The sequence below is a fragment of the Genypterus blacodes genome, unplaced genomic scaffold (assembly GCF_046128005.1).
Source record: "Genypterus blacodes isolate CSIRO-AG114 ecotype Tasmania unplaced genomic scaffold, CSIRO-AGI_Gbla_v1 ptg000055l_1, whole genome shotgun sequence".
Classification (NCBI taxonomy): domain Eukaryota; kingdom Metazoa; phylum Chordata; class Actinopteri; order Ophidiiformes; family Ophidiidae; genus Genypterus; species Genypterus blacodes.
In genome coordinates, this window is record NW_027466867.1 from 4,303,784 (window position 1) to 4,430,788 (window position 127,005).

At 46.0% G+C, this 127,005-nt stretch overlaps 10 protein-coding genes across 15 annotated transcripts; 4 read left to right on the forward strand and 6 right to left on the reverse strand.

Annotated features, from left to right (window-relative positions):
- Positions 1-1,507: 1,507 nt before the first annotated feature.
- casp7 (caspase 7, apoptosis-related cysteine peptidase) lies at positions 1,508-8,972 on the reverse strand. The gene is made up of 7 exons (XM_076151594.1): positions 8,798-8,972; positions 8,329-8,444; positions 5,806-5,957; positions 5,582-5,710; positions 4,635-4,810; positions 4,145-4,283; positions 1,508-4,059 (listed from the first exon to the last, which is right to left on the reverse strand). The coding sequence occupies exons 2-7, from the start codon at positions 8,442-8,444 to the stop codon at positions 3,833-3,835; spliced, it is 939 nt and encodes a 312-aa protein (XP_076007709.1). The 5' UTR covers positions 8,798-8,972; the 3' UTR covers positions 1,508-3,832.
- Positions 8,973-10,001: 1,029 nt separating this feature from the next.
- On the forward strand, positions 10,002-23,855 carry nrap (nebulin-related anchoring protein). 2 transcript variants are annotated; one of them, XM_076151875.1, is made up of 43 exons: positions 10,002-10,067; positions 10,566-10,660; positions 10,764-10,851; positions 12,282-12,382; positions 12,591-12,702; positions 12,791-12,898; positions 12,985-13,086; positions 13,215-13,322; positions 13,403-13,510; positions 13,630-13,737; positions 14,093-14,209; positions 14,821-14,925; positions 15,023-15,130; positions 15,281-15,394; positions 15,487-15,585; positions 15,675-15,779; positions 15,886-15,993; positions 16,090-16,191; positions 16,330-16,527; positions 16,618-16,722; positions 16,821-16,919; positions 17,021-17,125; positions 17,229-17,336; positions 17,445-17,602; positions 17,718-17,871; positions 18,010-18,114; positions 18,874-18,972; positions 19,071-19,175; positions 19,255-19,362; positions 19,475-19,588; positions 19,678-19,875; positions 19,982-20,086; positions 20,182-20,280; positions 20,384-20,488; positions 20,580-20,687; positions 20,777-21,088; positions 21,177-21,281; positions 21,409-21,507; positions 21,644-21,748; positions 21,847-21,954; positions 22,037-22,348; positions 22,441-22,596; positions 22,850-23,855. In XM_076151875.1, the coding sequence occupies exons 1-43, from the start codon at positions 10,002-10,004 to the stop codon at positions 23,156-23,158; spliced, it is 5,433 nt and encodes a 1,810-aa protein (XP_076007990.1). In that variant the 3' UTR covers positions 23,159-23,855. The 2 variants fall into 2 exon arrangements, with proteins under 2 accessions (XP_076007990.1, XP_076007991.1); XM_076151876.1 differs by having other exon boundaries at positions 22,919-23,855.
- On the reverse strand, positions 23,653-26,798 carry LOC143001986 (factor VII-activating protease-like). The gene is made up of 11 exons (XM_076151889.1): positions 26,546-26,798; positions 26,353-26,463; positions 26,151-26,270; positions 25,735-25,851; positions 25,470-25,641; positions 25,227-25,318; positions 24,904-25,147; positions 24,692-24,834; positions 24,422-24,559; positions 24,192-24,334; positions 23,653-24,107 (listed from the first exon to the last, which is right to left on the reverse strand). Exons 1-11 carry the CDS (start codon positions 26,781-26,783, stop codon positions 23,952-23,954), a joined length of 1,674 nt encoding a protein of 557 aa, XP_076008004.1. The 5' UTR covers positions 26,784-26,798; the 3' UTR covers positions 23,653-23,951.
- A 1,032-nt stretch (positions 26,799-27,830) lies between these two features.
- On the reverse strand, positions 27,831-31,321 carry LOC143001987 (factor VII-activating protease-like). Its single transcript, XM_076151890.1, has 13 exons — positions 31,200-31,321; positions 30,937-30,961; positions 30,750-30,842; positions 30,520-30,630; positions 30,291-30,407; positions 30,084-30,200; positions 29,817-29,988; positions 29,641-29,732; positions 29,311-29,551; positions 29,082-29,224; positions 28,838-28,975; positions 28,276-28,421; positions 27,831-28,081 (listed from the first exon to the last, which is right to left on the reverse strand). Exons 1-13 carry the CDS (start codon positions 31,260-31,262, stop codon positions 27,923-27,925), a joined length of 1,617 nt encoding a protein of 538 aa, XP_076008005.1. The 5' UTR covers positions 31,263-31,321; the 3' UTR covers positions 27,831-27,922.
- A 367-nt stretch (positions 31,322-31,688) lies between these two features.
- dnmbp (dynamin binding protein) lies at positions 31,689-61,269 on the reverse strand. 2 transcript variants are annotated; one of them, XM_076151873.1, is made up of 17 exons: positions 60,954-61,269; positions 54,084-54,238; positions 53,670-53,792; positions 50,097-52,343; positions 37,741-37,958; positions 37,556-37,655; positions 37,169-37,316; positions 36,094-36,111; positions 35,189-35,388; positions 34,969-35,099; positions 34,770-34,874; positions 34,480-34,629; positions 34,030-34,365; positions 33,739-33,924; positions 33,450-33,648; positions 32,696-33,363; positions 31,689-32,604 (listed from the first exon to the last, which is right to left on the reverse strand). In XM_076151873.1, exons 2-17 carry the CDS (start codon positions 54,226-54,228, stop codon positions 32,419-32,421), a joined length of 5,160 nt encoding a protein of 1,719 aa, XP_076007988.1. In that variant the 5' UTR covers positions 54,229-54,238; positions 60,954-61,269; the 3' UTR covers positions 31,689-32,418. The 2 variants fall into 2 exon arrangements, with proteins under 2 accessions (XP_076007988.1, XP_076007989.1); XM_076151874.1 differs by lacking the exons at positions 50,097-52,343; positions 53,670-53,792; positions 54,084-54,238; positions 60,954-61,269 and adding an exon at positions 44,716-46,679.
- A 3,820-nt stretch (positions 61,270-65,089) lies between these two features.
- Positions 65,090-74,557, reverse strand: cpn1 (carboxypeptidase N, polypeptide 1). 2 transcript variants are annotated; one of them, XM_076151895.1, is made up of 10 exons: positions 74,449-74,557; positions 74,045-74,279; positions 72,317-72,513; positions 71,432-71,587; positions 68,249-68,425; positions 68,034-68,145; positions 66,206-66,345; positions 66,000-66,099; positions 65,570-65,688; positions 65,090-65,478 (listed from the first exon to the last, which is right to left on the reverse strand). In XM_076151895.1, the coding sequence occupies exons 2-10, from the start codon at positions 74,259-74,261 to the stop codon at positions 65,368-65,370; spliced, it is 1,329 nt and encodes a 442-aa protein (XP_076008010.1). In that variant the 5' UTR covers positions 74,262-74,279; positions 74,449-74,557; the 3' UTR covers positions 65,090-65,367. The 2 variants fall into 2 exon arrangements, with proteins under 2 accessions (XP_076008010.1, XP_076008011.1); XM_076151896.1 differs by lacking the exon at positions 74,449-74,557 and adding an exon at positions 74,381-74,399.
- Positions 74,558-77,435: 2,878 nt separating this feature from the next.
- LOC143001980 (integrin beta-3-like) lies at positions 77,436-88,338 on the forward strand. Its single transcript, XM_076151880.1, has 15 exons — positions 77,436-77,577; positions 77,925-78,010; positions 78,474-78,678; positions 78,779-79,031; positions 79,579-79,741; positions 79,869-80,030; positions 80,287-80,382; positions 81,166-81,255; positions 81,784-81,918; positions 82,669-83,113; positions 84,661-84,883; positions 84,962-85,062; positions 85,161-85,280; positions 86,675-86,841; positions 87,452-88,338. Exons 1-15 carry the CDS (start codon positions 77,502-77,504, stop codon positions 87,518-87,520), a joined length of 2,391 nt encoding a protein of 796 aa, XP_076007995.1. The 5' UTR covers positions 77,436-77,501; the 3' UTR covers positions 87,521-88,338.
- Positions 88,339-88,903: 565 nt separating this feature from the next.
- On the forward strand, positions 88,904-97,780 carry LOC143001984 (serine/threonine-protein kinase tousled-like 2). Its single transcript, XM_076151886.1, has 21 exons — positions 88,904-89,041; positions 90,348-90,442; positions 91,588-91,659; positions 92,049-92,121; positions 92,222-92,259; positions 92,497-92,589; positions 93,444-93,551; positions 93,729-93,821; positions 93,997-94,107; positions 94,373-94,509; positions 94,600-94,752; positions 94,834-94,900; positions 94,981-95,078; positions 95,301-95,382; positions 95,540-95,631; positions 95,706-95,795; positions 95,889-96,058; positions 96,155-96,293; positions 96,403-96,514; positions 96,602-96,709; positions 96,868-97,780. The coding sequence occupies exons 2-21, from the start codon at positions 90,350-90,352 to the stop codon at positions 97,042-97,044; spliced, it is 2,106 nt and encodes a 701-aa protein (XP_076008001.1). The 5' UTR covers positions 88,904-89,041; positions 90,348-90,349; the 3' UTR covers positions 97,045-97,780.
- A 379-nt stretch (positions 97,781-98,159) lies between these two features.
- becn1 (beclin 1, autophagy related) lies at positions 98,160-101,435 on the reverse strand. Its single transcript, XM_076151894.1, has 12 exons — positions 101,284-101,435; positions 100,975-101,107; positions 100,828-100,892; positions 100,631-100,689; positions 100,436-100,526; positions 100,215-100,351; positions 99,917-100,111; positions 99,654-99,800; positions 99,404-99,553; positions 98,976-99,036; positions 98,744-98,886; positions 98,160-98,559 (listed from the first exon to the last, which is right to left on the reverse strand). Exons 2-12 carry the CDS (start codon positions 101,099-101,101, stop codon positions 98,391-98,393), a joined length of 1,344 nt encoding a protein of 447 aa, XP_076008009.1. The 5' UTR covers positions 101,102-101,107; positions 101,284-101,435; the 3' UTR covers positions 98,160-98,390.
- A 243-nt stretch (positions 101,436-101,678) lies between these two features.
- LOC143001978 (uncharacterized) lies at positions 101,679-118,484 on the forward strand. 3 transcript variants are annotated; one of them, XM_076151877.1, is made up of 21 exons: positions 101,679-101,755; positions 102,531-102,618; positions 102,722-102,775; positions 102,861-102,941; positions 103,040-103,128; positions 103,214-103,250; positions 103,350-103,468; positions 103,594-106,026; positions 106,200-106,273; positions 107,155-107,290; positions 107,494-107,551; positions 109,464-109,555; positions 110,313-110,530; positions 110,613-110,700; positions 112,068-112,145; positions 112,332-112,372; positions 112,869-112,952; positions 114,067-114,124; positions 115,574-115,647; positions 116,299-116,359; positions 118,223-118,484. In XM_076151877.1, the coding sequence occupies exons 1-21, from the start codon at positions 101,710-101,712 to the stop codon at positions 118,321-118,323; spliced, it is 4,110 nt and encodes a 1,369-aa protein (XP_076007992.1). In that variant the 5' UTR covers positions 101,679-101,709; the 3' UTR covers positions 118,324-118,484. The 3 variants fall into 3 exon arrangements, with proteins under 3 accessions (XP_076007992.1, XP_076007994.1, XP_076007993.1); XM_076151879.1 differs by having other exon boundaries at positions 109,464-109,501; XM_076151878.1 differs by having other exon boundaries at positions 103,353-103,468.
- The last annotated feature ends 8,521 nt before the right edge of the window (positions 118,485-127,005 follow it).

Genomic DNA, 127,005 nt, shown 5'->3' on the forward strand with positions numbered 1-127,005 from the left:
ATAACACAGAAAGCGTGATGAACTTTAGTAGGGATGAGTCGTTCATACACACCTTTAGCTTCACACTGGAAAACCCCCAGGACAGACGCCAGCATGAGGTCATTCGTATTTGTTGGGAAGTTTACTTCCTCATACTCCTCAGTTAAACAAATACAGACAATAACTTCAATATTAACTTCCTTGATCCTCAAAGTTTATCTCCAAAAAATATACCATAGATCGACTCTGTGTTTGTGTTTTCTACTACATTAGGATTTCTGACACACTGAAGTCGACAGACCCGGATCTGATCCACACGGACGATTTCAAGAACGAGCAGCTCCTCAGTCTCACTACCAATCTGCTGCTCTTCATCAGATCCCAGGTCCCTGCCACCAAGAAGCTGTTCCAGAGCTGTGAGTTCACAAGCAGTTCTAACTATAGCAACTATTATTACTTCAAACTGTGGGAACATGACCACAGGCTTTGGAAATGCAACCTGACCGATCCTTTGCTTCCTGCACAGATGCTGCAGATGTTGTCCTAGATGCCGACACTGCCCACCCCAAGCTGATCGTCTCCCCCGAAGGCGACTCCGTCACCTACACCGACACCTGGCAGGAGGTTCCCGAGTCGCCCGCCCGCTTTGACACCACCCTGAACGTGCTGGGCCGCCCGGGCTTCAGCCAGGGCCGCTGGTACTGGGAGGTGGAGGTGAGCGGGAAGACCTACTGGGAGGTCGGTCTCACCTACCCGGGCATCCCGCGCAAAGGCCGCGAGGAAGACTGCTGGCTGGGCCGGAGCGAGGAGTCTTGGTGCGTGGAATACTTTGAAGGAGACTGCACGGCCTGGCACGGCGGCGTACCGCACCAGCTGCTGGCGGCGTCGGGGAAGGAGTTCAACCGCATCGGTGTTTTCTGCAGCTTCCCCGGGGGCTTGGTGTGCTTCCTGGGAGCCGACACCATGGCTCCCCTCCACTGCTTCTGCGCCGGGACCTTCGCCCAAGCCCTGCATCCGGCGTTATGCCCGGGTCACCACAACCAAGGGACCAACTGGAGGCCGCTCAAGATCTGCGACGCCTCCCGATCGGCTCCTTCTCTTTGAGGGGAGGGGAGGAAGACCTCAGGGGGAAGAGGAAGGGGAAGAGACGCTCAGGAATGGGTTGTGCTGGGGGTCATGCGCATCAACTCAGCATCAATTCAGCGCGCTTTACTCGTCCGGTCTCCTGTTCTTGAAGTCGGTCTTCTCTCTTTTATTTTTTTTTACGTGGCCTGCTCAGATTGTTGTTTGGTTAGTCATGCATGCTTCTCTCCACACTGGGCTCACAAAGTGTTGATTATTAAAGCCGTACATCAAACCCGTGTTAGATGCGATTTGAACCCAGGTTAGAGAATTGAGAACTATTTGTTTGTGCTTCTTTGTCTCTACGCTTAAGCTATTTGACCTCGCTTTGGGTTCAACACCGCCAATGATCCGTCTATGGGTGAAGAATGTGAAGAAAAAACAACAACATACAACTCATTACACAATTAATTCCTTATGTTTAATACAATAAAATGTTTACATAAGCATTCCTCTGTTTGGAAGGTTTTAACAAAAGTGTTGCCCTTAATTCAAATTGGGCCAGATTATATACTTTTTTATTCAATTCTTTTCAATTCATTTCATTCATTCAGAATTGTCAAATATATTCCTGAGGAGAACAGCATCTAACACTGGAAAGCAGAAACAAATTTTACCTCTAGAAATGCATTTTTTTTTTTTTCCTGCCGTAAATTTCATTCCAAAACAATGCGGAGCAAAACGCTCCAATCAGCACAGAGTTGGGACACCGCATCACTGAGCAGAGATCCATGTGTCGAGAGGATTTGGGAGCTGTGTGTGTGTGTCTGTTTGTGTGTGTGTATTGGACAAGTGCTCTGGGTGAATGATGGGAACTATGAATCCTATTTTTGCCACCTAGAAATGTTCTGTAGTAATGTAAGAGATAAAAAAAAATGACAGACCAAACAGGGGAAATAGAGAAAAAAACTGAAGTCAAGATTCCCCCGAAGATACGGACACACGCAATCATGTCAACCATGCAAACAGCTTGCAGCGGCAGAGCGATGAGAGCGTGTACATGTGGATTGTGAGTGTTCAGACGTGTCACCTCCAGTAATAGCTGCCTCTTAGATTGACAGACTTTAGGGGAACGACGACACAGCGAATGAGCAGAATGGAAACTTTCACACTTCTAAAGATGACGACCCGTGCGAGAAATTAGTCACAATTTCTTAAAAATGTTTGGCAATGTGCACCGAGTGCTTCAAATGAATACGACGAAGCAAATTAGAAAGTTTTTTTTTTTTTTTTTTATGCATTTTTTTTGTTATCGTTCTAAATCAATACAAAGCTCATTTCTTCTCTGGTGAACGACATGAGGAGGTCGCTACTTTAGCGTAGCCGAGTATGTCATGACAAAACAATTGACACAACACTGATATACAGTGAAATCAGTGAAATAGTTTGGGTCAAGTCCAGCTTATCGATTATGGTATTTCCCAAATTTATGACACATCTTAAGACATTCAAAGTTCTCTATCTGGGAAAAAACCTATTGATCATATGTGCATTATGTATTCTCAATATTGTTAGAGAGAACAAAACAAGAATGCCTCGATTGAACAAGGGAAATGTAGAAGACAATATAGGAAAACAAGTGCATCAGTTTGATTTACCGCCAAGCCAAGGTTTCATTGTCAACTTTGAAGTCTTCCAACACTAGAAAACTATCAAAATGACAAATGATCCTTGCCTCTCACAGGGTTAAACTCTATACTGTGCCCTTTGTCCCAACGTCTCACAACAGTATAGTTCCACAGCAGGAGATTCCTCCAGCTAGGTCTGAATTATTGCAACGATACATTTACTCACTCGTGGTACATTGAAGAACCTGAGGATGTCAGCACGCTGCTCTGAAGGACCACCGACAGCTGAAACACACTAATAGCTGAATCTGATCTGATCTATTCTCCAGCTGAGTTTTGTCTTTGACAGAAGTTATAATCACTCTACGTAAGTTTCCCAAAGAAATGTGTTGTACACTAAATAAAGCATCTCAAACAGCCTTTAATACAGGGTGTTTATGTAAAAGACATAAGGGCGGAATTTAAATCCAAAGGCTTTTTAAAACATTCAACCTTCACCTGGTTATCAATCTCTTTCACTGTTTAACAGTGACGGAGCATTTTACACATTAGGTTTACTCTCTTAGCAAAATAGATATATATATTCAATAAAGTCAATTTAAATGAGTTTCTGGAGAGGAAGCTCTCAGAATAAGAAAATATAAATGATGCTTGTTGCTCTCCGTCTCTTCCGTGTGCTAAATGCAGGCTGTGCCGTTAATCCTGTCCACTTGGTATAACTCCTTATGACATTTGTAAGAAATGCTAGAAAATGCTGAGTCATAGTCAGATATGATTCCCCAAACCCACAGAAAGTGGCAGCACGTTTTCGGGGGGCCGGTAGAAGAACATGGATATATCTCACAGTGCCTGTCGACAAAGATCCGATCTAAATGTGACGTAATCATTCTGAAGAAGAGGGAAAGTTTGACCATCGACACATGACAGTGAAGTGCCACTCTAAGTATTGTTCCTTTCTCATGCAGTGCGTGTTTTCGGGCCCAGCTACACGTGCAAATAATGGAATTGCGCGTTCTGCTGGGCCCGAATGATCCCTGAATCATTTAACCGCGTAGTCAGTACCTGAAACAGTAAAGCCTGTCGTCGGGTCAGCCGTTAGGTCGGTGTAGCAGTGAGTCGGTCGGTCAGTCTGTGGTGTCTGTTGGTCTAGTTTAGTCTGGCTGTCAGTTGAAATACAGTTCTTTGGTCAGCATGGAGACCACGCAGGGAATCTGCTTCTTCTCGCTGAAGCGCGGGTCTTCGGACCAAGACTCAAAGCTGGTGGCCACCATGTAGTTGACCCGTGTCAGGATCTGCATGATCTCCAGCTGCTTGCCGAACTCGTTGAGGACGTTGCAGAGCGCCTGGACGAACCAGGAGCCGCGGCCGGGGTTCCTCCACGAGTAGTAACCTGCAAGATCAGCATGAGTCAGCACGGAAATCTCTCACGTGAAGCAAGCATTGACTTCCTCAAACCAGTGCTGAGGTGTGCTTACCTGGCACGGTCGAGTAGGCAAACAGGAAATCTGCCTCTACGGGAATCTTATGTCTCGGATTGGCGTCCGTCTCCAGCGTGTCGTTCGGCGGACCTGAATCTGTCTGAATACCATCATCAAATTCTGAACCCCGGCAAGCCTGGTGAAGTAAATGAAATGACATTTCATTGAGATCCTGAGCTGAACTCTCAACGATGACCTGGTGAAGCAATTCAAAATTAACTGATTGTAAAAGCTGGGATGGACAAGATTTGAAGTCAACATTCTTAACTTTCAGTGTTTAGCTTCTGGAACAACTTCTAGCGTTCCTGATCTGAACAGAAACAATAAAAGTAGCAATTTCTTTAACCTGCAAATTCTCCCTAACTTGACCGTGTGGGCCAAACGCCACAGCATCAAACTAAACTCAACTACAACATGGCGGCTACACAATCACACACAAAACACCCTTTCCTATCCTATCACACTGTGGAAAAGAGAAAGCGTGTACCTGGATGAAGAAGAGCTTGGGCTTCCCGACTAAGCTTTTGCACTTATCGCCCCTGAACAGTGAGGTCATGGTCTTGATGGGCATGGCGCCGTCCGTGCCGTAGATCATGCCCTCCTCGCCGTGGCTTAGCAGGATACAGGCGAAACACGAGCTGTCACTATGGTCTTCCTCCGAGGCTGACCCATACACACACAGACAACCCTCTTCATTTAATTAATTAAGTAAAACCCTAGATTTAGTTGATTTATATGACACAGCAACTAAATCCAGATTATTGATTTATTCAGTTTACAAGAAAACATAACTGTGCTGCAGAAATCGCCTTAAAAATCAAAAGATTGCTTCCCGTTAAAAAGGTGTGTGACGTGGTTGATCATCTGGGGATCGATCATGAACACGCTCTCTATTTTTCGTGACAGTCTGCCAATAAACCTCTCTCATTTTCTGGAATGAATGACAGCTGGTGACAGATTTCTTTAAGTACGTTTGGACGGTTGGTTTGATGTTGAGACGTTAGGTGGAGACGGAATCCAACCGAAACGCAGCCATCAGTTTGCGTGACAGCTCTTCATTTAGCATTTCATGTCTTGTTCAAGAGGAAAATATTAGTTTGACATCATTTAATGTTTGTTACTGCAAGCTGGTGTGTAGCCGCTGAGGACTCTTGCTTGGAACGTGCTGGACAGAGAGACAGGCTGCTTATAGCTGGGCAAAAGGCCCAGGCGTTTACTTTTGTGACAGCGCCACCTGCTGGCTGATCTAATTAAAGGTGGTTTCTATAACTGTGTATATTAGTTTGTTTTGTTTAGTTGGTCTAAATCTAACTTCAGACACATTCACTACTTTGTAATCAGGGTAATCACTAAAGTAAGTCCATAACGCCCTGCCTACAGGAACGAGTTTAACTTTTATAAGGTTCTGACACTAATAATGACTTCAGCACTCACCCTGTCGGAGAAGACACTCCATCTTCTCACACGTCTGATCGTTGTAAATTACGACATCAAAGCCCAGGCTCTTGAAGCACTTGTACAGCTCACCTGCGTCTCGGTCCGTGCCGTTGCGTACATTCATCCCTGTCGAGACAACGCTCATATTATTGTACCTTTCTTAATGAGTTATTGAGAATTGGAGCAGCTGCGGATTTTGCGACACAACACTCTAGTCGTACCCGTCTTCTCATCAAAGTTCTTGTTGTTGATGATGATGCACTTGCCCACTCGCTGGTGGCTCATCTTATACTGGAATGTTGGTGAAACGATTCTGTAATGGCTTTCAGAAGAGTAGTCCTGCTCCCGCGTCTGGCCATCCTTATTCTTCTTACTGACGCAGAAGGAGACAAGGAGGGATTTAACACAATACACACAAGCCGAATGAAGGCGTAGCATCATAACGTTTACACTTTAATTTACTCTTGATTACACTAAAATGAAGTCTCAACTCAAACTGCAGTGATAAATAATGAATATGAAGTAAATCCAGGGTGTAAGTTGTGTTTTAAAATCCCAACTAAATAGAAAACAACGAAATTCTAAAAAATTATCAAAATACACATATTACTCGAACATTTTAATAAGTGAAGGCTTCAGTACACACACTGTTTTTTAAATGCTGTATATTAAAGATTCCCTGGATGCAGCTCCTACGTCTGAAAGCACTTTGATAGAGGTAAGGAGAAAACAACAAATACATTCATACACAAGTAATAAAAGACTAAAAAGCAGAGGATTCTCTTTGGTACACACGCTGATACTGTACAATGACAACATCTGGCCTAAACTCGATTTCCAGCATAAATTCAAGGAAAGAAAACCTCAAGAAAGTCAACTAAAAGGCTGAATCACTTACTCAGGGATCAGAGAGTACATACATTTCCAAGTAAGGTCGCAGTAATCCACAGTCAGGCTGGAGAGGCTACAACATGTTTGAGTTTAGCTCAGATATTGGAAATAATCAGAAGCGAATCGACGTACATTGAGCGACGGCGGAAAATCTTTCACAAGTGGCAATATCTCACACACCTGTCATATTTCCATTCTTTCAAAGATCCATCCAGATGACTAAACCACCTGTAGCCCACTGAGGGGGGGGGGGGGCTTGCAAAATCCGCGCTAGTTCCAGAAGAGCCCAGTCATCAAGTCACCCAAAGAGGTGGAACAATGCCCGGGCCACTCGCACAAACAGCTTCACGCATTCACGCACGCGCAACACTGCCATATTCTGACAAACATGTGATCCAGAACTTTGGAGCTCTCTCTCCCTCCTCCCTCCCTCCCTCCCTCCCTCCCTCACTCCCTCCATCCCCCCCTCCCATCTCCAAAAGTGTACCAACATAACAAACAGTTGAGTGAGGGCAGGCAAAGGGCTGCGACCCTTGGGCATGGCAGCAAGAGGAGGTGTTATTGTCTTACCTGGGTTCGTCATTCAGCGCTACGCCGCTCTGCATCTGTAATGCGTTGCTTTTTTGTCTCGTTTTGGTTTCGGTTTTTTTTCCCCCCGCCCCTGAAAGAGTTTCCTTTCTCCAGATCTGGCAGCTTCGGACTTTTGGCTGCGTGCTAGGACGCCGACATGCTCTCTGTGCTGGACCGGTTACCGGACTGGGCCAACGTGTGCGGAGGATGGGGGGCGGTGCACTGCGACCCCCCTGAGTCAGCAGCCACGCCACCACGCCAGAGCTTTCTAAACGCTCTATTGACACATGGCCCCTGTGCCTCGCTCCCTGCTGAGGTCAGACAGGGCAACGTGCTGCTCCTCTGCTGACAGGCACAGAATCCACCTGTACTAACAAGCCTTACTCCAGGTGCACAGCAGCCTTCATCACAAGGAAAGGGACCTGAATACTAATCAGCATCTATCATCAAATAATATCTGATATAAACTACATTCACATACAATTTGTTCAAATCTCTAACCCATGATAGATCCAGTCATGTTAGCATGTTGGGGTACCATAATACAGAAACGAGCCAGTCTCAATCTGGCAAAAACAAACTAAAAGTCAGACAAAGCAAAGTGTTTGATTATGTGTCTGGGAACAAAGCTGTCAACGTTTTCCTCCACTACAAAGCTTAGCAGCGCCACTATGTGACTCAGAATGGAATAATAAAGGCGAGGTGGCTGTCCTCGTGTCAGCCATGAACATTTTTCACGTTAACAAAACAAGGTTCTTACCTATCAAGGAACACAACCATACGGTATTTTCAACTCAAATTATGCATGTTTCCTCTCTACTTGTCTTAGTGAATGTGCACAGGTAAGTAATAATCCTGAATCAATCGTAGCAATCCTGACAGCCGCTTTCATGACTGATTATTTTGTCTATTGAATGTAATTTTAAAAATGTAAAGCCTCCAAATGTCTTATTGTATCTTAACAGTTTGAAAGCCCAATGGGATTTAATTTAGAATAAAATGAAACAGGAATAAGCATTAAATCCTCATTAATGAAGAGCTGAAACCAGAAAATGTTAAAAGTTTGAAAATGTGTATACTTATAAATCTTTTAAAGTTTGTTTTTGTTTTTAAGACGACCACATAGTGCACTGGGTCAAAGAACTTGACCATTTGGCGCCCCCTTGTGTTCTCTTTAGGCAATTACCGCCCGCACCCAATCGTCCAGCCAGGTCAAACCCTGGGTCAACACAGACAATAATGACCTTTAGCCCGGAAGAAGGAGGGGGAGGAGATGAAATCACCTGCCAAACAGAAGAAATCTCGCTTTACGATCCGGTCTGGCATCCGTGCAGTCTCCGGTCGCCTCCTGTTCATCTTCCTCTCCAAGTTGCCTTTCCTGTGCGGGCTCCTCTTCCATCTAAAGTTACATAGATTACATGTTAACTCCATCTTCTCCTGGCCACAGTACGATTAAATCAGCGTCTCCTCACTTTCACTTCACTTTCAAATCACTGCTTGGTTCACTCGTTGTTTATTGACACAAAAAAACGAAAGTAAATGTTCGTGTAATCATATAAATCCCTTAAATGCCGCGCATTTCTAAAGTAACGACATTGTTTAGCTGGTTGCCAAGTGAGCGTGAAACAAGAAAAACAACTCAAAACTTAAGCTAACAAACAAAACAATGTAGCCGAGCTAACGTGAGCCATCTGCTTACATGTATTTTGTTAGCAACACATTAGCGAAACAAAAGTGAGTACGTAGTTTTACCTCTCGGGCTTTTCTGTTCCTTAGAAAATTAAACTGCGGTTGAAGTGAAAGTAAATCATTCGGGTTCAAGGTGTAGTTTCCGCGTCAGACCGCGTCACTTTGGTGAGTTTAAGGAGAAAGTCCAGCCCCGCTCTGGCACGACTTCAGCCCCGCCACTTGAGCTCCATGTCCGGGCCTGTGACCATGACATGAAAGTGCAAAGAAAACCAACAAAAAATATATGTCTACTAAATGTCACAGTTACGCAGCAAGGTGTGAATATTCTTTGTAATTTTATTAAAAATAAAATAAAAAATAAAATGATTTATTTTATTGTGTAGAATTTTCTGGAATCAAATATAACACCGATTAACCTTCTGCAGTCATTGATTTATTTTGGAATTTTTAACAGGACGTTAACGGCCCTTAGTAATGGAGGCAGAGCAGGATTTAAACCCGGGGCAACAGGAACACTATGTATGTATTAACTATATCATATATGAATAAATACATACATGATAGATATCCTATTTACTGTACATATCTTTGTTTTTGTAGTGACGAGTGTCTCAAAGGCCACAACAACAGTTCCAGCCCCAGCCAAATATAAGTGGATATACAGTATGAGGGATATAATTCCAAATGCAAAAAAAGAGAGTTGAAGGGGGGAAATGACAATAATAATACAAATAATAATACAATAATACAATATGAGGTCATCCGTTATGACAGAGAAAAAATATTTGTCCGCTTACCTGTCTGTCTCTCTATCTTTAACTACTACCCTCTTCCTTGAATTTCTATATGTATGTGTCATGGTGGTACGCTGAACAACCTCTCTAACTCAGGCTCATTACACATACAGTGACATTTCAGCCCCGTCTCTCTCTCTCCCTCTCTGTCTATCGCTCTCACATCCTGGTGCAGACAGACAGCTGGACCGTGGTAGGGGGGGCTGGTCAAATAGGGGCCATGGTGTCAAGTAAGAGACAGTTTGAGTGTCACACAGTCACAGAGCTAAGTTTGTCACCATCAGAGACACACTAACACGACTGTCTGAGATTCTGAGATCTACCTCTACACCACCGCCACTACCGTCGCCTGCCTGACTGTCTGCCTGCCTGCCTGCCCGACTGACCCTCCTGCTTGGGGCCGACATTTACCACAATTTAGTGAATTCTGTAGTTTCCTCTAAGGATCGTGGGGATAAGGACAGACCTTCAACATGCAGTCGTGTGCCCGGTGTGGGTTTGTGGTCTACCCAGCTGAGAAGATCAACTGTATAGATCAGGTAAGAGAGGCGTAACCAGAGTGAAATCATTTGTAGTCTGGTAATCTTTTACTGTAAATAGTAACAAAAACCCTCGACTATACAGAACAGAGGGGACAAAAAAAATCACACTTTAAACCCAAACAGATTATTTTCCTTTACTTTCAATCACAACACTCAACAGTTACAATTAGTAAATGTCTACATAATTAGTAAATATCTAGTAAGTGAGTAGTCAGTATTCAGTTCAGCTTGCAACATAAATGAATCTATATATAATATCAAAAGTGCTACATAAGAACAAATCAGCTTATCCAGTTCCACATGCGTGCTATGATTGCTGCCCTTATTTTTGGCCTTATTCATTAAAGAGTGCTATCTATAACACCGTCTTACTGTGCCGCTATCTGTCAGAAACCACCTGTCCACTTCAAAACAGTTTCTCCTAAATTAGAGATGTGAATTCTGTCACTGTAATAACACATTCAAGTTCTGTACTTTGTTTTTTGGTTCTTTCAGAATTGGCACAAAGCATGTTTTCACTGCGATGTCTGTCGGATGGTGCTGACTGCCAACAACTTTGTCAGCCACAAGAAGAGGCCGTACTGCTCAGTGTGAGTGGCGTTTCCTTCATTAGGGGAAAAGTCACACAAAAAGATAACGTTGTATAAAATTGTGACTTAATTAATGGTTGCTATGGTTCATTTATTTCTCCAGACATAATCCAAGGAACAATACATTCACCAGTGTCTATCAGACCCCCATCAACATCAATGCCAAGAAACAAACCAAGGCGAGCAGTGAGGTAAGCTAGAGATGATGTAATTAACGTCAACACGTCGGCAGTAACAGGAGATAAACGCGCCTGCCGGCATCCAGTCAAGGTCTATTGTTAAGCGATTCTATTCGCTCTATATGTCATTCTGTGAAATTGTAATGGTTTGTTGTGATGGGCTGCCGATCATACGACTACATTAGTAGTCTTCATCCTGTTGACTGAGATCATCACTATCATGTTGCATAGATGTAAAACATAATCCATGCATGCATCACTGCTCAATCTGAATGAACCTGTGTTTGTTGAAAGCATGATAAGACCCCAGAAGGTATAATATTCTGTTTGGGAAGGCGATTGTCATTTGAAATGGCACAAAATGAATTTGGATTAGACAGCTTTGTGGTTTAGTTTGGAAGCTGGCATCTTAGCACCACAAATTACAAACACAACCTAAGGTGATTTCACAGAGGCACGGAGAATGAGATCTGTTCACCTATAACCATAAATGCTCTCAGAAAGCTCCGGATCCCAACGTATCCATTTCTCCCAAATTGCTCTTAAACTCATAAAGATTCTGTATTGGCGCTTTATGAGCCAGAGAGGCTGCTACCGAACCCTCCGGGTTCACGGTGACGGCAGCCGTGTGGAATGGGGACTGTGGCCCGGGGTTATTTCTGTGCTGGTGACAGAGGCAAGACACCCCCTTTCGCTCGCCCACTTTATGCTTCAGGCGGGCTAAAATTATATCCCAGGAAAAACAGCCCCTGCATCTCTTCCTCTCCCCTGCCCTCACACCTGTCCTCGTCCGTCTCAGTCTGTCTGTGTGTGTGTACGCATTTCTGAATCCATGTCGGCAATGCAGAGCTACTTGCTTAGCATATATTAGAGACAATCCTGAGTGATTCTCCATTTCCCCACTGAAGGCAGTATCTTTTTATTTGGAGAAAGGTCAAACAAACAGATCCAGTATTTGCATGAGCTCCAGGGTACCATTTATTTGTTTTCATCGAGTCCCGGATCAGGACAGAATATTTGATTAGGCTAGAAAAGTGAAAACAGCTCCACAGAACTCACACAGACACACAACAAAAGTTTTACAGCTTCAGGGTCATTAAGGAAAAGCTCAGACTCCATCCCGGTCTCCATCTTGGCTCGTTCTACTTTGTGCCTTGATGTGCCTCAAGATAAACACTTATTTATAACAGCTCACTAATAATAGCTCAGGTTGTCTTGTTAAAAGGTGATAACATGAGAATGACGCAGTAATATTTGGTGCTGTGGAGTTGAAATGAGGGCAAATCTCCCCTTTGTTTTATTTGAATAAGCTTCAATTGGGACCAAAAGTTATGCTATTGTCAATGTTTGCATGTCTTTGTACATGTTTTAGTGTGTGCAGATGCATAAACACGCAGCAGGCTGGCTTTGGCTTAATGCTTGTCGTCTATGTGCACTTGTAGCTGAAGTATCGTGAAGATGGCGAGCGCTTTATGTCCACCTTCCACTATGATATGAGGTCCTTGGAGCTGGAGAAGGCTCGCCTAGCCAGCCAGGTGAGCTCTCGGCAGAGCTGCTGGCCATTACTCCACAGTCAAAGGGCGATACCATACCAGTTCTGATCGCTCCTCTTCAGATATTTAAAACCCATTGTTAGAATATGACTGGATAGGGATTGGTTGCTGAATTAAGGTGGTACAAGCATAAAAAGGCACAATGTTGCTTCTTCTTGTGACCAGCTGGGAACGATGAGGTTTGTGTTCTGTATCCAAACAGGCTTTTCACTCTCAGTCTCAGTTCTCTGAGCAGCAAACATGGTACTCCGGCATGGTAACCAACCAGGAGATAGTGAGGGTGTCCCAGGCCCAGAACAGCATCAGTGACGTGAGTGCTCCTGCCTGACTGCACATTTTCCTAAACATCTTTAATTCATACTGATCAAATGATAAGCCCTGCTTCTGTGTGTGTACAGGTGAAGTACACAGAGGAATATGAACAGTCCAAAGGAAAAGGCAGCTTCCCTGCCATGATCACCCCGGGTTACCAGGCTGCGAAGAACGCCAACACACTGGCCAGTGGTGTAAGTGGAACACACACTTTTTTCACTCCAGCGTTAAAGGTATTATTTCTTCAAATCAAATTGTATAATTTTCTTCCCCCCTGCAGCTTGAGTATAAAAAAGGACACGAGGAGAGACTCTCACAATACACCGCATTTGTTGACCCCCCAGAGGTGATTCTGGCCAAGAAACAAGGACAAATCAGTGATGTAAGCCTTTCCTAATGACGTCACAATATCTGAAGCCTGTTCAGGATGAATGACTGTACTCTGCCTTCAGAGAGCCTCATGATTCTAACTATTTGGGAGGTCTAATTCATGTCATTCACCTCTCCTAGTACACGTACACAGAGGAGTATGAGCAGCAGAGAGGTAAAGGCAGTTTCCCAGCACATCTCACTCCTGGATACCAGATGTCAAAGAAAGCCACTGAGATGGCCAGTGATGTACGTACGCACGCAACAAACAAATGCAAACGCACGCATACGCACAGCGATCATTGGTAACGGTGTGGTTGTTCTTCCAGATAAAGTATCGTCAGATGTATGAACAGGAGATCAAGGGCAAAGCCTGCGCCGAAGCAGCAATGGGCGAAATCGTAAACGGCAGAGAAAACGCAGAGAAATTCAGCCATGTAAGCAAGTGGAAGAGTTGGAATTGTTATTGGAGAACAGAAGGAAGGAAGGACACCATTTTCTGTTTCACTATTTAGGTTACAATCTTGATAGTATTGAATTCCCTTTATGTTTGCAGATTGCCTATACTGAGAAGTACGAGCAGCAGCGAGGCAAAGGGAGCTTCCCTGCCATGATCACTCCGGGCTATCATCTGGCTAAGAAGGCTCAGGAACACGCAAGTGATGTGAGTATCAGGGGAAAACGCACAACGGTTGGCGAGCTGGGAACAGTTGTGTGACCGTGCGAGCTGACTGCAAACGTGACCTCAACAGTGTGGAGTGTAAAAGCTTCAGCATCATCCATCATTCGGCCCTGTCACCACTCACACAATGGATGGGACCACAATGAGCAGGCATCCCATGTCGTCACTCTCGAAACGAATCACCCTGAACACCCAAATTAGCCTTTGTGTGTGCGTGTGTGTGTGTGTGTGTGTAAATCTACCTACACATCCATCTTCTAGCGACGGCCTCATCCTATTGTAATACAGTATGTTCTCCTCCTAAATGCCTGCTGAATTGTATCTCATGTGTCCGCAGCTTAAGTACAGGAAGGACTCAAATAAGATGAAGGACACGTCTCACTTCCACAGCCTGACCTCAGAGGATAATCTGGCCCTGAAGAACGCACGCAAAATCAACAAGCTGGTCAGCGAGGTGAGTTTATCAGGGTGAGAGGTCAAACTGCACTGATATGGCGATAAGGGATTCAGAATCGAAGACAGAGAACCTTTATTTCATTTCTTCCTATTCTATTTCTACCTTCACCCCGCTGTGTGTGTGTATGTGTCCGCTTAAGATGGATACATACTGGACATACTGTGTGATGTAGACATGAAGCTACTCATGCTGCATTCTCAGCATCCCTGACATGCTTGTCCGCTGAGGTTGCAGCTTAGCACCGAGGCCACGAGACACCTAGTCCGCCTAAAGTTACCGCACGGAGGACCACAATGCTTTGCTCCGCCGCATCTATTCTGAACCGTATGGATATGTTGTATACATGCTTGCTATCTGCACCTGGTTTGAACCTTTGAAATGTTGCATTAGCCATGTTTGCTCCCTAATTCAAATCAGTAACTGTTAACGTTAAGCCGAGTAAAGCATATCTGGGCTTGAGGTCTGCGTGTGTATTGACATTTATCACTCAGACATGTATCCCTGGTGCCATATAGGCTCATTCCTAACCCTCCCTGTAAGCTCAGACTTACGGCTTACAACATGTTTGTTGTTGCAGCTGCTTTTATTTTTTGCCTTTTCTCCGATAGGTGGAGTATAAGAAAGACTTGGAGAACACCAAAGGACACAGCATCAATTTCTGTGAGACGCCACAGTTTCAGAACGCAGCCAAGGCCGGCAAGTTCAGCAGTGATGCAAGTATCAAAACACACAAAAACCTTTTCACACATTACCCGCTGAATGTTCCATAGAAGATAGACAGAATTGTAATTTTTCTTCATCTTTTCTTAGAACAAGTACAAGGAGAAGTACACCACCAGTATGAAAGGCCACTATGAAGGCTCGGGGATCGATAAGAAGACCATGCACGCCATGAAGGCCAGGAAGCTTGCAAGTGATGTAAGCACCGTTTTCCACTGTAATAATTAGATTGATAGTTTGAGACATTTTTATTTTCCTTGTCCACATTATTAAACATACATTACACGCACAAATGGACACACTACTCTGCCCCTTCTGTCCCTAATACACTCTTTGTGTACATGACAGATTTCTTACAAACAAGGTTATGAGCATGAGAAGATAGAGCAAGGGGACTACAACTACCCGGCTACTCTCACCCCTGGTTACCAAAGCCAACGGAAGCTGGACCCCCTGAAGGATGTGAGACTTCCCAAATCTAATCCAACCTGTGTGTCCAAAGTGTGTTCTTTCTCAAGTAGGAACTCAGATTTGTTGTTTTTTTATGACCACAGAAGAACTACAGGCAACATATTGACCAGGTCAAGCATAGTCGAGTGGTGGACACACCAGAGATCATCCTAGCCAAGAAAAATGCTAATCTTGTCAGCAATGTGAGTAGAAAGATCGATTACATTGCACCGGATTGCACCCATGAGCATTGGACTGATTGGTGCCTATGTTTAATTTATGTGTCCCTCAGTTAAATTACAAAGCAGATTATGAAAAGACCAAACACCAGTACACCTTATCTCAGGACCTGCCCCAGATCAAAAAGGCCAAAGACAATGCCACCCTGTGCAGTGATGTGAGTTGAAACACATGCACGCACACACACAAAGCCCAGAGAGTCGGAAGAAAATATGTAATATCCTCCAGGTTATCATTCTATAATCCTCTACTGTCACCTCCAGATTAAATATAAGGAAGAGTGGGAAAAGACCAAATCTAAAGCCTGTGACATCGGTGTGGACACGCTGACTGTCAAAGCGGCCAAAGCTTCCCGAGACCTCGCCAGTAACGTAAGTCACCGCAAAACAACACATTCTCCCTCTCAGGTATCTGCTGAACGAAAACCTCAGCGGACGTAATCAGATTTGTTTGTGCATGTGTTTCAGATTAAATACAAAGAGTCCTACAAGAAGGAAAAGGCAGTGGGGGTCAACGTGAGCGACTCCAAGACTCTGCACTCTCTGCATGTGGCCAAGATGAACAGTGATGTAAGCAGAAATCCATTATCACTAATGACAGACACTCGCGTATATGTTACCTAATGTACAATGGACAGAGCAGGATACAATAGAGAACAAAGAACATTAAGCTCTCCCCATGTCCTCCTCTGATCCTGACCTCTTCAGATTGAATACAAGAAGGGCTCCAAGGAGAGCCAGGGTAAGTTTAGTCTCCCGCTGGACATGGTCAATCTGAGCCACGCCAAGAAGGCCCAGGCCCTGGCCAGCGATCTGGAATACCGCACCAAACTCCACGAATACACCGTCATGCCCGACGACATCAAGGTCCAGCAGGCCAAAAAGGCTTACGCCCTGCAAAGCGAGGTGAGAGACGGAAGGGTCGAAACCTGACACGTGTTGCTGGAGGATTGAGCCTTACTTGCGTGACGCTGTTTCTCCCCTTGACCCCTATAGAACCAGTATCGTTCTGACCTGAACTGGATGAAAGGAGTGGGCTGGGAGGTCGACGGAAGCCTGAACGTAGCCCAGGCTAAGAAAGCCGGGGACTTGCTCAGTGACGTGAGTTGATACGGACGTTCTGTGTGGTGAAGGCACTTTCTCAATCTCTGTATTGATCTACGCTTATGTGATGACATCCAACATTCTATATTTCACAGACTAAATACCGCCAGAAGGTGGACAGTGTCAAGTTCACGCACGTGTCAGACGATCTCTCCCTCAAACATGCGAAGAAAAGCCAGGAACTGCGGAGCAACGTAAGGCTTTAACCTGTACATCTGTGACCTGGGCCGTTTCATTCTCTCTCCCATCTCTCACTAATGTCCATCTAATGTCCACATCTGATTCCAATGTCCAGCTGGCTTACAAGGCGGACACGGAGCAGATGATACACCAGTACACCATGACGAAGGACGAGCCGCTTTTCAAACAAGCAAAGGCTAACGCTGACCTTCTCAGTGGGGTAAGAGAAGTAGATGTACGACTACATGTTGGAAGTGGACTCAAGCGGCCTGCTTTTGAGTCTGCTTGTGACTACTTTCTAATTTCCCCTTTATGTTTTATAGAAAGTGTACAAGAGCAACTGGGAGAAGCAGAGGGAGAAGGGCTTCGAGCTGAGTTTGGACTCTCTGTCTATCCTCACCGCAAGAGCAAAGAGAGACCTGGCCAGTGATGTGAGTGACTCGAGAACTTACCCACCAGTGATTTGAAAGTGATCTAACATTTTGATTTGTCCACCTCGATATGTCACTGACCACTACTTACGTCTTGTGCTCCTCTAGGTCAAATACAAGGAGCAGTATGAGAAGAACAAAGGCAAGGTGATTGGCATTAAGTCGGTCAGCGGTGACTCTCAGATGGCTCATTCTGCTCTGGCCACCAAACTACAAAGCGGCCTCGAGTACAAGAAGGACTACGAGGACGCAAAGGCCAAATACAAGTGAGACTCCGCTCCTCAACAGGGATATTTAAGTTCTAAATCAGCTACTTTACTGTATTTACTCTTTACTTAACCTTGTGTTTCATTGATTTGATTGTTCTTATACCATCTCCAGTGTTTCCCTGGATATGCTGAACATCAGCCACGCCAAAAAGGCCCAGGACCTGGCAACCGATACCACATACAGAACTTTCCTCCATGAGTACACCACGCTGCCAACGGACATGACCGTCACCTGGGCCAAGAAGGCCTACGGACTGCAGAGCGATGTAAGAAACCAGCCCAAGCAGTCATTATTGTTTTATTTACATGTCTAGAGGATTAATTGAAAGCATTGCTGATCAATCTGTGGTGGAAATCAGGAATTGGGAATCATTTGGAAGTGAAATGTGTGTGTTTGTCTTCAGAAACAGTACAGGTCAGATCTGAACTGGATGAAGGGCGTGGGCTGGGAGGCGGGAAAGTCTCTTGACGTGCAGCAGGCCAAGAAAGCCGGAGAGCTCGTCAGTGAGGTACGCTCTGACCCCGACACCCAGAATGCATTGCATGTCATTCTGGGAGATACTGATTTAAAAAGGTAAAATGAGAGAATGTGGATCATCCTTTATATCGACAACGAAGAGTACTTGAGACTGTTACACTGTATAGCACGATTAATCTGAATTATTAATAACTGCAGAAGTATGTAGTTAAGCTAATACGGGAGCGTGAGAAAGTGATAAGCATGATTGTGTAACGTGGGACCGCATGGACCGGCGCATATCTGGGTTTACCGCTCGGGTCAGAATGTATTTAAAGAGCCGCGAACCATTCCTGTTCTCTAGAAACTAGGTTAGCAACAGACCGAGCTATAACAAGAGGCCAGGAGCAGGAGTGCAGGAACTGGAACCACTCCAACATAAAAGCCCTCCATATTAATGCCTTCATACCTTTTAGACCATTTCTCCACATTTTCCTGTGTCCTAATTCAGCCTCTGTTATATAAAGGTGTTGTTCCGCCTCGTGCTTCAGTTTGCAATGCACTTGTCCGGTAAAATGGTGCGGTAACACTTACACTAATGTGCAGCAAACGGTGCTGAGTGACAGGAACACACTCTATTGATAACCTCTGTATAAGCAGCCACTTAGTCCGGTAAGTAGTCATGTCAGGGTTACAAATATGAGACCACAGAAATAGAACAGAGCCTGGAATTCCTCTTTTCACCACGAGCCAAATATCTATCTATCTATCCTTCATGTCTCTTTCTCTGCCGGACTTTCTTGTATTCCAGAAAAAGTACCGTCAGAATGTGAGCGCTCTGAAGTACACCAGCGTTGAAGACACTCCAGAGATGCTCCAGGCCAAACACAGCAACAAGCTAGCCATCGACGTACGTGTGACGCAACATATTTTAGTATCAAGTATCAAGCTTGTCGGTTTGTCGGTTGCAATCTGACTCACTGCGGAGTGTGTACATGGTTTTTGCAGAGGCTGTACAGGGAGAAGGGCGAGAACATGAAGCACAACTACACACTGAGCGGAGAGCTGCCTGAGCATGTGCAGGCCAGACTCAATGCCATGAACCTCAGTGAGGTGAGCGCACAATACTGGAACTGTGGCTCGTGGCTCAGGTGCGTGTGAGGTCTCACCTTGTGTGTTTGTGCGTCTGCAGAGCCATTACAAGGAATCCTGGACTAAGCTACGCGATGGCGGATACAAACTGCGCCTGGACGCTATTCCTTTCCAGTCCGCCAAAGCATCCACAGACATCCTGAGTGACGTAAGCTTATCTTACAAAACTCATTATGGCACAAAACAGATTCATCTTATAGTTACAGACTGGAAGTAGCTTTTCAAACCGTCTGATAGAGCTTCGTTATTTCTTTCTGCAGCTTAAGTATAAAGGGGAATTTAAGAAGAACAAAGGGAAGATGATTGGACTGAGGGGACTACAGGATGATTTGAACATCGCTCATTCAGTCCACGCCAGCACGCTACAGAGCGATGTGAGTATTTCCTCCTCAACCGCAGGACTAATTCATCTATTTAGTCATTTTAAAGATCAACTGCTTAATCTCATCTCCTCCTTTTTCAGATCAAATACAAGCAGGACTCGGCGAGGGATCTCTCCAAGTACCGCCTGTCTATGGACATGATGGAGGTGGCCCACGCCAAAAAGGCCCAGTCGCTGGTGAGCGATCAGGACTACAGGCACATCCTGCATCAGTACACCACGCTGCCCGACGACATGACGCTGCAGGCCGCCAAGAAGGCTTACGCTCTGCAGAGTGAGGTGAGACACATTTTCTTCCCGTTTCCTCCAATCACTGTCTCTGTAATATGTTCTCGGCCATTGTATACAAGCGTTAACCGTGCATCTGTGTACGTGTTCCCCTCAGAAAGTATACCGCTCGGACCTGAACTACCTGAGAGGCGCGGCCTGGATCGGCACAGGGGCTCTGCAGATCGAAGGCTCCAAGAAAGCCTCAGACCTCATCAGTGATGTGAGAATCTGGTTGAGCCTCTCTGTACTGTTTGCGTCTAAGTGTGCAGTGTCAGGGTTTCGCAGAGACTAACTTGGACATTTCCTCCACAACAGAAAAAGTATCGACAGCAGCCGTACAGCTTCAAGCACACGTCTGTCACCGACTCCCCAGATATCGTCCACGCCAAAATGAGCGGACAGATCACAAACGAGGTAAGATCGTTAAAAAAGGCGGACGGATTCTGTGATTTCATGAATACGAAACATTTCAGCCGGTGATAAATGTGTGTGTGTGTGTGTGCTCTCTCCGCCCCAGCGTTTGTACAAAGAGAAAGGGGTGAACGACCAACACAACTACACTATAACAACCGAGAGGCCAGAGATTACACAAGCAAAGATCAACGCTGCCAACTTCAGTGAGGTCAGTTCATGTGACTCAAACACAGAATGAGCTAATGTGGCTCTCTTTTTCTGGGTAATTTAATGTTTGATCTGTGTTTTTTGACCTTCAGATCAAGTACAGGGAGTCGTGGCACACACTGAGAGCTCAGGGCTACAAACTCTCCATGCAGGATATCCCCTTCCAGTCGGCCAAGAGCTCCACAGGCATTGCCAGTGATGTAAGCAAATACAAAGCAAAGTCATCCTTGCACGGTCACCGATTTTAATGTCAGAATAAACGACAACCTCTGCTTCTCCCTCACTGTAGTATCAGTACAAGCACAACCACGTTCTGGAGAAGGGGAAGCACATCGGTGCCAAGAGCGTCCTGGACGACCCGCGTCTCCTGCACTGCTTGCAGGCGGGCAAGCTGGCCAGCGACCAGGAGTACCGCAAGGACGCGCTGACGGCCAGTGGGCAGTACCACCTCACGGGCGACATGATGCATCTGGTTATGGCTAAGAACGCCCAGGCTCTGGCCAGCGAACAGGACTACAGGAAAAGGCTGCATGAGTACACTGTGCTCCCCGACGACATGAAGGTCCAGTGGGCCAAAAAGGCTTACGACCTGCAGAGCGAGGTGAGGAGAAGAAGAGACGATGAATGGGAGGAAGAAGGCAAGAAGGCGATACTAATTTTCCCAACTTGTCCGTTTCCCTTTTTTCTAGAAACTCTACAAGTCTGACCTGCGTTTCATGAAGGGAGTGGCCTGGGATGGAGTGGGCGCTCCTCAGCTGGAATCGGCTAAGAAGGCCGGAGAGCTCATAAGTGATGTGGGTGTACATGTGACACGTTCTGAAAATGAGATGACATCAGACTCCTCACGTTATCACAGACATTTAGGATCAGCTTCAATTTTAATCTCAAGTCCTAACTTCAGTGTCTGCTGCCTTCACACAGAAAAAGTATCGTCAGCTGCCCGACAGACTGAAGTTCACCTCAGTGGCCGACTCTCCTGATATCCTCCATGCCAAGACCAGCTATCAGCAGTGCAGTGAGGTAGAGTGAACCGTGTTTGTAGCCGTATCTTAAACCATACAGTAACTAGTTTGAGTGGTATAATTGGATTTTACTTTACTTCTCTTAAAATTCCGTAAATTCTGAATCCGCTGATGTTTCTGTCTTCACACTCCAGAGGTTGTACAAATCAGGGAGGAATGACGACATGCACAAGTACACACTACACGGAGACGACCCAGACTTCATCAGAGCCAAGCTTAACGCCCAGCAGATAAGCGATGTAAGACCCCGCTCTCATCTTCCTCACGTGATTTCAAAGAGACTTCAATATCTCTTACTGACATTCTTTTATCTCAAACATTCTTTACCCCCGTGAAGAAAGTTTACAAGCAATCTGGGGAGGAGGTGAAGTCGTCGGGCTACGACCTGAGGTTGGACGCTATTCCCTTCCAAACCGCCAAGGTCTCCAGAGAAATCGCCAGCGACGTGAGTGAACGTGATGAAGCAAATCTGAGAGGTGGAGATCCGATTTAGATCTTTTGTTCCAAAAACTTTCTCCCCGCCACAGTTCCGCTACAAGGAGTCCCATCAGAAGGAGAAGGGCCAGCAGGTGGGGCTGCGCTGCGTGGAGGACGACCCTAAGATGGTGCACTCTCTAGCCGCCAGCAAACTCCAGAGCAACCTGGAGTACAAACGGCAGTCTAAGGAGGAGCGCGGCCAGTACAAAATCCACGCCGACCAGCCCGAGTTCCTGCAGGCCAAGAAGAGCCAAGCGCAGGCCAGCGACATCACCTACCGCAACAAACTCCACGACTACACCTGCGACCCCGAGCAGCTCAACGTCAAACACGCCAAGCAGGCCTACAAGCTGCAGAGCGACGTAGGTTACGGTGTTTTCTGAACATCTGTGTAGGTTCTATCCAAACATTCTGCAGCACGCTTTAACTGTGGCCCTCTGCCACTTCTCTGCAGGTGAACTACAAGGCCGATCTGAACTGGATGAAGGGAGCGGGCTGGACCCCTCCAGGCTCCCATAAGGCCGAACTGGCCCGCCGAGCCGCCGAGCTGGGGTTGGCTGAGGGGGTGAGCACCGACGAGGCTATCGCTAAGTACCAGCACATGATGATGGTGAGGGGAACTCAATTAATGGCAGAAATGATTCCTTCTGTATGAAACCTTTCCTTGATGGCTCCGTTTTGATGATCGCCTGTATCGTTAATAGTGAAGCATCTACGCTTTCCATCACTGTCTTTGCACCACCTGATCAAATCGTTGGTTGTTTGAGATAGTTATGAGGCAGGAAGTTCAACACATTCAACACATTAACTCTTTCTCTTCCTCTTCCTCTTCCTCCTCCTCCTCCTCCTCCTCTGTCTTCTAGTTCCAGCACCAGCTTCAGATGGAGCAGCAGATGGCGCTGCAGCTGCAGCAGCAGCAGTCCTCAGAGCAGGTGGAGACCAGCGAGGAGATCCAGCAAGGTGTCAACATGGACGCCATGGAGGTCCTCCAGGTCAAGAGGAAGAAGACCATCCAAACCGTCCAGAAGAAGTCCACCACCACCTCCTCCTCCTCCTCCTTCAAGTCCATGGAGAGGAAGTCCACCACCTCCAGCAAGTCGTCCTCCTCCGCCGCCATTGAGAACACAGTGAGGATGTCCTCCAGTAAAGCTGCTGCCATAGAAGAAGCGTAGATTAAAGTGTTTTTATATGAAAATAGTATTTAGGAAATGTTAAAGAAAGACACTTTAAGAGTAAGAGGGGTTTACTTACTTACTTACTGGTGGAACGGTGGCGTCTACTTTGGTGAAATGAGCGTTGAAGCTGGAGTGAGGTGTGTGAGGGCGGGAGATTACGTAAACTGGGTGTGAGAGTGAACTGTGAAATGTGGATTAAAGCTAAAGGGATGAAGCAGGTGGAATCAGGAGGGAAACAGTCAAGTTTGAGGGAAGGATGATTTGTTTTCAGATTGAATGTCATGCAGGTTTGACATTTGATCTCAACTATGAGATTGTGATTTTGAGATTCATCTGTATTTGCTTAGTTTAGCCCAAAATGTAACTTTTCAGATTGATGCAGTTGAACTGCCACCTCACAAATGCATCTTTACTAGAAGTCCTTATACGGATTATAAATGATTATAAGTGTGTTCAAGAGGAAGAACAGTGAGGCACACACACACACATCGTTTGTTTTATATCTTTATTCACACATGTTGCAAGTTCAGGCATGGATCATATGCTGTGTTGTTGTAATGAGGCTCAGGGAGAACTCTGCCCTACTGAAGTGACCTTTGACCCTACGATTGTTCTGACAGGTTCAGCTTTGTGAGCTTGTGACAGTGTTTCTTTAATCTCAAAGCTGGGCTCGGAGTAAATGCTTGCTTTCATTTGCTGATGGAAAAAAATAAAGAGTTTTGTCAAACGCAAAGTGGCCTTGTTTCCCTGTGACACACACACACACTCATGCAGATACAGATACAGATCCTCAGTTCATTTTGCTTTTGATCCAGTTGTTTAGTCCATGGACGTTGGCGTAGACACCAGGCTTGTTCTTTTCGCCACAGCCGACACCCCAGCTCACCACACCGGTCACATAGGAGACCCCGTTCTCCTCACACACCAGGGGGCCCCCGGAGTCGCCCTGCAGAGAGAGAGAGATGGTTCAACACCCAATGACCTGAAATAGGTTGGACTTTAAGAGTGCGTCGTCCTAACACAATCTCACCTGACAGGTGTCGACGCCTCCTTGCATGACGCCCGCACAGATCATGCTTGCGTCAATCAAGTCTCCATGGACACCAGGAGCTTTACATCGCTTGTCTGAGATCAGGAGAACACGAGCGTTCAGCAGCTGGGGGCTGTACACAGCTGAGGGGGAAACAAAGTGTGTATTTAAAGGCCGCTTTACCACAAACACATGTTAAGTGGATATCAAAGGACATTTTGTTTTTGTACTATTTTCAGTTTTGCCCCATCCGGAGATCACACATTCCTTTCCAGGGGGGAAGGCCTTGGTCGAGAGACAGGCCGTCCTCACAAAGCGTGTTTCCTTGGCGCAGTAAGGACTGTCGGTGACTTTGAGTTTGAGCAGAGCTGCAACAGGCATTCACACATACAGGTCTATAGATAAACCAATCCAACTACGTTCCTTTTGGCGTAAGTCAATGAAGACATGAATGAGTGAATGTGTGGGTAATTTGGTAAGAAAAGACAAAATATACAAACCAACGTCGTTGTAAAGTGCTTCTGCTGTGAGTCTGTATCTCTCATGGACAATACTTTCCAACACTGGGATTACCTGGTCCATCGTCTCGTCTTTATTCAAGTTCACGCCTCCCGCAACCACTTGGTATTCATCATTGGGATCACTATAAAGAACCACTCTGTAGGATTCAGCAGGAAAAGGCATCGACCTGAAATGGCAATCGAGAACTTACATGCAGTGAGCGGCAGTGAGGACCCAGCAGGACGAGATCAGGATTCCTCCGCACGTGTGGCCGAACGCATCATTGGAGTTCTTCTTTCTGTACTGCAGGGACACCTGCCACGGGTGGGCGCCAGGGAACGACTTTCTCCCCCCGAAGATCCTGCTGTTGCGAACTGGCATGGAGACGCCACACTGGGAGAACTGGGTGGGGCTTCGCTGAGGCGCAACCGCTGTGGGCTTAGGGACGACCGGGTCTAATGGAAGAGGAAGATGAGCACTGGGCATGCATCTGTGTGTGTGTGTGTGTGTGTGTGTGTGTGTGTGTGAGATCACCTTGGGAGCATTTCTTGATTTTGCAGTAGTCCCAGAGTAATGTTTTGTTCTCTTTAGTAAAACACCAAGGTTTGTCGTCGCCATCTGGGTTCCTAAGAGGAAATCAAGGTTGCTTTTTCGAGAAACTATTCTTATTCTTAATGCAGTTAAATCCTAATAAATAAATGGATAAATAGATATAATGAAATAGTCTAAATTCCACTTTAAAGAGTAACACCAATACCACCCTTAACAACCGCATACCTGCAGTCGTTGTTACGTCCCAGTCCATCGAAATCTGAATAAGTCACAAAAGGGTCTTCCCCATTGGCCAGGATGAAATAGGAATGCCAGTCCAGACAAACAATACCTCCCTCTGTCACACTGACTGAACCCCGGTACGATGCTCCATCTCCCTGGTAACAGTCAGTGGGGGCTGCGTGGAAATTTGAGGCCAAACATTAAAGCACAGTAAGTGATATGACAGGAGCATTAAAGGGGGCGCTGTCACTTCTGTAAAGCCTTTTACCAACTTCACAGAATCTCCCAGTATATCCGTCAGGACAGGCACAGCGGAATCGTTTCGTTCCGTTGATGCACACGCCCCAGTTCTTGCAGGGACTGGGCTCGCAGACAGACACCGGCACTGAAACGGGCCAGAGGGACAAATGAACAGAACAGGAGCAGGAGCAGGAGGGGTGCACATAGGAATCTTCAACGGGGGGCGTATGGTTAATCTGTCTGGGTCTATCAATAATCTACATGTGGAGAGAAATGCATCAGTTTGCTCTGATCAGAGGTCAAATCTGTTCGTTTTGATGTTGATCCATGTCAGAAAGTGCAGTGTGGTTATAGAGCAACATCTCCATTCATTATGGGGTTTCTAGTTCTAGTCAAGTGTGTGATCGAGTATTAGCGTCTCTTCCAAGTTGGCGTCGTACTCACAGGACTTGCAGTCAGCGCCTTGGTAGGGAGTTTTACACTTGCACTCGTAAAACGGTGGCTTCTTCAAGTCGACGACACAGTAACCGTGACCACATGACACATTCTCACACACGTTTCTCACTGAGGAAACCCAAAAAGAGAGGGAGACGTGTTTGCAGTTGTCCAGAGTGAATGAGTGATGAAAGGAGAAGGTCGTTCATACCTCTTTGACACTTCTTGCCTGTGTAAGGCTCCTGACAGAGGCAGGTGAAGTTAGATCCACCTTCACTGAAACAGGAGGCACCCTGTTGACAAGGGTTTGGATTGCAAGCAGCTGGGAAAGAGCAGAAGTTAGTTTGGATGAGGATTTATGGAAAAAAAAGGAATATGAGAGAAGGTTTTTATGGGGCACTCACTGTTTTCATCCAAAAGCTCGTACAACCAGTCGTCTGATCCTACAAAACCCGGGGTGTAATCCAAATCGAATTCATCATCCCCGTAGTCAATGTCTGCCAAAAACAGAGAGCTGAGTAAACTTTGGAACTTTGGCAACAAGAGGAAAAGTAAAGAGAAGAGAAGAGAAGAGAGGAGAAGAGAAGAGAAGAGAAGAGAAGAGAAGAGAAGAGAAGAGAAGAGAAGAGAAGAGAAGAACATAAAGTGACCAGAAGGTCTAATTACATTCAATATCTATTAAATTAAAGTGGAATTCTTCTTTTTTTTTTTTTTATCATTTTTGAATTATTGTATGAATTTTGTTCTGTATTGATTGGATAAGACAGTATATTCTCTTTAAACTATTTGAGTAAGATAAAATAAATAAGCAAACACATGAAGAATCTCTCTGATCAGGTTTGGGGACAGCAGAATTAAACAGATTAACAGTGTGTGTGTGTGTGTGTCACCAGCAGACGAGATTCTTACAGTCAAGCTGAAACGACAAAAACCACAGCAGGGTTATACTCAAAAACAGCCACTCCACAAAGAAGACTCAAAGATCGCATTTCCAAACTTACTTCAGAGTGCCCGTGAGCGGTGAGGACGCTCAGGGTGAAGAGCAGAGCGGCTGCAGTCAGCATGATGTCGTGAGGACCAATGATCATCTGAATGTCCCTCAACTTCACTTACAATGTCCGTCGTTCCCCGCATCTGTCAATCTTTACCCAGCTGCATTGATTCTGGAGGGTTTCTGAGGACACGCTGAGCTTTTGAGCATTTGTTTAACCTTGTCTAGGCTGCCCACATATAATACCTCCACCAGCTGGGTTTGGTGAATAAATATCCTGGAATATCCTGAAAGAATCTTTCTAATGTAGCCTGGTTTGTTAGATTTTAAATGTTATTCCATATGATGAACATTTATGAATTCATTTCTCTGTATTTCAGTCTTTTTGGTGTGCAGGTTACTGGAGAATAAACTGAATTTAAATGAATTACATTTAAATTTAGTTCCTTATTTATTGATTCACTTAAATTCATATATATTTGTTTCCTTACAGATCTTAACAGCAACATTTTCTTCACAATAATTTCTTATAAGAAGTAAATGTTTATGTAATTTGCCTCCGAGATAAATCAATAGCAAAGATCCGGAACCTGATCCCAATCCCAACGTGTGTAATAGCGTCAAGTAAGTAAAATAACACTAGCTAATATAAATGTGTCGCTGCCAAGGGAGCACTCAAACATCCAGGGTATCATTCTTTTATCTTTATTTACAATTGTTGCAAGCAAAGAGAAGTGAGAAGAAATGACAAAAGATGTGAGGTAACATTTTGTTCAGACCAAACGCATCCTTATGAGATTAAGTGACGGGCGATCCAGTCGGTGAACCCGTTGACGTTGGCGTAGACTCCGGGTTTGTTCTTCTTGCCACAGCCTGCGCCCCAGCTCACCACACCCACCACATAGTGGGTTCCATCACGCTCGCACACCAGAGGGCCCCCGGAGTCACCCTGCAGAGAGAGAGAGAGAGAGAGAGAGAGAGAGAGAGAGAGAGAGAGAGAGAGAGAGAGAGAGAGAGAGAGAGAGAGAGAGAGAGAGAGAGAATTAATATCCCACTATTATCCTTTACTCTCTATGTAAGGATGATTGCAGCAATAATGCGCCCCCCCCTTCCCTTCCACACACACACACACGCACAACACACCTGGCACGCGTCCACGCCTCCTTTCATGTTGCCTGCACAGAACATGCTGTCGTCCAGTGAGGTTCCGTACACCTGAGGAGCTTTGCATCGCTCCTGAGAGATCAGGAGGACGCGGGTGTCCAACAGCTGGTTGGTGCCATATTTGTCTGCGAGGAGGGAGGGAGAGAGAGAGAGAGAGGGAGAGAGAGAGAGAGAGAGAGAGAGAGACAGACAGACAGAGAGAGAGAGAGAGAGAGGGAGAGATTCTAATGTACTGTGTGATGTCATCATTTTGCAGTGAAGTAAGCAGAGATTACATTACCCTCCTGTTTTCCGATGTAAATGCGTGCTATAGGTCTAGGTGAGGAGGATGAATGTCCATGAGCTGCCAAAGTTTAAAACAGTCACCACTTCATTGGTTTCATCCTTTGATTTCTCCCCACATGCTTTGATATTTGTTCTCAAAAACAAATTATTCTGCACAATCTTCTTGTGATTGTTGAGGTTAGAATGAAGCTCAAACAGCTTTTTCCTCTATCTATCTATCTATATTCTTCAGTGTAGATATCAAAATATACTTTACGTGTTTCAGTGACACCCCAGCCTGAGATCACACACTCTGTCCCGGGGCTGAACGGCTGGTTTGGCAGGCAGGCCGTCTTGACGAATCGTGTCTCTTTGGCACAGTACGGACCGTCCGTCACTTTGAGCTTCAGCATGGCTACAGGAGAGAAAACACAGAAATGGGACAGAAACAATCACACTGGATGCAAACGTATTGAATCCTCAGTATCTTATGTATATTCATGCTTATTCTTGCGCCTTACCAACATCATTATACAGAGCGAAGGAAGTCTCCCTGTAAGCCTCATGGACGACGGCTCTCTCCACAGGAATCGCCTGATCGAAGGCCTCAGTCTTCTCTAGGTCCACTCCTCCCAGCACCACCTGCATGTCCGCCCCATTTGAACTGGGCAATAAAAAAAAGAGACACCAGTTGATGCCAGTGTACAGCAGAATACGGAGGGATGATGAGTAAATACCTATGGAGCTTACATGCAGTGTGCAGCGGTCAGCACCCAGCAGGACGACACGAGGATTCCTCCACAGATGTGAGAGTAGGACCCGGAGCCTCTGTCTTTGATCTGCAGGGACACCTGCCACGGGTGAGCGCCAGGGAGAGACTTCTTGCCTCCGAAGATCCTGGCAGAGCGTCCGGGCTGAGGCTTGCCGCACTGAGAGAACTGAGAGGCGGGGACGTCCGGCTTAGGTGGGACGGGTGGCGGGGGGGCCGGAGCTGGAAGAGACTGAGCATGTGAGAGCTGAGGGAAGGTGTGTGTGTGTGTGTGTGTGTGTGTGTGTGTGTGTGTGTGTGTGCGTGTGTACCTCCAGAGCATTTTCTGACATTACAGTATTCCCACTTCAGTTTCCCGTCTTTGTTAACAAAACACCAGGGCTGATCGTCTCCATCAGGGTTCCTTAAATACAGAAAATTAAAAGCATATTCAATCTATTCTGTCTAAATGTGTTCATCACTCCCTATCATCCCCCCCCCGCCCCACCTGCAGTAACTGTGTGGTCCGATGCCGTCGAAGCCTGGGTAGTCTTTGAAAGGATCTCCACCTTTCTGCCGGACGAAATTGGAATTCCAGTCCAGACACTCTGCACCGTCCGCAGTGATGCTCACCGTGCCGCGGTAAGACTCTCCGTTGTCCCTGTAACAGTCGTTTGGGGCTGGAAACACACACAACAACAACCACATGTCATCTCTACACTTTTACATTTATGCTTATGCCTGCTGGGAATTACGAGAGGAATCATATACTTACCAATCTCACAGAACGTTCCAGTATATCCAGCAGGGCAGGAACACTGGAAGGAGGAGAGTTTGGGGCCCTTGATGCAGGAGCCTCCATTCAGACAGGGGCTGGGCTTACAGGGAGAAGCTTCAAACACACACACAACAGCAACGATTAATAGTAAACACAGGTTCAGTATAGATCAGTAACTTCACAACAATCACAAATACAACAGACCTTTCCTGCAGCTGGGTGGTTTGAACGGAGCTTTGCACTTGCACTCGTAGAAAGGTGCGGTTTGTGTGACGACGCAGCTTCCATGGCCGCATTTGGCATTCTTACAAACGTCTTTGGCTGATAGAGAAATGGTTAGGTTAGGTTCATTAGCAGAGACTGAAGTTTACAGCCACAATGCAGTACCGGCGGAACCCCCTAGGGTTCCCTAGAGCCCCTTTTTTGATCGTACCTGTCTGACACTTCTTTCCAGTGTAAGGCTCAGGACACACACACGTGAAGCCTCCGTCAGAAGTCGTGTCACATCTGCCTTCGTTTAAACACGGGTTTGGATCGCACTGACCTACATGAAGACACAATTACACCATCCAACCAAAGCAAAGGGGTTAAAGGTCAAGACGGGCAGAATGCAGCTGAATCGATGGATTCCTCAGTCGGCTTTGGAGGTCAGGGGTCATTTACCTGCGACATCAACGAGCTCATACACCCAATCATCCTGTGTGTAATCTGTGTCCTCTCCCGGGGGATCGGTGACGTAATCATAATAAACGTAATCTGAGAGAGGAGAGAGACATGCAGGGACGTGTTCTAATGTGGAAGTGACACAATGAACGTCAAGTGAGACAAAGTCAAATCTGAAGGACTTTACCGGTATAGTCGGTTTCTGTAATGACCTGCAACAAAAACGGAAAAATACATGAAAGGATGTTAGAGAGGGAAACAGACAGACGCCATGATGCAGTTTAGGGGTTAAATGGCACAAAATTGGAATTATAGAAGTTTTTAACAAAGTGACTTGCAAAGCTTAATGTAGAAGAACTACTTGTCATTTGCGATGTTTAAACGTGCAGATTCCTTGTAACTTTGTTGCTATGGGAGATCACAGATTGTATTTTTTTCATCCATACTTACAAGAACCTCCTGTCCGAACGCACAGAGGTGCAGCAGTAAAGCTGTGACGAGGAAGAGGAGCATGGTGATGATGGGACCAGCCGACGTGAAGCTCCTTCTTCTGCACCGTGGTTCCTATATAATACCCCCCCCCACAAAAAAAACACACCACCCACCTGTCAATCATTAGCACCCTGCATCGACCACAGAGGCCTCAGATGTGATTAAATTCTTTTGTTTTGCCCTTTGACCTTCGTTTTTGACGTGGTCGTCATAATAAATAACTTCAACCTAAATCCTCCTCGATACACAGATGGGCTTCAGACCAATGAGCAATCAAATGTTCATCACGCGTTTGAATATTACGCAATTCCTGTAGTAAAATGTTGAAATCATTGATCGGTGATTGGACATCGGCTTAAATGTGTCGATATGGATCATGTAACAGAGACAAATAAAGATGATTCAGTCATTTTCAAACACACACACACACAGTTGTGATTTGTCAGCTGAGCTTTTCTTTTTTATTCAAACAGTGATCATGTTACACTGGGTGCAATAAAACATCCTCAATATACAGAATTATATAAAATGTACACGGGGAGTTTGTAGACAAAGAGGTCCCATCTGTCCACTATCTCGCTCTCTCTCTCCCTATTGGTTGACCTCATTTTGAAAAGGTCATCAACCTGTTTACACAACCCAGTTAAGAGAAAGACAAAACGTTCACGGGGAGTGTGTGTGTGTGCGTGTGTGTGTGCGTGTGTGTGTAAACCAACTTTAAGTATCATCATCATGTGCCGTTTAAACCGAGCTGTTCGTTTTGTATCACACTCCAAAAACTCCGGAACCTTCCCCTGGCTGCGGACGCGTCAAAACCCTAAAAGTGCTTTCGTTGCCGCGGTTACGCTTTGTGACAAAAAGAAAAATCTGATTTGGCAAGTCGCAGGCAGGTCGGGTTTCCAGAAAATAAAAAAAATGATAGAAAAAGGCTTATAAATAAAAAAAGAAGGCATAAAACTTCCAGAATCAAGAGTTGGCGGCGGTGGCGGCGGCACAGATCCCTCAAAAGGAAGTCACTCTCATCATCAAACCCCGTGACGACAGATCAAAACTGCGTGGGCGTGCGTCCCTTTCGTGTCCTCAGCTCCGCCCCGTCTGCGCAGGCCCCTCCCCCCGCGGCGGGAAAGTCCTCAGGATGGAGAGTCAGGCGTCGTCCTCCCCAGCCGGAAAAACCTCTTCATGTGTATTCCGACTTGCGGATGTAGTTGGAAGGCACGTAGCCTTTCCGCCCGCCCGCCTCGCCCAGCCACCACTCGCTGTTCCCGTTGAGGTCCTGGAACTCCAGTATGCGGAGGCGCTGATTGGCTGAGATGGTCAGTTCGTTGTCACAGCGGGCGCTGAAAGAGTAGATGGCGTAGTATATCTGGAAAAGAACGGGATTGATGAGTGGATTGTTGTGTTTGGGAGGCATTTTTCCTGAACCTTTTGCTCTGGGACTCAAATAGAAATCTCACCTGATGGCCGTCAAGCTCCGCCTCGCATTCCGGTTCCGGTTCCGGTTCAGGCTCGATGTATTCATCTCGGTACTGAGGAGACTTCTTATGGTCGCCGTCTCCGTTTCGCCGCTGGTGCGAGCTGTAAGCTTTGTCTGCGTGTCCGTACCGCTGTGAGCCGCTGTTCCTCTGCGCCGAAGAAGACTCCGGCTCCGAGTGGTACGACGTCTCTCTGTAGCCGCTCGGATTCCCGTGACCGCCATCGTACGAGTCTCTGTGACTGCTGGAATTCCTCGAGGAAGAGTCCGTGTCTCTGTGACTCTGGGAATTGCGGTAAGTCTGGTCCGATACTTCCCTTCGACTCGAGGGGTTTCGGTTGGACGAGCCCACCGCGTTGCCCTGAGTCGTGGAGTTCGTTTTCGCCGTCTCTCTGTGATTCCTGCGAGACAAGGACAAGTCCAGGGACGGGTGCGGCGACGGCTGGCTCTGGGGCTGCGCCGCAGTGAAGCCCACGGTGGCGGTTTCCTGGTTGAACGTCAACGTGCTGTTGCTGTTCTGGCGGGAGAACACCGGGGAGGAGCCGCCGTAGCCCGACTCGTTGGACGACTGGCTCTCGATGGAGACGTCCGACTGGCTCCTGCGTGGGTTGTAGGGCTTGAGGAAGGAGCTGTACACAAAGCCTCTGGTGACTGCAGGAGAAGAAAGGGAAAGAACCATGACATCGCTGCGTGGATTTTTGGGATCTATCGGCGCTCGGAGCGTCCAGATGACTCACCTCCGTTATCGATCAGCCAGCGGTTGTTGCTCCCCATGGGGTCCTGCTGCTTGATGACGGCAATCAGGTCTCCCTCTTGTACGCACACGTCCAGATCCTGGGCCGCGTTGAAGTTCCTTTCGGCCTGGAAGAGCTTCTCAGGGCCGTATCGTGCCAGGAGCGACGCGCGGTGCTCGTCTGTCTGCGAGATCAAGTTGGGCTGAAAGACACCAGACAACCATCATCATCATCATCGTCGTCGTTCCTCAAAGACAGCAGGGCGGTGATGTAAGGAGTTAGTTTGACTCACAGGTACTTGGAGTTGCTTTTTAGACGTTTGCTTCTCCAGCGTTTTCTTCTCGGGTTTCCGTGGGGCGGTGGCGGGAGGAAGGTTCTCGGGGCAGAAGCTGAAGCGCTGCAGGAGCTTAAGCACTTGACCGTGCTCATCCTGGAACTTTGACACCAGGTTCCCCTCCGTGCCACTGCTACCGGAGAACTAGAGAGAGAGACAGAGACAGAGAGAGGTGAAGATAACAGTCTGCGTCAGTAATGTGTCAGATTCCCTCCCGCCCCTGCAGAGTTCAACCCCCGTCCCACTCACGGCCTGTAGGAGGGGCTCCAGCTCGCCCATCGTCATCTTCATGAAGTCTTTCTGGGCTTGAGCGAACGCCCGCACGCAGCCGGTGAACAGCTCCTCCGCCGCGCCGTAGAACTTGGGCAGCTCGTCCAGGAGCTGGGCGTTGAGCGCCTCGTAGGTGTTGCGCGTCACCTGCAGCTCATCTTGGATGCGTCGGTCCTTCAGACGCTCGGCGCGTTCCTTGCAGTTGTCGTAGTCCAGCAGCTTGTCGAAGCGCTTCTGGATGAGCTTGTGGGGGCCGGCGAACATGAGGAGAAGCTGGGTGAGCGGGTTGATGACCAAGGCCTCTGTGCGCTCCTTCTGCTCAGGGAGAGAAGGGAAGAGGAGTCAGCGTTTATTGCCTAAAAGCCACACGTCAGCAGTCAGGACATCCGTGTTTCCTGACTGAAGCTACGCAGAGCAAGAAAGACTTACAAAGTGGGTGAACTGCTTGTCACTGATGCAGCGGTGAGCCCTTTGGAAGCGATCAGGGTCCAGGATGCTGCGATCAGGGTCCAGGATGCTGCGCTCGGTGTAGATGTCACAGAAACTGATGGCCGCCAAAACCTTCACAGAGGCCGATTCCTGTACAGACCACGTTCAATATTATGATGGATCCAGGGAGATCATTACTTATAACAACTCATAAGAAAGGACCGACTGTTTCGGACTGACTATTTAAGCAGTTAGACAGTTCTGTAGTCAAGTTCTCCTCTTCTTCATACCCGTATGTGTTGCAGGTACAATGAAATGTCCCTGATGAAGGACTTGATGAGTCTCTCTTGCATCCTGAACTTCTTCTCAGCATCATCGAACGCCTCATCTTTGATCTGGGGGAGGAAGAGACACACGACATCAGAACACGCCGCACGTTTTGGTTTCATCCCCCGTCGCTTCCGCCTCCGTATGAAACATGTCGGTTACCTGGGGTGAAATTCCCGTGAGGTGCTTGAGGTGGCTGCTGACGCGGTTCGACTTCTTGATGATGGAGTGCATGCTCAACTTGGAGATCTTATCGATGAACGTGTCCTCGTCTCCTTTCCTGTACTTCACCACTGTGGGCAGCAGAGGGCAGGCATGAGCAACCGGACTTTAAATTAACCCTGACAGCATTCATAACAAACTTTTAAGGGATTTTTTTTACCTAGATCCTTCCGCCGCTTGAACTCGTTGATGTTGACGTTGATCTCCTTGACGGCCTGCAGGGCCTTGGTCAGCTGGAGGCGGTCGTGGTGGCTCTCGGGCGTGGCACCCAGCAGTTCCATCAGCAGCAGCGGGTAGCGCATCACCCGCTGCACCGGCTTGATCAGGAAAGAGCCCAGGTTGATGTAATTCGTTTTGCCCCTGAAATTGAATTGGAGATGATTGGTTGGCTGAGGGTATGAAGAGTGTGTGTGAGAGGAAAAAAGGGTAAGAGTCCCTCAAACCACAGCTACCATCTGATTTTGGAAGGAAATGTTTACACACACACACACACACACACACACACACACACACACACACACACACACACACACACACACACACTTTGCAGGAGCATGTGCAGATTTGCTTAATTATAATGCCATCTAGAGCACAAAACAGCTTCAACATGGAAGCCAATGACTAAGGGGATATTTAAGGGGAAACCTGAATCCAGCAGAAATGCGTGAATGCAGGTTTACACACTTATCCTGGGGTTGGAAGTAGATTAGAGGGTTTTCAGTTACATTTTCTCATGATCTGAAGTTTCACGTTATTCTAAAGATGCAGTTGCTGTTTTGCTCCACTAGATGGCATCACAGGGTTTCCCAGGATGAATTAGGAAGCTGTCAGCTTCTCCGCAGATGAGGCCGGTCCCTGATAGAGTGCTGAGCATTAAACAGTGTTAGTTTGCATTCTGCAGCAATAACACGCACGTACGTTATGCACATGCACAGGCAAACACCACAACATACAATAAGAGACACACACCAACACACGCGTCATTGTGGTTAGTGAGCCGTAAGCATGCGGTCAAGACGCTCCTCATGCTGGAGATCATGGACACACTCTTTTATGGAGACTTACCACTCTCGGTACATGGCCCTGTTGTTGAGGATGGATGAGAAGAGACGACAAAGAAGAAGAGGATTTATAAGCCTGTGACCCTGACACAACTTTGCTTCATGGTATTTGCCTGCCTAAAGGGAGTGTTTGCGTGTGTGCGAAGCAAATCCAAAGAATGTGACTGAAACCCTGCAGAGGTCAGAGCCCAGTGGAGCCCAGAGCAGTCACTGCTGAAATGTACTGTTTTTATTCTCACGCGGGAAAAAAACAAAGTCTAACTCTGCCTTGCTCAGCTCCTAAAGCGAGTGTGTGTGTGTGTATGTTGTTACACTTTTAGAACGGACTGTTAATGTCTAAATCAACTGTCCAGTGAGCAAATACGCGATTGGAGAAACAGGAATATAAAAGGACTAAAGAGACGTTCAATGTCAACATAGGGTCTGTGATGTGAACAGTGACATTTCATTTTGTTGATGCCGATTTGTTCCAGGAACCAAACCTTTTCAGGTAAAACAAAAGTGTGTAAGGTCTATAAACACACACACACACACACACACTGTCAGAACAGCTGTGACGACTGAAGTGCCTGAGTCACCTGCCGCAGATGGTGAAACTGGACAGGTGAAACCAGGTTGGGCACATTCTTTGACTGCTCCACATTACTGAGAGGGCCTGATGCCGCTGCCGCCGCCGCCACCGCCGCTACACGGGTGCAGCTGGAAACGCGTCTCGTAACACGGTGGATATAAAAGCCGACTTTCAGACCGATCGTGTTGTTCCCTTGTAAAAACATGATATGACTCATTTCCGCTAGCAATGAATTCCAAAGTCTACAGTCGTAAAAATGGATCAGGTCAACCATCAGAACCACGTCTGAATGCTTCTGTAAGCTCGTTCTGCCTTGGTGGAGGTATGCCACATAAATGGTCAACAGCCTTTGACGGATTTATCTAAGCTATACTATTTGTTTTAGAGGACACTCGCTTCCTTTCCATGCTATTCCACACGCAATCATGCACATGTCTGATCACTCCCATGCAGACGGGTGAGTTCACGTGTTGTGTTCAAGGTCACGTGTCGCACGTTGCGCCCTCACCTCAGCCTCTCCAGACACTCCAGCACGTGGGACTGGATGCTCTCGTCCTTCTCGTAGGTCTCCAGCAGGGAGATGGCGTCGTCGTGGTTCTGGCAGTAGATCTTGTAAACGTCCTCCAGTTCCACTTTGAAGTCCAGGAATACCTCTCCTGAAGAAGACCAAGCAAAGCAAGGAAGTTATTGAAAATGTAGGATAAAGGGCTATCAACGCACCATTCAAGGGCAGCTGTTGTCATTTATGTCATTGAATATCATATCCATCTACTTCCACTCTTCCCCGGCTGCAGCACTGCTCTGCACTGTGAGTGAAAACAGTCCCTCCCTGCTCCATTTTGTTTGGCCAGCAGGATTATGACTACATCACGTGTTATTTTGTCCGTCTCCTTACCGATAGAGTCCATGTCCTGCAGCGTCTGAAACAGGCGCTGAGACAGATCGATCACAGAGCTGATGTTGCCAAAGAGTCCTTCGAAGTCCACGTTCTGAACCTGTGAGATAAAGCGTTAAAAATGATAATAAATATACTTAAATATACATATAAACACACATAAATCCTTAATTAATTCCATTTACCCGTTTGCGCTGCAGAGGCTGGATGATCTCCTTGACGCACATCTGCAGGTCTTTGATGTAGTCCTTCTCCGTCTGCAGCAGCTCTTCGATGACCTTCGACCTCTTCTCCATCATCCTCAGCTCGGGGTCCTCCGTGCCGGCGCCGGCGGCTAGGGTGGCGTCCGAGTCTGGGACGGCGGGCTCCAGGGGTTTGGGCTGGGACGACAGGAGTGTCATCTCTGGAGAGACGGGAGAGGGACAGAGAGAGAGATGGTAAGACCTTAGTTTGGGATCATTCTAACACGTGAGAGTGATGTTACAGCAAGGACCTGACTAACAATGAGGGGGATTGTGAAAAGGGACAGAAAGGAAAGAGACACTCGGTCCAGCATGCCATCCATCCCACACTGTCCCGCCCCATTTCTCCTCATCTTGTCCGACTGGCTTGTGATCAATGTCTCTGCTATCACTCGGGGTAGGAGGGAGAGCCCGGTTCACGCATGGCTTGTTTTTATGAATGGGCCTAAATCTGGAGTGGACTCGGGCTCTTTGTCTCCGGCACAATGGCCTGTGACAGCAACTGCAGACATACAGGCTCGAAGGGAAGGCGCAAAGGAGACAGTTAGAGCGGGACAGAGGGACGAGAGTGGACTGGAAAGGGATGATAAAGAAATAGGATGTATGTGTGTGTGTGTGTAAACCAAAAACACCACTGTGCACCTGCTGAAACACTTCTAGATGGGTAGACTGTAGGTTAAGGGTTGATTGATAAATTCTGAGCTGAACCACAATTATCTACTAGATTGACAAGCATTGCTGGTGGGGTCAGAACTTTTCAATCAACCTCTACGTATTCCATGACTGCGCTACTCTGGAGATGACACAATGAGCACCGCGTTGTGTTTGATCATGACATCACCCATGAACAGACAACATCAGAGGCTAATCAATTTAATGCCGCTTACCCTCAGGCCACACACACACACACACACACACACACACACACACACACACACACACACACACACACACACACACACACACACACACACACACACACACACACACACACACACACACACACACACGAGAAATAACCCGAAGCAACTGCCCCACTCTTTTGAAATGAAGTTACTAGATCAGACATTCAAGCTCATAAAATATCAATACTAACTTCCAAGTGACATTTATTTTGAAATCTGCTGATGAGGGTTGGTCTGATCCCCCAGCCACCTGCCTTTCCCCCCCACCCTTACCTCATTCATCCTTCCTCTTCCTCTTCACGTGACATGGCTAAGACTTAGAGGAGCTTTTCCCATCTCTAACACCACACTGACACACACACACACACACACACACGTATATCCCATCACTTTTGCTCTGCAGCACCGAAACGTTTCCCCACTGATGGGAAAGTAACTTCACTAATGGGTTTGTAAAGTCAAACATCTCCACATTGCAGAGATAGAACACAAAAGAAAGCCAGTTTAATTGGCATCAAAAGGTTCATTCCCACGTTTGATCCTCTGCGCACACACACACACACAAACACACGCACACACACACTCACAAGCGCATTATGTGCTCCACTTCACATGTTTCAGTATGCGGCCCTCTCCAACATAACAAACCTGCGAAACTGCATAAGCAGAGTTTGACCCACTTTTTACGGAATACAACTTTGCTTTGTTCTTTGCGGGATAACAAACAGGCTTCATCAATACAGATTTAGACAGACCACAGCTTGGGTTTATGCAGATTTTAGGAAGAAAATAAATACAGTGTGTGTGTGTGTAGCCCTGTAACTAGGTGGCGTAGGAGCTGCCTGGACCGCTCAGTTGGCAATCAGACAACGGGAAACACCTGAGCAACAATCACACTCCTCGGCTGAATCAAATCACTGCACCTGCTTCACACACTCATTATGAAGAGCCTTAATCTCTAGGGTGTGTGTGGTAATGTTAGATTTTAAGAAATTTTACTAGTAAATATAATAAAACTAACAAATACATATTATTCAGGTGATGTTGTGTAATTTACTGCATTTTAGTCTCTAGTTTGACAGACTTCCTACACACAACACACACAGAAACAACTTCCTCTGCAATGACTAAAGCCTCATATGAAAACAAATGCAAAGATTGTGCGTCGTAGCATTAAGTCACTGTTTGCAATGCACAGACGACAACAACAACAACAACCATTTGAGTGTTGAATTTGCAGTAATCAGGAGCTCTATCTGCTAAAAACATGTTGTATGACTGCGTTCATACTCATAGTTGATGCATCAGCGGAGGATTAAACCAAAATGGAGCAAAACAAACGACAGCTCACCAGAAACAAGTCCTTAAAGTCTGACTTAAGGATTTAGCGGCTATGATGTTGGAGGACTGAATTCCTTGCTGGAGTTTTTCAGTACACATGCTTCCATATAAATGCTGGTTAAAGTGAATCATCTGCATAATCCTTCTAATTTCTAATTGTCAAATATGCATTTGAATGTAAGCAGAGAAAGAGGGTGATGATGCTTCACACCACTTTAAAATCAAACACATGCACACACACACCCACACACACAGTCCCATGCATACGGGTTCAAACAAAACCAGACACACTGAGGTGGTCCATTGTCAGTCATGAGGATCCAGCTCCTGAGCCTTGTGGCGGACTGTGTGTGTGTGCATGTGTGTGTCTCCTGCTACAAAAAGTCCATTACAGAGATTTGATTACCATGAGAATGGATGGGAACCCACCAGAGAGGATGGAACACTCAGGCATACATTAAAAACCTGTTTGTAGCTTAATGAACAGGTGGTCAAACATCTAGGGACTGAAAACCAAATTCCGCATTTTTGGGACAGAAGACGCTGCTGGGGACATGGAGGTGCTGTGCTGCTGTGTGTGATTGCTACAGGTTGCCTATCTGGAATGAACCTAAAGGTCATCAGTCTTAACTTGGAGCAGCTGGAGCCTCTTCCTCCTCTTCCTCATAATCCAAATCAACTCAAGCACATTGTTTGTTTCTACACTGTAGCTTTTTGAAAACTCTTTTTTCCACGCACGTCTCCCTGCATTCCGCCTCCTCTGCTGGGTGCACAACGCTAAACAAGCCGTGCAAAGTCAAAAGTTTGCTCTGAGCTTTAAGGTCAGACACAATCGGTGCTGTGTGTGTTCGGCTCCAAAGTTCACACAAGAATGCCCAGTCGCCCTGGCAACACAAAATAGCGGGGGCCCTTGTCATATCAAGCCAAGTTTTGGAGTGCAGGGAGTGGCTTTTCTCTTCGTCTCTCTTTTCTCCCCGTGTGTGTGTGTGTGTGTGTGTGTGTGTGTGTGTGTGTGTGTGTGTGTGTGTGTGTGTGTGTGTGTGTGTGTGCGCACTCAGCTGGGACATGAAACTACTTGCAATAAATCTGTAACTGCTTGTTGGTAACTGGCATGAGAAAACAACACCAATGCCAACACAGACAGAAGTAAAACCAGCAAGACTCATAAAAGGGCCTCAAACTTTGCCACTTTAGTTTTGCGTTTCACAGAACAGGCTGCACTTTTTTATTTCCATAAAAACAAGACTAGACTAAACATAAGTTCTTTAAAGACTTTAGAGTAAACGGTTGCTGCTTGACCTTTGTACCACCGTCCGCTAGACCAGGGACAACACAGAGGAAGGGCAGCTTGTTCAGTGACATGTCCTCCTGTTTATCTTCAAGGTTCAAAGGTCATAGGTCACATTCCTGCTCGTGGCAAAATCACAAAGCAGAATCCGTGTAGTTTTGTTGGGTGTAACAAACAAGCCATTCTATAGGAAGGTTCCGGGTCCACCTACAAACCTAACTAACAACGTGAATAAATAAAATCTATCAAAGTTTTGGGGTTGAGATGCTAAAGGAGGCCAACAGTGAACCCAGGAATGTCTCATTTCTTCTCATTTCAATGTTGAGTAAAGACCCATTACTTCAAGAGACCATCAGCTTTGCATATATGTGCACAGAGAGGGAGGGGGGAGGGGCATGTACAACCAAAGTGGTACTGTCTTCTAGCTGCCGGAGTAGGTGAAGACAATGAGTCTATTGGTTTTAACAGCTGCTTCGGCGATGGACAACGGTGCGACAGTCTACTGAGATATCCATCAACTTACAGAGTCAAAGAAAAGCAAAGGAGGATGTTTTCCGTCTCTTGTATGAGGCGATTGCCCCATGTTCCTGCTGTGGGAAAATACTCCGATGGGACAAGTTAAGACAAAGCTCCGCCTCTGGGCTTTACTGGTTTTCCCACTGATTAATATTAAGAATTAAACAGACTTAGTGATGTAATGTTGTAGACTGGAACAAGGGTGGAAGAAACACCCTGGGGCACTGCTGTAGGAGTGTGTTTGAGCCGTCAGTGCGAGTATGTGTTTTGAATAAAGATCAACAGCGGCTTTTGGATTAACGCTCAATTACTATCGAGATTGAGGGATGAACTGTGATTAACTGTGATTTCCAAAACAAAATCGAGAAAATGGAGAAATTCAACAACCACAAAACAACGACATCTGTCAGACACAGGAAACAACTGAGTGGCTGTAGGTTCTAGCTTTGTGTGTTATTTGGGTAAGATTTGTGAACGTTTGTCTTTGAACACAGTTGGTCTTGGGATCACACGAGGAGTGACGTACGCAGGTAGCCGGCCTCTTATCACGTGTAAACTAGTCCTGATGGGAAAAGTCCACAAGGTTAAGTTTTGTTTTCCCACACTTTCTATCTGACCGTGCAGATAACATCGCTCTCGTCTCTAATGCAGGTACCTGTAGCACCATTGTTCAACCGGCAAAGGAGGCATGTAGTGTTTTTAACAGTGATTTGCTTTAATTATGTGCTCCGGCATCAATCTACAGGTTTGGTGCTGAACATTATCTCATGAAATATTGATAATTCTTACATATACATATTCCTAATGAGATGAGTTTGATATTTATTCGGGGGGGAATAATTGCTATATTGCGAAACAGAAATAATCTATAGATTAATCGACTAATCGAAAAAATAATCTGTAGATTAATCGCTACAAAAATAATGGTTAGGTGCAGCCCGACTTCACACCTACGGGCAGTTCAGAGTTGATTCTCCAAGTCACCTGACCTGAGCTCTACTGTAAACAAAAGAGCTATGCAGCCGGATTCAAACCTGAGGTGAGGGGACCGGGTTGACTGTTTGGGGATAAACCAATAAGCAAAGCACGGCGCCTCGTGCAAAAGTCAACACTTCTGCCGCAGAGTTTCTGACCTACATGAGAGTGGCGAGCCAAATCCTTTAGCCAGCAGGAGGGTAAGGCTCATTTAGACCGATACTGAACTCTTGTCCAGAGATTTCTAGTCTTAACCTACCCCCCACCAATAGCGGTGACTGCTCAAGGATTAAAGACAACACGGTCAGCCAAGTGGTTTACGTTAGACAGATTAGCCACAGACAGTGAAACAAACTTCACAAAAGTAATCTGAAAACCTTGGTTATCAGCTGCAGTTTCTACGCTCTGTTTCTGTCACACAGAGGTAGAGATTTAATGCTGGATTACTCCTTCTACATGCCTAAGTGCCATCTGAAAATGCCTTTGTAGTCACCTCAATGTCATGGAGGCACAGTTTAAACTCAATAAGCAGAGCAATAGAACGAGCTAATGTTTTTAGCCCTGCAATCAACTGCTTTAGTCAGAGCAAAACCCTGAGCAAGCTGAAACTGTTTAACAAGATTAACGGATGACAAGACAGCGCAGAAGTAAGCGAGCATGTGTGCGTTTTGAAAAATGCCGTCATCCCTCCAATAAGCCTTCCAAAGACCAATCCAGGACACACACACACACACACACACGGACTAAGACACACACATCAGCATCGGTGTTGTCTTGCAGTGAAGGAGTCAGCACAGTGCTGGCCCCCGCCTGGCACCAGACAGACCCCCGCTATTCACTCGCCATGCTGACGCTAGGGATTAATGCTTGGACAGCCAAAATGGATGTGTGTGTGTGTGTGTGTCGTGCATGTGATGTATGTGGGTCTAGGTGACTGGGGGAGGGGTTGTGGGGCGCCACCTGCTTCTACTCAGACACGATGAAGTCAGCCTCAAGAGTGCTCTCTCTCTTTCCTATCATTATGTGCGCACACAAACACACACACACACACCCTATGGTCTGGTGTTGGGGTTGTTTATCAGTATAGGAAACTGAACCCCAGGGCAGCCAATCTACGTCCTTGTTCACAACTGTCTTTCTGTTAAGACCACAAAGCAAAGTTGATGATCTGCTATTTAAATGGAAATGAAGACCAAGCAAAGATAAGCCCCTGCATATAAAACAAACTCAAAATCATTCCACAAAAATCAAGCAAATCCAGTCACGGGGATGGATGGAAGTTGATAAGATCATTTTAGCTGCGTCATTTAGAGGAGAGGGCAGATGACAGTGACAGACTGTGGCCTTCCTGTCAGGCGTAAAGTGAACAGACGAGTTGTGCTTTACATAGCATAACAGTGATGCAGACTGAAGCAGAAAACAGCAGAAGGGACAAGGAGAGAGGGAGAGAGAGAGAGTGACAACAAAAAACAAGAAACCCACAAAACCTGATCGGCAGGTTCCTACGCCTACAAATACCTCATATTTCACCTTCCTGCTACTGACACACACACACAAGTTACAACACACACACTGTAAAGGGGCTGGGTGCCACTCAGCACTTTGGAAGCACTAAGTATTGATTAGACACATCCAAATGTCACAATGATGAGACACCAAAGACGGTCATAGATTTCACCTTCCTGTTGACAATAGGTGCGGGAGTGACATTAACACTTCAATCCACAACCCTCAAGACCAGTTTAGTGAAGTGGACTTGAAAGCAATCCTGATACTGAGTGTGCACTGGTGTGAGACCTTGTACTTGGACCTGATTATACAGACAGTGGTACCTCATGCTTAGGAATGGCACACATTGTACCTTCCCTCACAGGAAAGCATCGTGGTGTTTACCTTCGTTCTGTTTCCTGTTAACAGCAAGCCGCGTCCGTCGCAGAGAGCATGGAGCGGTCTTCCTGTAGAAGCTGTTACGATCGAGTGAGCCCACGTAAACAGGCTTGTGGCCCCTTCTAGGACCTGCGCTCCCGGTGCTCGACTCGTATCCTCTTTCCCGCTCGTCGCTGTGCCTGAATATAATGGGATCCTCGTAAGAGCGCAATTCCCTGAGTGCGAGCTTCTGATTCTGTTCCTGGACCCACTCCTCGCAGTGACTCTTGTGATTTTTAATGGGGTATTCCTCAGGTGGTATATCAACAGATACCGAGCGCAGTTCTCGATATCTCTCTCTGGGTTTACACTCAGAACGTCCCCCGTATCTGAGTTCATCAGGGTCAGCGTCTGTGTTATTGTAGCTGTCTTCATACTCCGAGTAGTGGTGGTCTGCAGCTCTCCGCTCTCCGCTCTCCTTTTCTTTGCAGTTATCCCTCCTGCTGTAGTTGTAATGCTCATCTCTTCTATCTCCTGAGGTATCCCTGTATCTGTAATAGTTATCCTTTTCTTTAGAACCGTAGCGCTCGTCCGGTCCAAGGTCACGCTGGGCCCTTCCTTTATTGGTGTAAGTTTCCTCACTCCTTTGACCATAGACATCCCTGTCTCTCTGGACGTCGTCTCTGCGGTCATATTGATCGTCTGCACAGCGGTCATGATAATGGTCCCTCGATTTCCTCTCGGGATAGTAATCGTCCTCCTCTCTGCGCTGGTAGTTGTCTTTTTCTCTGTAGCGACTGTTCTCTTTAGAGTCATAATAATCTCTATCTCTGTGGTCGTAGTTCCGATCGCCATCTCTGTAATCTTCTCTGTAATCGTCTCTGTTAGCATATTTGTCTTTATGATCGTAATAGTCTTCGTACTCACTGTTGTAACTGTCATGTTCCCTGAGATCAAACTTCTGGCGTGTCCTGCTGTCATATTGCTGCTCTTTGCGCTCATAGTGATCCTTGTACCTCCTGTCATAATGATCCCTGTTGGCGTATTTGTCCATGTGGTCATTTTGTTCTTGGTCTCTGTGATTACTACGACCATAACGGTCAGCATCACGTTCATAGTCTCTGTTCTTTCTGTCGTCATACCTTTCTTGACTTCTGAGATCACAGTCTTCTCCTTGAGGGGCCCTACTGTAGTCCTGGTGGCTGTAATCCTCTGGGCCCTGGTAGAAACAATGTTTGCCTTTCCATTCCGATTTCCTCACGTTTAGGTGACCATCTTCTGAACGTGGGTGGAAATAAATGTCGTGACCTCGATCCTGGTTGTTTTTTGACTCTACCTTGTGCCGATCCTCATACTCCCAGCTGGGTTGGTTGCCTTGCCTAACTTGGGCTTGGTTCTCCCACTGTACCGGCCACGGAGCTGACACATGCACTGGAGGAGCCACTGGCCCAGCCACGGCCACCATTGGCCCACTTTGAAGAGGCATCATGGTGGCATGTACTGGCATAGGGCAGCCTGGAGGTGGACCTGGGCCTGGATGGACAGGAGGTCCCATCATCACTGGTCCCTGCGGTTGCCCAGGTGCTAGTACTCCATATGCATGATATCCAACCTGTTGCTGCAGTTGGTGTAAATGCTGTAGCTGCTGTAGATGAGCAATTCTCTCTCTCTCTCTGGCCCAACCAGCATCCCCCAGCTCTTCCACACTCTTCCCTCTCCTTACCGGGGCTTCAGCTGCATAGTTCCAATCCATCGCACCAAACATGACTGGGTTCCCAAAAACCACTGGGCTCTTCATGTTCCTTTCCGTCTTCTATCAGCTATCTCAGAGCCGATCCTTGTTCAGCGTGGCTCTTTCCTTCACTCCTTAAAGTTCTACATTCCATAACAAAGCGCCTTGGGAGACTCCACCTGTCAGGCATATTGTCTGTAACTCTCCCACTTGTTTTCTCTGTCTCCTCTTCTCCGTCTCAACAGGACTGCCTGGCCTAAGCACCTCCCAGCCCTCAGTGTAACCAAATCACACCCTCCCAACAACTCTTTCCACCAATCATGCGAGGAGCTGGGGGAGCAGGGTTATTGAAGGAGGAGCCTTCTTGGGTTAATGATTCAGTAGAGTCACATGAGTGGAGGATTAGCCCGGCAGCCCCTCCCTCTGCCTCAATTGGCTCGTACTTCTGTTCGCAGGAAAACACACTGCATGGAGATTTTCTTTGGGAGATGGAAGATGGAGACAAACTTCCCAGTCTGCCACAGATCTGGCACCAACTTTCTACAGCTATGCAACAATTCATCATCCTTCCTTCCCTATATCCTGTTTTCTACCTCTTTGTTCTTTCCCATTCTTTTCCACCAGTGTGTTCACCTCTCCATTAACGCTGCCCTGTAGAGACTAACACAATGCCACAACCCATTTCTGTTTGTCTGTGCTTTCATTTTCTATATCGATCATAGATGTAAAAGGACACGGCTAACCAAAACTAAAGAAGAAACTGAACTCTACGCGGGAGTTCGACTTTGCCCTGCATTTAAGGGTGGAGTAAAGCATTTCCACATTAAAACATCCATGTGGTATTTTTGAAAACTGATTTCCTTATGGAGAAGTGTGCAGTAGAAAGGGAAGGGCCGGGTGCAAAGGACAACAGAGGCGGAAACCAGATATATTCATACCTAGACAGAGCAAGCAAATGAGAAAGTAGAGAGTTTTGAGAGCTCATAGCCTGATTAAACCAGAGTGCTGGAGAAGTAGCTGCTGGTGTGTACAATGAGCTATTGTTGAAGACTGTCCCTGCACGATCTCTCAGTGTGAGAAAAAAGTCCGGCCTATTCATAAAGCTGGAGTATAATATATCCCTCTCTCTCTCCCTCTCCCCCCCTGACCGTGTTCTCTCTATGAAAGAGGCAAGGGCTGAAGAAACAGGTTTAAAGGACCCTAATGCACTCACACGTGACACACACACACAAAACAGGCCTAATCGGCAACAAGGAAAGAACAAATAAAGAATCAACAACTTAAATAACATAACATAGATATGAATGTTGTACTTGAGGTTGGATCATGAACTGATTCAAATAGTATAAAAATAATTAACTGAAATAATTGAGATTATTTTACCCCAGTGAAATGTAAGAAAAAGTATAGAAAGATAACTGTAAGAAAATACAGATAACTGTAAGAAAATATATGAACCTAAATCAAAGTTCACTCATTGTGAACAAAGCAAATTTCCCCCAGATTTCTGCAAAAATCCTGTGGCGGAGCATTGTGCTCAACTTACGTAAGTCTATTTAATTATCAGTGTTCAACATCTCAGCTTTCAGGAGCGGTACCGCCACCGAAACTGTGTTAGTGTCTGCTGCAGGAATGTCAAATACAGCATTCCTCCTCGTTCAGGTTATGTAAATGGTGCTGTCAGAGGGCGCTACTGCCTTTAGTCTACAAAAAAAAGTCCAGCGATAAGATCCGACCTACGGGAAAGAGTCTGCAGCCTGGAAGCGTCCGGATTGTAACCTGAAGCTGAAACAGATCCTAAAAAACAGAACAGGCTCAGTTGTGGGGTTTTAATAGAGGGGTTGGAGAATTAAAGCGGCCTGAAGGTCAAAGAGGTTAAGGGAGAAAAGGGGGGACACAAAGAGATGGTGGAGACAGAAAAAGATACACACACACACAGAAAGAGAGAGAGAGAGAGAGAGAGAGAGAGAGATGTGACTTGGACTGGGCCGTGCAGAGCAGCCAGGGGCCCACGTTGAAGTTCCTCCCTGCCTTATAACAATAAGCTGCCATTGTCTCTCAAACGTCACACTTAGGAACACACCCTGCTACAGGCTGGAAAAAAACACACACTCCAAAGCGTGACTGACTAGGCGCGTGTTTCTTTTTTGCAAGAGTGTTCTCTATGAAAAACACCATTAATACATAAATTATAAATAAACTTTAAATAGATTTAAAACAACAATCTATTATGCATCTGGGTCCATTTCCACACCTTAGAAAAACATCAAAGGGGAGGCAAAGATGGAGTTACTGATTATATTGTTGTAACGGGTGTGAGAACTCCTGCTTTACTCTGACGAATGAATCCTAACTACGTGGTTTCACCACACTTAACCACACCTGTAGACCCTGGAACCTTTCTACACCCCCCAGGGTTTACTGCTTTAATTAGCAATTAAAATCAAGGGTTGTTCAAACTCCACTCCTTACAATAGCAGCCTTAGATTATTGATAGGGAGGGAGAAACGTGTTGTAGAGGAAATGTCTAGAGGAAATTGATCAGATTAGATCTTTTCACTGAGTCACTTAGTTAAAGCATTCATTTAGTATGACATCAAATAGCCTCATATCAAACTGAACCATAGTTGAAAATGATCCCATCAAAAGCTTCTCAGTGACAACAAGTGTGTCAATATCCGTGTGTGTATAGGAAAGTCACAGATATGCATCATCGGGCATGTAGAGACGTTAAAAAGACGCAGTGAGGGCTTAAAGCTTCACTTTCTTCAACAACAATCTTTCATCAATTACATTTTTCAGTGTGCCCATGAGCAAGGCACTCAGACCCTAACAGCAGCGAGGCTTCCCGGTGAGAAAACAAGAGAACGGTGCAAAACTGAGCGGCTCAAACAACGCGCTCAGTCAACACAACACCAGCTGTCACACAGCGCCCGCGACCAGATGACACCAAAACTATGATGTCACCGTAAGATTTCAGGCCCTACCTGCCACCCAGCTGGACCCGGCCTCCCGAGAGAGTCGGAACAGGGTAGAGAGGCGTGCCAGGGGCCGCGTCACTGCTCGCCACAAGCTCACTTTGGGTCCAGCTCCAGAGTGAGCCATGTTCTCTCCTCCCGCAACCTCAAAACTATCTCTGAGTCCTCGCTCTGTCCAACTCCTTTTGGGAATGATGGAGGAATATAGGAAAAGGGGCACAGGGGGTGAGGAAAACTCTGAGGAAGGTGAGAGAGGGAGGAAGGCTGGGAGTAGAGAGCCAGTAAGAGAGTGGGAGAGTGGAAAGGAGACAGAGGCCCACATGCATTGCTGAACCTCTCGCTGTGTGCAAGAATGCACCTCGTACCTACGTGATAAACTCAGGCCGCCAACCACGACACATAACATGAGACAGCAAGAACAGATAGCCAATTAGCTTTGGCCCGCAGCCACATCCTTCATGTGTCAAAATGGAGCTCCAGTCTTGACCTTTTTGCCTAACAACTTGTCATATGCATCATTCTTATTGTTGTCTTGTGTATATTTGATTGCCTGACATGGTCTGATCGCATCTCTACTGGAAAGGAGCCCTGCATCTGTTTGTAAGCTTACACTCAACCAGGACAAGAAAACTCAAGATCTCCAATTTTATCAGTCCTATCAAGTTCAAGTACAACTTACTAACGCACAGGACTCTCACCTTGTAGCTGATGCTGCTCCAGAGCCAGCGTCTCCAGAGTGTAGGTGCAGAACTCCAGGTTCTCCATGGCTTGCAGCTGGGCCGTCTCCTCCTCCTCCACTTCCAGCATGGCCCTGAGTTCCTCCGCCGTGTGCGCGTACGCCTCCATGTCGTGCTCCACTTCCTGCAGCCGTAGCAGCAGGCGATACTGCTCCTGCTGCTCTGTCTCTCTCTCCCTCTCCAGCTCCATCTCCCTCTCCAGCTCTGTTTCCGCTTCCAGTTGTCTCTGGATCTCCTGATCCTGGGCCGCAGCCAGGTCGCCGAACTCTGCTTCTTCTTGTGTCGCCTGGTCGAGGAGGTTTACGGGGGCCTCGTCGCTGGCGTAGAAGATGGGACCGTCTGTGAGAGGGTCGTGGGTTGGCGGAGCGGAGGTTTGTCTGGGGCAGCGTGGGGGGATGCGTGGAGCAGGACGGGCCGGTTTGTACGCAGCTGGGGCCGAGAGACGAAGGATTTTCGGACGAGGGGGCGGAGGGCGGAGGGTCCTGCGCCTGTCCAGCGAGGATGAGGCAGAGTTAGGGGCTAAGGGCCGCAAGAGCTGGGAAACGGGGGAATGCGCAGAGCCTCGGATGATGTCACTTTCGTCGCTGTAATCCAGAATGGAAAAGTGGCGTGAGACGTGGGACTGAAGGCTCGGGTCGCCACCGGCAACCACATCAGTGTCACTTTGTGAGGCGGTCAAGCTTTTCTCAAACTCAAAGAGCTGCTGGGTTAGCTTGGCCTCCAGGTCCCCGGCAGAGGTTGCTAGGGCATCCAAGGTGAAGGACGATACACCGTTGGAGCTGCGGAGCTTCTGCTTGGAGTGCGATCGTTTCTCCGCACTGCCCATCAACATGTCGGCGTCACTGACACTTGCATGGCGAGTTAGTCTTTTCTGCATGTGGCCTTCAACAAGACTGCTTAATGCCTTGCCCAGAGTCGCACTTTTGTTGTTGTTGTTGGCGGCGGCGGCGGTTCCATCCCCTGGCGGCCTCTGGTTGTATCTGCTCTCCTTGGACCTCGGCGTGCTCGGAAGGGTCAAGCTCTGAAACAGTTTGGATTGTGAGGGTCGCGTGTTTCCGTTGGCATAGTTGGACCTTTTCACACTCTCTACATTAGAGGACGGGCTCAGGTGGTGCTTATGGCCGAGCGCGGGCGGGCTGGGCCGAGGCGGAGGAAGGGATTTAGGTCTCGTCGGCGCTCTTTGCGCTGGCCCGACGGGTCTTCGTGGCTGAGATTCAGACCTGCCACTTAAATCTCTCCGCCCTGCGCTGTGCGGTTGTGCTCCGCTGCGATTGCTAACCTTCTCTCCTTGCCACCTCGCCTCCTCAGACCTCTCAAAGTAGTCCAGGTCCCACACTGTATGATCCTCGTATGCTCTCCAGTCAGAATCCTGCCCTGAGCCATTTGGGCACTGGTTACCTGGGCCGTATTCCAACGTACAGCTCTCCCCCTCCTCTTCCTCCTCCTTCTCTTCCTCTTGTTCAACGTTTCTTTCCTCTTCACTTTTCTGCTCATCGTCCTCCATTTTGACAAAACGATGTGGGAAAACCCCCCGCTGGCCTGACAGCTCCCCCTCCAGCCAGCCATCTTCCAGAGTCTTAATAATACATATTCTGTCCCCCACGTCAAAGTCCAACTCACCAGGTTCTATGGCCCGAAACTCATACAGTGCCACTCCATACACACCAGCCTCTTCCTCCTCATCCATGCCTTCCTCATTCACCGAGCGCTCCTCCATTTCTCCCATGAAAACCTCCCCGTCCTCCGCCCCTTCCTCCTCCGTCGCCTCTCCGGCATCATAATCCTCATAGTTCAAATCACTCTTAAAGTAGTGAGAGTCCACGGGCTCCTGTGGAGATCGAAGAGGACTCAGGAGCTCCACAAACCCCTCTGGGAAGTTCCCCCGCCGACCCTCCAGCTCTCCCTGGAACCAGCCGGGCTCGGGCAGCCCGGTGATAATGATCAAGTCCCCTTCGCGGAAGTCTAGCTCTTCGTTGAGCTGCGCATGGAGGCTCATGAGGGCCCGGGCCTGGCCTAAAGCGTAAGGCGGGAGCTCCAGCGCCTGAGCCTGAGCCGAGCGTTCAGACAGCTGCCTGGAGCGGCCGGACAGGTTCAGTTCCTTCACACAGGACAAGGGGAAGAGACCCCGGGAACCAAAGGCATTACAGCCACGCTGCCAGATCTCTCCCACATCTGTAGATCCTCCTGCCTCCTCCACCACCACATCACCTAACAGGGAGAAGCAGAAAGAGACTTGTTTTTAATTCTAAGAAGGCAAAATCATTGCAAATCTCTGAGCTCAGCAATAAATTTACAGTTTTACAGTTTCTGTTGTCACGTCTCTGTGTTGATTCAACTCTTTAAAGACATAATAGAACACGAGTAGAACAGTGAGTTGAATGAAAACAGGTCTGGGACAAATGAACACAAACTTTATGAGCTTCATAATAAGAGGATTGACTGTAGAGCTGCTGTTATTGCTCTGTAATGCTGTGTTTCCTGAATTCTTGTATTAGGATTATCCTTATTTTTTACTGGATTGTTGCTCATATATCTGGAGATTAAAGGAATGTTGACTGGTCAGCTAAAAAGTCACGGGGGTCACATTCCAAAGAGCTGCGGCTCCGCCTCCCATTGTGTCTGGGATCAAAACTGGAGCACAGCCAGAAGGCTTTATGGAAAAATCATACATAAACATGTCAACTCACAGATGAAAGAGGAGGATACAAACCAGGAAATGTGAGTTACCTGGGACAGAACAAAGCCTGAAATGTTTTTGATGGAAACATTCTTGAATTGTAGTGAGATATAATCAGAAAAAAACAAAAGCTTACACTCAGTAAAACCTATTCTGGTACAAGAATAACACTACTGATGTTTCTACGACTACCACAGCTGCTGGTACTTCTAATAATAAAAAATAAACAAAAATACAGTTTGGTGGATCTCTGCAAACATCACTTTAGTATATTTGTGTTTTTTTAATGAATAAAAAATAAGGATCACGAAAGAAGACGAAACAAGTGCTTTCATGCGAGTTTAGCTTCTGGATGGTGACATCTAGTGGCTGGATTTGGAACAGCACCTTTTATGTTGCGTGTTGCCAAATTGCAGTAAATAATTGCTGTAACATTGAATTTCTTTAGTTTAACATCAAAAATGAATCCTGAGAGAGAGTTTATAATTATCCAAACACAACACTACCCTCCAAATAAGATGCAAACCTATGATGTGACCGTTAGACTGAAAGCTCTCCAGGTCCTGTGATGGAATCTACCTCCTTAAATAAACGCCCAATGTCGAGAAATCCCCCCATGAGTCAGTCTCCGGAGCCGCTACCAAACATTACATCATGGTGACATCACAGATCCCGACCAGTCTCACTCTGGGCTGGTGTGTGTTGATCGAGTTCACTAATAAACCATGAGCATGAAAAGGGAGGAAGAAGGGAAACATGTGCCGTGTCTCCAATTTCAGCAAAATGGTGAAGTAAAATATGAGTCACAATATAATCAGTGTGTAAGTGTGTGTGTGTGTGTGTGTGTGTGTGCGTACCTCTCTTCAGGTTCAGGTCCCCGGGTTCTGCTGAGGTGAAATCGTTGATGCACACGTAAAGCTTGTCTCCCGGCTTGGTGCTGGGAATGGTGACCTCTTCCACAAAGGTGCTGGGAAACTGACCTGAAGACACAAGACAAGAGGCGGAACGCTGTCGGACTCTCCGGTTACTCCAAATGAAACGCGACACCTTAGTGAGCTCCGACACACACACACGGAAATTCAGTCCAATATTTACCTCCACAGACATTCAGAAGCTTCCTGATCCTAATTTGACAAAGTTGCGTAACATAGTAGAGATAGAAATGGAACAAACTGCAGCGCAAATGTGACAGACAGAGGTTGGTCAGTTGTTCCATTAAGTTGTAGTAACCGATACCACACGCTGGTTTAAATGCGCCACTGACACCTTACCTGTGACGCCATCTTTGTTACCCAGCAACCAGAACTCATCCACGACACCAAGCACCTCGATGACATCGCCGGCGAAGAGGGGAAGCTCCTCGGAGACGCTGGGGAGGAACTCGAACACGGCGCGGACCACCGAGCCCGCCTCCATCACTCATATCCTGCCAGGGGGAAGAAGAGGTGAGGTGAGGCGAGGCGAGGTGAGTCACACACATCAGAGGACACGACCATTGCAAGCCTTCAACCTTTGCGAGGGTGAAACTTTCCCGAGAGAGACTTGTGTGTGTTTCTTCCCTTATGCAAATCGGAACGCGTGAAAGGGAAAGCAGGACTTCATTAAATAATAAAAACCAAATGAGAGGGGAGGCGAGAGCGTGAGAAACCAAAGAGAGAAGCCAGACAGAGAGCTGTACATAAGAGGGCTGAATGGCATTCCTTCACGCTCCTCTTTTCTTCTTTCGTCACTTTCACATGATGAAACAAAAAGGTGAGGGATGTCCGCCGCTACAATTCCACGAAATCCAGCAGGACAATAGATGATATTCAATCCGGCACGCAAGGTCTTAACGCAATAAAGACCCGTCTATCATGACTGACAACATATAAGACGACATGCAACGTGTTATTTTGCGAGTAATACGACAACACGCGCCCTCAAAAACTCATTATGTCGATTTTTCCCGGCTCTCCTCATTCATTATGTGGGGACAGACTGAGCACAGGTGGGGACGGACTCTCTTAAAAGGACGGGAAATGAGAGAAGTGGGCCGTGGTTGGCCTCGGTCAATGGGGCCTCTGTTCTGGGCCCTGCTGGTGTGGAGGGAGGGGGGGAGGAGAGGAACAGGAGCCTGGGCCCAGAGAGAAAGCTTGGGTTATCCTCCATGTGGATGTCTGAGGGGGGGGGGGAAGAGGGGACAGGGACGAGCCACCATAGACAGAAGAGAGAGAGCAGTGTGTGTGTGTGTTTCCTGAGTGAAGGTTAAGTATAGTTTCACCGAACAAAAGCGCTTGGTGCTCCCGATCACTGTAGGGGTTTGTGAACTCATCACCGCACAGTGATGGAGCCACAGAGAAACCCTTAATGTCCCCTTTATGTCTCCTTAACACTCCCTTTAGAATGGAACAGTGTGTACATCATCAAATACTATTCATCTATTCTGCTTGAAAGATGATGAAGCACTTCTGCCTGGAGAACGCTGATGGAACAAGTCCTGACCTGACGACTGGGGACGATGACTCATCACTCCCATCTCTTACAGTGAAGCGGTCCATGCCCATATTTGTCCTCCAGGTAGGCGAGGAATAATGATCACACTCTTAACCATCTATCTGCTCATTGATGGAAATTCATCAACACATTATTTCATATTACAATTCCCATATTTACATTATTTAGTAAAATGAAGTGGTAACAGTATTGTAGTATTCTTATTTCTTCCCACTGATCATCATCATCATCACTGTCATCATTAGAGGGCTGCAGTCTTCTTGGTGAAGGTATCAGTTATTTATAGTTGCTATAATATTTACAAATGTCTACATGCAGCACCGTCCCTGCCTGTATACACACACACACACACACACACACACACACACACACACCCCGACCCGTCAGATCTGCGTCCAGCCAGACGAGCCTCGGCGTGTTATTTATGACACCGTCAGAGCGTCCGAGGCCACTGAGCTCGCTGACTTTACACTGTCTGGCAGATGTCACACTGACGTCCTAATCGTGGCAAAGTGTTTAGTCATCGGATTGATTCTGTAGCAGCAGCAGCGTGTCCACGTGTTTCTGCTCAGCGTGATCAAGAGTGCTGACACGCAATCAGGAGTGTATGAGTTTAATACAGCCAAAGTGATTAGGAAGTGATTCTGAAGTGACACATGAAAGGAGTGTGACTCAACACCAAGCCGACAATCCTAACACATGACTTAACAAAAGAAATCTTACTCAACAATTTCTTTCTTGATGAACTTGATTTGTGAATTATAAAGTGTTTCAGTGTGTGAGCGGCTCATCTGTTCATGACTCAACAGATCCACATGAGGAGACTTTGGTTTAGATTTGAGGGAAATAAATGAGAGGAAAAACAGGATCAGGTCAGGAGCAGCAGGCGTATCTGGAGGTGTGTGTGTGTGTGTGTGTGTTTACCAGTCATACATGAATGGGAGGCATCATAATAGAAAGTGGACATGATGAGATAAGATAAGATACTTGGAACAGTTGTGGGGTTTGGTGCCTTACTTAAGGGAACCTCGGCAGTGCCCCGGAGGTAAACTGGCAACTCTCCACCTCCCAGTCAACTTTCTTGGTCCATATGGGGGACTCGAACCGGCAACCCTCTGCTTCCCAAGCCGACTCCCCTATGGACTGAGCCTCAGTGCATGTTGAACCAAATTGAATCCTTCTCGGCAGCAATGGGTTAACTGCTTTCGCCGCCTCCCCCGAAAAAGCTTCATGGAAAAGTTCAAGGTGCATTTCACACGCTGGAAGCTCTTCATCGCAAGACAGAGACAGGCGTGACTCTCTCTGTTATATTTTACGATGTCCTGATAAGCAGACTAGGACTCTGTTCAAGGACACGAGGACAACATGGGCCAACAGCAGAAAGGGTTCCATGAGCTTTATAAGATCAATCTGTACCATCCTGTGGCCTAGTTGATCTTTGGTCATAATCTATACATTATTCTGCTTAATGTTGACCTCCTGTCCTCACATCTGAATGTAGATCTACTGTATGTATAGCGTTTAAACTTCCTGTATCTATAATTCCAATGACTTCATCCGCAGTAACTCATCATTAGATCAGCACTGATGACAGTATGAGGAGTGTGTGAGTGAGGCTTGTGTGTGACACTTGGCACTGTCCTGGAGAAAGAAACAGGATGACGACAGACAGCCTAGCCGACAGCTGACACACACACACACACACACACACACACACACACACACACACACACACACAGAGAGAAGCCTACAGACACACACTTCACAGCTGACAGCGGGACAAAGCACCAACTGTCTGACCTGCAGCCCTCATCAGCCTTTAGTTTAGTCTGTGGTAGTTTAAGCCTTAAACTCCAAGAGACCTTAAATGCTCTGTTTTCACTCCATCTGCACAGTGGCGTAACATCAAGAGAGCACAAATGCAACAATAACCCCTCATACTTCCATGTAATTCAATCAAACTGCTTTAGTATTCATTTCAGGCGCCTACGCCATCAAAAAGCATTAAATCCAAAGCCATTGTATCCGGGGGACGCCGACAATCATGAAGCTTCTTGAAACAAAGCCGTGGTACAAACAGGGTCATCTCATGCCAACAATGAAGCTGCACACATGCCTTTCACCCTATTCTACACAGGCTGAAGTGGCAGACTGGCACGTGGATGTCAAAACATACACACACATGGGCGCACACACACTGGTAGAAACCTCTGGAGTGAGCTGGGTGGCAGCTGATGCCTTGTGTGATACCGATTGTTTCCCTCGGTCCTGGCCCAGAATGCTGCGTCCGCTAAAACTAAATTCAGCTCGCAGCCAAAACAGGTGTGCAGCCGGTGGATGGTTCTGGATATTAAAACCAAGGGGGGAGAGGGAGGGGGAGGGGGACATCTGCCGCTTTGTGACAGCTGACACTTGTCAACAAACGGCACATGGTCGTCAAAGCCATCAGGGGTCAGGGTCGTTTCTCGGAGGGCCTCTGTAGCAGGATCGCAGACGTAAATGATTTGTAAAATGGAAAGAAATTGAAGAAAAGGCATCAGTATCTATAATATTGGCAGTTTGAAGCAATATTACATCAACATCCTGCATGTTCTGGAGTTTCATTCTGAAATTCTGTCCCTTGAAACGCATTTAGGCCCTGTTTGTCCCACGTTAAGCAACCCTCTACCCTCTTTCAACCTGTTTATCCTTCTGTTAAAGGGAAGAAACAAACGCGGTTACGCCTGTAAATAAAGAGGCAGAGGAGAAGAGAGAGAGCGGTTTGGCCTTTGTGACTCATTTCAGGCAGATGAGACAAACTGCGGAAAGAGAACACATCTGGCCCTGCAGCTGCTCAGACTCCCGCTCGCAGGCCAGCACCGGCAACGGACAACAAATATGAGCCAAACAACAAACTTGCAGCGGAAGCAAAAAAGCCCACATCCTTATTCAAATGCCATGGAAGACTTCAAAATTCTAGAACTTTCCATTTCCATTATCAGCCCTGTTAAAAAAGCACTTGTCTCTTTGGTTCTGGGCTGAGTCACGGCGGGACAAGCCTCAATACGACTTCTTCCATCACGCTCTTTCCTCCTGCCACTCCCTTCTTGCTTAACTCTCCTCCACCCAGAGGGTTATGTCGTTTCTACCGTTTTAATTCCTCCTTATTCGTGATCTGTTTTCATTTTTCCAGCAGCAGCAGAGAAACTAAAGCCGTTTTAGGGGGGAAACCCTGGGCAGGGCCTTGGAAAGTATTGGGCGTACGCAGTTTGACTCATCTGGATCGGCCTCCGTGTTTCCCATTTTCACTCAGTTTCCTCTCCGGTGTCGTTGCAGTTTGGCCGGCGTGTAACATTCCTCTGCTCCATGTTCCTGAGCACACAACTACTTACTGGGATTTATCCATAAAATCCCTCACAAACACAGATTTATCTCCCTGTTCCTTTCTGAGGGGCGCAGAGGGGCACAGGCTGAATATTAATAGATTGGGACACACACACACACACACACACACACACACACACACACACACACACACACACTCACACACACACACACACACACACACACACACACGCACACACACACACACACACACACACACACACACACACACACACACACACACACACTGCTGTTTAGCATAAACACTTGTAAGAAAGGAGGAAGGAGTGATCAGATGTCCGAGCTGGGGGCTCACACATGCGTTGTCAAGGATACGCCAACGTGTTTGGAAGGCAGAGGGTTTTCCCTGTGAGGACCCCAGAGGTGCCCGAAGATGTGCCGCACCCTTCACCATGGCTGAGGCCTAATAGTTTGCATGTGAGCCGTTACATAAGCCATCTCTTTTCACATCATGGTGCGCTTGCAAAAGAAATGATCCCATCACAGAGAATGGAATGAAGGGATGAAGCTCAGGTTTGCCGTGATGAGTTCAGGGGACAGGAACTTTTTCAGGAACTTGGGAAGACGTGCCAGGATGCGTTTCAGTGCCAGAGAGATAGTTACAATACCATTTTTAGTTCCAAATCCAAGGTATGTACTCGCAGGAACCAGCTCAGGAAGCAAAACGGAAACATCAGACTAGGCAGATGGTAGTTTGTGATAAATAACTTAATAAGATAATACTTAAAATGAAGAGGTGAGTTCCATCTTTAGGGGGTCACATCACTAACAAGACCATTACAAGAACATTAGCAATAGTGTGTAACATTCAATGTGCACTGCATGTCAGGACAACCCTCAAGTTCATCCTTATCTTACATCTCAAACACATCGTTCTCATTCCACCATAAATTAAAATGAGTTCTCCTCAGAAGTTGTTCAGTCGAGCGAGCGAATACGACTCTGCTGGCAGAGGAATGCCAAGAATGTTTCCATTTGTTTCCTGAGACCTGACTTGAATACAAAGTGACGGTGCATCTCAGGGTAAGAAATCAAAAGTAGACTCCACACACCTTTATGTCATTTCAACATGGCTGGCTGCACTTCATCACATCATGTCATCATACACGTGTGCTGATGCGTGTTGTTATCATCACCGCCATCACCAAATAGAGCACAAATCCATCAGGGTTTAATAGGAGAACTACAGTCTGTTCTGTTACATGCAACACAAAGCAACTGACACAAACGTATCGAGTTTCACATCTGTTGCATAGCGCCGATATAAGACACGTGTACAAGTGTTAAATAATTCAGAAAGTATGAGGTTTACATCCAAAATCCTGACGAGGCATTAAGTACAGCAACGGGTGAGGGAAGAGACACACACACGCACGCATGCACGCACGCACGCACACACGCACACACGCACACACACACGCACACACGCACACACACACACACACACACACACCTCTATTGAAGCTCAGATCAACTTTGTTCTACTGACTGTGGAGCTGTCGTGCAACAAACATGGACACCACTCATATCCAGATTCTTTAAGATATGGAACCAAGTGAACTGTGTTACCAAACAACATAAACACTTCATACAGATTCATGTCAGATGAGAATAGAACCAACACACTTCTGCTCCTGGATTCCCCCTGAAAGTTCCCCTCTACTGTCTTTTTCCAAAGCCTTTTCCAGGTCAAAGTTTAAAATGGTAGATATAGTACAAACGACATAATGGGATCTTCAGAGGGTCTGTGTCTGAGAGAGAGAGAGAGAGAGAGAGAGAGAGAGAGAGAGAGAGAGAGAGAGAGAGAGAGAGAACTGACAGGCCAGCAGCAGCCACAGGTGACAGACAGCAGTGGGACTATTTGGTGTGCAGCACTTGTGTTCACTGCCATCACTCATTCAAATCACGCCATCAGTGTGTTGTTCACTCACTCTCTCACACATACACACTCTCTCTCACACACTCTCACACACTCAGTACTGTGTCTGCCTTCACTTGTCTGTGCCTGTGTGCGTACAAATCTCGCTGCAGGCTCCCAAACACAACAAAGTAGCTGCCAGCACTGTATAAAAGACATTTGACTGCAAGTTGTGTTGCCAGATCTGCTGCAAAATAACGTCAAAAAGCACCGATCACAGCGTCGCTACACACTCGTAATGTAAACATCTCTAGTCGCATCATTCATCATGTGATTACCCGTTTCCTCCATCACTGCCAACCGCAAAGAGTGCAACGTCTCTCCGACATTTGCTGTTGAATCTTACCTGTAAAAGCGGTTGGACGTCTCAGGGGGGGACCGGCGTGTGATGGCGCCACTGGGATCCAGTAATACAAGATATCAAACTCCTTCAGCTTGGTGATGTGGAAGTTTGAAGAAAGTCCGAAGCGAACAAGCTACGAGCTTCCGAACCGCCCCGGGACTACGCGGAACATCGTCGCCCGGCGTGGAGAGAGAAAAAGGCCGATTTAAGCGTGCATTCGTCGGGGGGGAAACATGCTGGCAGGACCGGATCAGCCGCGGGATCAGCTGTCATCACATCACAGGTCGGAGCGGAGCGGGCCGAGCTGCTGTGCCCTCACCATGCCTACGAAACGCAACGCCACCCACTTTTTGCCAAACAGACCAGGGCTGCCTGGGTAGATGCCTGATCAAAAAAAAAAAGAAAAGTTTCCAAAGATTGTTCTTGCTCGCCGCTCTGTTTTACACGAAGAAGCTACCACAGCGAACGAGGAAAGAAATCTAAACAGTTTTAATATAATTAAAAACAATTATAATTATCATGGCACAGAGGCATATTTTTCTCATCAAAAGTTCAGTTGTGCCAAAACCCTCTCAGGTTGCAGGTCCTCACTCAGACCGCAGATCATGTTGACTTCAATCACAGATGAATCTTAAGTCTTAATTTTAAGCGTATAAAAATTATATGAATGAATGAAAAGATTTTGAAGAATAATTCAAAATAGTCACACAAAATCAACTTTCCACCCACACATTCAGCAGACATGGAGCAACACGCACAACCCACTTTGAGTTGTTTACTCTGTTGAATCCATGCATTTATGTCCAATAATCACGCATTTTTTCACTGTTTTGGTCTGTAATAGAGCATATGAGAAAAACCGAGGAAGAATCTTTGGAGAAAGATTTCCACAGAGCATCCTAAAAAAATTCCAGTCTTGTCCGGCTCCATAATTTCTGGGATTGGAGTGAAACCAGTGGGGTTAAGTGATGCAGTGGTGATAACTGGGAGCTATACTGTATATTTAGACCACCCAAAGTCAATCAGTGCAAAAACAATACAGTTGCTATGGAGCAATTTGGGAACAGACTCTTTTCTAGTCTAAGAAAGGTAAAATGTCATGGAAACGTGCCATTATCTGTCTTTGCACGCAGGGAAACTAACTCTGTGGCAGGGGATGCACACACATCCAAGAAACATTTCCGCAATTCATTCCATCATTCCTGTGCAGGCCAGGACACGCTGGGTTGTCCACTCCACCTAGACCAAATCACACACACACACACACACATGCACTACACAAACTAGTTGAAAATAAACTGGAAGGTGTATATTTTGTGGTTTAGGTCTAAATTATGTTTGTAGTTATAGCTCTTAACATAACTGGGGTTTATGTATAATTAAGATAATATAGAGTGAAGAAAAGATGAAGATTCCCTGTCCTTTACCCCGAGGGATCATTAAGAAAATAACAGCTATCCTGACAGGCAAAATCACAGTGATTGTACATGTAGTTTATTTCTTTGTGTTGGCTCGTGGACGTGTGAATCTACAGTGTGAGCCCTGCATGTGGCCTGTTCTGCTGTGTCTGCAGTAATGGCAGCTTCCTCATATGTGCTCTCGTCTGCTGCAACAATTGCAGGAAACGGAGCCAAGTGGACACGCAAGAACTCAAGTGTTGACAGGAAGAGAAGATAGAGGAGACATCCATTTAAGCTGATCCCAACTTTGTACTGGTGTCATTATATAACAGTAAAACAACGCCAACAGTCTTCTTACATTTGCTGAAGTTCTTGGTTGAAGTCAGTTACAATGACCTTAATCTACATACTTGTTCAATGGATAGATTGTTCCCAAATTCTTAGTTTTGTGGTTAATTCACAGAAATCACGTGTGTGTGGTTGTTGAATCTGTTGATAGAAAGTAAACAAATCCATCCAAGATCAAATATAAATATGGAATCAGCTACTCAATGGGGTAAAACAAAACTCAAAACAAATTTCTATTGAAAAAGACATTAATACGTATTTGATACCACGTGTTTGTGGAAGATATTAGTAATATTATTCTTGGAAAACGTTATAACAGATTGGATCATAGATGTTTCAGTATATGCCACATGTGTTTGACTCATCCACACCTACTACCCCTTTACAACCATCACTCATCTTGACATTTCCAGCAGCATCGTGGAAATTTTACTGTAAAATCTCAATGAATGAGTGGAGGAGTGTGGGTAAGGCAGTGTAGGAGAGGTCAAGAGCGCTGGTGGGCTTCATTGACGCCACATTTGGCCAGCTAAGTGTACACACACACACACACACACACACACACACACACACACACACACACACACAGAGGACTGTACTGCGGCTGAGAAGGCTCCAGATCAGTGACTCTGTATGAAACGCAGGCTTTGTCTCCTCTCACACTGGCTACTTTCATTCAAAGAGAAGCTCTAAAGCCTATTGTTGTTATTCACTATTTTCTGCCAGTTGGCCGTCACTGTAAGCTCTGTTCGCAGAGAATACATTGCTTGTCTTGCAGGCACTCCATTGTTTCTTCACTGAGAAACATCAGCTGTGACACAGTGTTTGAGTAGGCAGAAAGTGAATATTACTGCAGGCTGAGGTCATTTACTGGACTATTATGATGCTGTGGTCATTACTGAACCCTTTAGTGGGTTTGAGGTTGCGCCAATAATGTGAAATTTCTCATAGATCAGATTCGATCGGTGCTGGGATGCCGTTTGTCCTTGCGGGGAACTGGCATCTTGTGATTGTTCGTAGTTCATGCATAATACATCAGCACTGTCAATTTGCTACATTTGCATATTTGATGATGCGATGTAAATGACGGAACATAACAGTGACCTTACTGCCTCTTACTGGCAGTGGGAAAGGGGATCAACACTTGGCTCTAGACTCAGATATCAAAGCAGTTTCATATCCTTGAACACCATTGCAAACATCAATAATTCCCCTTAATGTCACTGATCAATCACATATTGTTATTGTAAAGAGAGACATATTTGTGTAACTTGTGTGGCTCCATGTTTGTTCCCCAGGATTCCTCTGTGTCAATGTCACAAATCCACCAAGTGCCGGCTGAAGTGCGCTTTTCCTCTTTCCTGTCGGTCAGAGGCCGGCTATTGTTGGATTCTTGTGAGAACGCTGGCAAAGACCAAGTGGAAAGATCTCCACAGAGCCGGTATCCTGTGAGGGTGCCCTGTTTACGGATGTGTGGGATTACAGGGACACATATAACAGCAAAACATAACTTTACAAACCTGAAAATTGACATGACACTCTTTTTTTTTTGCTTCCTGTTATAATTGCAGCCAATCAAAATTTCTTAAACATTACAAAACATCTATTAAGACATTTTGAGGCATAACAGGCCACTAAAGACCCCCTGCCCACTTTTGTAAACACTCCTGCCCACCGTAATTACAGATTAGTGCTCCGGGATCGATGATAGAGCGAGTTACATGAAATACTTTATATCAGATGTACAGTGTCTAGAGTACACAGGCCAGAATTGAACCTTTAAATACAAATCTAATAACTCATATCGCTTAAAAAGGGAGACAGACAAGTCAAATGTTCTCCCTTGTACAACAGTGACATCTATTGACCGTTTGTTGAACTGATTTCAAAAGCAGATACGCAGCAGACATGTCAGCTGAAAATTTAGCTGGCATATTTCTGCTTCACACACAAATCAGCAGACAACCTTACGTGTGTTTTGTAATAACTCAGACTCAAAGCATGCAGAGGGCCGTGCTGAAATGGCCCTGAGAGCAGACAAACAGGCTCATAAAACCCACATGCTTTCATGTTTTTAAAGCCAATAAATGCTGCAAAGTTTCATCAAAAACATCAAAACTGGTTTCAATTATAGATGAAGTGGGATGCTAATGTGTGAATCCCATTATGGCCTCCAAGACCAATAAAATAATTAATCAAAGCAAAAATCTTTGAAGCTGAATCCCGTACAAGTGTTGAAGTTTATGTATTGTAGTTATATTTGATGATTTTATCTTCAGCAACACCCTGTTTTGCTTTATTTTTGTATGTTAATTTGGTTTAAAGTCTATTGTTGTATTGACGTCTTCATTCTGTTTATTTACTTACAAAGAAGATAGATGATACAAGTCCTTAAGACAGAAAATCCTTTCCTTTTATTTTCAATAATCAAACTTAAAAATGTCCTTTACAAATACAGGACAGCTGTGCTCATACAGATCAACGCTATTACATAAATACATCAGGTTTGCAACAAAAACCACAGAGGTTTGAAATACACAATCATAGGACTACGAAGGTAAAATTACACACATCACGGTCAATTCTCACTTCCATAATTTGCATCATGTGTATCGGTGTGTGTGTGGAGTTGTGAGCGTGTGCATTTGTTCTGGATCCTCGTTCACGTCTCATCTGGGGCCGAGCTTTAGAGGGACCTTGGCAGACGAGGGGTGCTTCTTGCCGTGGTGAGGTTTCCCTTTCAGGTTCTGTTTTGGTGCCGTTTTCAAGTAAAGATTAAGCTGCGAGGGAAGAGATGGAGAGAATTAAGAGTTAAAGTCTTCACATTTCTAGGATTACATATTAGGCACACACACCCACACCCACACCCACCTGCGTGGCCTCGGCTGCTCCCACGGTCACGGTGCTGGTGGAGGGAAGGTAACCCGGAGCAGAAGCTGTCACAGTGTATGTGCCCGGTAACAGGAGTCTGAAATAATCACCATCCACACCTGGAGGAGCCATCACATGATCAAAACAGGGTCAGTAAATCAATTTGCACACACTTTACATTGTCAGATTAGAACAATGCATTTTCACCACTGACCGCTAGGGGGCGACTTTGCTACACTTTGCTGCACTTTGCTTCATTTCGCGATCTAGAATCTCAATCTTTTATGTAAAGGAGATATTAGAAGATCCCACACAACCCAAGTCAAACACACCTTTAACATTTGATATACTATACAACTACTACAAAATTGTATCAAAAACAAATTTAGATATATAGAAAAGTGAATCAACAGCCTCATCCCCTCCTCACCACTGGTCACATCGTGGTTGACGCCAGCCACTGAGACGTCAGCGTTGCCAATGGGGTTGTTGTTCTCGTCATACACCATGCCTTTGAGCCCATGGTGCACCTGCAAAAGGAACAACACAACTCAAGCCAGTGTTTACGAGAGACCTGTTTGCTCTTGGCAGTGGATTTGGGCATTGAGGAGGAGGAGAGTGTGAGAGACACCCGACCTGTTCGAGGTATGAAACCAGCGCCTCTCGGTTGCCCAGCCATTCTCTGGGGAGCGCGGCCGCCGAGGGGAACTTATCGCAGCTCAGCTCTAGAGTGATCTCAAAGCAGTTGGTGTACAGATAGTTGAAGTCCTGCATTCCTGAAACAGACAGAAGAAGAGAGACACAAAGCCATAAAGAGCTGCCGAAGGGCCCGGTGACCACCAGGTGAGGCTATAAGCAGATATAAGCACACAATTCACTACACACAGGTAACTCAGCCACCTGAATGGCAGTGGTATTTCTTTTTATTTGCAGTACAGATATGTTTCAAACCTCAGTGATAATATTTACCATTACCACCAAAAGCTACAGTTCCTAAGTCTTTATATTAGCTCTAAACTTGGCAAAGCTCGATCACTCGGCACCGCGGATTCCTACGAGCCCACGAGCGAGATGTTTAAATGTGACCACACAGACCGTGACATAACCCTTGGACCGAGTCAAGTTGTGAAAATAAACACAACGTGCTGCCACTAAAGGGGATCGCGTGCTGGGTTTAGTTTCCCCCCCCTCCCCAATTCAAAAAGCTGGCACGACTCAAACCAAATAACTTCACAGATTCAAACTCCGAGGCAGAATCCACAGCCGGGTTTCAGATTAAAAAAAAAAACTGGGCATTGTTGTGTTCAAAAATAACCGAGATCAAATTGAATCCAGGCCGGGTAAATTAGACGGGTGAACTCACTCTGAGAGATTTAATAACTATTTAAAACAGGGCACAAGTTTCCTAACCCATAAACCAAACAAAGGAGCTGGAGGCCTGAGACGTGCCTGCCAATGCCTAAACTCTTGTAATGCCTAACAGCCTCTGGTTGAACTGGTCCAGTAAATAACACAATAGGTGAGGGTCCACTAGCTTCTTGCACAGCTGAGGTGGAATAACAGAAGACGGCCATTCTTTTCTGCTGTCCTCATGGGGATGTTGCGCAAAATTTACCAGAACAATTTTCTGCATTATTGTGGATTCCAGAAAGGGGAGGAGTCTCCTGCTGAGTCTTAGCCTGAAGTTAACCTCCACCTTACCAAACTCAACCCCATCTAATCTGCACGTCTCTAAAGCCTCCGGTTGACCTGGACGAAGGCAACAGAGGTTTGGGATTGGAGCAGACAGCTGAAGCGGACAGAAGACGGCTGCTGATCCCTCCGTCTCCAGAGAAACGTCCATGAGAAACTGACAGATAAGATGGATCTAGCTGAACTGGGAAAGCCTTGAAAGCCACTCCAGGTATTTCATAAATGCGAGCACGTTGGTGTTATTGAGCTCGGTAACCTCGTCTCTTCTCTGGCATGGGAACCCTGATGGAAACTGTGCAGCACATGGGAACAATCACTGTGGTTTTGGGGAAACGCTGGCTGGTTAGAATAACGGGTTAGGCAGCAAGGAGAAATCATTTACCAACAAAAGGGAAAGGCAGGTTTTCATGAAGTCGGGGTGTTTTATGGACTGGAAATACTCTTCATCATCATCAGCACTCAAAGAGGCCCGGGTCCGAGCCTGATGTTGGCGTGAGGACACTCTAACTTTACATTTGCGGCTCCTCAGTTCAAGAACTTCAGTCATTCTGGGATTGTTTCCTCTGTTAACATCTAAACATTTACTTTGAAAGTACCACCATGGCACTTGTTAAGTTAACCTGAGGCCACCGTGGAGTAACCGTGGAGACGTAAGCTTTGTGTGTGTGTACCTGTGCTGTGGGGCCCCATCATCTAATACTGCGCCTGTATCAACCCGACATCAATCCCCTTCATACTGGATGTGCCTGTGTGTGATTGGTCGCTGCCTCACCTTTAGACAGAGAGTACCAGCTGGCCCCGTTGGTGATCCCCTCGTCAAAGAAGTCTCCACAGTTCCACCCCTGGTGCATCCAGCTGTGCGCGTAAGAGTAGGTCCTCGCCAACTGTCGGCACAACATGCGGTCGCACACACAAACGACACACGCCTCCAGGTCAGACGTGGGTTCAGTTCAGGGAGAGAATGTTTTTTCAGTAGCGGTCCCGTACCTTCTTAAATATCTTGTCATCGGCAGTGGCAGCATAGGTGGTCCTGCCTCGGATGCGGGGGTCTCTTGAGCGGTCGAAGGGGTAGTTGGCCACCACAGCGCCGCCGTGGAGGTTGGCCGACAGAATGAAGTTGTAGTTCTGCATCCATTTTATGACGGCCAAGGTCTCCGGCTCAACCTGAGGAGGGGATTGAATGACAAATCGATTAAAATCCTATTGCGATTAGACTCTAAGCGTCATTAAAGTGAACCGCAGCAACACACTGAGCTATTTTAAATGTTACATAAGGTCGCATACCCTGACTGCAACTACATATCAAGCAGAGCTGAACACGCATGACATGGATTAGCCTTTGCACACAACGTAAACAGATGGTATCTCCCTAACTAACGCCTCGCAGACATCAAAAACCTTTGAAATCCAGGTCAGGCTGTGTCACGCCCGACTATATTTACACACTCCAAACCGTATACACCAGGGAGACGAGGAGTGATACATCTGCCTGAGTGAGGTATGGAGGGAATTAAAACACACACACACACTCCTTAAGTCATTCATGAATCATGCGGGCCGATCGGAGCCTGTTGGCCTTGGACACAGCAGCTGGAATGCCAACCTAGGAATTCTGTTTTGGGGGCACCGACTGAGATTTATTATCTGTGGATTTTTATACACACTCGTACTTCTTCTGCGCCTCAAGCTGTCATCACAGCGTCGGGTTACAGATGAGGGATGCACACACACACAGACACACTCATACCTCATCATTAGAAAACCCAAACCCTTGAGCACAATGTGAAGGCCATGCCAGCTCAAATACAAACAAATCAATCCAGCTGCTCCAAGTTACACACGTTCTGGATCATTCTGTGGTTCGCTGACAGACACGGCACTGTAAGACAGGTCACAGGAAGGCTGTTTACGCTGTAAGGACCGAACTCCTGCACATCAATCAATTGTCAAGCCGACGTTCTCGCTCGAGCACGGCCCGGGATTCACGGTGCGGCGGGGAGGGAATGCACTTTTTTCCAGAGGCTGTGTAAATAAGGAACGGCTATTTCTAAGAACTGCGCCTGCTGGCAAGTCGGCAGGGGGTGGAAGCGTTTCTGGAAGTGGAATAAACCGTAAAAACATATGACTGGGTTAGGAGACTCAAGGCCGGAGCGAACACGGCTACCGACTGGAATTCTGTACCTAAATAAGAGAAGAAAAGGTTGGACTTCCATACAACAAACTAAATATTTCCGTTGACGCGGAAAACATCTGGTAGGTCACGAGTTGCACTTGTCAGATAATGCAGCTGACTGAGGAATGTCGAGCCGGAAATGTGTTTTTTTTTTTCCCCCACCTTGGCCGTTCCGAGCTCCAATCCCTCTCCTGTAGGGTGAAACATCATCCGTTGGCTAATAGCGACGGCGTTAATGTAGCGTGGCTGAACATGCTGCCGAGCGCCTGAGAGGAACCGAGTCAGACGGATTGTAATCCCTACGATCTGCTCCACTGAGGTGTCTGTAACAGTGGCACAGTTACTCTTTTGTGTTAGCCTTCCTCGCCAGGCCGAGCCGTGACCCCGGAGGAGCCCGGGTCTAGTTTGCTCAAAGCCGAGTCGGGTTTATTTCCACAGTCCAACATCGCGTACGACGCCTCCCAGGGCTTTATACTTCCCGTCTGGGCCCACGCTCCCCCGTGGAAAGACGGGAAAGCAAACAAAGATGGGAGAAAACCTCAAGGGCCCCTCTCCTCCAACAGGAGAGAGGAGCAGGGGAGGAGGCGAAGCAGGCGATGTTAAAAAGAAAGAAGCCACAATCGTGACAATAGAGGAGGTTGCATTTGCAGTAACGTGGAAAACAAATCGGGACTCGCAGTTCAAAATGAGTTAACATGATACCTGCTAATGTTGTAAACATTATAAACGTCCTGTTTGTTCCTCCAACTATCAGCAGGAAGGATGCAAGGCTGAAAACTTGGACCACGAGGATGTGACCCTCATCCAAGCAGCAAACTGAACCCAAACTGTTGAGCGGCCCTGAACCTTCTGGATCAAAGTTGAGGTTTCTTGCACCAGGTGTTGTTGGCAGCCTGTCTCCCTTCACTCTCTCTGGGTCAGACATGCTGTTGCACGTACGACGCTCCACTGTGCCGGGATGTTACAGTGTTTGTGCCAAGCTAGAATATTTCAGAGCCGAGCGCTCAAACATTTGGTTTCCAGTCGCCTCATGTTGGGATGCGATTCCCCCAAGAATCCCAGGTCTCCTTTAAATACACAGATCTGGCAACCAGTGAGCAATTTGGGTAGAAACCTTCAGTTTGAGAGTCTGAAGGTAGCAGGTTAATAGAACACACACCGTTAAAGACAGAGGTGCCCCCCCCCTCCACCTTGATCTGTGGTCAGAGTGTATCCAACTAATAGTTCTTTACATTTATAACTACACAGCCCGAAACCATACACACCTGTGTGTCCCTCCATCAGAGAGGAAACACGTCTAGACACAATCTCCCCTCTAAGTAATCATTCATGTAGGATTGTATTTACATCCTCCCTCCAAGGGTCACCAAAGGTCACTCAGCTGACTGATATACCACAGACACAGTGCCAGAGGTCAACCAGAGGTCACCACACACACACAAACACAACTGTTCCGCGCCTCACTCCCTCACTCCTCCCTGTGTTCTTCTACACTCCTGCAGGGGTTTAAGCTCTGCTTCTGTTCTGCTCTGTGGCTTAACTTGGACAGAGCGACGTCCCCCTCCCGTCCTGCAGAGACAGAGCAGCGTGACCCCTCTCTGACCCGCATCAAGAAAAGCAATCCTGCCCTGCGAAGGTAAAGGTTCACCCGCAAGGTAAGCAAACAGACCCGCACAGCAGCAAATCCCCCCGGCTCAGGCTGTGTGACCCTGAACACACAGCAGGCTCACCAACACCTACAACAAACACGCACACTAATAAGGAAATATACACAACCAGGATCTCTGTTTAAGTTCATAGAGTGTGTATTCATGTCTCCAGAGCTCCAGTAGCTGTGGAATATGAGCCAGAACTATTTTTTGGGAATTAGATTAGGTCAACAGTCCAAAGCCAACAAAAGTCTGCGTTCATACACAAACACCCGGCCCCTCATTCTGTCTTACACACACATACACAAACCCCCAACCACACACACACACACACACATACGCACTGACCTGGTGTTCCCAGTTGTCGGGCAGCGGCAGGTGGTGGTTCCGTCCATTGGTCTTCTCGTAGTAGTACATGAGAGCGTTCAGGTCTGGGAAGTTGCGGTTCAGATCGATCTCTCTGGCGTTCCCTCGGCCCACCAGGTAGCCGTTGAACTCTGGACCCTGTGGACCCACATCACGTTATTTGACCTCCCTGCTGGGGCCGCCGCTACCCGATCTGTTGACCTCTGCTATCAGTCTTACATACAGGTTTAGATTTATAAAGCTGGTATTGAATATTACACAAAGATCTCAAATCCTGTGAGCGGCTGAATCATTTTCCAACTCTTCCAACTGGTATTCCGGACTTCCTCTAATGACTTTAAGGGATGTTCAGGTCTCCACAGAGCAGAGTATTTCCTAGGAAGTTGTTTTGCTCACAGGCAAGCCTAGCAACACTGTATCATCTGGGCCAGTGAGACATAAATGAGCTCTCTGATGTTTGTGCAGATGCTGCTACACCCAAACATCTGTGAATGCAACAAATGACAGTGTGGCGTCCGCGAGTGATCGTCATCTGGGGCGCGACGGCCCTTTGCAACCGGCCTCTGACGTGTAATTAGTCTCAGAGAGATGTACGCCAGCATGTGTGTGTTGTCGTTTCATAATTAGCTCCAGTTAGGGTTAGGGTTAGAGAGACTGATGGCTAGAAAGATTCACCTGAGTACGGAGAATCATAAACAACAACAAGCCACTGCCAAGGAAACTAAGGAAATGTTTTTTTTTTACTGGCGGAAAAACGATTGGAAAGAATGTTCCGGCGATTTGGAGGAGATTATTCTTGAGTTTTTCCATTTGCGTGAAAGCTTGAAGGCATCGTGTGTGTGTGTGTGTGTCGGGGTTGTCCATTACCTGTTTGGCCGCCACCTCGTAGCCGTCGGGGTTCATGGAGGGCAGGATGTGGATGCGCGTGTCGTGGATGAGCCTGGTGATCCGCTGGTTTCCCGCCCGGTACTCCTCGCACAGGAACTGGGCGAACTTGATGAGCAGCTCGCGGCCCAGCACTTCGTTTCCGTGCATGTTGCCCACGTACTTGAACTCGGGTTCCACTGGAAAGGAAATGTGGAGGTGTGTGTGTGTGTGTGTGTGCGTGTGTGTGTGTGTGTGGGGGGGGGGGGGGACAAGGTCAAAAACTTCTGAGTGCCGACGTTGACAAATTAGAGGTAGCAAACCCTTTTTTTGCGTTATTGTAGATAAACGGAGAAATCTTCAGACTTTAAGTTATTCTCTGCGTGGTTCCGCTGACGAAGGTGTCGCTCTGATGCCTGATTACAACTGATTGAATTATTTGGATAAGGTCTTCTGGCATTCCTGTGGGTATCTGTCACTGATTGGGCGAGCCACCTATCCAAACAGTCTCTCTCTCTCTCTGTCTGTCTGTTTAAAAGGGTTCCCGTCTCCCAGGGGTCGATGCATTAATCACTTCTGCAGCACAGAGAGGGAACCCAGCACCCGAAGACCTGCAGATAGACTGAGCCGGTGCTAAACACGGGGAAAAAAAGTGCCTTGTCTACGTGTGTGTGTGTGTAAATGTGAGCACACTCTGCGGCACGTGAGAGACTTGAACTTCCTAAAGGGTACAGGAGGGTCGGCCCAGACGAGACCCCGGGTCACTCCCCTCTGTGAAGTGCACGGTTCCTGTTTTTCACCCTGGGTCACCTTGCAGCAGAAACAGGCGCACATCCTTCTATTCTCCTGAAGGAAGCTTCTACATGTGCGGACGGGGGCAAAAAAATGCAAGCTCAGCGCTGGCCAAAATAGCATCCACCACCCCCCTCCCCCCCCTGCTGCTGCTGCTGCGCACACACACACACACACACACACACACACACACACACACACACACACACACACACACACACACACACACACACACACACACACACACACACACACACACACACACACACACACACACACACACACACACACACACACACACACACACACACACACACACACAATGGTTTTGCATTTCCACACTGCTGATTCTGTGATTGATCCCAAACCCAGGCCAAGTTCATAGATTGGATCTTGTGTACTGAAAGTGAACTTCTGTGCTGTCGGCTTAGTTTCACAATAACTCCACATTACTGGGCGGCAAAACGTGAAACGGATCACAGCTGTCCTTTCCGTCCTTTCCCTTTCTGCCTCCGCTTGTAAACAATCTGAAAGTATTTGGGCTTGATGTTTCCACACACAGCTTTCCATCACCGCCTGTGTGTTTCTTGTCACACCTCAAACTCCCTTTACTATTAGGCTACGAAATGATATATGACACAAGAAACTTTAAAAAGCTTTTGCAGAGCCAAATGGAGAGCTTGCGTTTCATGTCCCCGGGAAAAAGCCACAGCCCCCACAGACAGACTGCAGCTCTCCTGCCAGCTACGCTCTCACTCAGCTACAGCAAGAAGTGCAACACAAATGAACATCCAGAATGTGCTGAATGTTGTATGATGACTATTTATGGTACTTCATCAAGGCAGGACTTCATATTCCCCAAAATCCAAGTCTAATCAAGCACATTTCTGATAACAGAGAGAGTTAGAAATCACTTAAATCCACCCCGGCGTTACTCACATGCCTCGTGGATTCCCGGGTTGTCACTGAACTCCAGCACGTAGAGGTGTCTTCCCTCCACGCTGCGCCCGATGCTGTAGATGCGCGTGATGTACGGGCACTCGCTCTGCACGGCGTACAGGGCTCGCATCAGCTCCTCGTAGCGGTGGTGCTGGAAGTCCGAGGCCGACACCAGAAGCCCCATCAGCCCCAGCAGGAGAGCGCCGAGCCGCTGCATGGTGCCTAGGCTGGAGCTCTGCAGAGAGAGAGAGAGGAAGAGGAGGCTGGAGAGGAGAAGTGAACTGAGGTGTTTCACACTCGTCCGGAGTTCACACACACACACACATGCACACACACTTTTTTAATTCTCAGTCCCTATCCCGGTGGGTACACATATCTCTTTACACACCAAACACAGTACTCACCCTCTGCTTGCTCTTTTCTTCTCTTATTCACTCCTCTTGTCTCTCTCCCTCTGCCTCCTCCCACATACAGTCCTCACACTGAGGAGCAAGTAAGGACAGCCCCCCACTCCTTCTTTGTCTGTTCTCCTCCTCCTCCAACAGCTGCCCCCCCCTCCCTCTCTCTCTCTCTCTCTCTCTCTCTCTCTCTCTCTCTCCCTCTTTCCCTTTGGGTCCTTGTCAACTACATGCTAGTTGCTTTATTGGCACTTAGAATACATCTGCTTCAAGTAGTTTGCCCCCCAACCTCCTCGGCTCTTTGCACACACAATTTCACTCCGTCTCTGAGACACTCATTCTATATGCGTTCTGTCTTTGTGTGTGTGTGTGTGTGTATGTGTGTGTGGGTGGCTCTTGTTCCATACTCCCTTCCTGGGAAAGAGGGTTGTTTCCACGGCACTACTCTCCCCAAACCCTGAAGCCCTCAATCACCCATTCATTAACTCTTAAGTCAACACACTAACCCTGTGTGTGGATATGTGTGTGTGTGTGTATGTGTATGTGTGTGTGTGCCTCCACTCCTCAGATGAATCAGTGCGAGTTCTTTCGCAACCTTTAGACTGGTTTGTTGCCTTGTTTCCCCGAAGCAGGAGTCATACATAAAAAACATAACCCACACTTACATTCTTACAGCTCAGAACAGAAAGAACAAATTCTGCAATTAAACAACATAAAACTACCGGTTGATGCCAAGGCACACACAAAAACACACACACACACACACACACACACACACACACACACACACACACACATATTGTGCAGGGGTTGCTGTCAATCAAACCTGCAGGAGCAAAGAGGAGCATTTCCCTCTCAGAATGTTGTGCAACTGCTTGTGGAAGTTGCAAAAAAAAAAAGGCAGAAGTAAAGAGAAAAAGTTAGAGATTCAACCCCACGAAGGGAAAGTTGCGCAATAAGAAGAAGAAGAAGAAGAAGATCGCAAGAGAGGAATAACAACTGAGGAGATGGATAATAGCAGGAGAAAGACAAGCAAGAGCAGAGATAAAGGACATGACAGAGAGACTGAGTGGTGAAGACAAGAATGAGGCTTTGTGTATATTTCTGGGGTAATCTAAGATGAACTGTGACACACACACACACACACACACACACACACACACACACACACACACACACACACACACACACACACACACACACACACACACACACACACACACACACACACACAGACTAATTGATGAGACAGCTTTGGACCGTCTCTCATTGAGTCTAATTATGTTTCTTCTGCTTCACTGTTTACATCTGGTCCGCCTCAAGGCTCGTCTCAGTTGGCCGGTCACATCCCGACGCCGTAACAATACTCAGCTGTTGGTCTTTAGTTTGATGAAACAATCCCAGCAAGATGGCAATAAAACGTGATGAGCGAACATCAAATGTGCCGGCGTCTCCTTCAACAAAACGACCGGCCAGAAAGGGAATATCTGATTGATGTTTAAACCCTCTTTGGATCCAGACCAGTAGTGATGTTCGTCCAAACTGGGAACGCTACAGAATTTAGACATTTACGAATGTCTTTTACCTTTTAAATCACTCTCTTCTCATGCTCTTCCATTTGGTAATGATCGCAAACTATTTTATTGCTATGTTCCAATGAAAGGTTCCCCTGTCAGTAGCCTCTTTGGTTTCGAAATCGTCTTCATCAAAGCCAAAAGTTAGAAAGATTTATTTAAAACTAATCAGAAAAACGTTGAAATGTACAGACATGAAAGAGAAAATCGTCCAACACTGTGATCCACACGTCTGTGAAACAAATGAGCCTTTACATGACAAATACTAGGGTCCTCTGTGTTCAAGTGACATCTAGCGGTAATAAGTGGTACTACAACATATTTATCAACACATGAGAAGACGTGATTCCTGCGTGTTTTGCTCCCTTTCCTGCAGCCAGAAGCCATTATCCGTGGGCAATTAAATTGACAAATCCAAACAAAAAAGCATTTTGACTCGCAGCAACATTATAAATCCATTGCCGTCCTGTTTTCAATCCATCTATGTCTACTAGTCTCTCCCCCTTTTTACCCAACAAACATCACGATCTTTATCTTACTCAACTCTACACCTTCTTTCTTTACTTGCTATGAAATGTTTACCTTAAACTTTTGATTTTAGACCCAAATACTTGATAACTCTTGAAACGTGACGCCACGACCTTGACTGAAGTTTGGTTCTTACCCTGGATGAAGGCCTTCGGCTCTCTGCTCCATCCACATGCATGCTGAGCGTTTCCACCACCTGCAAGCAGAATGTGGTTATCAGTTTTAATAATTCGTTGACGTAATCCTAATTGACATGAATTGTCTCGTAGCCATTGATGCAACTAGTTACTTAAAACAACAACGAGAGTAACACAAGATTTGGCCCCCGCGTTTCTTTCAAAGCAGACATTTTACTACAGCAATATAGCCACTATTACTCATGTTGTAATGTAATTGTTTAAAATGCTGAATTATTTAATTGTTTGGCAATAAAACCAACCGTCAGTCGCGTTTCCGCTGAGTCGCCTGGCACGAGCTGTTTTGTTGTAGTTACAGATTATGTCCACCAGTGGGCGCTGAGTGAAATAAACGACATCCGATCGCAGAAATCGATCGTTTGATTAGATGACATCGATTATATACATTTATAATGAAATATACTCACTATTATTTCTGTGTAAACAAACAACACAAAAAATGTTCACATTTCACATTAAAATTAAACGAATTGCGTCTTCCTGAATATTTCCGAACTTTAAGTATCATTGTCCAGGTGGTTCCGTACTTGACATTCTACTGTACCTGCCATACGTTCGATGCTCTCATACCCGCATTATAATAACGCACAACTGGATCTGGGTGCTGCTCTCCCCGCCCCCTGACCCTAAAGGCGCCCTGATGAGGAGGGAGGGCGGTTCTGAGGGATGTGACTCTATTTGGAGTTGATGATGAAGAAAAGTGTTCTTTCACACTCACATCTCCACCGGAGCTCCCTGGCAGGCTCCGCGCAGCACCAGGATGAGTGCTCTCCCTGCGCTAAGGACACTTTGGATATGCGCCTCAATGGTTCTCATAGGAATATCAGGCATTCATGGTGAGTTTGTCACTTTTCCCAATCATTCTAAGCTGAAAAATCCTGGAAAACTTTTCAGCTCTTCTTGCTTTCTTCAAATGAAGGACCACTTTTCTGTTGATGAGGGGAAACATGAGAAATAATCCTAATGTTGTGCTTTTATCGCTCTAATGAAAATAACACACAAGTCTATACAAATATCACACAACTGTTCCATATAAGAGTATTGTAGATATACATTTTAATATAAGATACAATAGCAGAAATGCCGGAATAAACTCAGAATAGACTCCCAAAGTGAACACCTGCTGTGATTTCTCTCTTATCAAGTATTGATCGATGCACTTTCACATACTTTTGGTCTCCAGGTTCAAACGTCTGCACTTCCAGAGGAGCCAGCACATGTAAGCAATGTCTTGCTGTGCACCCCAGCTGTGCCTGGTGCTTCCAAGAGGTGGGTTCCTTTTTCCCCTTCACTTCATTTAGGCAACATATGCCTGCCTTGGAGTAACAAAAGGAATATTTGTGTTCACACTTCTGAGCAAGAACATGTTTCTCCTTTACAAACTGCTTCATGGACACAAACTCAGATGCTTGTGTTCGTTCTGGCACTTGGACCAAACTTCTGGTGTAAACATTGTAAAACTCGTTAATTCCACAAAGTTGGACTCTTATCCAAGTTTTCTCTGGGTTACCTCAGTTTCTGTGTTTTGTCTTGTTGTTGTTCAGAGGGTGTTCATGCACAGTTGACAGATGTTTCTTCATTCCAGAAGATTTGATACTGGATAGTGGATCATTTTTCATTCCTATCACAATTTAGACTTCAGTTGAACCGAACATGCTTACATAGAATTATTAAATATTGAAGTTATGTTAATGGAGAACTATATGAAACTTTTTCCTGGTCATTCCATCAGGACTTTGGCCAGGCGGGTGCTGCCTCGTCCCGCTGCGATCTGAAGACCAACCTGGTAGCAGCAGGCTGCTCTCCGTCCGCTCTCGAGTCTCCAACCAGCAAAATCCAGGTGGTGGAGGACCGGCCCCTCAGCAATAAAGCAGCCGGGGCCACGCAGGATGCCACCCAGATCAAGCCCCAAAAACTCCAGATCACCCTCAGGCCAGGTGGGCTTCATATCAGATTCTAGTTCATGAAGAACAGAGACCAGATTTGAGGTTCAAGTCTGGAATTGACTGAATCTAAGTCCTTTGTTCCATTTCTCAGATGACTCCAAGCGCTTCACGGTGAAGGTGCGGCAGGTAGAGGACTACCCGGTGGACCTCTATTACCTCATGGACCTCTCCTTTTCCATGAACGACGACCTGGTCCGCCTGAGGACACTGGGCAACGGCCTGGCTGAGGCGATGAACCGCACCACCAGCAACCTGCGCATGGGCTTCGGAGCCTTCGTGGACAAACCGGTCTCACCTTACATGTACATTTCCCCGGAAGAGGCAGTGAGGAACCCCTGCCACAGGTAAGAGGGGCCAAGTGCATGTGCATGTTGACCTGGTGACCAGATTCATCCAGAACGGAAAGAGGAAACAACACTTTTACAAGATCATAGAACTAATTTAGCCCTTATATTTCAGAAATACATATTCAAAAGTTAAACAACAACAAAAAAGTGCCCACTGGTGGAGCCTTTGGGGGTTGTTTGTGTCTGCGTGTAGAAAGTGGCGTCATTATGCGGATGATGTCATATTTCAGTCATTCCCTTAAACACAGTGCTGTGGAGACGCAGGTACGATCCCGGTCACAGCACTTGTTAAAAGCTTACAGGAGCTGCTCAGTCAGCTGCTCTGAATCACCTGCAGGTAATCCACTACAGAGAGCGAGAGAGAGAGAGAGAAGGTGTCCAGATGGAAGCCACTGTGGCCACGCCCCCAAGCGCCAGTCACAGGCCTCTGTTTTGATTGAGCCAATGACAGGGCTCCGCTCAGTAGACGTTATCAATAGATGGAAACTGACCGCTCTGGTTGTCTGTGACTCTGATGATTCACCTAAGTCTGTTTGATTGACAGTATCAACGTCACCTGTTTGCCTCAGTTTGGGTACAAGCATGTGCTCTCTCTGACGGAGGAGGTGGGTCGATTCACCGAGGAGGTGAAGAAGCAGATGGTGTCCAGGAACAGAGACGCCCCGGAGGGAGGCTTTGATGCCATCATCCAGGCTGCGGTCTGCAAGGTGGAAACACACATTCACACACACACACAGACTAAGCATCATACACACATTCAACGTTTACCTAAGATACAGAAAAACTGCGAATGAAAGCCCTCACTCCTTCCTTCTGTGGTGTGTTGGGGACCAGGAGCAGATCGGTTGGCGTCCAGGTGCCTCCCACCTCTTGATCTTCACCTCAGACGCCAAAACTCACGTGGCCCTGGATGGTCGCTTGGCTGGAATCGTACAACCCAATGATGGAATGTGCCACCTCAACTCTGACAATATGTACAGCATGTCTACCACCATGGTTAGTGTGTGTGTGTGTGTGTGTGTGTGTGTGTGTGTGTGTGTGTGTGTGTGTGTGTGTGTGTGTGTGTGTGTGTGTGTGTGTGTGTGCGCGTGTGTGTGTGTGTGTGTGTGTGTGTGTGTGTGTGTGTGTGTGTGTGTGTGTGTGTGTGTGTGTGTGTGTGTGTGCGTGTGTATGTCAGCTGTAGGACCATTTCTGTGTTTATGTGTGTACATGTGGACACTTACTAACCGCAGCGTCCCTTGTGGCCTCTCAGGACTACCCGTCCCTGGCTCTGATAACAGAGAAGATGTCCGAGAACAACATCAACCTCATCTTTGCTGTCACCAACCCTGTGGTTTCTCTGTACCAGGTCAGGAGCTCTGCCAGTCACACTGAGCTCATCCAGCTACCTTTGATTCTGTTCATTTGGTCCTTTCCTATTTCCTTTCAATTTGATAAGCTAATTTAAACGCTGGTAGAAAATAGTAAATAAATAATAAATCCACAAATTTCAGTCTGTAATAATCTAATTTTGGACATAATCTTTGGTTGAGGCTCTCCAAACCTCCTTGGCATCAGTATCCTCCATTGGCAGAGTCGATATTGTAAATGAATCACTTTTAATGGTGGAGACGCAATGTTCATACTCAGCAAACAAACACTCCAACATCGCTTTTTCCACAAGATGTCGTAACAAACTGCTGAAGCGGCTCTGCTAGCACAAATTGAGAGAATTAAATCAACTGTTAAGCTGTTTGGTGAGAGAAAAGGCTGGATATCCAAATGTGACTGTGAGGATAACATGTCAGGAATGCACACACACTCTTAACAGTTGGACTAAGTATCACCATCTTATCTTTTAGTGCTTATGCGTGTTGCTGTTATTATCTATCAGTTGTCATGTTTTGTTTTGTTTTTAATGGTTTGGCTCATAAAATGTAACAAAACAAAGAAGTTGCTTTATGTAGGAAAACACCAACCTTTTATGAAACCCTGGTGATGTCATATATTGCTACATAGATGTATTTACTGCATTTTACAGCATTTTACAGTATTTGGCATAGATCACCATCTTAATTATTTTATTTGACTTCAGTGCAGTTTTTTGCAGTAGGATTACATCATCACCTCAATCTGTCCATCTGCTTTATAGAACTACAGTGAGCTGATCCCGGGAACCACGGTGGGAACGCTGTCCAATGATTCAGGCAACGTTGTTCAACTTATACTGAAGGCCTATGCTGTGAGTATACTGCGCACACACACACACACACACACACACACACACACACACACACACACACACATCTCAGACTAGACAGTGTTTCAGGGCCCGTCATGATCAGCATGTGTTTGTTGACACACACCCACTGAGCCTGAGTCATGCACGGAGACACGAGCCAAACATTTACAAGCTGTCCGCAGTGGCCAAGATGTGAAGCTGACCAAATGCGGGCGACTCTTGGCCGCGCTTCTATGAAACGTGGTTCCTTTTTTAGGTTTATTTGGGTTTAAAGCTCAGAGAAGAACAAGTGAATGAACAGAGAATGAAATACTACATACAGTAGTGTGTGAACATGATGTGTGTGTGTGTAATTATTCTGCTGAAAATCGATTTGACTTGAAGGACTATTATCATCAATTATGAATTAAAATGAATTATATAAGATTCACAGTATGAAACCAACTTGGAATGCAACTTTGTCTGAATGATCCAAGTCCGTCCAGTCTCACCTGCGTTGTGTTTGCTGCTGTTCGTCTTTGTTTTCAGAAAATCCGTTCCAAAGTGGAGCTGGAGCTTCAGGGCGTTCCGGAGGAGCTTTCCCTGTCCTTCAACGCCACCTGTCTGAACGGAGAGGTCATACCTGGTCTCAAGTCCTGCTCCGGCCTCAAGATCGGAGACACGGCAAGTCGACAAGTCCTACCTTCACAGTACACAACCTTATCTATCAATGCTATACAAATTACATCAATATTCAACCTAACAAGCTGTAGTATCTGTATTATACGATTCTAACTTACTTTATGACCTTTTTGGCATATGAGCATTGTACTGAGGGATCTGTATGGAAAATGCATCAAAATAACATGTCACTTAGTTCCCTGTGCTATTTTTCACCCTGTTTTTGTTCCGTCCTGACTTCCACACTCGCTCCTATCGCTCTTTCCTTTGACATTTCCTCTTTACCCGCGGTGCCAAAAAGCAGACGGTGGAAAGGAGCAGATGGAGACGTTCTTATTCATATTTTCTTGCTTTTCCATTCTTCTTCTGCAAACTATTTACTCCTAACCGCAAAACAAAGTGCACAGCCCGCCTCATGTTCTCCACTTCTCTAACGCATTTATCTTTATCTAGACTTCTTTTTGTTTTTCTTTTTCCTGTCCTCACTCCAGGTGACATTTTTTGGCCCCAAAAACATTTCTTTCTCTCTGCCTCTGCATCTTATTTCTCCATATATGGCCGTCTCCCCACATGTAGTAACTGCCCACTTTTGGACATTCACCAGTTTTGGATGCTGGGTGAACAATTACAATGTGATGTTTCGACTTGAATGTAGCTTACAGAGCTTCAAACATGGAACTGCTTCAAGACATTTACAAAGAAGGAGCATTTTTAACGTTTTTTTAATTCATCTGCTCCCTTCCTTCCATCCAGGTCTCCTTCAGTGTGGAGGCCAAAGCTCGAGGTTGCCCCAAACAGAAAAAGAAAACCTTCATCATCAAGCCTGTTGGCTTCAAGGACTCGCTGTCCGTCACCGTCACCTTCGAGTGTGACTGCAAGTGCCAAACCAAAGCGCAGCCCAATAGCCCCAAATGTAACCACGGCAACGGCACCTTCGAGTGCGGCATTTGCCTCTGCCACCCGGGCCGCCTGGGGCCGCACTGCGAATGTGCCGAAGGCGACTACAACCCCACCGAGCAGGACCGCTGCAGTGCACCAGCACGTCCCGGGGGAGGCCAGGGCGCCGTCTGCAGCGGGCGCGGGGACTGTGTGTGTGGCCAGTGTGTGTGCCACAGCAGCGACTTTGGAAAAGTCTGGGGAAAGCTGTGCGAGTGTGACGACTTCAACTGCCTACGCTACAAGGGAGAACTGTGCTCAGGTAAGATAATGATATTATAACTTAGAAAAGCTGTGAAATAAATTGACTTGACTTTCTTATATAAATAACAAGTTAGACTACCTGACCTCATTTTTAATCCCACAAGACACAGATTCACGCAGAAAATAGCACCACACTTGGAAACTTAGATGCAGAGAAGGTGGGAAGAAGGTTTAAACAGCCACCATCTCCATTGTGTGTGTTTGTGGGAGCGTTTCAGTAAAAGTTGTGTACCTTTGCCGGGGTTGGCAGTCGCCTTCACCACACTGACTTTGCCACCCACCTCATCTGGGAAGCATTACCTACAATAACAACGCCCCCTCCTACCCAGGACACGGGCTCCACTCACAATAAACTCACTGCAGTGTGTTTATTGTTGTGTGTCTGCGTGTGTGTGAAAGTGTGTGTATATAGAGTCTCAGCATGTAAAGTGGAAGATGCGAGACACTTGAACACATTGCTATCGTCCGCCGCCTGCACGTGCCGCCGCGTGTTACAGGCGTTGAAGTTAAAATACTTCAAATAGCTAAGATAAATTGCTCGAAGCAGTGAATTGCATACGAACAAAGGCCGCTCTCCTGCCTTGTGCTTCATTACATCACCCCCCCACCCCCCGCCCCCCTCTTTTTCTCTGGCCAGAAATGTTTTGCTGTATTCCCAAAAGCCCATAGATTATCATGAACATACCTTTCTGCTTACCCAGCGACTCCAGTGGTGTCATAGTGCTAAAAATAAACCCATGTTTGGTCAGAAAAAGGACCAAATGGGAGAACGCTTGTAAATGTTCTGGACATGTGCCTATGTGTGTGTGTGTGTGTGCGCGTGTGTGTGTGTGTGTAGAACATGGTCTGCTGGTGTCCTGAAATGGGTCCTATGAGGTCCAATCCTCAGGGTGAGGACCATTGTTCTTCACCCACAAAATGGTCTAATTAGAAGCAAGTGGTCCCGCGGTGATGACAGTGTGTTTCTGAATGATCCTTCACCCAGTCTGACTCTTCCCAGCAGTTTCCGGTGTCATGTGTTTATCTGCGTATCATTGTTTTTGCGGTGATACGCCACAACAAGGGATGTACGTTTCCTGCACCGTCACTCCCTCACTGGCCTGTACGCACACACTGAATCACCCAGATAAAAATAGGAATCAGTCACCACACAAGCGCACAATGATATTCGTTTTAGATTGACGGCGGTTGCAGACGCAATGTTTACAACTTCTGCTTTCCAGTCCAAAGACGAGGTAAAGAGGCAGCTCGGGCTTTTCGGGGAACAAAATTCCAATCATTTCGTCCACTAAGTTCCCCCTCCTTCTTCTACTGCACACGCACACACACACACACACACACACACACACACACACACACACACACACACACACACACACACACACACACACACTTCTTCTGCTTAGCCTTGTCACATTTGTCATGAATTTGTTTTGGAATGATGATACAAAGTCATGCTGTGTGTGAATCTAACTTTGAAGCTTCATAACGCGTTGTTGTGAGCCTTCCAGTCTGATAAGTTCTTGCCATCTTGTCCCTCCCCAGGACACGGCACCTGTAACTGTGGCTTCTGTCAGTGTGACCCAGACTGGCAGGGCGACAACTGCAACTGCTCCCGACGCACCGATACCTGTATGTCCAACCTGGGCCTGTTGTGCAGCGGCAGGGGTCAGTGTGCGTGCGGCGCCTGTGAGTGTACGCAGCCCGGAGCCTACGGGGCAACATGTGACAAGTGCCCCACCTGCCCCGACGCCTGCACCATGAAGAAGTGAGTCACGTGCTGCATGTAGATGTGTTCTATGTGTGACCAACAGCAAAGTTTGTTCATTGCAAGATTTGCTTGCAGGGAGTGTGTGGAGTGTAAGCACTTCAAAAGGGGAAAACTCTTTGACGATAAGACCTGCAGTCGTATCTGCAAGGATGAGATTCAGCTTGTGGATGAAATAGGTAAGATGCACAGATAACTAAGCCATGAAAACGGTCAAACCCCTGGGTTAAATTGGGTCTAATCAAGTTTTCCGTTTTCTCTTGTCTTGTCGATCCAGTGCTCCATGATACAAACGCTGTGAACTGCACCTACAAAGACGAGGACGACTGCGTGGAGCGTTTTCAGTACTACGAGGATGCCAGCGGCAAATCCATCTTGTTTGTAGTCAAGGAGCCTGGTAAGGGAGAGAAATAGAGATTTAACTACAATAGATGACAATATAATCAGACTGAAATCTGCATAAATCAATGCCGATGCTCTTTGGGTAACAATTCAATGGTGTAATCATATAATTGGTTTACTGTCGACATAGCATTCTTATTATAGTTAGTCTTCTGGTGTGTTTTCCTGCATGAACCAATCAGATGCCTTGTCATGCAGTCGCTCTTTGTAGAAACGCACACATCCAAACATCATCGCCTTGTTGACTTTGACTTGTCACTTCCCTGCTGGCTCGCCCTTCATCTGCTTGTTAAGAGGCCAAGCTGAGAGACTGCAGGGTGGTAAAAACAGCCTCTAATGATCACCAGTGCCCTCCGAGAAACTCTGTCCATGAGTCTGCTTTTAATGGCTGCGTGTTTTTAATTTAAGGCCCAACTGGGTAGCAGAGACATGCGCCAAATATGCCTTGAACACAACGCCCCCTGCCGTGTCAGAGAGGGCTGTAAACAGCTGCCAACACTACATACGTATCCTCAGGAGGAAAGCAGGGAGAGAGAATCTAAGTAAGCAAAAGTGGTTGATATAAAGAGAGACGGTGTTCTATACGTGTTCCATTGTACGTCTCTCCCCTCCCCGTGATCCTGCAGAAATGTTCTTAGCGTGTATACCTGACGTGACTTTCTGCGACGCCGTAACGACAGCGGCCGCCACATTAGAGATCAAAAGGTTTGGTGGAAGAGCAGGAAGTAGAGCGAGGTAAGAATGAAGGAGGGAGGAAGCAGAGAAGAGGCGCTTTGATGTCGGCTGTAAAAACGCTCAGAGTGCGGAGAGTCGCAGACAAACGGGTCGATATGCCACACATGGACACAATCAGATGCATGGATGACATTCTCTGTTGAAGTTCATGCAGAAATACAGATAATTATAGGAAAACCGGCGTGTGTTTCTAGTTTGATAAGAGCAAGAACATAATGTACATGCGGTCATACATGCAGTCAAGGCTCGTTCGCACTTCCTGTTCCAACCCCATCGCCTCCACAGTTTTCTTACATCATTCCGGCTTCTGTTCTCTTCCTTCCCTTCATGGATGTGATATTTCTCAGAAAGTACAGAATATTCCTGCTATAAATGTCTGCACCGCCGAGTGGGCCTGCCAGCGTGACAAACGATCAACGTGACCATTTTAGGGATTTCAAAGGCCCACAGCTGAATCAGACAAAGAACAACATTTACCAAAGAACATGGGTGCAAATGCGTTCTTTTTCAATCGGTATCCGAAACAATAGTGGAATCCATGTGCGTGAAAGAAGAGATGAGAGCATTAGAAGTATGAAGGAACAAGACTTCCTTCGCTCTGGTCCTCACCTTATCTTCTCTGTTTCCCCTTTATCTCTCCCTCCTTCCCTCCAGACTGCCCCAAGGGTCCGGATATTTTAGTGGTGCTGCTTTCAGTGGCTGGAGCCATACTCTTCCTGGGCTTGGCTGCTCTGCTCATCTGGAAGCTGCTGGTCACCATTCACGACAGACGGGAGTTTGCCAAATTTGAGGAAGAACGCGCACATGCCAAGTGGGACACGGTGAGCGGATTACGCACGAGTACTAGAAGCGCACCAGATGTAAACACTCTGGAAGCAAACTACTGATATGGTGTTTGTTCAAACAATTAATTCATAGTTAGGTTTAGATATTTTGGACGTCGCTTTCTGGTCTCTTTCTCTCTCACTCTCTCTCCTTCTCAGTTGCAGACATGTATGCTGTACACACACATACACACACACACACTCAGGCCACACACACAGTCTTGTTTCAGGAAGACTTTTTGTTTCATTATTTCTGTGGCATGCTGTTACTCCCGGCAGAACAAAAGACAGCAGCCACTTTGACAGGAAGGGTTGGGTTTAAATTAGCCAACGCTAATTAGCCTTTACTGGTAATTGGCTGCTTTGTGGTCTCGCACACCCAAATCTTTTAGATCTTAAACCTCAAAGAATCCCACTAGTTTAAAGATGCTCACTGGGTATTCATAGTTAAAGCGTGAGTCACATATTGAAGGTAACACAAAGGGGTGTTGTGTACCGGGGTCTTTATCCTTACAGTCTTGAAACATAATAATACAATACGAATTTTAAATGTACATACAATATTGAACCTCCTACTGACTTGTGCTTCTTTGTATTTGACGGACAGGGACACAATCCTCTCTACAAAGGAGCCACCTCCACCTTTACCAACATCACTTACAGAGGGAAGGACTAATGCTACTGAACAATCCCAAATCAAAGACAGATCGAACAGACTTTTACTGTTGAAAGCCACCAAAACATGTGCAGGTCTCTACTGTCACAAGGCAATGATTAATAATTATTTCTGTTTGTAAATATGTAGAAAAGGGCGTATTTTTATCAGGGATTTGCCACAAACACCCTCATGTACGTCATTGATGAAACATTAAAGTATTTTCCTGACTTGATGTGACAGTGAAGTGTTGTGTTGTAGGAATATGGGATGCTGTTGACGTGCTTGTGGGCAGAGCAACAAGTGAAGGACATGATAACACAATGCAAAACGCATCATTTTCCTTATGGTATTGATGTGGTTTCCTGTAAGTGGGGCTTCATTCTGCTCCTGTCAACTGACACTCTTGTGGATGTGGTGTGGTTTGGAGTCAAATGTTTACGCAAGGAGAAATGGTACAGTTTCATGAGTGCATTCTCAGAGATAAGAGCTTTCATGTGTGTGCAGTCTTGATAGTGATATAGCTCAGACGTTTAGAGACATATTTGGATATCTTTTGGCACTACACTTGTAATAATAGTTATCTAAATCCTCTCGTGTTTTTAATTCTTAACCAAATGTTGACAACTTGCTTCACCAATGACACAAAAACCTCCAATGCCCAATAACAAAGACCTTTCATTGAGCTTGCTTATAATTTCCTGCAGTAAGTGTTGTGTTTACAGTTTGTATAGCGACATACAGTAAATGCACGGCACTGCTGCCCTCTCGTGGACTGTCATGGACATTGCACTCAGACCGGATTAATCCAAGTCTGTCAAACTGAGTTTGAGGTGAGGGAGCGGATGATTTAGTCAATTTATATAATTTGTGTTTGTCATATTGCTTAAACCCGCGGGGTTTACTTTAAAACTGACGCTATTGCGCCTATCAAACCACGTTGTACACACTGACATTCATAGATATGATCATTAAAGACCCCAAGATTTGCGTTGTGTGTTTTTGGTGATTGTGGTATGAGTAGTTTCTGCATAAGTCGATGCAGAAACGCCTGGGCAGCATCACACTCAGCTCCCTGGAGCTTCCACGGCCTCACTGCAGGGGGTCATCATCACTTTAGGACCAAATTCACTCTAACAAGGTGGATCAAGTTCAGAAGCTGGGAACATCGCTCGATGGCAACAAAATCAGGCCCGGGTGAAGCAGAAATGTGACGACACTTCTGAGGAGACTTTAAGAGCGTTGACAGCTCCAGCGTTGCCCGTGCAGGGGCACCAACACGGCCGAGGAAACCCCGAGGATCAGGGCCTCCTGTCTGGATGACACCAGCAGTAGCCGGGCACATAGCTCTGCTCGGCTAGCCTTAGCTAAGCTAACTAATGTCTTCCCCGGATTCGGAATAATTTTAAATGGGTAATGTTCGCAGCATTCGTCGAACTGTGTAGGGTCCGGACGTGTTTAGTGGATTGCTGTCGCCGGGTGGATGGACAAGAACCTTTTTAGGGCTGCAAGTGGCTGTCAGACCCGATAAAGGTACTCCAGGTGAGGATACCACTGCTTTTAGCATGAGTGAATGCTAGGCTTGCTAGCCTGCTAGATAACTTAGTTAAGGTAGTGTTAACCAACCCTGCAACGGGAGTTGTCTTTTATCAGTATCTATTCTATACTTATTCTTACACCATTGTCAGTGCCAGTTTTAAACAAACTTTTAGTGTCCTCTGAGTGATGTAGAATAGTTTGACAGAACACACGACAGCTATTCTTTTATTTGAAATTCCGCAAGATTTGATTAGCATAATAGCTCGTGCTAATATTAGCTAGCTAGTTAGCCAAGTTAGTCGACAGCATCTTCTTGACACTTAGTACTGCTTGACGTTAAGTGACTTTTAATCAAATTTGGATTAATTGTAACGATGGAACTTAAAATAAGTGTAACCTTTGGGCTTAATTATACATAAAAATGTAATACAGTGAGGTAGTAAATAAATTCCATCATTGTTTTGACGATTTAATGGTCAGAAATATATATTTGGCTACATGAGGTAACTGCTACAGTGGAATTATGGTTTTGTCATGATGTCATTGTTCTGTTAAAGTAAATTGCCATCAAACCACTTGAAACCATATGCACCCCCAGTAGAAACCACCAGTCAGGTGATAGATAAACCATCTCTAGAGCTTTCTAATGACTTCCAGTGTGTCCATCTTTGTACAATTCACACACTAGTGGGCAACACTCAAGTGAACCCTTAGTTAATGTCAGTGCAGTTGATGAGTAAAGATACCTGAGAAGTTTGAATTGAACACATGAGAGCCACCAAATATATAGTCCCTGATCGCTGCCTTGTGTGTCAGGCACAGAAATTCTCATTCAACAGGAGTATGTTGATAATAATTGACTCTTTACAGGAGGAGAGAGTGTGATTGAGGTTGTCAAGGGTTGTCATGTGTTCCAGTTGCTTGATAAATCTGTCTTATTTCTCTACATTACTTTATCTGGCCATACAGTTTTTTGATTAGCTCAAACAGTAATGAAACATGACTTAGAAGCAACTCAGCCTTTCACCGACCCCAGAGCATGGAGTAGTTGTTATTGTTGATGTTACAGTTTGCTGGTCAGACCCAGGACTGAAAACCAACTTCCTGAGACACAGCTGATGAATAATCACAACATAACATACATGCTAATTGCCCTAAATGTATAGTGAAGGAAACAAAAATAAGAAGTTATCCCCTGCCTGATGATATGTGGTTTATTTATCTCCTTTGCTGACAGCCAAACACATTATCTGGCTCCTATAAGATACCATTTCACTCAGTGCAGTTTGTGTTGTGTTTGTTATTCTAGGCATGACAGAAGGACTTCATAGCCAGGCTATTAGCCTGGACCCCCGCCGGCAGGAACTGCTTGAGGCTCGCTTCACTGGAGTTGGTGTGGCCAAGGTTTGTGTCCGTGCAGTTGAATGATAAACTTTGTAGAAGCTGTATTGCAAAAAGCATATTTTATTTTCTGTTGCAATATGCAATATGGGGATAATTTGGAAGTGCGAGGTCCATCATTATACTCTTGGTATACGTTTGGTCACACATAATGGAGCACTTCTGAATTAAGACCATTAGTTTTGTGTAGCAATAATTTGTGTACCAATTGTGTAAGGACAATTGGCTTAAATGTATTTTGCTGTTCAGAAATGTAGTTTTAAAAACAAAGGAAGGGCTAAAGTTATTTATCTCTGCTCAAATAAGTTTATGCTTTTCATTTGTGTGTGAATACGAACATGCTCTAAGTCATTGTTGTTCAGTTGCTAAGGTTACTCCTTCAGTTTAGGCAGGTTTGGATATCTATTCTGTACTCCCTGGCACTCTCAGTGATCCTCTCTCCCAGAGCTGAAACTCAAACAAGACACACACTGTCTGGGCCGATATGGGAGCTGGCCAGCAGCTCATTGTTTCAGTGGAGTCCAGTGACACTAAAATGGCACCGCAACAGAAGCTGAGGACATTAGGCTCCCTCCTATACTGTGCCCATGCTGGTGAACTGGCTATGGTTGTGATGTGAGAAAATGGCAGCCCCTGAGCAAGCATTCAACCCTGCTTGTGTATGGGTTTATGTCGATCGGTGAGTGTCAATAGGACACATGTAGCGGACGTGAACAGCAGCTGGAAGCAGGTCAGTCATGTAAGCATTTCTCCCCCAGCACCATTAGCCTGCTGTTAGTCCCATGATGCCGTGCAGCTGATGGTCTGCACCGTACATGCTGATTCTACTGACAGGATGTGAACTAAGGATATGCAGATTAACTTGTGACAAACCAGTGCTTGCAGTTGAGATTTAGCCATGGCAAAGTGTTTCTGTTTCAAGTGTTTCACATTAATTAAGGAAAGATTAAAGGAAAGATGAAATATCAGCTCATATGCTATGTTCTCTGAATCATTCTGCGGTGAAGCGTCTCCATGATTGCACCTTTCACAGGAGAACACGCGGTTTCTATTAATAGCAGTGTTCCGTGTATCTTTATCTTTCAATTCAAGGAGCAGCGAATGACTTATGATTCAGGCCAAATGTTGTCTTTGTTCTGTTTCTCCAGAGTTCAGCCAACAGTGAATCATCCAACCAGTCTCTGTGCAGCGCCGGATCACTCAGTGACAAAGAACTGGAGGTTAGTCGGGCGGGGAAATGACTCCAGATGAGATGACTTCCAGTTCTTTAGAAAAAAATCAGATACTGTGCCCTTGCATCGATTTTTATTCCAGGACACGGCAGGAGAACCACTATAAAAATGGCTTTAGCTGCAGCATGAAGTAAACGAAGACAAAATGTGCCCTTATGACAGATTGTTATGATAGCAGCTTTGGCCCTTTGGTGGCTTCTGTGAAATGCAAGCTCTGGAAATACTAAATTAAAACTTGATGTAATCTGAGACATCTTAGTGTAATGCACCATAGGCTGTCAATGTTCCATTACTGTAAGAAGAGCAACAGAAAAGGAAAGCTTCTACAGTTTGTGTAATGGAATACTGGGCTGTCCTGCTTTTCTCATCGTGTCAAGACGACTGAGAAGAAGACCAATGACCAGAGAAGAAGAAAGAGAAAAGGAGACATCTACGACAGCAGCAGCCAGGGTGAGTCACTTAGCACCCAAGGGTCAAATGTACACTAAAATACACCCTATACCCCAAAATGAGTAGATTTTGATTCTTACTGTCTATCATTCATTTCCAGGAAAAGGCAGAGGGCATAAAATCAGTGATTATTTTGAGGTGAGTGTAACCTGGGTGTGTTTCTCCTCTGCATTTCTCCTCCGGTGCTGCCGAGCTTCATATCGCGTTTCCAGCCGCAGCACCGTAATCTCACCCTCCCGCTCCAACTGTGCCAGCACGGTTCATTCATCACAATCGTTTCTGAATAACGGCTCTGTCTTTCCTTTCTCTCTCTCTCTCTCTCTCTCTCCCTCTCTCTGTCTGGTTTCCACACTCTGTCCTCTGCCCTGCGGCCAGTTTGCTGGTAGCAGCGGCTCTGGCACCAGTCCTGCCCGGGGCATCCCCGCACTGGTGCGCTGCTCTCCTCAGCACTCGCTGTCTAATCCTCTGGTGAGCACCACCACCCATTTCCATGCCCTCATCTTGGTCTACCTCCCCCTTTTTCATCTTGTTTTCCCTGCTGTGTAATGAGACTTAGTAAGCCATCATCTCCTTTAAGTATGTGTTTCTCTTTAACGGCTAGGATTAGATAGAATTTTGTCAATTTTAAGGGTTATGTTCAGTTCCTTAAGTGTGTCACGGCTTCACTGGATCGGTTTAGCCAATTGGGAATCAAACTACTCACTAGATTTAATGAGTGGAGAAGCTGATAATGGATGCTACTGACGTGTTTTAGGACGCTGTTAATCCATTGTTTTCTGTCCCTCTGTTGTATAGTTTAAGTAGAAACACAATTAAGAGAAAGAAAATGCCACAGATTAAGGATGTGTGTGTGTGTGTGTGTGTGTGTGTGTGTGTGTGTGTGTGTGTGTGTGTGTGTGTGTGTGTGTGTGTGTGTGTGTGTGTGTGTGTGTGTGTGTGTGTGTGTGTGTGTGTGTGTGTGTGTGTGTGTGTGTGTGTGTGTGTGTGCTGAAATAGTTAAGCTTCCACTTCAAGTTGATGTGAGATCCATTCATCTTCTGTGTAGATACCAGCCTTCATCGCAAACTACAAAACCTCTGCTACTGTCTAAACGCCATGTTTCTGGCGCTTCCGGAGCTCTAAAGTGCTAACAGATCTCTCATAATCTCTCCACTCTCCTGTTAACCACACGTGAAATGAGCTGGGGCGGATGCATGCTCATGATGTTGGAAATCCTTGATCCACCAGGATCAGGAACATCAGGGTGATCATGGTCAGTGATAAGATACAGGTTAGAGATCTGATCCTCTCTTGCTTTCTCTCCGACTCTCTCCGGCCTGCAGATTCAGCACGGCAGCCCCTCATCCACAGGCTCAGCCCACACAGACTCGTCATCTTCCAGCTCCGTCAAGATGGCACCCACACACTCCTGCTCACACAAAGCCATCCAGGTAACTTGCCTGGATACACGTCACATACACTTATATAGGCTTAAGAGTGGCCTCATTAATGAGCAGCATTCTGCTCAGACTGCTGGTGCTGTGTGTGTATGTGTGTGTGCCTCCATTATGTGTGGTTCATTAGACGGTTTGTGTCGGCTCATCCTCCTCTTTTCCGGCCTTCCCCAGTCAGATCTGACCCTGGTCAAACTACGAGCACTGGAGAATGGAAAGAACTCTGACCTGGAGAAGAAAGAGGGGAGGATAGACGACCTGCTGAGGGTAAGATGAGAACGCGGTTGATGCTGGCTCCAAGATTCTTGTTAAAAAAATGTCAGCAAACCAAACGGTCTCGCTGTGTCGCTTCTTCTGCCTTTCTTATATAGTTGAAGAAACAAAGTGAGAAGCCAGTAGTAGTACCTAATTAATGTCCCAACTACGGTCTGTGTTTTGGCAGGCTAACTGTGACTTGAGGCGGCAGGTGGATGAGCAGCAGAAGATACTAGAACGCTACAAGGAACGGCTTAATAAGTGTGTGACCATGAGCAAGAAGCTCCTGATCGAAAAGGTGGGTGAGTTAGGTGTTAGGTGGGTCTGCGTGAAAGAAACTTTTTGTGTTCAACTTATACAGTACGTGTGTGTGTGTGTGTGTGTGTGTGTGTGTGTGTGTGTGTGTGTGTGTGTGTGTGTGTGTGTGTGTGTGTGTGTGTGTGTGTGTGTGTGTGTGTGTGTGTGTGTGTGTGTGTGTGTGTGTGTGTGTGTGTGTGTGTGTGTGTGTGTGTGTGTGTGTGTGTGTGTGTGAATATGAACTATTCTGTGTTTAATCTTTGCAGTCAAAGCAGGAGAAGATGGCTTGTAGGGACAAGAGCATGCAGGATCGTCTGCGTCTGGGCCACTTCACAACCGTACGCCACGGAGCCTCCTTCACCGAGCAGTGGACAGATGGATTTGCCTTCCAAAACCTCATAAAGTCAGCATGCAGAATAGGAACAAACGTATGTGGAGAGCGGTGGGCAGTACGTTAACGCGTGGTGGTGGTGGTGTTGTTGTGTGTTTTTAGGCAGCAGGAGCGGATCAATTCCCAGCGAGAGGACATGGAGAGGCAGAGGAAGCTGCTGGGGAAGAGGAAACCTCCCTCCATGGCCCAGACGCCCCCACCCAGCCTGGAACAGAACAGACGGAAAAGCAAGAGCAACAGCCAGGAGAATGAAGCGTAAGAGTAGAATTGGACGACTCTCACGGTTTAGATGTTTTAGGTTTATCTTTGTAACGGCTTCTTCTTCCTCCCACTCAGGTTATCACTTGCCGAATATCACGAGCAAGAGGAGATCTTCAAACTTCGAATCGGTCATCTAAAAAAGGTAACGGCAACCGAAAACGCTGCGCTCTTTACCGTCTATCGATGGACAATGGCTGACAGATTGTTGTGGTTTGTCCGCAGGAGGAGGCGGAGAGCCAGTCAGAGCTGGAGCATCTGGAGCGAGTGAGGAACCTGCACATTCGGGAGCTGAAGAGAATCCACAATGAGGACAACTCACAGTAAGTGGCCCTTTTATTTTTTTTAAACCTGCCTTCCACGTGTTCTGGAACGTGCCCGCGTCTTAATTTAGAACCTTTTCAGGCCAGCGCAGCTTCTAATTCATCATGGAGTGTGCAGCTGTGTATGTTATGTCCGTGTAGGACATCTTGTTGTTTTTGTTTGGAGAGGAAGGGGGAAATGTTTGAAAAAGGCACTGATGGCTGAAGTGTGTGGTTTTGCAGATTTAAAGACCACCCCACACTGAATGACCGATATCTGCTGTTATATTTACTGGGAAGAGGTGGATTCAGTGAAGTTTACAAGGTAAGTACATGCAGCAGATGCCACTTATCCTGTTTGCGTTCTACTACTTATATTTGAAGAGTCAGGTTTCCATAAGTACACGATTCAATGTTAGAGACAAGATTAGACTGCTTTACTTTCTTGTTTCGTTGACGGTGCCAACTGTCTCCTTTTGTAGGCTTTTGACGTCACGGAGCAAAGGTACGTGGCCATCAAGATCCATCAACTCAACAAGAACTGGAGGGAGGAGAAGAAGGAGAACTACCATAAGTAAGTGTGAACCTCTGGCTCTCCCCGTTTGAGACGCTGCTAAACACTGACCCCGTATTTCCTTTCCTTTGCAGACATGCTTGTAGAGAGTACAGGATCCACAAGGAGCTGGACCACCCTAGAATAGTCAAACTCTACGACTACTTCTCGCTCGACACAGACTCGTAAGGGCCGCTTACTTCTCCACTCGCCACACAGATGGCTGAAGGGGCGTTTCGAGGCCTGACTTGTATTTGTCCCTCCGTCGTCTCGCTCAGGTTCTGCACAGTGCTGGAATACTGTGAAGGCAACGACTTGGACTTCTACTTGAAGCAGAACAAGCTGATGTCGGAGAAGGAGGGTCGCTCCATCGTCATGCAGATCGTCAACGCCCTTAAGTACCTTAACCAGATTCGCCCACCCATCATCCACTACGACCTCAAGCCAGGTAGTCCGTCATGGAATGTTTTGCTTTTTACATTTTGGTGTTTGTGGAATAATTGAATATGTCACCTTGGTGTTTGTGACCCCGTTTTGTCTTTAGGAAACATCCTGCTGGTGAACGGCACAGCTTGCGGGGAAATTAAGATCACTGACTTTGGCCTTTCCAAGATCATGGACGATGACAGCTACCACCCTGTAGATGGCATGGAGCTGACCTCACAAGGAGCCGGAACCTACTGGTACACAAACACACATTCCACTGACTCGACTGAGCGCAGACGAGTCGTGGTTGAGGTCGTGTTGTCGTCCTTGCTGTGTGTGCTCAGTGTGTGACTCTCTGGCCCGCAGGTACCTCCCTCCTGAGTGCTTTGTGGTGGGCAAGGAACCCCCCAAAATATCCAACAAGGTAGACGTGTGGTCAGTAGGGGTCATCTTCTATCAGAGCTTATATGGACGCAAGGTAATTGTGAAAACGCTTTATTTCCCTTTTTTCAGAGAACAGAAATACCAACCTCCTTGTAAATTCTCACACTTTTCTTCTCTCCAGCCATTTGGTCATAACCAGTCTCAGCAGGATATCCTCCAGGAGAACACCATACTAAAAGCCACTGAGGTGCAGTTTCCCCCCAAACCTGTGGTCACAACAGAAGCAAAGGTGGGATACCAATTCATTCACTGCAGCGTTACTCTTACTTTCTCACCATTCAATCACTAATTGCATTGAGCACAACAGTAGAATGGTCTAAATGTCTAACTAAAGCAAGAAAGAGTGGTGGTACCTGCAGAAGTAATGCGTGTCCTTTTCCTTCACAGGCCTTTATTCGACGTTGCTTGGCTTATCACAAGGAGGACCGTGTGGATGTGCTGCAGTTGGCCAGCGACGCCTTCCTAATGCCTCATATTCGAAAGGCTCTGGGCAGCAACAGCGCACCCCAGGCACCTCCCACCCCCTCCACCTCCAGCTGCTACGGCAGCAGTGCCTCGGACTGAAGGGAGCCGCCGTCCTGGAGTTTAGAAACCTGGAGAGGGGAACCCGGTTGGGACAAAGCCACGTGGAGAGGTCATGCGTTTGATGAAACTCCTCCTTAGCTCCCTTGGCTTTTTAGGGAGCACAGAGCATGATGGGATGGAGGCGACCTTTAAGCTGGAATGGAACCAAATTGCTGGACAATGTGGCGATGTAATAGTAAATGTGCCCACCACCGTGGTCCCAAGTGCTAAACGTGAAGGGCCAGTCTGTGGCTGTGGGCTCAGTAGAACCCAAAGATTTGCCCATATGCATGCACTAACACACACTTTGGCTCTCTGCGGGGCACGACAGGCAGCGACACGCACCCCAAAAATTGCACAAGACAGGCTAAAGATGCTGATGCCATTTGTGGAAGATCACCTGCCTCCATTATGTGGAAGTTTGACAAAAACGCATCGCTGAAATGTCTCTTACCGCTTGAAAAGAATCATCCGTCAAACTATTTTTCTGTACCAACCGCTGTCCATTAATATACAGTATATCCCTTTAGGTTTGAACCTGGGAGTTTGTTCAGAAGGGCTCGAAAGATTGAAAGGAATCACTGGTGACCAAAGTTAAAGGCCTGCCGTGTTGATCTAGCATCGTTTGAATAAGTGACTTAAGAGAGAACAGGGCTGAGCTATAAAGATAAACTGGTTTAGACCTATTTTGAATATTTTATTGAATAATTGTCTGGAATTTAGCTTCTTACTTCAATTAAGTCCATATTTTTCCATTAGAAATGATCGATGATGGGAATTAGAAACTCCCCCCCCTTGTGTTATTTTGTTGCTCACAGTAGAGCTTATAATGAATGGCGGCATTCTCAGAGATAATGAAACCATTAAAATAACATTTGGTAAACTTTGTGTCCTGTCAGTGAAGTGAATGTGGGAAAGATTCATTCAAGTCTGATAAAGTGTGTGTCACTACTTTTATTGCATTGTCAACTTTACACAAAAAAGACCAGAAGTAAAGCTCAATATTAATGCAGTTATTGAAGCAGATAATGGCAAACTGAACAAATCTAGTTCTTCTGTTTGCTTTGAGAGCACATGGAGGGACATGACTACATCCTGTGTCCGTCTCCATCATATGGGCAGGTCACTTGGCAGCACAGAAGGATTTGCACCATCTCCCCCTTTTTTTTTTTTTTGGAACACAGATCACCTGGCCTGAAGATCCAAACATTGTCCCACGCACGTTTCCTTGCACTTAAACCTGAATTAACACTGTACCCACCCCTCTTTTGACTTCACGTCCAAAGGAGAATTATGACACCAATCCTGGGGGTCCTCGACAGCCCGAGGGCATTGTCCAATCGGGTTTATCGGTTGTAGAACTGCGAGGTGACCCAGGCCAGTCCCCACTTCAGGTTGGTCAGCATGAATTTAAGCGCCTTGGTCCACTGCTCCTCAGAGTTGAACTGGGTCTTGATGGAGTACGAGCCGCCGCTGCCGCCTGTGTCTTCGATCTTGCCTTTCTCCACATCCATCCTGACACGGAGCAGAACAAAAGTAAGTGGACGCATCACGTTAGGTGGAGACATTGATGAAGATTAGACGATTTGAAGATGCATAAAAGGCCTCTACGAATAGATCAGTAGGCAGCAGAGACATCCTAGCTAAAGAACCCATGAACCTTAGAGCCATGTGGTGTGTGTGTGTACAGGCATCTGACCTGTATGGGAGGCAGAAGCCAGTGTCTCCTTTTTCTACTTCCTCTTTGAATTGCTGGACACAGTCCAGAAAGGCCACCATGGCGTGGTCGAATTTATTGTCCCAGAAGAACCTCAGGCCGCCCGAGCAATACAATGGGAGTTCCTGCACAAAACAAAAGGTCAGAACAAAAGAGCTCAAACGGAATCCAAAAAAAAAGAGTGCTGAGCTGCAGCGTCTCTTGTATGCGTTACCTTGGACTTGTCTGTCAGTGACTCTAAGTACGAGTGGTTTCCGTATGGGACAAGGCGATATCTGAAAACACAACATATCACATTCTTTCCAAACTGAGATGCAACACAAACATTTCAAATGAAACACGGCTAAAGAAACAAGACAGAGAAGACGTTCCTCAAATTGCACTGCATAATGGAATCTAAACGACCCAATGTGTTACACCAAACACATTTCCAGAGGAGCGAGAGAGCAGAAGCATTTACACTGAAAGATATTCACACTGCATTAGCTTTGTTTTGTTTTAGTTTTTCATGGCAGGGTGAATATGCATCATTACTAACAGATTCAGCTGAGAAACGTTTCACACATAATGGCGAGATCATTCAAAGGGAAACGCGGGCCAGGGAAGAAAACAGTGACGCGTATGATTTGATGTTTGTGTTACCTCTGGAAACGCAGGCCCATTTTGTTGGCCAGCGCGTGCAGCAGGAGCACGGTCTGCCCCCAGGCCGCGTTGATCTCGTTCCACTCCACGGGGACGCTGGGGAGGCGACCCAGACGGAAGTTGTTGATGGTGCCGAACTGACCACTGTGCCTGGACGGGGACGCAGAAAAGACAGATTCTCAGATTCTAGAGAGACTTTCCAGAGCAAAGGACGTAAACCCCTGTGTGTGTGTGTGTGTGTGTGTGTTACCAGATGTGGAAGGTGGCATTAAAGACGTTGGTCTTCTTCAGGCGATCCAGCTGCATCTGGCAGTAACGCATCTGGTTGTCCACACTCTTCAGCTCGTCGTCCAGCTCCAACTGTTGCCGTTTAAACTCACTGTACTCCTTCTGATACCTGACATATACACACACAGACGGAGCAGTGGAAAGAGGTCAGACATCTCTAACCGCTGTATCTTCGATGGTATATCTCTTGACTCCCCTCTCCCCTCCCCTGAAGGCCTCACTCACTGGAGCTCCTCCGTGTCCAGCTGCTGAGAGTGACTCCTGCTCTTGGTTAGCTCCTCAGCTACAACCGCCCTCTGATCTTCCACTGTCTCCAGCTCCTGGACCAGGGCCTCCTCTTCCTCATTCAGATGCTGCAGCTCTGCCAACAGGCTCTCCTCATCCTCCACTTGTAGGTGAGACAGAAGCTCCAAACACTGCCTGCAAATACATGCAAGCATAAGATAAATATACTGACGCACAATTGAATTTGTTTGAACAAGTCAGTATTATAGCATTTGTTATTGATTTGATGCCAACTCACTTGTAATTCTGACATTCATTCTCTGTAATGTTGAGCTGTGTGTCCAAGTGGTCCAACAGCGTGTCGGTGCATTCTTCACACAGTGGGTGGTCCACATCTGTCTGGCCTGACATGATGTCAAACAGGTCACTGGTCACCTGTGTGGGATAAAACAGTCACATTTGAACCCTAAATAACAATGGAGCAAGTAATTCAAATGTTTTTGCTGTCTGAAAGCAAACCTTCAGCCTACGACTCAGGTTTTCCATCGTGCCTCCGTCAGATGCTTCTCCGATCAGAGTGAAGCTGTTGGCGCTCTCTGTGGACATCATCCTGCAGAGCCAGGAAAGATTCAGCAATCCAGTCAAGTTTACTGAAGGATACTGTCAAGGCTCTATGGGGCTTCATAACAGATCTCACATGACTCGAGTGCTCACCGTGCCGGAGGGATGTATTTCCTGGCCACTCCATCTTGCTTATTCTCTAAAAAGGTCTCCTGAGGGAAAAGATATGAAAATTAAGTCTCAGGCATGCTTGCTCACAAAACATCAAACAGAAAGGAACTGGCCAGTGAGATATTGGGCAATGACACGATTTAAATTAAGTTTAAAATAAAGATTAAAGCCTTAGTTACCTCTGGCGCCGTCTCCCCCTCACTGCTGTCAGCCTGCTTGCTGGGAGTCACCGTGACTAACGGAGCTAACGGAAAGACAAATCAGCTCGAGTACCACCATATGCTCAACTTTAGATACATTTAATTCATTTTAAGGCCAGGACTTACCGATGAGCTCCTGTATAGTGACCCGATCGAGGACTTTGAAGGATGTGTCCAGTTTGAGTGGCTGGCTGCATCGCTGACACACGAAGCTGACCTGCATGGTTGTGCTCGACGATTTGGAGCCTTCCATCCCGATCTGAAATACACATAAAACAGTGATCGCACCGTAAACAACCAAACTATCTACGGCAATAAAGGCTAATGAGTTTAAATGTTTGCTAGATAGTTAGCGAAGCATGTGACTAATTTGCTAGGAAGCTAGCTAATGGTAGCTGAACAGGATGCTTGAGTATAAGTATACGTTAAACTCACTGTTCTTTGCGAGGAAGGACGATTGTTGTATAATAATCCAGGTTTGCACACGTTTATAATAATAAATCGCCGCAAATATAAACGATTTGCATTTTGCACATCGGAACCAGGCACTCCGCTGTCCACTTCCTTATTTTTGTTTACGGCGGATGTGATGTCACTACAAGCCGAAGAAATAAAACATTTTTTTTTACAACGCAATAAAAAACTATTAAACAATTAAAAACTTTAAATTAAAACTAAATTAAAAAATTAAAAATAAAATGAAATGAAACATCAGAATCAAAACGCAAGAAACGCAAAAACGTATGTTTCCCAAACGTGTAGTCATACTCCAGACCACTAGGTGTCAGTAACTGACTGTACCACGCCAGCTGTCGTCTTACACAAACAGAAGAAGATGGTATTGCGGGAAAACCAAAGCGGATGTTTTGTAATCGACTCGAATCTTTCATGCTGAAGACAAAACAAGGTAATTCTTAAAAATGCCTCCTTGTTTTATTTTTAAACGTCAGCCAATTAGGTCTCGTGTATATTTGTTGTCAAATGTGTCTGTCCCTGTCCCTTCTCTTTGTTTGTATCAGTCGGTCAGTCGCTGCGAGTTGCATAACCAACAAAACACGAACAAAACACCCCCAAAACTAGCGACTAACTAACTATATTACATGCTTAAAGGTCTGTCAACCATAACAACGCCACACTTATTTGTATTTTCTTTAAATAACCCCCGTGTTTCTTTAGGTATTTAGTAAATACCTAAAGAAACACGGGGGTTGTTGGAATAACAATAGCTTATGGGTAAATACTATTTACCCATAAGCTATTGTTATTCCATTGTTTTACTCGGTTATGTATGTTTGGTTGCAACTTGCAGCAACTCCGACGATCTGAGACGAGGTGGCACGAACCTCATCGCTGTTATTATCTCGTCACCAGATTTCGTAACAATCACGGGGGGGTTAGTCTCTAAGGGAAACGATTTAATATTATTTAATATCGTTCCCCCTGTAACCCCTCTGTTACCAGAGGTTACAGGGGGAGTTACAGGGGGAACGATATTAAACCCGGAACCAGTTTTGGGTTTAATCGCGCCCCCCGCTTTGAGAACCACTGGTATAAACTGTGCTGCCTACTTCATAGAGGATACAAGGAGAGACATTTTCAAGTAAAACATAAAAAGCGGAGCATATGTTCTGTTTGAAAGCAGCGTACTGATTAGAGAGCCTTTGTGTGCTGTGATTTTTCAGACTTTGAAAAGACCATGGAAGCTTTAAAAGGAACTGATATCAAAAGGGGGATCACAGAGCTTTGGGAGAATCTGCAGTGTCCCATATGGTGAGTTCCAGTCAGACCAGGAGGCTTCATCAATACGCCCATTCTTAGGCTTTTGTCTGTGTTAATTGCTGTGTACTTATTGAAGCCTTTCTTTTTTCTGTAGTCTGGATGTAATGATCACACCTGTTTCTACAAAATGCGACCATCTGTTTTGCAAGTAAGTCGCTCAGTCTGATTTTCGATGTCATGATGATTTAGTTTTTCATGCACTCATCAATTATGTACTTTCTTTATTCTACAAGATTCTGTATGATGAAGCTTCTGGAAAGCAAGAAACAAAACAGGGCAGACTGCCCAGTGTGTAAAGCCAAGATAACCAAAAGGTCAGACAAAGGATAACAGGAACAACTGAAAGTGGTTTGTTTTGCTTACATACCGTCCATTACTATAATAAATGTGTTTTATTTCCTGCCTCATTCAGGAGTTTGCAGGAGAGCCCTGGATTTCAGAGACTTGTCACAGGTTTGCAGCTCATGGTCCAGGCATACGAGCAAGACAGCAGCTTAACAGGCAAGACTGCATCATCCACATCCTTAGTACTTGGAATCTGCATGCTTATGTCAAACCATAACACTGTCTTTATTTCATTTTTCAGATGTTTCTTCAAGGTCCACCCAGCAACAGCCCTCAGTGTAAGAATCTTAATTATCTATGTCATTCAGAATAACACCAAAGTGCATTTTCATCCTGTAACCTTGTGAATGTATTTGCATGCTGCTTCTTTTACTCAGCAGCACAGCACAGCAGCCTGACAGTGGGTCAAATGGGGACGTGTCCGACCCTGAACTTGGTGATGCCGAAAACACAAACCAAAACAATCTTCCACCGTCTCACTCGTCTACGATAGCAGGTGAAATCTGGAGGATCCATCAATATATGTTTATATATTTAAACCTGAATGTAGCCAAAATGCAGAATTTGTTGTGTTTTCTCATGATTTCTCATCATTTGTTATCCGTCCATGCTCTATTTTAGCCCAGCATGGATTTGCCAGACTGATGGGCTTAGAGGACTTGAGCCCTTTGACCACAGGAAATGAAGGGCTGGATAGTGGTCTGGGAGACGCCCCACCAGATTCAGAGAGAATTATGCTCAGCTCCTCTACAGGTTATTTGGAAACAATAGAAACTGAGGTGTCCGAGCCCAAAACAAGTGTCACCCAGTGTGAGAATGCCTCAACAAGTCCAGAGAAGGAGGATCCGCCACCCTTAAGAAAGTCCACAAGGAAGAAGAAAAAGAAGGATTCAGAACCCGATGACGTCCTCAACAAGAAACAGAAGAGTCTGGAGAAAGTTGCAAAGTGGCTGATGCAAGTTCCACTCACGGAGGAAGATATGGATTTGGAGAAACCCGCTAAAGACCCTTTTGATTCAAACAACTCTGACAGCGGCTCTTCAACATCAACGATAGATATCAGACAACACAGTGTTCCCAAGCGAGCGGAACGTGCTGGAGCCCTTGCAGAGCAGGTGTTCGGAGCTGTGTACAAACGGAAGCGAAGAGGGAACCAAACCACCGCCGGGCCGCTAAAGGTTTGTGTCGACCCACAAATGCACTCCTTATCTGAAGACGCATTGACTGTTAAAGAGGCTGCCGGACAGAAGAAGGACGATCTCCAGGAATCTCTGTGTGATGACAGAAATGACAGTGACGTGGAAGACGAGCTACAAGTGACAGAACAAGTGAACATCAGCGGAGAAGAAATGCAACAGATGGACACTGAGTTAAATGGCGGTAACGATGAGGTCGACTGTGCCTCGTCTGATCCTGAACCACGTCGGCCAGGAAGAAAGTCAAAGAAAACACTCGACGCATTACATCTAGTTGACAGTGATTTGCAAGAGCAGGCAAAGGCCGAGTTGGAAAGTCCTGAGAGGAAGAAAGCTGTGAAAAAGAAAGGCAAGAACGCCAGGCAGACCCGGGGCAAGTCTGCAAGGGTGTCAAAGCCCCTGGTTCTGGTCGCTGCTCAAAATGGAGCGCACAGTCCAGGGGGTGCGCAGGAGACCAAGGCAACTTCAGAGGAAACACATGTTCTAATTGAGAATTACCCGAGCAGCGAAGACCGAGGCACCCCCGTCTTGATGAGCGGCAGGAGGAGTAGGAGACTTCAACACTTCACCGCTGAAGTCCAGGAAGGTCGGACAAAAGCACAAGCTCCAGCGAACCGGAAGATCGATGCACCCGCAAAGGACAGCGGTGTGGTGAAGGTGAAGAAAACAGATGAGCAGGCGCATAAGAAAGGAAACGTGACAAAAGCAGCAAAAAGGAACGGATGTGTTTTTGATCAAGACATCGGTGGAATTGAAGATTTGGAGTCTGGCGAGAGGAAGGCCGGGGCTGTCCAAGAGTCCGATGGTGGAGATCCAAATGTTGAAGCGCCGTCTGAAGCCGATGCTGCTGTTCCGGCACAAGAAAGCGACGCTCATTCTGAGACGCGTGAAAATAATGTCAACGATGTGGGAATGGAGGAGGACAGGAACGATAGTGAGCTGGACACAGAGCAGCTGCTTAGAAGCTTCAAAACCACTAAAAGGAAATCCTTCCATCTCGGTGGACCAAAGGTAAAAATGAATAGTTTGGACGAAGAAAAGAGGAACTGTCATGTTGGTTCAGGAGCTAAAGACCGAAGGAGAACGAAGGAGTCTGACGTCACCAACCAGGAGTTAAAAGACAATGACAACTCATGTTGCAGCGATTTGATTCCACCCTCTAACTCATCCAGGCTGAATCCTGAAACGGTACTAAAGGAATCAGATCAAGCGTTAGTGGAAGACGCGATCATACCAGATACCAGGCGGTCAGGTCAGGACAGCGCCAGCAACCGTGTCAGCACTGCCCTCAGTCCCAATAAAGCGTCAAAGCAACAAACAGGAAGTCCACATCTTTCTCTTGCTCCCCAAGCCGTCGACTCTGCCCTCCGCCTCACAGTTGTGGGTTTGTCTGAGTGTGAGCAAGATGGGCCAAATGAGGCAGATGATCAGCTCGACTGTGCTCAGGGGAAGATGAAACACATAAATGATGACATCACCCCGGGCAATTCAGCAAGCGCGATGAGATATTCCTCGGCTGACGACTTGGCAAACGCAGAATCCTCTTTAACCCAGAGCGGCCTCTTAGCGGAACTGGCCCCCAAAGCTACAGCAAGCGGAGAGGTCAGCGCTCAGTCCCCCATCAAGAGCAACGCACAAAAGAAGAGACGAGCTCAGAGGCTCCAGTCCTCATCCGAGTCCAGCGGAGGACAAGAGGAGGAGCTGCCCTCTTTTAGCCAGATTTTAAGAGCTGCGGCGAGCGTCCCTGACCTTGTTCAGGATGAGGAATGCCCCAACAGAACCAGTGCTGCCTGCCCCAGCCTCGACTGCTTCGATGCTAGCCAAATGTCTGTGGACTTGTTCAGCACACCACAGGAAAGTAAGTCTAGTTGGTAGTGTGTGTGTGTGTGTGTGTGTGTGTGTGTGTGTGTGTGTGTGTGTGTGTGTGTGTGTGTGTGTGTGTGTGTGTGTGTGTGTGTGTGTGTGTGTTAGTTCCATTTCTCAAATATTCAGATACAAACAATTTTTCTTATTTCTCTCTTCTTCTCCTAGGTAACATCCCAGTAAATGACAACAGCGTTCCCATGGAATCTTCACAATTCTCGAGCGGAATCCTTGTTACACAGGTAAATATGATTGTAGGATGTTAACATATACATATATTAAGTTGTTCAAACTCTGTATTGGCTGAAATAACTTCTTTTATGAACTGCATGTGCGCCTTCTCACAGCAAACTCTTACGTGGCCTGTCTGCTCTGTGCACTGTGGCGTTCAGCCCTATAGAGGGCAGCGTCTGCATTCCCGCCCAGCCCAAGCTGTCATATCAGGGATGACAGACTGCACAGGTCCTGCTCAGCAGTGTTCAAAATTAGTTTTTCATTGATGTCAGCAGGAACACTGCCTTAGTGATGATTCCTGCTGTGGAGCTCATCCATTTATTTACTTTTATCTGTCCACTGTATTCTGACTGGGAGTTTCAAAGTGTGTGCGTGTGTGTCAGTGCAAATGCCCCAGTTAATGTAGCTGGATGTAGCTGCATTGCACCTTTTGTTGTTTTGTAAACCCAAAGATTTAATGTTATGCAGAGTGTAAGTTTTAGTGGATGCAAAATCATCAAACATCTTAACTGTTTCTTCCAAGTTAGACCAGCTGAGGGAACCGCTGTCAGTTCTGTTACTCTAAATAATGCACACTCACTCACTCACTCGGCATTGTAGAAGCAGGAACAGCACTCGTTCCCCTCCAACAATTACTCACAACTGTCCACCAGTAAAGATAATGTGTAAATATACACACACACACACTCAGTTTTACACTGACGGTGCAAGACAGATGCATCTACTATAACTATTTTATTTTGAATTGTAATGCTGCACTGCGGCGTCTATGTTCTTCTAATCCCCCTCAACCCCCCCGACCCACCCCCCCGTATTCCGTCAAAGCATTTGACTCATTTGTAATCGCAGCCTGTTCTATTCCCGTACGCCTCGTTTTATCCTCTCAAAGCAAAAGATGGAGATGCAAAAGGAGCTGGTTAGGCTGGAGAAGCTGATGGCTCTGGTGTCAGAAGTACTTCAGGAGAAAGAAGACGATCCTGCAAAGCGAGTGCCCTCAGAAAGCCATCAAAGCGGAGGAAACACAGGTGGGCAGATAATGACTGAGGTTACACCGGGATGAAATGCAAAGTAGACGCGAGTGTATGAGATGGATGACAAGTTTTACACCATTAAAATGTGATTAAATGTGCTCTTGGATTTCTTTCACATACTTTTCTTTGAGAAGGTTTGTCTTTGGGTGGTGCAAGTTTTGACAGCTAATCTGAGCTGGATGGTTTTGTGTCCCCAGGCCGTGACGCCCCGAGGTCCCCACCTTGTGACCCAGGCACCGGCCAAACCTCAGGAAGGTCAGTAACACGCCGTCGTGACTACTTGACGTGCGACCGTGTGAATGTTTTAAACTGCTCCGAATCCGTACCGAAACTCCTGAAGCCAACTAAAGTGGGCGTTGGGCTCATTAATGGGAGCCAAAGGAAGAGCATTTACTGGTTGACTGTTTTGATCATCCTGACAGACTGAACTCTACCACTTGCACCCCCATGCACTGTAACCAAGTGAGTCATGCACACGTTGAATTGAATATGATCACGCTATGTCGCCGAGCAACGAGGTATGTAGAGAACGAGAGTCCCCAATCGCGGCGATATCTTCATTTGAGCGCTCTACAATTTTCCACTACAGCCATGGATACACAGCATTTGAAGCACATTGCATCTCTGTGTTAATGCTATGTCTTTTCTAAGCAATGGGCCAAACTGGCTGTAGCGGTTTTGGCACTGAGAAGTTGTCTGCTGTCCACACATGATGAACTGATGCGACGCCGTTAACAAAACCATTTGGAGCCAGTTCCAAAAAACAGATTAAATTTCCCCCCTTTTGAAAAATTGGCACATCCTGCAACTCAGTATTCATCCGTCAGTCTACAATTGGACCTGATTGTTCCCTACAGACTCGATGCTCTTCAGCCAGCTGAGGCAGATTTTCGTGATAATACACAGCGTGAAGGTGAAAGGATCATTATATAGCAGCTGACCTCGGTGGTGGAAGGCGGTGTGGTGTTGGCCATAAGTATAGGGACGATCCTTACTCTCTAACCCAGATGATGGCGTCTTAGTGCACCGCATCTCGCCCCAGAGGATGCTCTACCCTGTAAATACATGTGAAACAGAGCTATACTTCACTAATAGATCTGTATTGAGAAGAACAATAACTCGAGCAAAGGGGCATGTAATTGTTCTTTTTCAGCAGGATGTCGGCGACGCTCGTCTTATTTTCAGAGGACGATGCATCTCAAGAGGACAGGCGGATAATCTCACTAATGAATCCCAGTATCCGCTTATGCTGTGGAGAATAAAAAAGTCGTTAGTGCCTGCATCTTATATGTCATTTAGAGCACTTAGAGAGAAACTTGTGTTGCCACAGTAATTTATCTCCCCTGCTTGACTGCACCCAGCCAACCTCTCGCCTCGGCAGGGTTCTAAGTACTGTCCTCCGGGGGGAGAGCGAGAGGAAGATGAAAAGAGACGGAGGATTAGAACACAGAGGGGCTGAGCTTTATGAGACATGAATTTGCTCTCTAAATGAAAAACGCATATTTCAATAAGCGCTTTGGTAACGTTGAATAGAATAGTTAGCGCTGGCAGTTTTTTGACAAGTTTTCAATGAGCTGTTATCACTTCGGGACAGGAAGGTCAAATGACGTCAGGAGTGGAAGGTCTGGAGCTTTCAGTGGAGAAATTAACCCCATAGCAAATGAAGGAACGTCCATTTGTCCATTTGTCATATAGGATAAGATAACATCTGATCATGTGACAATCAGGGATGTACAGATGAAGTATATTTGATTTATATGCTGCTGATCCAAGTCCAGATCTGTTTTTTTCATTCTACATAGTACATTTGCACAGTACATGCTTGAAATAAGTAACGCTGGTCTAATTTAGAATTGTTGACAGCTTAATTGCTGTGTATTAAGATAATATAAAGCCAGCATCACAGCTTTGCTCCAATGTGTCAGGCGGTTTTCTTGTGTAGCGTCTCACAGTATCATCCTGTAACTGAATTTGAAGGATTGGGACAGTACTGATACAATTTGAGACAATATGGAAACCCATCAATAAATAAACAAGTCACATTGAAATACCCAGATCTGCTCTGATATGTCCTCCCCAACACTTTCAGGACATTTAGATGGTTTCTCCTTCTCGTCTTTCACTTCACCTTTCCACAAAGTAAAATGCACACGCCTCTGTCTTACAGGAACGCCGGTCCAGGTGCAGGGAGAGGATTATCCGACGGTGAGTGTGTCACCCGGCCCTGTCTGTCAAAGCGTAGCACTGACGCAGATACCGGTGAGGCTGCAGTGCGGCGTAATGACTGTGACTTCTTCAGTGATGGACAGAGACACATTATTGTCTGCTAGTGATAGACTTTAACAGATAATAATGGATTTTATGCCCGAGCCTGATGGCTGACATTTAGACATCTACTATCCACTCTCCAATTTCCTCTGCTCATCCGGGGTTGGGGTTGCTGTAGCAACAGGGCAAGCAAAGCAACAGCAGACATGCTACTCCCAAGCACCTTTGCACAATTTGTTAGGCATCCCAAGGCTCACAGAAGGGGGGGCGTACTAACCAGCTGCTGGCTTGTCGGCGCCAGAGGAGCAGTAGATCAACAATTCCTCTGCTGTCAAAAACCATGATCTCCTCCTTCCCAGCCGGGGCAACCTAAACTCAGCTTCCTGTGATGGCGTTCTGTCAGTCACTTGCCAATCATAAGCGTCGAACAGTCACAGACCAGCAAATTGAGCCATTGTATTGGGGGCTTAGCTCTTTGTTATCAGTGTCCAGACTGCAGAGATCTGATCACAATGGAAGTGTAAATCCTTAATATGAGTTAGGAACATCGATTGAGAGCAAAATCAGATCTTTATGTGTTCAGAAATGGATGAAAATGTGCACAACAGCAAGAGGAAATGGTTACGTGGTTCAGCTCTGTTCGACACGGACCACAAATGATTCCTCTCAAATGAGACATTTCTCTGACATGATCATTGATGGCTGGCGGTTCCTTCCTGTTTCTTTCCTCCTCCTCCTACGCTTCAAGGGCTGAGAGCAGAAGGTTGCAGAGTTCCCAGGACGCCAAGTTCAAGCACAGCGACCATGCCTACCAGCAAAGCACCGAATGCCGAAGGTTCGCCATCAGATGGGCAAGAAGACAAAGAGAATAATGTCAAACCCGCCGCCTTGGCATACACTCCTCCGAGAGACGGGGGTAAAGCTAAACTGGTGCTCGTCTCGTCTGGATTGGCTCCCAGTGAACAGGTACGAAGCACAGATTTGGTTGAACATGACCTGACTTTTCAATACATCATTACAAATCACAATCAATCAACGTTGCCTTCAGGTTCTGGTGAAAAAGTTTGCCAAGAGAGTCGGCGCCCACGTGATTCCCCACGTGACTGCAGACGCCACCCATATCATCATGCGCACAGGTAGATCTAAGAATCACTCTGAATTGATCCATTTAACTTTAATTAGTGTTTCAAAACGGCTGTGTTTACATGAAGAGATGAGCTTTTGTTCTGCTTTAGATCTTTCCCCCTCCTCTGTTTAAACATTTTCTTCAGCGAGAGCATTGGCGTCGTTAGAAGTACTTTTCCTTTTCTCCTTTTCGTCACCGCTTATTTTCCGCGTCTTTTAAAGCACTTAGCGATACGCTCCGTCTTTCTCTCTCACCCACTCACTCTGCTCCATTCATCCTCTCGTCGCTAATTACCCCCTCTGATAGATTATTTTTAATTTCAAAGCCGGCTGTCTTCCAACGCGCCACATTAACCGTCACTGTTAAAAAACCCTTTTAATGGCAGCGGTTTCCCAGGAAACTAAAAAGAAGAACTTTGGGCTTCTGGGTCTTTTTTTCTTTTCTTTTCTTTTTAAATGTAATGTTACGAAACAGGAGACGTCCCACTCATACCTCCTGGTGCCGTCGATTCAAACTTGGATGATAGGTCACCTCAGGTCAAGCCCAATCTGTATATTCTCTGAATGTAGACTCACCTTTGACCCCTGTTAATCAATGGAGTTCAGTCCGTGAAGCTATCTATTGGCGGGATCGGTCAGTCAGCGGAAACCTGCAGTCAAACAAGGATAGAGAAATAGAAACATTGCTGCTGTGTATCGACCATCACACCGCAAGTCAGTTTGTGAGCCAACAAAGAACCAGCAAAGTACCTGTAGTATTGTTATGTTCTTAGGGCTGAACACATATATTCAGAGGATCTAACAAAGCGGCTCCATTTAAGTTTCACCTCAGCAGGGTTTCGCCTGGAATGTGGAAACATATTTCTAAAAGTTACAATATCTGAACCCTGTGTTTTTGGAAGAATAGCCACGTTCACATTTCTCCTGCTCCACATGTTGCGTCACCCCGCACAGGCACACAGGGATTCTCGCCCACACACACTGCTCTCCTCTGTGTACTGCAGCTGCATGTTCGTGTCCGTGCCTCTGTCGTCTTGTCTCGTCCGGTGCGTCCAATAGGAGTGATCCACCGCTTCACCTGAATTTGTGCTTACCAGTCTCTTCCGGGAACTGCAGGATGATGCACTCTGAGCATAACTCTGTGTTATATGTCATCAGCTATCTCTCAAGTGTCTCGCCAAAGGTTACAACATTGCTCGCTGAACCAAATAGGGAAATCAGTGTGTGTGTCTGTGTGTCTGTGTGTCTGTGTGTCTGTGTGTGTGCGTGCGTGCGTGCGTGCGTGCGTGCGTGCGTGCGTGCGTGCGTGCGTGCGTGCGTGCGTGCGTGCGTGTGTGTGTTCACAGCATTTTACACCTTCTTCTTGTCTTTCTTCCAGACGGAACGCTGGTGTGTGAACGCACGCTGAAATACTTCCTTGGCATCGCCGGCAGGAAGTGGGTGGTGAGCTTCCACTGTGAGTCCCAAGTCGCTTCCTAGTCCAGACCTGTTACCGACGCGTTTGGATAGGATTAGATTAGTCTAAATGCAAAACAGCACGATGGGGGGAGGGGGGCACCACACAGACCGGAGCGTCTCATAATACAGTCGAGCTGTGTTCGCTGTAGACCCTCAAGTTTTCATTCTGTTCTCCTCCCCGCAGGGATTTCTGAGTGCTTCAAACAGAAGAAACTCTTAGACGAGGTATGTTTGTTGACTTTGCACACCATTGTTGCATCTCTGTGTTCTAGATGTTGCACTAAGGCCGTTTGATGAATCTCTCTCTCTCGTGCTCTGCTATAATACCTGATAAATTATTTGTCACGCAGTTGCTTTAGAAACCGCTGCCTCTGGTTCTCTGCGATGCATGTATCATCTTCGCCAACCCCTTTTGTTTAGTGTTACCCTTTATTTGAAATTATTTAGCTCGTTGTCTTGGCCTGTCTGCCCACAGTCCATAGATACAGTATAAAACGCCTAAAACTGACAAATGCTCTGTGTAGTCTTGAATACACTGTGTAGTGAGAAGAAGTACATGTCAGGCTGTCTGGGCATTTGACACGAGCACCCGTTGCGAGCTGACTGCCGGTGAATCTGATATTGAAAACCTGCTCGTCAAGGTGTTCAACGTCTGCAAGTGAGATTTTCTTTGCCAGTCAAACATGAAACGAAGTCCGTTTCTCTGTGTTTTCGCCAACAGAGTCCGTTCGAAGTGCGAGGCGACGTGGTGAACGGCCCCGATCACCACGGCCCCATGAGAGCCCGGACCACCAAAGACAATAATGTGAGTCGCTTGTAGATTTAACAAGTTTTGCACAGTGAACATAATGAGTTCTTAATACACTGATTGATGTTGCTCTTATTGTGGAAGAAATAATACATGGCAGCTTCAAAACAAATCAAATCAACCTCACTAAGCGTCTCATTCAATGAAAATAATAACCAGATTCTTCTTTTCGGACCCCTCTTTGTTCAGGCCCTGTTTTAAGTATCGACTAAGTGACCGGTGGGGCCAGTCCAAGAAATTAGAAGCAGCTCAATTTAGTTGGCCGTATTGCTGCCTGTTGAAAAGCCCTGGCCAACTGAATAAGACTGTAATTCCGAGTTTTTGAGTCGAACAGATTGTTTCCGTTCATGTTCTCTCCCTCTAACCATCACCGGCTTGACAAAACGGACTAACGGATGGAACGGCGAGCTCCAGGCGCGTGGCAGACCCAATGTTGATACGCAGGAAATCTGCCGAGGCAACGTGCGAGAGTGACAGACGGAAGGAGCTCGCACTTCCAGCCTCCCGTTATCACATCACACACTCTAATACCTCCTGAAGGACATTAGGTGTTGTCTAAATTAAAAATCTGTCACGGAAAAAGCTTTTACTTCTCACCGACCACCTCTAGCTAACGATCATTACGGACAGACGGGCAGGTGTGAGAAATTAGAGCGTCGCTTTCCCGCAGCCGCAGCATCTATCTCGCAAAGCCGTTCCCATCCGGCCTCATGTGAGGCTGCAACACGAGACCGAGCGTTCGGAAAAAGCTCAAGGAAACATTCCGCATTCCCCCATTTAAAGCCACATTATTGACCCTGAGTGCAATAAAACAATATGTCCCCGCAGTCAGACAGGTCATTTTTCTTAGCGTGCTGTAAGCATATTAGTGTGGTGAAGGTGGAGCTGTTTGCATTTTAATATCAGACTCTTTTCTGTTTCTCTTCAAACGCTGCAGCGAAGGCAAAAAATAAACACCATTTCCTTGTGTTTTATTTCTCTTTTATGTCTTCAAGTAATCAATAATAATCATTGTGGATGAGTAGATATGGATGTGCTTGTAAGCTGTAGTTTTGCGTTAGATTAGATTTGTTTTTGTTCTGACCTTGTGTCTGTTTCTCTTTCTGTGTAGCTGCTTATGAAGGGCTACAAGATCTGCTTCCAAGGGCCTTTCATGGACATGACCACAGGTAAACCAAAGCACCATCGTAGAGCTCCTTAAAATATGTTGTGATGTTGGGGCCGAAAGGACAAAGATGGGGATGTTTGTCGTAATATTTCCAACAGCATCCAGCTAGAAAACATAAAGAGCATAAACCTCCACCAGGACTCCACCACAGTTAAATCTTTATTACAAAACAAAGCAATAAAACAGCACGACTAGATCCCATATTCTCTTGGTTCTTGTGTGTGAAACAGTTTTCAGGTTATAAAGGTCCTAAACACTGAAGAAATCGTTTTTTCACTCGCATGTTTTCAAAGAGCAAAACAGCGGAAAATGCCGCCGAACAGCCGCCTCCCCCAGCGTCCGACACGGCGCTCTGTCGTTTGACGTCTCTGTCCTGCAGGACGCAGATAGGCGCCCGTCTGAGTTTAAAGAGTGAAATATAAGAAGACATTTTAAGCAGCTCGCACAGGTTTTGACTGACACGACGAACCAGCGGGAGACCTGCGCTGATTTCTCAAACCATTCATTTTAGCAACAACGAAGAGCGACTCTGCAGCGTGGGCGGGTTGAATATGGACTTAGGAGGTCTGAAAGACATGTTTTTATGTTGTGCTGTCATACTTCATGGTGGTTTCTATGGATTCATTTTGCTGCCTGGAAATGATTATTGAAATTAAAATGGAAATGAGCTTCCAGGCTCAGTCAAAGTGCTTTTGCACATCTCACTATTTCCACACCAGCTTAGTTGATGAGCCTATGTTTTTAATGATTCAAACTGTTAATGGCTTCAATCAGTTGACCTACAGTTCTAAGGTAGATATGAGTCAGGTTTCCATCCATATCATCTACTCCCTGTAGATGTACATTTGCTTTATCCTCCACATCGATACATGGGTGAAGCTCTCTGGGGGGCTGCACATCTCGATAAACCCGCCGGCAGCATTCTTTTGTTCCGCTCCTCCTGGAGCTCTTAAAGTGCTCCTCAGCATCCTGCTGCTTCCTGCTGGGTCGATGAAGCTTAGCTAATGGGTCGACATCTGTTTGCTAGCGTGAGCAGTTCAAAGGCCCTTTCTTTTCTCACATGCTACAAACATGAGGAAGGAGTCAAGCAAACAGGATTTCATCTATTATTTAATCAGTCAACTTTGCGAATGTTAAATGGCGAAAGCATCTGCAGCGTGAAGCACAGGTTTGATGTTCCAACACCAGCGCTACAGCCAAAGAGGAGGGGGGGGGGACGTTTGTGGTTGATGAAGGATTTGTGGTTTGATGTGAAACTCTAAACATATTGTGTTGAGAGAAATGTGTGTATTGATTGAGTGGAGAATGTATTGACCCGTTTTCTCTGTGTCTCATCAAAGGGAAGCACATCTTGAAACGAGACATTGCTCTGAATTCCCCTTAGGTTAACCGTCAAGGTCTCCCTCTCTCTTTGTCTGTGTGTTTATTTGTGTGTATGTGTGTGTTCTAGGCGAATTGGAGTGGATGGTGGAGCTTTGTGGTGCTGCTGTAGTGAAAGATCCACTTCTCCTTGACAGTAAGCAGGTAAGCAGGCAAAATGTTGTCTAAGCTGCCCTTCACAGAAAACTAACAGGAAGGACGACTTCACTGCATCTCCTGTTTTCTCAATTGTCTTTGAATCGTGGTAAAACAGATATGAGCAAAGTGCCTTAATCCTGCAAAGTAAAAGTGATGGATCTCTGGTTTGTGGCCGGTTATTTTCCCCCACATACGAGTCTGTAATGTTTCAGTTTGAAGGCGTTCCAGTCTACTGATGTGCTTTTTACTATGACTCGTAGTTTCAGCAATAGAAGCCTGCAGTGTTCCCAGCAGGTATCACACACACTTCCATGAAGCTTACTAACCTGCAAAGCCGCAGCCTCCCCGATGCTTAATGTTCATCATTTGGCTCTCTTTCTGCGATAATAGCCCTGGATAAATGCTGCTTTGTTTGCAGGATTTATGGGTAAAAGCATGAAAGAAGCCTTCCACAATCTAATCGATGAGTCATTCAGCCGAAATTGATCGGTACGGTAGAGATCAAACAAGAGATGTAGCTCCTGAACACACTGGGGTTTAATCCTGCACATGAAAGAGGGATATTCAGGAGACGTTCTACTTGTTGCACTCACATGAAAGTCTTGCTCGTTTAGCGGTTGTGCATTTGGGGCTAATTTTTGTTTTATTGTTCCACAGAAATCCCATCAGCTGGTTATTGTTCAGCCCGGACCCGATTCATCGTTGTCCAGATACAACAGTGAGTCTTAAAAACGTAATCTTCTCTAACACAAACAGAAAAACACTTGTCTTGCAGCCTTCCTCTCTTAGCCTCTCTCTAATTTCTGACACACACACACACACACACACACACACACACACACACACACACACACACACACACACACACACACACACGCTTAATCCCACACACAAGTCGTAAAGACGAGGATGAAACTGACAGCGGCAGGGGGAGCTGGTTACATAATTGATGCACGGCTTTGTTCAGGGGGTGTGAGTCCGACACAGAGATGGACATGTGGCGTCTCATAGTGTGTGTGTTTGTGTTTGTGTGAGAGTGACATGCTTGTTTTAAAGAGCTGTCCAACATGTGTAGTACTTTAACAAAATTGCTAATCAATTTATTCAGTTGCATAACAAGAAGAATATTTTCCCTGGTTCCAGCTGACGTGTTTAATTGAATAACATAGATTATTGTTACAACATCAATCTGCTCAAATGTTGTTTTCTCCAGGTATTTAAGGTAAAATCACAGTTAAGTAATTTTTCTAAACTTAAACTGTCCCCATCCTGTCCACAGCACCATTAATAATCGTCTCTCAGTCTCATCCCTGTCAAACACATTGTGATATTTGACTTTGGACAGTAACAGTTTAGCTGAAGTAAATATGTTCAGGATGGAAAGGGCAAAGATTTGCATGAATGTAAAATAAGGTCAGACATCTGAGCACTGAAGGGAATTCACACTGTGACAGGAATGTCCTCACAAGTGTCTGTTATAGAATTTCCACTGTAGCGTTCAGCTCCGTTATTGCACGTGTAAGGGAAATCACTTTTTAACAAATATCGCTACCAAATAAAATAGAATAATAATACCTTTAATAAAATGAAAGTCCTCGGGGCACCACTCCTTTTTACAAGGGGACAAATGACAGCGGGTAGGGATTGGGGAGTTCTCTTCATGATGTGGAGGAAAAGAGGAGAACCAGTGGCTTCTTGATCCACAATTTGAGTCTTGGTCAGACAAAAAAGATCAAAGCAAACAGATGTATTGATCTTGGAGGTTCTGTGTTCACTGGCACAAAAGTCCAGGGCAAAGGATCCTGTCCCCTCTCTGCTTTAGTTGATGCGCACGGAGAGAAAGAAGTCAGAGATTTGGGCCCAAGCGACCTCACAGGCAAGGGTTAACACTTGACCAATGCTGCGACGGGGAAGTCAGTGACACTTTCACATCAAGGTGTGAAAAGGGGGCGGATCCAAGGTAATCCTGGGATCTGGGATTTTTCCTGTTTGTGAACAAAGGGAGTACATGCCCTTTGGATCGGTACGTACACGTGTCCGTCTTCCTGCGCGCCTGACACACCAAACAGTGAGCGTGAAGCAAGTGAGGCAGCAGAGAAACGGCCCGGAGAAAATGTCAGGAGCGGAGCGCTGGAAAGTCAAAATAAGGAGAGAGAGAGAGCGAGAGACAACCGCTTCAGCTGGCATCCTCATTTACACTGCTGCATATTTAATGTGGCTTTCCTGCCTTGTCCTCTGGCACCCATAGCACAGGTAATCAAATGTCTCCCCCAGCCTCCCTGTCACTCTCTGCACCTTTGATAGGTCACACACACACACACACACACACACACACACACCCCATCCTATTTTGTAATGCATGGATGTGATTATAAATATGACTTAGTTTCAATTATAAACTTAAGCTTAGAGTCTGATAGTGAAGTTAGAGAGAAAAGTGATGTATTGTCTGATTCAGAAGTAAGAACTGAATGTCAAAGTAGAGATAAGCGTCATTATTTGTTTGTTCAGCTGCTTTGAATGTGTGTATATTTCTTCTTAAATAGTAATCTTAATCATCAGCACACTTGTTGCTTCACAGGTCTCTGCAGGAAGGCTACAGTCGTGACCCGCGGTTGGCTCCTGGATACCGTGGCAACGTACACCCTCCAAAACTACAATAACTACAACCATGCAAAATGAGCCTGGCGCCTTTGCTTCAAGTTTTTGTCTTAACCAGTGTTTGTGCTTTTAGCTGACTTGTACTTCTTGATGGCCCTTATATAGTCAAACACTGGCCGGTTAAAAGTTGTGAATATTGTAAATATTGTTCTGTATGTTATGTACTTGCATCTAAAACAATAAAAATCTCATGCAAGAGAGTAACACACCCGTGCCTTACTGCCTTAAGACAATAAGAGATAGGGAGCTGCTGGAGTTTGGCTTGATCCTAGTGTGTCTGTCATCATCTTGGTGTGTGTCGAGCAAAGTGTATCAATTCTGTCTATGTTGGAGGGAGAAGTGTGTGGTTCTAATGTTCCTTTGAGACCAAATACAGGCCTTTCTCAGCAACCAAAGCACTGAGACAATACTTAGAAGAACACACCTGAAGTTTTGGGTCTGTCTTGTGCTCTTGCGGCGAACTTTGTATCTTAACACAACAATGTCTAAATGTGTCCGCTCGTAACCTCTGCGCTTCACACTCCTTTGTGATCTGCAGTAAAAATTGAGCCGCAAGACTCCCCAGCTCACATTCCAGTGTTACTTCACCTGATTTGACTCTGATTCAGAGAAATCCCTCCGGAATTCTCACGCTTCCCTCTAACAACTTCAACCTGCAGCTTCAGGTAATACCGTATCTTAAATAATGAAGGAACTCGGAAGGTTTCGAGTCACGCTTGCAAACCTAAACTGACTGGTACGTGCTATTATTATAATAAAATGCTGGAATGATTGAAAAAGATCATTTTTACAGTTACACGCCTACAGCTGCTCATTACATGCATATTCTGCACAGTGAAGAGAGGTTTAGGCCCTGTGGATAGGATGTAAAGTAGAAGTATAGATATGTATTTGGATTAATAACAGAAATGGGAGTTCACTGACAGTATAACTTACTTCTTAGTGCTTTGCACAGGGCAGCATTTATTTGTTAACCTTTTGTTTGGACAAACACCACATGAAAGTCATTGCAGGTCAGAATGAGAAATCTTAACCTTTGACTACAGCTGAGAGATGAGACCTCTCAGCACATCCACTTAGATCCTAAGGGGATTCAGCAAAAGAAACATTGGTGTATTATTCTTGACTTCCCAGCGTTATGTGACATCTTAGGTCTTATGTATTTTAATAAGCCCGTGTCGTCTGTGTTCTCCGCTGTAAGAGCACGGCTTCACTGTCATCTGCAAATCCCCGGTGTATACAAGCTTTCTGGGAAGCCTGTATCGTTCCTGAAGAGGGGCAGTGTGTACAAGATCGGGGAGGGGGGGCTGCATCGGGCTCTGCCAAGACATCTCTTGAATTATTGAACAGCCAGTGTGTGGGAATAAAACAAGCCAGAGCAGATTCAGAGGAAGGAGCCGTGAGGGCACAACAGTGACCCTCCTCTGTACGCAGAGTACAGGCTCTGGCGTAACCTAGGTGATACAATGCGCATGTCCCATTAGGCTTCATTAACATAGTGCTGCAGAAGGTCAAACAGATGTAACATTTTCATTTGTGAAAGGACTTTGTGTAACTAAACAAAGATAGGTCAGATGAATCATTTTCTCTCAGTGCACCGATCTTGCTACTCTACTGAGTCAAATCTAATTACTTGAATATGATTGTGTTTATTTGAGGTAAAACTCAATACTACATCAACTTTTTCATGTTGCTCAATATCATGGGCCGATATCAGATATATTGGATAAACATATTAGCAGATATGCAGAAAGAAGCCTTATTTTACTGAATTCAAATGGATTTTTTTATAGTTTGGACTAATACAGAGCTTGACCTCTCTCTTGCTCTTTTTAATGTTGGATTTTCCAAATTGGTGTTCTCAGAAATTAGACAGGAGTCAGATTCTCATTTGTAACATACAGCACAGTCTTACTCTTCTGAAACTGTGGGTCACAGACATTTCATTCTAAGAAGCAAGTTTGTCAGCGTTGCATATAATTGTGGTGTTTTACATCTGTGTTAAACAGCTCATGAAAGAAAGTCAGATTACTGATGTACACAAGCCGTCTCTATAGGACTAAATGCTAGATGACATCACTAATGACATCATGCTTAACTGTTTAATCCTATTAGTTGCCTGAGTAACGGACATTCCATCCTGTAAAAGTAGTGAGTAACAGAGTACTCTTACAGTATGATCTCTGTTCAAATCTCTTCCTGCGACCAAAGACTCTTTGTCCAGTTGATAATGTAATAGACAGACTCATCAGACTTGTTTCCTAGTTAAAGGGAATAATTTGATTGGCCAGTTACTCATCCTGTGCTGAAGCTTGAGAGTTGTACTGGTCACTCCATTCCCCTCCTACTTCTGTCACTTCGGTTAAAAATGAGCCTCATTCTCGTCGAGCTCTCACATCAAGCCCCAAACAACATCTACTCAGTGTTTCCTCACATATGGGAAAACACAAGCAGCTAAATAATGTATGCTTCTACTTATAGCACAAACTCCTCCTCCCCCAGGATAGGACGCTGGTCTGCAGACCTGTCATTGTTAACTATGCAGTAACTGGAGCTAATGTGATGAGAAGCCAAAGCCCAGTGAAATCCTGTGGAAGCCCATGAGTAAAAAACACATTTCAGGGACAGACAATCTGCTCCTGTAGGCCACTTTCAACTCCTCTAGAGGAATGAGCGAATGATGGAGCAACTGTGCCTCAAGGACGCTGCTCTACGCTTGAATGACTGCACCCTATACAGTCCCCACATACTGTAGGTGCTGCTGCAAGGCCAAACAAATGACTAACTTCCAATGTGTTGCTGTGTTAATAATCTGATTTATTTCTTGACACGTAGCGCTCGGTGTGTAATGTAGCATATCCGCTGCAGCAGGGATACTTCATCATTTTTACATACAGTATGTTTGTGATATAGGCCCGCATGCTCGCACGTTTAATCGAGAGTTTTTGATATAGAATCGGATTTTCCAGGAAGGCTGTAACCTTTTTCAGACGCACACCCCAAGTCTAAAGACAATTCCGGAAAGATGAATGGAAATGAATAACAGCAACTTTGCTAATTGTGTCCCGTAAACATCTGGTTGCTGTCAGTGTCATTCATTTCCATGACGACGAAGACGCGTTTCATCTGTAAAGCCAGGTGGCAGAAAGTAGAGGAGGAGGCCAGGAGAAATGGGAATGTCAGCGTGTTTTGCTCTGAGGCAAATTGAAAATGCCAGATGTGTGATGGCAGACGTGGCTTTTCTCCACTCAGCTGGTTTTTCCCCCGCGCTGAGCCGCAGTGGAGCGTGCGTCCGGCTCAGCGACTCGCCATGAGAGGTGGTGGCGTCACGGCGCTTTGTACCGTTTGTACGGCGACACAATTCACTGAAGAATTGTTGTATTGTGCTCGTTTAACAAACAAGAGATACAACATGTGGGGTTGAATTTGGCTCAAATGTGTGTCAAATAAGTTAAAAGAGACCTAGAATATTCCCATTAAAAAACACAATCAAAGGGGTTGACTGATCATTTCTGAGCCAGACTACAAGAACAAATAATAATTGTTGTTCTTATATTTTACGCTCTACAAAATGACATTAAGATAAATACAGTAAATGTACAGATGATGACTTTTAGTGGTACGTAATTGTAACGTCATTATCTCCATCAACTTTGGACTCAAATGCGTCTCTGGCAGTCTTTGGTCTTTGGTCTTCAGGCATTCGTCGGTCACGAGGCTTCTCTGTGGATAGATGGCTTTGGGTCTGAGCACCTTCATCACTAAATGAGTTAAGGCCGCGTCATGTGTGAGGAGGTCTTCGTCTTAAAGTAGGTTTGCTTGTTAGGTGAGTTGTTGAGTCTCCGTGTCTCAGCCGAGGCCAAGTGAACCCTCAGTGGATGATATTTCTGTTGAAATGTCTCACAAGGGAAATTAGCACAAAACAATCTGCTTGGCCATCTGGAATGTTTCAGCATGTTTGTTTGCATGCAAGTCTTTGCAAGTGTGTGTGTGTGTGTGTATGCTAACACGTACAGTACAAGCAGATTGGCATTTGCTCTGAACACCTGAGGGCAGTAATTTACCCCCCAGCCAAACACACCATGCGGAGAGTGACCGCTGTTGTTTTTAACCCCTTACATAAGAATGTGTGTTTACTCACCTTTCTACTCTGCACGCTGTCGGAGATAAAAGTGTATTCTTTCTCACTCTGGCTGAAAAAAAAAGGAAAAATAGATCTTTCAGCGTAACGCAATGTCACAAGATGCGTGACCGCGTAGGCAGATCTCTGTGTTTCCTCTACAGTTGCTATGACATTTCTCGCTCGGTACCTCATTCCATTTATTGTGACAATGCTTCTCCGCTGGTGTGTGATACGAAAAAACTCTCTGCATGAGTGTGTGTCCATCAAAGGCTGTTCCTTATCGTGCGGAGAAATTAAATAGTAAATTCGCAATCTCAACTAATAGTTATTCATAATATATCTCATCTCATCATCAGGGCTATAATAGGAGTGTGTTTGTACGTCAATTACGACGAGCACCATTCCTCTAATCGCCTCCGAACTTGCCAGGGACATTGTTGCATAGGGAGCTTTTCATTTACATTTGCATTTAATCCTTAATCTGCATTAGCACATGATAGGAGTGGGAGACATGAATGTAAACAGCGTGAGATAGAAGAGACGGATATTGTTGCCCAAGTTTGCAGAAAGTGTCATGCTCCAATATTGATTTAACAAGTTAATACAGCTATTTTAGGTGCAGGTTTGATATGTTGTGTGCAGGCAGCATACAGGCAGTAATAACGAGTGCACTTGTCTGTGATGATGACCCCGATTGCTCTCACGCTTTGCCGCCGCTGCTTTTCTCACTCCTTGCTGCCCTCCAGCCTGACGGAGATCTTTCACAGGATTTCGGTAAAACCCAAAACACTGTCATGGGTGATTCTCTTTAACAAAGTGCCTCGAGCCACGTTTCCTTTGCCAGTAAATCCGTCCCTGTGAGATTGATTCTTTCTGTAGATAGACGGATGGTGAATTTATGTAGTTGGTCCAAACCATTTTTTGACAACAAAGGCCCTGCAATGTGCGCTTTGTTTACGCCTCGTTAATATTTCAAGGGTCACACTACTGAAAGCTGAATTACAAAAACATCCCCTTTCTGTGTGTGTGTGTGTGTGTCTGTGCTTGCATGTGCAGTTGTTGATGCATTTTGTTATGTGTATGTGCTTTCTTGTTCCCACAAATCCACCGGCTTCATTGTTGCACAGAGAGAACAGAAGGAGAAGCTTTAGCCGAGCACATATATTTTTAATCTGCTCAATTTTACATACTGTTTAAATGGGTACTGCATTTTTAATGACTTGCTCTCCCCCACTGACACGGCAACCATTACCCTGCCATCACTGTTGTGCAGCTTGTATTGGGTAGTTGATGCTTGTTGCCGCGATTATTTCTGTGATTTTCTCTGCTGTCCGGTAGTAAAAGCACGGATTGAAGTAGAAATGAAATGATAATATAACAGTGGTGTCGGTCGTCTTCTGCTCACAGAGCATTAGGCTGCAGTTTTACGACTACTGACACAGTACAAGCTGGAAAAGCATTAAAGATGCAGGAGGGTTGAGCCTTGGTGGTCACTGATCAGTGCTTCTTTATAGTGGGATTAAAATGAAAAATGGACCCCCTGCAAAGTGCGTTTGTGTCAGGATAATGGTGCATATAATAATAATGTGGAAAAGCGATCCATCTGAAGAGACTGCTGGACTTCTCCTCGCTCAGAAGGGCCCAAACAAAGTTCCTTACCCTTACAGGAAGTGCAATGAATTTTATATGTTGCAATTAACTTAATCACACGTGAATTATTCACCTGACCGCCTGTGACTTCACATTAATTTACGTGTTGCTGCGACATGTTACAAGGACGTGCAGGGAAGGTCAAAGTCTGGATTCTGAAACCTGGGATATTTCTATCATGAACTGTCACCTGATGAGACTCTACAGCTGGTATTCGTCTCACGTGCGAATGTGAGCTCAGTGTGATTAGGCAGGTGTATTGAAGCAGAACACGGCTCTGCATCTTGAAGGCTGCGGCTCAGAACAACTGCTCGTAGTTGCCAGGAAACAAAGTACAGTAATTGATTCAAACTTTGCTTATGGGGTAAAATGAAAACTACTTTTAAGACTAGTTTTAAAACTCTTCCAACAAAAACCCCTTTTTGACCTTTAAAGAATATAAAAAAGAATTCAGTTTGAGCGAAATCGAAGCAATTCCATTTGAGATATTTGGATGAACTCCATTAAGCTTGTTTAAGTCTTAAAGTCAAAACAGATTAACAGTCTTTACCACTTCTGCCAAGCTTGGAAACAACTGAAGCCTCGAAATGTTTCTGTGGCAGTAAATAATAGATCACATTCAAATAAAGTCTGCACACTTATCTTATACCATTTATTTTACATACTGTAAGGAAATCAGACTCAGTCACAGACTCAGTAACATGTGACTCACTCACACTCTTGGCAGCCATCTGCTTGTCTCACATTTTTGCGAACCTGTCAACCATCCAAACTTCTTTTCATATTTATCTCTTGTCAGTTTTGGTTTAAACAGCCACAAATCAGCACCCTTCGTCTGGAAACGAGTCATCATCAAGATCATTTGGAGCTTGATATGATTATTATAATTATTAATGAGGCTGAATCGCAGCAAAATAAGATCCCGAGACTTTCTTGACTTCCTGTTTTTGCAGTGTAGTGAGTCCAGTTCGGTTTCCAGCGAGTCAATAACCACTCAAGCATCCTTCAGGAAGATACTTAACTCCTCCTGGCTATGGGAGAAGCCACATTCCTACCAGAGGACAAAGACAATTTCACCCTGGAGGAAAAGGGGCATGAATTAATTATCAGCATTAAAGTGCCTTTATTTTAAATACGATGCCACAAGTTTCATGCATGAGTTCTGCGGTCTTTTGCATCTGCATGTTTACAGGCTGATGAGGCCCTTTTGTACTAACCTGGGACCTTAGATCACTTCCAGCTCTACTAACATTGCTCAGGTTAAACTATGATGCAACAACCTCACTCTCCTCCGCTCTGTATTGAAGTGTAATAATGTGTAGTGAAGTGTTGCGGCCTGCCCGGCTCGTACACGGAGAGCATTGCAAACACGTAGCCAGGAGCGAGACCGCCACGTTCGAGCGAGACCACAGTTGTTGCCTCTTGCGTAGCGTGTCATTGAAGGAGCAGGTGAAGGACGTGAGCGTTCAATATGTTTCCTTCGCTTCAGCCCCAGAGGCGAGGACGACTCCGGGGTGACATCATATGTGTTCTGTTTAGCATCAACAAACATTCCAAGGAAAGTGCAGGCTGACCCAGTGCCTCAGGCCAGGTCATCATTACTGGAGTTTACAGTGTGTCAGAGCTCTGATCTGGGAATTCAACTCCAATAAGATCAGATTGTGTTGACAGTCCAGTTCGAGGGGTTCATTCTATCGATCATGACGATAACTATAAAGACATAGAATATATACTTATGTGTGGATTAGATGGATTTTATGTTGCCTGGAAACCTCTGTGTTTTTTAGTGTGAACCGGCTGAGTAACACAGTTGTAACCTTTAATTGTGGTGCTATAGAAGTGGCAGCACAGGGATCTATAATGGTGTACACATCATGTTGGTCAGTGAATGCCAAATATCTCCAGAAAGCTGCAACTTACAAAAAAACATTTAGAAATGAATGACCCAAAAATCGTTAAAGCAAAACCGCTGGCATATCCCTTTACTGTGTGTGTAAATATAGAGGCTGATATTATTATGAGATCCACAAGCACAAACAGGAAATAATTGCAAAAGTTGTCACACGGTGCATGTATACTGTTTTGTCGGTTGTTGTGTGTGTGTGTCCTTCTCTCCCTGTGGAGTGGAGAGTGGAGGTGGACTCTGGTTTGGCCCCCGGGCGTGCGGTGCAACCTTGCACTCCCCGCATAGCGACATGGCAGCAACGCTGTGAAATGTCACTTTGCTGTTGCTCACACAGGCAGCGGGTTGCCGCTGGGCCCGGACTGAACCAATGAGCGAGAGACGCAGTTAAAGGTCAGAGGAGCAGGATCAGGGATATAATCTATAACCGCTGTATTCACGGTTTAGTATGGACAATGTGTGTTCAGCTGATGTATGGTAGTTATCTATAATGGAAATATTGCCATATAGTTTGCTTTTTCTCAACATTTCATAATGAAAATCCCAAAGGAACTTGATATTGACTTCCTAAAGCATGCCTACAGTGCACTCGCTCACACTGTTCAACCACTTCTGTAATGAAAATATGTGAATTATATCAGTTCCAACTTATACAGTACATTAGCACTGGCTCCCAGTCAAAAGCAATCATTCAGAGAATCCTGTGGACTGTAAAGGAGAAAAGGGCACAGGGTGCAGAGCCAGCGACAGCTTTGCTCATCAGGAAGTTAAATAGATATCAGACTTTAAATGCATCCTAAATATTCTACCACTTGATTGCTTGATTTATAAAGGTCATCCAGATGGTGTCGCCTCGTCTCTGTTGCGAAGGGAAGCAAATGTTCAAATGTATCTTTGAAAGGTTTCTTCATTTGTTCACACCGATGTGTTTGTAACGGACCTGAATACTTACACTATGGTAACCGTAACAGAAACACAAAAAAAGCCAAATTCTGAGTAATAATAACACCTTTCAAAGATGTCATAC

Coding starts and splice junctions, on each gene's coding strand:
- casp7 (XM_076151594.1), bottom strand. CDS start 8,444: ATGGAAGAGGAGCCCGCACAGGAAAGGCAACTTGGAGAGGAAGATGAA. Junction 5,958..8,328: donor AGATTTCTTCTGTTTGGCAG/GTGATTTCATCT, acceptor CTTCTGCGTCAG/TAAGAAGAATAAGGATGGCC. Junction 4,284..4,634: donor CCAAGCTCTTCTTCATCCAG/GTACACGCTTTC, acceptor TTACTTCACCAG/GCTTGCCGGGGTTCAGAATT.
- nrap (XM_076151875.1), top strand. CDS start 10,002: ATGCAGTCGTGTGCCCGGTGTGGGTTTGTGGTCTACCCAGCTGAGAAG. Junction 16,192..16,329: donor TGGCCAAGATGAACAGTGAT/GTAAGCAGAAAT, acceptor TGACCTCTTCAG/ATTGAATACAAGAAGGGCTC. Junction 20,087..20,181: donor CCTCAGACCTCATCAGTGAT/GTGAGAATCTGG, acceptor CCTCCACAACAG/AAAAAGTATCGACAGCAGCC.
- LOC143001986 (XM_076151889.1), bottom strand. CDS start 26,783: ATGTTCTTCTCTTCTCTTCTCTTCTCTTCTCTTCTCTTCTCTTCTCTT. Junction 26,464..26,545: donor CGAGCTTTTGGATGAAAACA/GTGAGTGCCCCA, acceptor GCTCTTTCCCAG/CTGCTTGCAATCCAAACCCT. Junction 24,560..24,691: donor AGCACTTTACAACGACGTTG/GTTTGTATATTT, acceptor TGCCTGTTGCAG/CTCTGCTCAAACTCAAAGTC.
- LOC143001987 (XM_076151890.1), bottom strand. CDS start 31,262: ATGCTCCTCTTCCTCGTCACAGCTTTACTGCTGCACCTCTGTGCGTTC. Junction 29,733..29,816: donor GGACCACACAGTTACTGCAG/GTGGGGCGGGGG, acceptor TCTGTATTTAAG/GAACCCTGATGGAGACGATC. Junction 28,422..28,837: donor CTGGGGTGTCACTGAAACAC/GTAAAGTATATT, acceptor CCCTCCTCGCAG/ACAAATATGGCACCAACCAG.
- dnmbp (XM_076151873.1), bottom strand. CDS start 54,228: ATGGAGGCGGGCTCGGTGGTCCGCGCCGTGTTCGAGTTCCTCCCCAGC. Junction 35,100..35,188: donor CAAGCGGCGGAAGGATCTAG/GTAAAAAAAATC, acceptor TGCTGCCCACAG/TGGTGAAGTACAGGAAAGGA. Junction 34,366..34,479: donor ACAAGCAGTTCACCCACTTT/GTAAGTCTTTCT, acceptor CTCCCTGAGCAG/AAGGAGCGCACAGAGGCCTT.
- cpn1 (XM_076151895.1), bottom strand. CDS start 74,261: ATGCAGCGGCTCGGCGCTCTCCTGCTGGGGCTGATGGGGCTTCTGGTG. Junction 71,588..72,316: donor ACGAGGTGGCGGCCAAACAG/GTAATGGACAAC, acceptor GTGGGTCCACAG/GGTCCAGAGTTCAACGGCTA. Junction 66,100..66,205: donor TGGTTTCATACCTCGAACAG/GTCGGGTGTCTC, acceptor TTCCTTTTGCAG/GTGCACCATGGGCTCAAAGG.
- LOC143001980 (XM_076151880.1), top strand. CDS start 77,502: ATGAGTGCTCTCCCTGCGCTAAGGACACTTTGGATATGCGCCTCAATG. Junction 81,919..82,668: donor GCCTCAAGATCGGAGACACG/GCAAGTCGACAA, acceptor CCTTCCATCCAG/GTCTCCTTCAGTGTGGAGGC. Junction 84,884..84,961: donor GACGCCTGCACCATGAAGAA/GTGAGTCACGTG, acceptor ATTTGCTTGCAG/GGAGTGTGTGGAGTGTAAGC.
- LOC143001984 (XM_076151886.1), top strand. CDS start 90,350: ATGACAGAAGGACTTCATAGCCAGGCTATTAGCCTGGACCCCCGCCGG. Junction 94,753..94,833: donor AACAGCCAGGAGAATGAAGC/GTAAGAGTAGAA, acceptor CCTCCCACTCAG/GTTATCACTTGCCGAATATC. Junction 96,515..96,601: donor AGAGCTTATATGGACGCAAG/GTAATTGTGAAA, acceptor TCTTCTCTCCAG/CCATTTGGTCATAACCAGTC.
- becn1 (XM_076151894.1), bottom strand. CDS start 101,101: ATGGAAGGCTCCAAATCGTCGAGCACAACCATGCAGGTCAGCTTCGTG. Junction 100,893..100,974: donor CACTATACAGGAGCTCATCG/GTAAGTCCTGGC, acceptor TCTTTCCGTTAG/CTCCGTTAGTCACGGTGACT. Junction 99,037..99,403: donor ATGGGCCTGCGTTTCCAGAG/GTAACACAAACA, acceptor TTGTGTTTTCAG/ATATCGCCTTGTCCCATACG.
- LOC143001978 (XM_076151877.1), top strand. CDS start 101,710: ATGTTTTGTAATCGACTCGAATCTTTCATGCTGAAGACAAAACAAG. Junction 106,027..106,199: donor GTTCAGCACACCACAGGAAA/GTAAGTCTAGTT, acceptor TTCTTCTCCTAG/GTAACATCCCAGTAAATGAC. Junction 112,146..112,331: donor GTGGGTGGTGAGCTTCCACT/GTGAGTCCCAAG, acceptor TCCTCCCCGCAG/GGATTTCTGAGTGCTTCAAA.